The 144,179-nt window shown below is 34.1% G+C and overlaps 9 protein-coding genes across 19 annotated transcripts in view; 6 read left to right on the top strand and 3 right to left on the bottom strand.

The window, feature by feature from the left end:
* Positions 1-2,232, bottom strand: part of LOC109713703 (probable pectate lyase 12) — a 10,457-nt gene extending 8,225 nt beyond the window's left edge. The window contains exons 1-3 of the mRNA XM_020237882.1: positions 2,199-2,232; positions 1,042-1,927; positions 1-106 (exon numbers count right to left, since the gene is read on the bottom strand). The exon at positions 1-106 is cut by the window's left edge and continues 100 nt beyond it. Of these exons, the coding sequence (XP_020093471.1) occupies positions 1-106; positions 1,042-1,644 (709 nt within the window). The 5' untranslated portion in view covers positions 1,645-1,927; positions 2,199-2,232. The remainder of the gene's footprint in view (positions 107-1,041; positions 1,928-2,198) is intronic.
* Positions 12,381-18,644, bottom strand: LOC109714245 (inosine triphosphate pyrophosphatase). Of its 2 annotated transcripts, none has more exons than XM_020238767.1 (8): positions 18,460-18,644; positions 17,032-17,287; positions 15,338-15,402; positions 15,191-15,264; positions 15,012-15,043; positions 14,806-14,918; positions 12,795-12,871; positions 12,381-12,695 (listed from the first exon to the last, which is right to left on the bottom strand). In XM_020238767.1, the coding sequence occupies exons 2-8, from the start codon at positions 17,162-17,164 to the stop codon at positions 12,560-12,562; spliced, it is 630 nt and encodes a 209-aa protein (XP_020094356.1). In that variant the 5' UTR covers positions 17,165-17,287; positions 18,460-18,644; the 3' UTR covers positions 12,381-12,559. The 2 variants fall into 2 exon arrangements, with proteins under 2 accessions (XP_020094356.1, XP_020094355.1); XM_020238766.1 differs by having other exon boundaries at positions 17,032-17,274; positions 18,460-18,640.
* LOC109714347 (probable pectate lyase 18) lies at positions 45,745-50,347 on the top strand. 2 transcript variants are annotated; one of them, XM_020238932.1, is made up of 7 exons: positions 45,745-45,930; positions 46,051-46,125; positions 47,034-47,102; positions 48,543-49,215; positions 49,299-49,402; positions 49,490-49,628; positions 49,771-50,347. In XM_020238932.1, the coding sequence occupies exons 1-7, from the start codon at positions 45,806-45,808 to the stop codon at positions 49,990-49,992; spliced, it is 1,407 nt and encodes a 468-aa protein (XP_020094521.1). In that variant the 5' UTR covers positions 45,745-45,805; the 3' UTR covers positions 49,993-50,347. The 2 variants fall into 2 exon arrangements, with proteins under 2 accessions (XP_020094521.1, XP_020094522.1); XM_020238933.1 differs by lacking the exon at positions 46,051-46,125.
* Positions 56,556-72,202, top strand: LOC109714420 (sterol 3-beta-glucosyltransferase UGT80A2-like). 3 transcript variants are annotated; one of them, XM_020239041.1, is made up of 14 exons: positions 56,556-56,706; positions 58,252-58,433; positions 58,973-59,212; positions 59,779-59,890; positions 59,978-60,148; positions 68,248-68,311; positions 68,446-68,503; positions 68,865-69,039; positions 69,368-69,498; positions 70,400-70,502; positions 70,610-70,686; positions 70,946-70,993; positions 71,134-71,283; positions 71,633-72,202. In XM_020239041.1, the coding sequence occupies exons 1-14, from the start codon at positions 56,637-56,639 to the stop codon at positions 71,819-71,821; spliced, it is 1,770 nt and encodes a 589-aa protein (XP_020094630.1). In that variant the 5' UTR covers positions 56,556-56,636; the 3' UTR covers positions 71,822-72,202. The 3 variants fall into 3 exon arrangements, with proteins under 3 accessions (XP_020094630.1, XP_020094631.1, XP_020094633.1); XM_020239042.1 differs by lacking the exon at positions 56,556-56,706 and adding an exon at positions 58,065-58,168; XM_020239044.1 differs by lacking the exons at positions 56,556-56,706; positions 58,252-58,433; positions 58,973-59,212; positions 59,779-59,890; positions 59,978-60,148 and adding an exon at positions 67,150-67,294.
* On the top strand, positions 73,667-83,935 carry LOC109714430 (3-ketoacyl-CoA thiolase 2, peroxisomal-like). The gene is made up of 15 exons (XM_020239059.1): positions 73,667-73,682; positions 78,166-78,298; positions 78,426-78,502; positions 80,175-80,259; positions 80,414-80,540; positions 80,638-80,736; positions 80,819-80,886; positions 80,978-81,085; positions 81,167-81,244; positions 81,392-81,524; positions 81,614-81,710; positions 82,646-82,769; positions 82,848-82,956; positions 83,455-83,538; positions 83,638-83,935. The coding sequence occupies exons 2-15, from the start codon at positions 78,215-78,217 to the stop codon at positions 83,745-83,747; spliced, it is 1,383 nt and encodes a 460-aa protein (XP_020094648.1). The 5' UTR covers positions 73,667-73,682; positions 78,166-78,214; the 3' UTR covers positions 83,748-83,935.
* Positions 83,973-87,201, top strand: LOC109714432 (Werner Syndrome-like exonuclease). Of its 5 annotated transcripts, none has more exons than XM_020239064.1 (7): positions 83,973-84,051; positions 84,462-84,674; positions 85,033-85,203; positions 85,731-85,861; positions 85,978-86,139; positions 86,505-86,615; positions 86,750-87,182. In XM_020239064.1, the coding sequence occupies exons 2-7, from the start codon at positions 84,497-84,499 to the stop codon at positions 86,816-86,818; spliced, it is 822 nt and encodes a 273-aa protein (XP_020094653.1). In that variant the 5' UTR covers positions 83,973-84,051; positions 84,462-84,496; the 3' UTR covers positions 86,819-87,182. The 5 variants fall into 5 exon arrangements, with proteins under 5 accessions (XP_020094653.1, XP_020094652.1, XP_020094650.1 ...); XM_020239063.1 differs by having other exon boundaries at positions 84,462-84,690; XM_020239061.1 differs by lacking the exon at positions 83,973-84,051 and having other exon boundaries at positions 84,268-84,674; positions 86,750-86,832; positions 86,946-87,201.
* LOC109714445 (probable indole-3-pyruvate monooxygenase YUCCA9) lies at positions 104,640-106,875 on the top strand. Its single transcript, XM_020239082.1, has 3 exons — positions 104,640-105,387; positions 105,617-105,988; positions 106,319-106,875. The coding sequence occupies exons 1-3, from the start codon at positions 104,722-104,724 to the stop codon at positions 106,541-106,543; spliced, it is 1,263 nt and encodes a 420-aa protein (XP_020094671.1). The 5' UTR covers positions 104,640-104,721; the 3' UTR covers positions 106,544-106,875.
* Positions 111,513-119,397, bottom strand: LOC109714076 (mediator of RNA polymerase II transcription subunit 15a-like). The gene is made up of 10 exons (XM_020238489.1): positions 119,311-119,397; positions 118,408-118,531; positions 116,031-117,242; positions 115,828-115,898; positions 115,077-115,151; positions 113,812-114,786; positions 112,908-113,246; positions 112,387-112,581; positions 112,209-112,297; positions 111,513-111,941 (listed from the first exon to the last, which is right to left on the bottom strand). Exons 1-10 carry the CDS (start codon positions 119,395-119,397, stop codon positions 111,722-111,724), a joined length of 3,387 nt encoding a protein of 1,128 aa, XP_020094078.1. The 3' UTR covers positions 111,513-111,721.
* Positions 127,878-139,147, top strand: LOC109714090. 3 transcript variants are annotated; one of them, XM_020238517.1, is made up of 11 exons: positions 127,878-127,923; positions 129,921-130,035; positions 130,981-131,139; positions 131,363-131,458; positions 132,784-132,876; positions 133,542-133,637; positions 135,117-135,209; positions 135,322-135,465; positions 136,467-136,574; positions 138,518-138,569; positions 138,657-139,147. In XM_020238517.1, exons 2-11 carry the CDS (start codon positions 129,940-129,942, stop codon positions 138,692-138,694), a joined length of 975 nt encoding a protein of 324 aa, XP_020094106.1. In that variant the 5' UTR covers positions 127,878-127,923; positions 129,921-129,939; the 3' UTR covers positions 138,695-139,147. The 3 variants fall into 3 exon arrangements, with proteins under 3 accessions (XP_020094106.1, XP_020094105.1, XP_020094104.1); XM_020238516.1 differs by lacking the exon at positions 127,878-127,923 and having other exon boundaries at positions 129,170-130,035; positions 133,545-133,637; XM_020238515.1 differs by lacking the exon at positions 127,878-127,923 and having other exon boundaries at positions 129,170-130,035.

Raw genomic sequence — 144,179 nt, 5'->3', positions numbered from 1 at the left:
CCTCGCCGGACGGCACGAAGAAGGCGCCGTTCACCATCATGTCCCCCTCCGTCCTCCAGTTCCACCCGGTCCACGCGCTCTCCTCCGTGTCCACCCTCTTCGTCACCTGCGCAATCCGTATCAACATATCGTCAAAGCCTATATAAGATTGGAAAAAATCAATAATATTTGTTGTGAAATTCATTAAATTTGTTTGATTCGACAATTGTGTAGTTGAATTTTTTTTTTAAAAAAAAATAAAGAATCTTTTATCCAATGGATAAAGAAGTTTGAGAATAAAGTGCTCATCTTTGACTCCCGTTTTCTGTCTGTGATTTTGAAACAATTTCTCTACACTCCATTTATTTTCGATACAAAAGGTCAAACCATTGCAGCGAGAAGAAAAATAAAATAAAATAAATTAAAATAAATCATAAATTTTGAGAATTTTACTTTTAAATACGATAAAAGTAATCTACACTCATATAGTGTTTTTAACCTTTTTAATCCTTGCATCAACTGTTTAACTATTTTTAGTCCTTATATTAATATTATTCTCCTTTAAGGAGACCACTAAACTCTCCGAAGACTACTAAATTTTAGAGAGACTACTGTTATTTCAACTCTATAACTTTTGATTCAAAGACTAAAAAGTTGAAACCACCGGTTCCATTATACTTGCATAGTAGCACATTAGCTAAACACAATTATTCGCATCAACAACAACAACAAAATCTGTTGGACCCTAGATAATGCTATATATAAAATATAATATAACTAAAATTTTTAATCCGTATATAGTATTTTAAATAATAATTAATTTTAAGAGGTTAAGAAAATTAAATATGATTAGACGAAGGTAGTACTCGAATGGGTGACGCTGGAAAGTTGGGCCGTGACAAAACCAATAGGAAAAAACACAAACACTCGAAAACAATAAATAAACGCCCCCACACCAAAAAAAAAAAAACCACCAAAACAGAGTAGTATGAAAGAAAAGCAGAGAAAAAAACAGAGTAAAAGAGAGATAGAAGAAGAGAGAAAGAGAGGAGGAGTGAGCACCTCTTTGGCGTTGGGGTCGGCGGGGGCGATGTAGCGGTTGCCCTGGCTATTGATGGTGGGGTTGGCGCTGCCTCCGATGGCGTACATCTCCCAGCGCGTGTAGTCGTTGTTGACGATGTGGAAGTACCCGTGGCGGCACCGCGGCATCCGCTGCACCAGCTGCTCGCCGAAGTGGTTGAAGGCGATGGTCACCTGCATCCCCGAATCCGGCAGGTACTCGTCGCTGTGGCCCAGCAGCATCACCTCGTTGTGCCGCGCGAAGTAGCAATTCGACACCGTGATCGCCGTCGACCCCATGATCGCGTCCACCAGCCCGTCCGCGCAGTTCGACAGCGAGCAGTGGTCGACCCAGACGCTCACCGCGCTGTACAGCGAGATGCCGTCGCCGTCGGAGCGCGTGCGCCAGCCGTAGTGCGTCGGCGAGGAGCGCACGTTGGCGTCGCCCGCGGGGACGCAGTCGTGGACGTGGATGTTGTGAATGATTACGTGGGAGACGTACTGGAGGGTGATGCAGGCGCCGCCGGCGACGTGGACGTCGGCGCCGCGGCCGTCGAGGGTCTTGAAGCTGTTGACGAGGAGCTCCTCGTTGAGGCGGATGGTCATGTCGGCGGCGAAGACGATCCAGAGGGGGCCCTCCTGGATGGCGGCGTGGCGGAGGGTGCCGGGGGTGGGGTTGACGGGGTCGAGGTCGGAGGAGTCGGTGACGACGTAGAGCGGGCCGCCCTTCCCGCCGAGGGCGCCGCGCCCGAACCCGATGCCGCAGTCCGCCAGCCGCTGCCGGTCCGACTGCCAGTCCACGCCCGAGCACCGCCAGCAGTCGTCGATCGGGTTGCCCGTGAAGCACGACGCCTCCGCCAGCGCCCGCCGCCGCGACCGCTCCAGCTGCCTGCCGCCCCAATGCAGGCAGCAATATAACAAGAGAGAGCGAGAAAAAAGAAACAAAATGCTAAGGTGTTAAAAATTTCTTATTTTTTTAATTAAAATAATTTTCGTTTATATTTTTTTTAAGAAAAAAATTATAAATGAACTAGAATTCGAACTGGGACCTCGGATACTGATTATCAAATCTTTTGCTACTTGCGCCAGGGACTACAGATTATTGCTAAAAAAGATGATAGTACAGTAGTAGCATTGGTTCGAAAAGTAGATTTGCACACCTTTGGAAGTCGCGGACGACGGATTCGGGGTCGGAGACGGAGAAGAGGAGGGTGAGGCATTGTGGTGGTAATTAATGGGGGATTTGTGGGGGATGGTGAAATTGGGGGGGGGAGGGGTTTGGGGATTTATATAATGAGAAACATGGAGGGGTTTTAGAATAATGGAGTTACTTTACTTACTACTAAGGGAGGGAGAAGAAGAAGAGGAGGAGGAAAAAGAATTTTTTTTTCCCTTTTTTTCTTTTTCTTTTTGAAGGATTTGTTTGGGGTTGAGATTTGAAAAATGGAGATCCAAGAAGAGGAAGAAGAAGAAGAAGAAGAAGAAGAAGAAGAGGAGGAGGGTTTGAGGAGGGAGAGACTGGGGAAGGCTAGAGAGAGAAAGAGAGAGAGAGAGGGAATCAAATCACATCTCTCTCTCTCTCTCTACCTCTCTCTCTAATTCCTTTCTTGTTAAATGATCCAATGGGCTTGTTTCACCCAGGAGAGGATAAAAATATATTTTATATATATATAAAAAGAAAAACAAAGGAGTTGATCAAGTTATTGTTGTTGTTGTTCTAGGGAGGTTATTTTACTGAGGGAAAATTTCAAAATTCCGCCATGTGGTTCCGCACTTTGTCACTATAGTATTCTGTGGTTTAAAATATATCAATTTGCTCTCATGTGGTTTTATTTTTTTCTTTTTGATAGCTTTTTTCTTAATATTTCGTTAAATTATATATAAAATATTTCAGATACCCATCTAGATTTATCGAATATTTATTTTAGTACCATTTAATTTTAATTTTGCCACTGATTTAAGGAAAAAAAATAATAAAATTGATATTAAAAAGAGAAAAACGAAACCACAGGAAGGCAAATTGATACACTTTAAACCACACAGTACTAAAGTGAGAAAGTGCGAAACCACAAAGGGGGTTTTTGAAGATATCCCTTTTACTTATTATTCTCTCTCTTGGTACACAACAAAGAGATCATGCCTAGAGCAAGTGGCAAAGGGCTTGATAGTTGGTACCCGATACCCAAGTTCGAATCCTAGTTGATTTACATTTCCAGCTAAATTTATTTCTTAATAAAATAAACGAAGCGGTAGCACGCTACCTATCTCTCAAAAAATAAAAACAAAGAGACCATGTTTATAATATAGGATTTGGGAGTTTTTATTAGGAAGGGTTGTGTTGTTTTGTTTCCTTATTTATGTTACACAACATATGGAGATGCTGTGATATGTTTATTGAGTTTTCAAAAAAAAAAAGGGTTCAAATACAAAAATGTTTTTTTTGTAAATATTTATTTTTTTACTTTTCATTTCTATTTTTTAGATATTTATATTTTATCTTATTAAAATTTTAAATTGATATATTTAGTTATCTTGCGTCATGGTTCCGTCACTATTTTATTCATTTCTTATAATTTATACAAAAAATACAGTTAAAAATAATAAATATATATTTAAAATTATTTTTTAAATAAGGATAATTTGGTTATTTCGACTTCTCCATTAATATAGTGTAAATCTCCGGAAATATTTTTAAAAATTTTAAAAGAACAAAATGTAGAATTTTGAAAGTTGAAAAAAAAATAAGAAAAAAGGTGTGTATGTGGAGGTTTTCGCATTTTAGACAAAAAAAAAATATATTTTTTGATTTTTGATTGTAGCATATATGGAAGTGAATGATATTTTCATTATATATGGAAGTGAATGATATTTTCATTTCATAATGGTGGAGCGTAAATTTTCTTGGTAAAATAAATAAGGCTAAATTACACAAAACCCCCCTGTAATAACCCGCTTTTTCACTTTCCCCCCCTGACATTTAAAAACCTACACTTTGCCCTCCTGTAAAATGAAAAATGTTCACAGGCGGGTTACGGTGTGTAAAATGACCATTTTGCCCCTCGCCATTGTCGTCTTCTTCCCCATCTTCCTCAGCCGCCCCTTCGTTCGGCCGCGATTTCGACCTCAATCGGCCGCGATTTCTCTCCATTTCCTTCTCCACCCGCTCCTCTTCTCCTCCTGCACCCTCGCCGCCCTCGATTTCGGCGACAGTAGGAGAAAATCGAGGTGGGCGACAATAGTAGAAGGACAAAAAAGGCGAAGGCGAGGCGGCGGAGGACGACGAAGGAGATGTGGGTGAGGGTGAGGCAGTGGAGGACGGCGAAGCGGCTAGGCGGCGAGGCGGCGAGGCGACGGCGAGGTGGCGGGCCGGAGGGAGTCGAAGCAACAGGGAGATGGTGGAGGGGTATTTTCGGTATAAAAATATATTTTTTAACGGAACCCTGACGGAACCCTAACGGTAGGGGGTGAAGTGCACATTTTTTATTTTACAAGGGGGCAAAGTGTAGGTTTTTAAATGTCAGGGAGGGAAAGTGAAAAAGCGGGTTATTACAAGGGGGTTTTCTATAATTTAGCCAATAAAAAAACCACATGTACGCCTCTAAATTATTGACCAGTTAATACTGTAAAGAGAATATTATATATACAATAAAAATACTGTCACGAAATAATATTATCCCTATATATATTATTGATGAGTTAGTATTACAATATAAAGAAGTTTAATTAGTTGATCTATGTAATTTAAATTAATTATATTATTTTATAGTATATGAACAATTTAAAAATGCAACTTTTTAATATTCTGCGGTGATGATATACTAAAATTATTTTAAAATTTTGGAAATTAATCATAACATGCGATCAAATAAAATCTACAAGAAATCCTACATAGCATAAGATCTTCCTAAGGGCGTGTTTGATTCGCTTTTTTTTCACCATAGAATCGGAATCGGAATGGGTGAATCCATTTGTGGGTGTTTGGTATACGGGAATTCCATTCCGATTTCGATTCTCGAGCGGAATGGGAATTCCCCAATCACCCTTTTTTTCAATCCGGCCTATGAAGCCGGATTGAAAGTTTAATCAGGACAAAATAGATATTTATTTGGATTAAATTTATTTTTTCAACTTTTTAAATTAAAATATGAGTTTAAATTTAGAAATTAAATTTTTAATTTTTAATTTTAATTTGAACTTGAATTAAAAATTAAAATTTAATCAAGTATTTCGAATCTAACTTATGAATTTGAATTTAAATTAAAATTTAATTTATATAAAGTTTTATTCAAATTTTATTTAAAAATTAAATTAAATTTGTGGATTCAAATTAAAATTTAAATTGTAAGTTTGAATTTGAATAAATCGAAATTTAATTTTATATTTTGAATTATCCACTCAAATTCAAATTTTTTTTAAAAATAGATTTAAAATTTTGACATTATTTCAAAAATTTGATGTAAATTTTTAATATTTAATTTTTAATTTGAATTTAAATTAATATATTATAATGATAAAGTTAATATATTAATATGATTACGCTTTTTATATTTACCTGAACCAAACACCGACAATGTGAATGATTTATTCTGATTCTGATTCAGGTGATGAACCAAACAGAATTAGGTAATGAGTAATTTGGATTTCGATTCCAGCTTATTTCGATTTCGATTCTGATTTCGATTCCAACTTCGAACCAAACACGCCCCTAATTTCCTATGTATTAAAGGCACAACTATACGCCTCACGTGTTCGTGTCGGACATGTATGCTTCTGTGTCGGACACATGTTCGATGTGGACACTTCTTGATCGTGTGTTTAATGCCGATCCATAGCGCATGCAATTAAAAAATATATATTTATATTTATATTTTATTTTATATATATATATATAATGTAAGATGATAAATATTTTAATTTTTTGATGAATGCATACACTTTTTTTTAACAATATAAATAAATTATGTATAATAAAGAATTTTTTTCTTAAAATATATAAGCAATTAATGAAAATTTTACTACTTTTTATTTATATGATAAATATAATAATATTTTACCAAAATTAATATTATATATATAATAAATATATATTATTAGATTAGTAATATTATATTTTATCAGTGGTGTCCATGTCGTACATGTGTTCTAATTTTTTGTAAGCTACCGAATCGCCGCCGTGTCTGAGTCATGTTGTGTTCTATATCACGTGTCAGACTGTCAGTGTTCATGAGGCCTNTATATATATATATATATATATATATATATATATATAATAGTGAGATTACCTTCGATGCAAAAATTTTTTTCTATTTAAAAAATAATTAGAAAAGTAAGGTTACTTTTTGTTTAAAGTTATTTTTCTCAAACTGTTGTCCTTGAAACTACGGCTAATTTCGGCATAGTTTCAATTAGTGCACTTGGGCCTCCTCATATAGTTTCAATTGCAATTCAAATCGATCGAACCAAACATCCGATTTGGATTTGTATATAATTATAACTACGGTGCAATTACAATTACATACAATTATTTAGTTACTCAGTTCATTTCTTAAAAAATGAACAAAAGAAGTAGCATACTATTATTCTCTCAAATATACACATAAACAATGGTGGCTCATGATGGGTCCCCTATTGTTGCATGATTTAAGAGCGAAAAATATACGTAGTAGTATCAAACGATTTGTGTTATTGATAATGTACAAATTGGACTCGCTCTTAGTTGATTTGACATAAACCACTTATTCTCTTTAAAAAAGAAATGACTCGTCGTTTAAGTATGGAAATGTAGTGGCACCACAGTGGTTCTAGTCACCACTTTATAACGTAGAAAGTGAAATGCTCCAAAATTTTTTTAAGTTTCTTCGAATCCTCTAAAGTACGAAAATGATTGTGTTTTTGTTATCGCATTTCCAAATAAGGCATGAGCAAGAGGGTTAGACTTGGAGTTGATTGCCACCTCTGGTATGAGCAAAAGTTCATAACTTTTTTCTATTAAGTGGGCTATAAGGTGTGTTCTTATTTATGAACTTTTAGGTTAGATATTCAATACTTTAAAATCTAATTTGCATTCTCTATAAAACGTCGCATAGTTAGACTATGCTTTATCTGTAAAAAAAAAGTTATCCTATAAGGTATTTGGGAGAGGATTAAAAAACAAAAAACATCTATTTTTTAAAGTATAGTTAATTACACCCTAAAAAATAAAGTAAAATAATAATCAACTTCAATCTAACGAAAAAATTTTTACCATTCTCTTCATTTGTTCATCATCTTCGTTTATTATGAGTAAATGCTTTTGCTCAATGTATCCATCAATTTTTCAGTAATAAAAATATTGTAACTTCCAAAATATAATAGGATTAAAATATATGATCTGATCGACGGTTAATGGATGCATGGTGCACGAAAATACAAATATGCTAGTTGCAGAGAACAACTTTTCTTCTAATAAAACTGACCGTATCTAGCATAGTTGATTAAGAGCTTGATGGTTGTTATCTGATATTCCAAGTTTGAAGCCCCGTTACTTTACATTTCGAGTTGATTTTATTTCTAAAAATATGAAGAAGCTTCTAATAGAGGATAATTGCAAGATTCGAAGTGAAGTACTTTGAAAAGTTTAGGAGGCTAAAATGTCAAAATTAGAAGTTCAGGGGGTAAATTAAGTGAACTTCAGAGAAGTTAAAAGGATTAGTTGTGCAATTCATGTAATCAGCTTACACTAATATAAAATTCATGAAACAAAAAAAATTTGGTGGTTGCATTTTCCAACATGATGTTGCTTTATTCAATATTCATCATATAATTGACACGAATCTCAGAGCTATTTCAACCACACATAAGATTGTCTCAAGTTGGGGATGACTTGTTGGATCATGAGAAGCTTGAACTGTTAAAAATATACAACCAATTTATTTAAAGTGTATAGACACAGTGCCCATGAGTCTCGATTGTGACTTGGCTCAACGAGTCTCACCCTACTTCGAATATGACTTGGTCCAACCTACCTTCCGCCACAGGGTAGTATGCTGACACATTTAAGTGAACAATCCCCCCGGTAGCATCTGCACAAATTTGCAACATGTGGGAACCCATGACCTCTGACTCTGATACTATTTATCGGATCGTTGGCGCTAACCATTAATCATAAAAGCTCGAGCTATTAAAAATGCATAACCAATTCACTTAAAATGTACAGATAGAGTGCCCACGGGTCTTAATTGTGACTTGGCTCAACTAGCCTCACCCTATATCAAATATGACTCGGCCTAATCCGGCCTCACGCTATTTCGAACGTGACTCGATAGGCCCTACCTAGCCTCTTGCACATAAGGTAAGATGCTAGTCCATTTAAGCCAACAATTACTCTCGCCACCCTCTGGCTTTGATACTACGTACCGGATCGTTGGCGCTAACCATTAATTCTAAAAGCTCGAGCTATTAGAAATATGCAATTAATATACTTAAAGCAAACAGACACAGCGTCCACAGGTCTCGATTGTGACTCGGCTCAATCTGGCCTCACGCCATTTCGAACGTGACTCGGCCCAATCTTACCTTCTACCATAAGATAGGATGCTGACCCATTTAAGACAACACGACTGACCGACCGGACCAAAATTTTCTTTTAATTGGTTTTGGGCTCTTATCTTCTGTCCTAATTAAAACATCTATCCATCTTACTTACCCTGATTCATTTTAAAAAGAAGCTTCTGTTGAAACTACTGCTCAAATACACAGTGAAAAGCTCAAAAACACCACCTTCACTTTTTCCAGGAGCATATGTGTTGCTGTAATTATCCTCAAATCTGGATTACTAAGCTAGGAAGGCATTCTTCTTACCCATCACTCTCAACATTTTTTATTATTCTTTTTTTAATCCCTTTTGATTAATAAAGGAAGCTTATCTCTACCATGAAAAATGGCGGCGCCTACGTGCATCAGTCCTTTTCTTTTTACTCTATAGATCCATAAAAGCATCCCGTCTTAAAAAGAAAAAAAAATAGTTATGAAATTTTGAGGTACATGACATTTTGATTCTCAAAATTTCTTGGACGTAAATTTTTACTTAATGTTTTTAATTGTTTCAATCAAGTTTTATAGTCTAATTAAGGTGATTGATTAGTTATGTATTGTTGATATTATAGTAATAAAATAATATTATGGTTGATAATATAAAAATAATTACTATCACATCAACGAAGGATAAGTATAAGGCCAATTAAATTGGCGGTGGCACTTAATTGCAAAATTCTATACATTTTTTGAACTAGAATTGTAACAGACAAAAAATTGAACACCAAAAAAGTATCACCCATTTTATAGTTTAAGGATCAAAAGTATAATTAACCAAAAAAAAGAAAAAAAGAGTATCGTGATCGATTAACCAAAGACTATTTTGTAACCGGTTCTATAATATCTTTGTTTTCCCCGTTATTAACTTTTAACTTACAGTTAGCGAGAACATACATACATAATAGTTAAATTAAACATAATAATCATTCAATTTAATAAAATCACCTACACAATTGATATATAGAAATAACATAAATAAAAAAAATTAAAGGGTGAAGGGGGGGGAAAAAAAAAAAGAAGAAGAAGGAAAACTTCAAATACCCCCCTTGTGGTTTCACTTTTTCTCATTTTAGTACCCTGTGGTTTAAAGTGTATCAAGTTAGTGCCCCGTGGTTTCGCGCTTTCTCACTTTAGTACCCTGTGGTTTAAAGTGTATTAAGTTAGTATCCTATGGTTTCGTACTTTCTCACTATAGTACCCTGTGGTTTAATATTTCATTAAGAGAAAAATAAAATCATAGGGTACTAACTTGATACAAAAATAAAATCACAGAGTACTAACTTGATACAAAAATAAAATCATAGAGTACTAACTTGATACACTTTAAATTATAGGGTACTAAAGTGAGAAAGTGCGAAACCACAGGGTACTAGCTTGATACACTTTAAACTATAGGGTGCTAAAATGAAAAAGTACGAAACCACATAAGGGGTTTTTGAAGTTTTTCCAAAAAAAAAACAAGAAAAAAGAGGAAAGAAGAAATATCTACATGTTCTTGTGCTTTTCTTGGTGTCCAAAAATGCTCTCTATCCCCCAACTTTTCTTCATCTTATCTCTCTAAATTAGAAACCTTTCATATATTATCCATAGGCTTTTTTTTACTGTGCAAGTATTCTAAATTCTCCAAGTGGATGAATTAGAGTCATGTCATATTATGTGGATACCATGTCATCTTCTATGTGTGTGACACTACATCCACTTAGATGATCTATGTAAAGGGAAACTATGAGTTAGGCCTATATGGTGGCCAATGAAATTAGTCAAAAAGATAAAAAAGGATCAAAAAGAGAGGTTGGGGGAATTAAGAAAGGTAAAGATCCCAATAAAGAGAAAGAAAGAGAGAAAATAATAATAATAATAATAAGAAAAATGCAATATGTGCTTTTCTTGCTTATTAAATTTTCTCAGATGTGGGCACGTTTGGGATCATGCATGTTTTTTTTGTGTGTTAGTTTAAGAAGTTAAAGAGGGCAAAAAGCTACTAGTTAGGTGTTGGAAATTTTATTAAAAAAAAAAAATTTAGCTAAATTACAGAAAATATTTTTATAAATATCAGATTTTTTACTTTTCTTTTCTAATTTAAAAATCCTACATTTTACCACTTCAACGTTTCAAGTTGTTGCATTTAACCTCCCCTCGTCAGGATTTCATTACTATTCCGTCAATTTCTTATAATTTATAATGAAAATATCCTTTAAAATTATAGAAATATATTAAAAATTATTTTTTAATAAAAGAAGTAAGAGTAATTTGGTCATTTTGCTTTCTCCATTAATGTTGTACCCCTTAAAAATATTTCTAAAATTTTAAGGGGGCAAAATATCGGTTTTCGAAAGTCGGGGTGAAAATATAATTCTTATAGGTGAATTTTCTGTAATTTAGCCTTTTTTTGTTAGATTAGTAAAATGTTATAATTTAAGATGTATTTGTCCTCGTATTAGTGGATTTAGTATCTACGAATACTGCTCTTATGAACTACTAATGCATTGTTTTTTGAATATGTCACGCATAGATAAAGTTTGTGCAAAATGTTTAACAGATTATAATCTTACATAAGCTATATTATAGGCCGAATACAAGTACGTGGAATCTATTAGTGAAGGTTTGAACTTGTTTCTTTTCAAAAAAGGGAAGAGGTTGAATTCAATTTGCTCAATTTCAGTGGGAAAATAGTGACCACATTCAATAAATCTTTATATACCACAGTATTATCATTTTATTATTATTATTATTAACATTAATGCTCTAAACTCTGCCACACATGGAAAGGGGTGGCCTTTGATTTGCATATCTAATAGAAATATTTGTATAGACCTTCAATAGCAAGGCAAGGATAACTTTCTTAGTTTTCCTTTTTTTGGTAAAAACATATGCAACTAACCTGAAATTTAGGTCATTGGAAAATATCTAATCTTTAAAAATTTTAATTTTCTTACCCAACATTTCATTTTATTTGGTTTTAATTGTTTATTACTTCTGAAAAGCTATCGCATGCACTCGGTGCGTTCGTACATTCGTACACCACATCTTTACCGATCATTCATTTTATTTAATTATTCGCTCTCTACTATCAATGATTAGTTTTTTTTTTCTTGAGTTAAGAATTGAGCAATTGAATTAACAAAATGGGGTGCATCTAATAAAAAATTATGATATGGTACAAATCCAACTATTTGAGTAGTCAGACAGTAAAATCAAAATTTTTAAAAAGTTGGATAGTCATTTTCAAAAATTTTAGATAAGCCTTTTCTGCTTTTGCTGTTAGAACATTTTTTACTCCAATGTCAGACAAAAACAGCACACTCAAATATTTATTAAATCTCTTTTGTTCTTGAGATTGGAATTTACCATAACCCCAACAAGATAATTCTCACACATAAATGATTCAACAAGTCCTCAAACATCCAGCAATAATCTTAATTTTGTGTTGATTCAGGTGTGGACTGATTAGAAGAACTGTCCAAGAACTTCTGGGTTGCAAAATGGTCTTGGGCTTGGTTCTAAAATACAACAAATTGCCACATTTTACTGCGGCAACTTCATCTGTCAGGGAGACTGAAACAAATTTCAGCATAGATTTCACTGCACTCTCCAATTTAGAAAACTCAAACAAGACAAGGTATAAGTTTTAAGTGTGGATGTTGATTATCAGGCTTTTATCTGCACAATTTTTCTCTTTTTCCGGCTACTTTTATTTGGATGAAATGAAATACCACAGAACCAAGAAACCCACATGAACAATTTTTATTATGCAGTAATGGCTCAAAGCGAATGCAACGGGTGTCCAAACAATGTAATAACACTCTGATAATAATCTCATAATTACTTGTTATCAGAAAGATCAAAACAATTACAGTTTCCTAACTAGCATATCAATTCGCAAATGTATAAGTGTAATGCCTGATCAATGAGCTAAACAAGTTGCCGATATTCTATCGCATTCGTATCCTCAACTAAGTAAAGAAAAATCTGATACATATATCTGAAAGGCATAGTCAGCAGTCGCAAAGTGCGTTTTCACCATCGCGAGGGCTTTCGAGCGGTGGGAGATCTTATTCTTCTCTTCCTTTGGCATCTCAGCATAGCTGCATAAGGTGCACGAATATAAGCGCAAGTAGAAAAACTATCTGGGATGCTGTACAGTATTTAAATGAAATTCAATACAAGATAAGAGAAACTCTTACGTTTGCTCGTATCCATCCGGTTCAAAAATTGGATCCCAGCCAAAATCGGCAGGGCCTCTGGGAGGTACAATTTTGCCCTACAATAAGAATCACAATTTGAAAATACAACCATTAAAATGGCGCAACAGATTTGTAATGTCAAAATTTATCTAGATATGAGGATTTTGCGAGACGACACTAGGGTGTGAGTGAAAGTTGTTTTTAACCACAACACGAAAGGTAAATAGCACATTTCATCCTCAAAATATGAGGCGGGTCACACTTTCGTCCTCAAAACTTTAAGTTGTTATAATTTCAGGCTCAAACTTTCAGAATTGTTGCAATTAAGTCCCACAATCCAATTTAGCTGACTAAATGTTGATGTAAAAGTAATGTAGCATCTTAATTATTAGAACATCATCGATTACAATACTGTTACATCATTTCTACGTTAGCAACTTGATTGCAACAATTCTGAAAGTTCGATCGAAAAATTACAACAAATTAAAATTTGAGGACCAAAGCGTCACCCACCTCAATAGTTTGAGGATGAAACGTGCTATTTACCCTACATGAAATATAAAAAGTTGTTGGCTGTTTTGTTTCAGATAATGCGGCTAGTTCTTTTGTATGGTGGTTGAGAAGTAGGAAGAGGGAAATACAAGGTTTTTGCATAGGTTATTTATTTATTTCTTAATTATCTTTGGCTCAAATGCAGAGACCACTCCAGATCAAGGATTAAAGTGCCCATCGGCACCTGCCGTATCCATCGTGTCGTATCGTGCTAGCAAAATAGCAGTACGATATAGCCCCCGTGCCGATGGCACAACTCAAAACCTTCTATTCTTAAAATTAGTAAGTAATTTTCTCAATAAAGTTCAAAAAATTTGATAAAAATATATAATAAATAGTTGGTATATTTTGTTACTAAAGAAAATAAATATTTCATGCCATTACGTGTCGGCACACGTATATTTTTTGTGACCGACACGCATCGGCTCGGCACGGCCCGGCACGCACCGTGCCGGCAAGTTTCCGGTACGACACCGTGCTTCGGCACACTTAAATCCTTGCTCCAGATATTTTCACAATTATCACTTTGGCCCCATGACAATCAATCACAAATCTACATTTACCATCTATAATCAGTGTGTCATTAGTGTGCCTTGTAAAAACAGATAATTGCAGCTTTTAGAAAGCCATTATGCGTTTTCAATGGCTACGACAAATGAACGGCTAAACGTTGCTATTGCTTTCTTCTTCTCCCTAAATTCAGTCATCCTTTTGCTCGAAGACTTCCAAGCTCTACACTAGGATAATATTCTACCGACAAACTCACTATTCAATACTTGGCAAAGTTGTAGATTAATAAACTACATAAACGTTCAGATAACTAAAAAGTAGATTATCAAATGTTAGGGCCGAAGTGGCAATCAAGAAAGTGCCGTAGGGGTTTCTCTGCATTTCAGCCCTCTTTTTTCGGTTTATTAATCTTCTCCCCTCTTCCGTTGTTTTACAACACAGAGACAGTTCTCGAGGTGTATCGAGAGTATTTCTTATATCATCTTAACAAGACCTTAGGAAAATATTAACATCAAAAGGGAAGGGAAAAACACAAAGCAGAAATTGCATGCTAAACAACGAAGTATAGCTTTTAATTCCAACAGTAATTTCAACAGTAGATAAGTGGAAAAGAAAATTATAGCAACTGATTCACACTCTATGCGTATAAACATCTGCAAACTGGTACGAAGCACATTCTGCTAAATTAGGTGACAGATTATTATATCAGACACAGTAGCAGCATTTAGGAATACTATATTTTATTTAAAAAGCAATGGCTAAAAACATAGCAGCATAGCAGTTCCGCAAATAGCATCACCTTAAAATCTCAATATCAACATAGAGGCTACCAATGAGAGTGAAAAACGGATATCTTTTTCAAAAAAAAATTCAGCAATACAAGAAAAGTAGCATGGATGCCCGTAATCATGCTAGAGAAAAAAACTGTTACAAGAATAAAGTACATTACCTCTGTTTTCCCCACAAACGTAATCGGTTCACTGGTTGGTCCAAGAGCAAGAGAAAATATACACATAGCATAAGCTGATTTGTCTTCATAAGCCTTCAGTATATTGTTCAAACCTGTAGAGACAGGTAAAAGAAAAGGCTAACGTTTAGTAGCATTCCTTTTAGAGCTTATCTAGCAAATAACGAAGATGATGAAGAAACAAAAACCTTCATGCCCGATCTTCTGAAGAAACCACTTTCTGGCGTCCAAGAGTTCACAATCGTCCAAACAAAGAAATAAGTGGACTATCAGAACTTTGTATTAAAACAACAGTAAATGTATAAATAAAAGTCGGAAAAAAGCATACGACGAAGAGAAAGAAAATTAAAGGACAAAAACAACTTACATGTAAGGGCCTGGGAGACCCTTAAGAGCATTAAAACATAGACAAGTGTCCTCCACGAGTACCGGCCCGTTAACCTTCGAACAAAATAAGTGTGAAATAAAGCATAAAACCATGTCAGATTTCGAGCCTTTTATTAGAATTCAGTACCTGAGTCGCAGCTAAGCGAGCCTTTTCTTTCGATATTTCTTCCGGTTCCCCTTGCAATTCTGGCACTGGCAATTTCACAATTTTATTAATTATTCCGCAAAAAATAAGCAAACCTCACTTGCCACTATCTATACGATAATCCTAGGATTCTTCTGTAACACAAGTAGGGAACGTTTAGTTGCACGTAGTTGCAACTGCACAAATCCAAATCCGACATCTGGTTCGATGTGTTTGAATCCAACTGCAGTAGTTGGGGAGACTTAACTTTTACTTTTAAAACAAAAAATATTTTTCTTTTTCATGTTGAAGGTAATTTCGCCACCATATGTATAGAGTGATAAAATTTTACAAAAGCAATGCATGTAACCAAGAATTTTAGTGCTGTGGCATGGGGTTGTGCCGGAAACTTGCCAGCACGGTGCGTGCCGGGCCGTATCGATGTGTGCCGGTCACAAAAAATATAACTGTCCGACACATAATGGCATGAAATATTTATTTTCTTTAGCAACAAAATATTCTAACTATTTATTACATATCTTTATCAAATCTTTTGAACTTTATTGAGAAAATTACTTACTAATTTAAAGAATAGAGAGTTTTGAGCTGTGCCATCGGCACGAGGGATGCATCGTGCTAATATCTTGTTGGCACGATAGATATGGTCCGTGCCGATGGGCACTTAAATCCTTGTATGCAACCAAACAAATTATTTGTAATTACAATACTTTCTACTGCATCCATCTAAACGAGATATATGTAGCTATAACTGTTGCATCTCCAACTGCACGCATCTCCAACTAGACTATATTTCTAATTACATCAATCCAAACAGTCCCTTGGTATTCCATTCATCATCATCATTAGCCAATGTGGGATTATTTGCGGCCGTATTTACATTCATCCGGCAAAATTACCTTAAAATATGTTTAAGGATGACATACTTCAAGTATTTGATCAAGGCAGAAAAGCCAACACGGCATTTGATAAGCGTAAGTCAAACTATCAATGTTTGTGATTCTTGCTCACTACTTATAATAATTAAAACGAAGGAAAAAAAAAGGAGAAAAAAAATGAAAAAAAAAATATATATATATATAGAGTAGGACTTGTGTGCTATTAGGAGCACGGAACCTTCCGTGCTCCTAAGCCGTTTTCGATGATGGGATTTTCGAATCGACGATCGACTCCGTTAGACTTGATCTAGCGTATTTGAATTATCTAAAAAATAATTTTTGCAGTTTTTTGATATTATTTACCTAGTGATCGAAAGAATTCAAAATCAACGGTTGAAAATAAAAATCTCACAAAAAGTTACGATGTAACACTAAAATTTTCGATCAGAGATATTGATTTTGTTATAGATAGTATAAAAAAATTTTATCAAAATTTCATATAATTTGAATACTTCTACACCGTTAAACTTGCAAACCAATAAAAATTGCTGATTTTGAAAGTCCTTTCGATTATTAGGTAAATGATATCGAAAAATCGCAAAAACTATTTTCTAGATAGTTCAAATACTAGATCAAGTCTAACGGAGCCGATCGTCGATTCGAAAGTCCCATCATCGAAAACGGCTTAGGAGCACGGAGGCCTCCGTGCTCCTAATAGCATACAAGACCTATTATATATATATACCCTACTCTATATATATGTGGGGGGTGGGGGGGGTTAATGTTTTGAAGAGGAGGTACGGTCGAGTTTGAGGGAGCGGAAGGGGATGGAGGTGCCGAGGATGGCGCGGAATTCCTCGAGCTTCTTGGGGTTGCCCGTCACGAACGTCACCGGCCCCGGCAGCACCAGCGTCGTCCTCACCGACTCCGACATTGCCGCCACCGCCCGCCTGCTCTCCCTCACGCCTCTCGCCAGAACGCAGCCGGACTGGAACGATCCTTTGCGCGAGTGATGAGAATCCGGCACTTCCCACTGCTTGCTACCTACAGTGACAGTCTGGTCCATAGTTAGTTAATTTGGATTCGGCAAAAATTCGGTACGGGTATAATTCGGATAAAATTCGCTTTCTAATTTTTAAATTTGTTGAAAAAAGGCTAAAAAACGGATTCGCCAATTATTCGGATACGTGATTTATACGGATATTATACGTTCACCAATTAAAAATTCGGGATAAAAAATTCGGCTATTAAATTAAGTTTTTTTCCTCTCAAGATTTATGCTATTAGCATAAATACTCATATTTTTTAAGAATATAAGAATAAAGAGCTACAAAATTAAACTAATTAAGTAAAAAAAAAATAGTAAACTATATTATGCCTCAAAATAAAGAAATAATTAAGCAAATAATTATTTCGAACACTTTAGAACAATATTTGCATTTAAATTTTCCACTCAATTCTTCCGCGTGAATCCACCCGAGTACACTTTAGAACGATATTTGCATTTAAATTTTCCACTCAATTCTTCCGCGTGAATCCAAAACCTATCTTTCTTTCGAACCATTTTTCTGCACAAAAAGATTAATAACTTAAATATTTCAAGCTCTACCACATGACCGCCTATCATGGATTCTCGAAAGAATAAAATTACATCGAAAGAATATTAGAATTACCCATCAATCATGCATCAAACATAACCTAACTCTTAAGTAATAAATCCCACTTCATTGGTTCTGAGTTTTCACTCTTCATACAACAATAAGCAAATTAATGAATGTACTAACAATTAACAACAACTTAACTAGGACTAATATAGAAATCCGGAGTTTAGAGAAAGAGAAGGATTCTAAAGTTAGGCATCTTCAAACTCTTATTCTCCAGATCTTCTCATTATATAGTGAAAAATTGCTGCATTTCTAATACTAAAAAGTTATGTTTCAAAAATTAAGTAGAAATCCCACTGAATCAAGGGTCCACGAAAGACCACAACAAAATTTTCCTTTTGCAAGTGTCGACGAGATCATGAAATTGATTAGGTATAATACAAGAGTTCCTGGTCCCTAAGTTAATTAAGATTATTATTTAGCACTATGTTTGGGTCTTCTTTGTGCATAACAGAGAATGGACGCATTCAATTAAGCACTCAGCCATTTGTGTATAAAAAAGTATCCATCAGATGGACTAAAAGCTTCCAACTTTTGCTTTGAAGAATGAAAACTCAAATCGTACCTGGTTTGTAAAGAACCACCCGATCGATTACTAATCTATCGTTGGATAGCGGAAGCGGAAGCGGAAGAGGAAGAGGCGACGAGGAGGGTTTCGATTTCTGAAGAGTGAAGAACCCGATCTTCGATCTTCGATCTTCGATTTCTGAAGAGGACGGCTGCTTCCGATGGCGTTCGGCGAGCGCCCGGAAGGGAAGGGGGGGAGGAAGCAGTGCCGCAGGGGTAGGGGTGAGAAGTTAGGGCAAACCCTTTTTTGGGGAGGGGTGGGGTTGGGACTCGTGGGAGGGGCCCGATTCTTTTCAGAAAGGGCTTTTTTTTTTTTTTTTTTTTTTTTTTTTTTTCTTGGGCGAACAGGGCGGGCGAGGTTCTCTGAATTTTTTATTTTTTTATTATGTTTTTTTTCCACTGTTTGGCTGCCGCGAGGGTCACGGAGTCCACCCCCCCCCCCGCCGCATCGCAGGCTAGCGCAGTGCAGGTCGACAGCTCGGGCCTTTTTGTAAAACGGACGAATTATTCGCGATTCACGTTTAATTCGCGAATAATTATTTTTACCCAAAAATACGATTTTTGCTGATTTTTTTGAGGAAAAATACAAAAATTGGCTATTTATACTCGGACATTTCAAAATTCGTGAATAATGCGGGGCGGAAATACTACGTATGGTCTCGGGTCCGACGCTTTATAGGGGCTAGGATCTAGGGCTGGAACTGGCGCCGGGTATTGCGTGGGTTATATCTACCAAGACAATGCCTAATAGTCATCAGGTTTGTTATGCCGTTTTAGTTGTTCAATTGCATACTATTATTTTTTATATTCAATTAATAAATATCTATTTGATTATATGGTTGATCAAATATCCAGAGTAATCTCCAATAAGTTTTATTAGAAATAATAATTATTATATTATAATATTTTGTTATATATATATATATATTATAATTTATATATATATATATATATATATAGAGCTAGGCTGATACACTATCGATAGCACGGAGGCCTCTGTGCTACCAAGTTATTTTCAATGATGCGATTTCCAAATCGACGATCGACTTTGTTAAACTTAATCTACACTATTGAAAGTATTTAGAAACTAAATTTCATAATTTTTCGGCATTATTTACCTATCAAATGAGTAGTGTAAAAATGAACGGTTGAAAATAAAAATCTCATAAACAATGATGATAAAAGACTTGAATTTAAGATCAGAGGTACTGATCTTACTCTAAATAGTGAAAAGAATTTTCTATAAAAATTTCATGAGATTTGAATTGTTTTACACCGTTAAATTTACAAACGCATCACATCTACCATTAAAATTGTCAATTTTGAGACCTTTTGATCACTAGCCAAATGATGTCAAAAAATTATGAAATTTAATTTTCAAATACTTTTAATAGTGTAGATCAAGTCTAACGGAGCCGATCGTCGATTTGGAAGCCGTATCATTGAAAACAACTTGGTAGCACGGAGGCCTCCGTGCTATCGATAGTATACCAACCTAGCTCTACATATATATATATATATATATAGTTGCATATAATAATACTAGTTATAATATATATCCTTATATGAGAACTAGTTATTTAGTTAGATATATAACATATTCTCATATATATTAATAGAGTCTGACTATACTGCTCTCCGAAGCACCCCTCATGCCCTTGGATTCATACTATTATCCTATTGGGTGATCACTCAACCCTTTGGGAGACCACTATTATCCCATTCAATTCTTGATTTAAGAGTCAAAGAGTCGGAAGTACTAGCTATTTTATATTTTTGAAAATATAGTTACTCTATACATATTAATATATATCCTTAATAATACTATATATTATAGATAAAATATTATATATTTCATTCGTTTCTATTGTTAAATATATTATTTATATATATGATTAAATATTTTCTTAAATGTATAGGGTTTCTGGGCCGGCCCAGGCTGAACTTTGACATGTCCAAGTAGGCCCAAAATTTTATCAGGCCTAAAATTTTAAATCCGACTCAGATCCATAGTAATAATTTTAATAGCCAAAGCCCAGCCCATACATGGCCCACTAGGCCGAACTTGTTTAGGCCCGGGCCCAGTTTCACCCCTACCGGCGTCAAGGCTTTTTAGGGGTGTCGAATGTGCCGCGCCGCCAGTGCACGGCTCGGCACGGCCCGTGCATCGTATACGGGTCTTGCCATTCTTATGGACTGGCCCATGACACGGCACAACACGATACGCATCGTATACGGGTCTTTCCATTTCTATGGACTGGCCCGTGGCACGGTACGGCACGACCGTGCATCATATATGGGCTTGCCATTCCAATGGACTGGTCTGTGGACCAACGCGACTTGGCCTATATGGGCCGTGCCCATTAATATTTTTGCAGTATCATCCATTAGTGCAAATAATCTAAGGTGATCACCTTGAAAGATTGTATTTTCAAGAACATGAAAAAAAAAGGAAAAAAAAAAAAAAACTCTAGATTAATCTGAAAATTGAGTACTGGAAATCAGAGTCAGAAAGCAAATTACAACATCTTGAAGTTCAGAGGATGATTTGCAACTGGACCAAAGCATAGTTAGATCTCAACTTTTCCTTTTTCCCCCTCTAAAGTGACAAAGTTAATTGTGAGATAGTAAGTGGATTCAGGGACCATCTTACTTATGCAATTCATCAAATTCAAGAAATCTTTATGCATTTTTCTGAGTATTGTTGCAAACAGGCCCAGTTATCAAAAGCATTCTTGATGGTCTATTGAGAGCAACTCATCTACAACACAGATTAGAGGGAAAAATAATTAAAAAAAGATGTGAGAGGGGAGTGGCATTTATGGGACACACACTGGTTGGATGTAAGAGAAGGACATTTGAGGAAAAATGATTTTGCTTCCTTAAATGCAATCTGGTGGATATCATGGTTAGAGAGGAATAGTATTATTTTTCAGAAGAGAAGCAACANCTCCTGTTTTGGGCTACCCGCGAGGCTCACGAGTCCACGTCGCAGGCTCGCAGGCAGGTCGCAGCAATCGGGCCCTTTTTTAGGACGAATTATTTGCGAATCACGTTTAATTCGCGAATAATTATTTTTACCCAAAAAATACGAATTTTGCTGAATTTTTGGAAAAAATATAAAAATGGCTATTTTATTCGGCATTTCAAAAATTCGTGAATAATTCACGAATAATTCGCGAATTAACTAACTATGGTCTGGTCTCGCTTTATAGGCAAGCATCTAGGGCTGGAACTGGGCCGGGTTTGCGTAGGGTTATACTCTCCAAGCCCAAATGCCTAATAGTCATCGGGCTTTGTTACTGTCCGTTTTATTTGTCACATCGCATACATATATTTCTCTTATATTAAATTAAAATAAAATATCTATTTTTATATGTTGATCAATATCCAACTCAATCTCCAATAATATATTATTATAGAAATAAATAATATATTATATATAATATTTTGTTTTATATATATATATATATATATATATATATATATATATATATATAGAGAGAGAGAGAGAGAGAGCTTAGGCGTGATACTATCGATAGCACGGAGCGCCCCGTGCTATTCAAATTTTTCAATGATGCGATTCCAAATCGATGACGGTCCGTTAAACTTAATAACATAGTTGAAGTATTTGAACCTAAAATTCATAATTTTTCGGCATTATTTCACTATCAAACGAGTAGTGTAAAATGAACGGCTGAAAATAAAATCTCATAAAAAATGATGATAAATAAGACATGCGAATTTTAGATCAGAGGTTACTGATCTACTTAAATTATGAAAGATTTTATATAAAATTTCACAGATTTGAATGTGGTTTACACCGTTAAATTTAAAACGATCACACTACCATTAAAATTGTCAATTTTGAGACCTTGTTGCATCACTAGCAAATGACGTCAAAAAAGTTGATGAATTTAATTTCCATATACTTTTATAGTGTAGATCAAATTACGGAAGCGATCGTGGATTTGGAACCGCATCATTGAAAACAACCTTGGTAGCGGCAGGCCTCCGTCTATCGATAGTATACCAAGCCTGCACTATATATAATATTATATATATATATAACTATTTATTATATATATATATATATTATATATATAGTCGGCTATATACTATCGCGTAGCACGGACGGCTCGCTGTACCAAGTTGTTTTGATGATGCGGCTTCCAATCGACAATCGGCATCGCGTTGGACTTGATCTACAATTATGAAAGTATTTGGAATAAATTTTAAAATTTTTTCGACATCATTTGACTAGTGATCAAAAGATCTCAAAATTGACAATTTTAATGGCCGATGTGGTGTGTTTGTGAGTTTAACGGTGTAAAACAATCCAAATGCGATGAAAATTTTATAGAAAATTCTTTTCACTATTTAGAATAAGATCAGTATATCTGATCTTGAATTTAAATCTTTTATCATTATTTTTTATGAGATTTTTATTTTCAGCCGCTCAATTTTAGACTACTTGTTTGATAGGTAAATGATATCGAAAAATTATGAAATTTAGTTTTTAAATACTTTCAATAGTGTAGATCAACTCTAATGGAGCCGATCATCGATTTGGAAGCCACATCATCGAAAACAACTTGGTAGCACGGAACGCTTCGTGCTACCGATAGTATAGTAACCTAGCTCTCTCTCTCTATATATATATATATAGTTGCATATAATAATACTATTTATAATATATATCCTTATATGAGAACTAGTTATTTAGTTAGATATATAACATATTCTCATATATATTAATAGAGTTTGACTATACTGCTCTCGGAAGCACCCCTCATGCCCTTGGATTCATACTATCATCCTATAGGGTGATCACTCAACCCTTTGGGAGACCACTATTATCCCATTCAATTCTTGATCTAAGAGTCAAAGAGTCGGAAGTACTAGCTATTTTATATTTTTGAAAATATAGTTACTCTATACATATTAATATATATCCTTAATAATACTATATATTATAGATAAAATATTATATATTTCATTCGTTTATATTGTTAAATATATTATTTATATATATGATTAAATATTTTCTTAAATGTATAGGGTTTCTGGGCCGGCCCAGCCTGAGCTTTGACCTGTCCAAGTAGGCCCAAAATTTTATCAGGCCCAAAATATTATCAGGCCTAAAATTTTAAATCCGACTCAGATCCATAGTTATAATTGTAATAGCCAAAGCCCAGCCCATACATGGCCCACTAGGCCGAACTTGTTTAGGCCCGGGCCCAGTTTCACCCCTACCGGCGTCAAGGCTTTTAAGGGGTGTCGAATGTGCCGCGCCGCCAGTGCACGGCTCGGCACGGCCCGTGCATCGTATACGGGTCTTGCCATTCTTATGGACTGGCCCATGGCACGGCACAACACGATACGCATCGTATACGGGTCTTTCCATTTCTATGGACTGGCCCGTGGCACGGTACGGGACGACCGCGCATCATATATATGGGCTTGCCATTCCTATGGACTGGTCTGTGGACCAACGCGACTGGGCCTATATGGGCCGTGCCCATTAATATTTTTGCAGTATCATCCATTAGTGCATATAATCTAAGGTGATCACCTTGAAAGATTGTATTTTCAAGAACATGAAAAAAAGGAAAAAAAAAAAAAAACTCTAGATTAATCTGAAAATTGAGTACTGCAAATCAGAGTCAGAAAGCAAATTACAACATCTTGAAGTTCAGAGGATGATTTGCAACTGGACCAAAGCATAGTTAGATCTCAACTTTTCCTTTTTCCCCCTCTAAAGTGACAAAGTTAATTGTGAGACAGTAAGTGGATTCAGGGACCATCTTACTTATGCAATTCATCAAATTCAAGAAATCTTTATGCATCTTTCTGAGTATTGTTGCAAACAGGCCCAGTTATCAAAAGCATTCTTGATGGTCTATTGAGAGCAACTCATCTACAACACAGATTAGAGGGAAAAATAATTAAAAAGAAGATGTGAGAGGGGCGTGGCATTTATGGGACACACACTGGTTGGATGTAAGAGAAGGACATTTGAGGAAAAATGATTTTGCTTCCTTAAATGCTATCTGGTGGATATCATGGTTAGAGAGGAATAGTATTATTTTTCAGAAGAGAAGCAACAATTCCTTGCGAATGCTCTTTAACATCCGGATGACGCTGAATCAGTGAGATAAATCTTATTAATCTCTATTTCTTTTCTTCTATCGTCCTCTCCCTCTTCCTTTCTCTCTCATCTTTCTTTCTTTCTATTTCTTCTTTAAAGTCTCTCTATCTTACCTTTATTGTTAAGTTCGTTTTTTCTTAATGAATGAAATAAGTAGATCTTTATATTGTTCTCAAGAAAAAAAAGAAAAGAAAAACACCGTTCACATTCTTTAAACGGATTCAAGTCTCGCCCGCCAAGCTTCTACTCTCACTTAATTTTCTCTCGTTCGAATGAAGTTCGTATTTTGAATCTATCAAAAACACCAAGATATAAGAGCAAGTGTTGAATGTAAATATTGAACACCATTCATAGCAGTACGATTGGAAAGGCTGACATAGATTTTATTGATCAAGAAGAGTGGCGGCAGGTAGAATAACAATAGTACAAGGCAGTAGGACTTGACTTGGGTGGGGAACTCATTGTACTATTTAACAACTAATAACTTGCAGTACTGCTCAATTAGCCTTTCCTGCTACGCCAAACTTTCTGGGTTATTTTTGTTAAATATAAAAATATATAAACATCATTTTTTGACAGCTTAAAATTTTAAAGTACAATGGTTGTTTCATATGGTATCAGAGCAGTAGGTTCTGAGTTTGAGTCAGGCTATACTCCTTGCATTATTAATTTTTTCCCATTTAATTCAAGTTTACGTCATGAGCCTTCCAAAAACTCTCAAGCCCAGACGTAAAGAGAGTGTTAAATATAAAAATATATAAACACTGTTCTCTAACAACTTAACCTTTAGGGCCCGTTTGGTTCGAGTTATGTAATATTACAAAGTATCTCGACATATCCAGATATCTTGGATTTCGGCGTGAGATTACTACTAATGCTGCATTAGAGCGTTTGGTTTAATACAGTAATGTAATACTAGATTACAGTGTTTATAGGATTAATATGTTTGGTTCAGTTTATAAAATTTAGTAATCCTGACATAAAAGTATAGTTTTTTCCAAAATTGCCCTTATTGTGGTCATTTGAATATTATTTTTTATGGAAATGACGAATGGATGGAAGGAGATCACGATGATTACTTGGGAGGACGGCGCAATAGAAGATGATAGGTGTTCGTGCGCGAGAGAGAGAGAGAGAGAGCGAGAGAAAGCGGCGTGCGAGAGAGAGGGCCGGGGGGAAGGCGAGAGAGAGATGAAAATAATGCCGTTAATTAGATTTGGGGTTGTTGGAGGGTAAAATTGTCATTTTACATAATATGTAGTATTAACGGGTTTCAGTAATGCAAGATACACGACCCCCCTCCGGTTAATATTTTCGATGTAATCCTGCTCGATTTGTAATCCTACATTAACGATTAGATTACATAGCGGATTAACCAAACATAGTTATCCTGGCAGGATTGCCTGTAATTCTGCCAGGATAACTCGAACCAAACGCATCCTTAGTACAACGGTTGTTTTGTAATTTTGACGTTTTGGGATTCCATCTCAGCTTATTTTTTTTCACACTGATTAAAGTTCCTTTGTTCAAACCTATATCTATTGTTAGGCACTTTTGGTTAATTTCCTATTAAAAGAGGTTTGAGTGTATAGCAAACCACAATTTTCATATATAGTGGTACACACCTTAATTTGTAGTAATTCACATGGGAATACAAGTTTGTTGGGGGGGCATATCCAAATTATATATCTAAGGAGACAATTCTCGTGGTATATCTAAATATATATGGACATAAAGATAGATAGTCATTGATATGCATTGTTAGATACCATTCATCAACAGAATATGATGGATGTGGGACTATTCACATTGATGAGTTGTGCACCAAATTTATAGTAAGAAGAGACATCCTCAGCTGTCTCTTAAGCAAAGCCTTGTGGACAACTGTTGAACATATTCAAGTATTTTCTCTTTCCAAAAAAAAAAAAAAAAAAAACATATTCAAGTATCGTCTAAGTGCTCTTAAAGATGAATTGTCTTTCAATTTCAATCTCTATCCTCCTAATTGAGTTTAAGTCTTCACTATTAGCTTAAAGGAGCCAGCATCCTACCTTATAAGTAACGGGAGGTCAAATTAGATGGAATTACGTACGTTCGAAATTGAGAGATGCTGGATTCGGTCGAATCATGTTTGATATGACGTAAGGCTGGTTAGGCCAAGTCACAATCAAGGCCCTTGGCGTTGTGTCTGTATGTTTTAAGTGAATTGAGAGTATATTTCTAACAGCTTGAGCTTTTGGGATTAATGGTTAGTGCCAACGATCCAACATTCACTTAAAGTACTTTCGTGGTAAAGGAATTCTTGTCTGCACCTAATGCACGTCGTAAGTAGCATATATCACGTATCCTGCTGCATGTTCATTTCGTTTTTCTGTTTTCAATCCAGCCATCCAATTGCGAAAACAACTGGTTTTTCTTAACTATACACCACACAACTAAGAAATGGTGTATGAATCAAGTTCGAGATCGTGTGACTAGCGTGTGCCTGTGTTGCAAAGCTGAATTCGCGGGATCGACCGATCTCGCTCTCTCGATTATATGGATTCGGTGAACCCTAAATCAAGTTCACTAAACTGGGAGAGTCTGGTGTGCTTGCACCTCCATACATAATGCCAAACAGCTAGCCCTTGATTCCAAGCATGCGAAACACTTGTTTTTCTTTTTCTTCTCTAAATACTTATATTATCAAAAAAATGAAATTATAAATTCAAGGATAATATCTAATATACCTTCCAAAACTTCAAAAATATTTAATATATATTTCTGATTGACCAAAATGCTGTCATTGATTTTCAAAAATTCCTTCAAATATCCCTAAATCACGAGAGTTTATTAATGAAAATTGGGATTTAGAAGGGTATCGCTACAATTTATTATACGAAGTTTTAGATTCATAAGAATTACGATCAAGTAGGTGGTGGAAATTAAAGTATGAAACAAGATTGTAATCGTTAATTACAGGTTGAAGTGCATGGGTTTCCATTAGCAAATAACAACTAATACAGTAGTGTAATGTATTAGCTATCCATAGTTCAAGTAGTAAAAAATTTTATGATTGATATTATGAGATTTCAAGTTTGAAACCTAGTTGTTTCATATTTCTAATTAACTTTATTTTTTTAAAAAAATAAATGAAGCAAATAGCGTACTGCATTTAACTCTCTCTCTCTTAAAAAAAAAAAAAAGTAGGGCAAGTATCATGGCCTTGGAAAATGCTACCCTACACTCTACTTATAGGGTGTAAGTAAATTTTACACTCACTCAGCCAAAGGTGGTTTTTTTTTTTTTTTTTTTGGCCTTTAGGATTAAAGAAGAAGATTTTAATACTCATAAAATGATATTAGCCATTGGATGGTTAGAATGTAAGATTTATATTTTATTTATCGGTGTATATGTAGTATTGCTCTATTATGAGTATTTTTGTTGGATAATTCACAAAACATATACACAAGCACCTTATAATGTGGTGAGCTTCTTTTATTACGGCTTTGCTAATACAAAAAGCAAACCTAATTCAAGTCCTATTGCTTTGCCATCTTATAGTTTGTCCCAACATTACTAATAGGGTTAAATTCATACAGGTCCTTTCAAAGATAGTGAATTACAAATATATCTCTACAAAGTTCAACTTCCATATGTTGTCTCTATAAAAGTCCTAATATGTTTCTACCGTTAGGATTCGTTAAAAAAATTAGTTAATCATCGATAAAATACTTAACCCTAATTAGTTAATGAGGTAAATTGAACTTTTTATTCCTCTTAAATTAACAGTTGGTTTGTGATGGCAAAAAGGTCGTTTCACTTATAAAATAAACAATACGTTAACAGTAACAAACCAGAGGAATATATTTGAAAATATTAGGACCTTTGTAGAGACAATTTATAAAAGTTGAACTTTGTAAGGATATATTTGTAATTTATTATATTTGTAGAGACCCGTATGAAATTAACTCTTACTAATATGTCATGGGTGGATGCAACAATAGCCAACCAAGAAGAGTTTTTACGCTTTGGCCTTGTATATTATTTGGGAGTGTCATGTAGGAAGGTAAATTCTCTAAGGCCCTGTTTGGATGCATCGTTAAAAAACTTCATGGAATTTTTATTCTATGATTTTGGTCTAAATGAAATACGGAATCCTGTAACTATAAAAAAATTCCACAGCTTCATTTTTAAGCTGTTTGGATACATATCATACAATTCCACAGTATTTATAACAATTAAATTTCAAAAATTTTAAAATTCAAAATTCAAAACTCAAAATTCAAAATTCAAAATTCAAAATTTAAAAATAAAATTTTAAAAATTAAAAATAAAAATTCAAAATATAAAATTAAAATTTAAAATTTAAAATTTAAAAAGTAAATTAGATTTTATGTTTTAAATTTGAAATTTGAAATTTGGAATTTGAAATTTCAAATTTGAAATTTGAAACTTTAAAATTTAAAACTTAAAGTATACCATTTAAACTTTAAATTTTGAAATTTAAAAAATCTATAATTAAAATTTTAAATTTCAAATTTAATAATTTATAAATTTACATATTTATAAATTTAAAATTTTAAATTTAAGTTTAAATTTAAATTTTGAAGATTGAAAATTAAAAATTAAAAATAAATTAAAATTTTGAAATTGAAATTTGAAATTTGAACTTTTTGAAATTTGAAATTTGAAATTTGAAAGTTGAAATTGAAGTTTGAATTTGAAATTTGAAATTTGAAATTTGAAATTTGAAATTGAATTTTGAATTTTGAAATTTGAACTTTTGAAATTTGAAATTTGATATTTGAAATTTGAAAGTTGAAAGTTGGAAGTTGAAATTTGAAATTGAAAATTGAAATTTGAAATTTGAACTTTTTGGGAAATTTGAAATTTGAAATTTGAAGTTTTTGAAATTTGAAATTTAAAATTTAAAATTTGAAGTTTTTGAAATTTGAAATTTGAAATTTAAAATTTGAAATTTAAAATCAAAATTAAATTTGAATTTTAAAATTTTAAAATTTGAAATCTAAAATTTTATGTTGAAATTTAAAATTTAAAAATTGATACATCTTTGGGAGCCCAAAATGATGGAATTTTTTTCCTTTGGTTAAAGTGGATTGTAAGTTTACTCTATTTTTTGGAGTATAGTATAACTATACTCCAAAAATTACGTCATTTTTTTTTTCTTCCAAACGCTTCATAGGATTATTTTCTACCAGCGTGCTACGTTTTTAGAGGTATCCAAACGGGGCCTAAATCTACATTTGAAATTACAGAGAAATTACATCATATATGGAGAAAAAAGTAGAACGGAAAAATATTCTGTTTGTTTTCGTACGTAATATTGCATTGCATATATTGGTAATGGGTCAGTTATGAAATATTTTTATAGTCCCATCAAAAAATACAGAAGTATATCTTTATGTACTTTCACCCTAACTCTATATCAATTACCTATTAGCATTAGATGAGTCTAGATACCAAACGGATCCTAAGTCATTTATTCTTATTTGTCCTTAGAACAACATACAACCATCATATTCTTATGAACAACCAAAACTCAAATTCTTCTTGCATATCTTGTGTGCACACTAAAAGAAAATCCTACATTCTCTTCCTAAAAAATGAAGAAAATTCTCTTTTTTATTTTCACAAGAATATATTTTGTTTGTATAACTGCTTGTTATATACCTAGAAAGCAAATGATTAATTGTTCCCCTCTTATCTGATTGCATTCCACAAATTCTACTTGTTTCAATTAACCAAACAATAAATTTCATATATATATANTCATTTATCTTACGATCAAAATATGATATACATATAATAATTAAATATTAGTAATAATAAATGAATTACTAATTAAAGTGTCAACAATGCATTTTACAAAGTTTGGCTTGTTGACTACTGGTCTAAGCAATGTAGAGTTCTACCTTGGGTAGAATTTAAAAATATATGAGATTGATCTCGTTGGTAACATGCAATCTTAATCAGTTCTAAGTCACTTCTCTTTCGTAAGTTTTTCGGTGTTTTAATCCCTATATCGTACTTCTATAATACAAATTCATGTTTTCTGTTTCTTTTAGGTAAAAACTAAACTTGTCTGAACAATAGACTATTTTGAATCGACTACCCAACTTTTTAGAATATTAATTTTACTATCCAATCTTTCAATTTTTTTGATTTGAGTCAGCCATTGATACTTTAACTTCAAAAATTTAAATGTATTGTTTATTTTTACTGATTTAGTTGGTATGATTCATGCAATTCTCGCAGCCATAATATATTAAAGTAAGAAATTAGTTTAAATTTTAAAGTTAAAACATCGTTGAAATAAAATCCAAACTTTGAAAAATTAGATAGTTGATTCAAAATGATCTATAGTTTAGACAAGTTCTATATATTTTTACCTTCCTCTTATTTTCTCTTTTATGAAAATTATTGAGCTAATTACATTGGATCTATTTGCTATTTGGGCCTTACTATTTGGGCTATGTAATTTGGTGAAGTCCAAATCTCTTCTTTCTATATTTTTATTATGTATGTGGGTCCCCTATTTGTAAGCCTTTGAATCATGTTTCTTTTGATCCAAAGGCTCATATTGTTAGCCTCTTCTCGTAAAGAGTTAAAGTGGAATATTGGAATATGAGAGAAAAGTAGAGAGAGAAGTAGAGAGTGAGAAAAGAAGTTGGAGAAAAAAGAGAAAATCCTAGGCTTGGTTTTGATCTTGGTTCTATCAAGAAGGAGGTGAGATCTTCCTTGTGAGGTGTGGTTTATACCATTTGGATAGAGCTAGAGATTGTTGGAGTTCTCTTTTATACCTTGGAGTTAAGGTGATACTTCTCCCATTTGAATCTCTCTTGTAATCTCCAAATTTATAGTGGAAGCTTCTTTTACATTGTTCTCCCGTAGATGTAGGCATAGCCGAACCACGTAAATCCTTGTGTTCTTGTGATTTGGTTTATTTTGTTATTGCTCTTGTGATTGATTCTCAATTAGATGCTTGTAGAGAGTGGGTTGTGAAATTGCCCACCAAGTGTTTGTAAAATTGCCATCAATATTTTTCACTCTCATTTACAACAAAAACACATGGCATAATTCACTCGATATTTAAGGATATGAGAATTATTACAGTTATTTCCTATCATAACCCTAATTTATCTTTGTTCAACCAATTACATCTCTCTTTTTAAGAGAAAAGTACAATAAAAATAACGTGATCGATAAGAGATATTATATAGCAATGTGAGTGTCATATTTTAAACATTTTTTTTTTAAAATTGGGTGAAGAGTACATCCCATATAATCAATCTACGGGGTGTACACATTGTACATAACTTTTAATTATGGGAGTACACGCAAAGACAAAAAAGATGCAAATCGGATTGAATGTCGTAGTCCAATGGATTAAGCCTAATTCTATAGTTAGGGGGCATGGCCATGTTAGCCACTTTTAGGTGCACATGGGGTGTAAACTTGTTGCCACACATGGCTTCCATGTGGACATCTTGGAACCCCCCCACCCAAAGGAATAGGGGTGAGCAAAATTTGTGGGGTGATTGAGAAAGAGAACATTAGAATGGTTTGATTGGTCTATTAGTGAGGGGGCATGTGATGCAATTAGATGCACCACCAATTAAGACCTTGTTTGGCTACCCCAATTTCTAGAATTCTAATGAACTGAAAATTATATGTTTTTTCTGAATCAGGTATCTGGTACTGTAAGTTAGTAAAAATTCAATTTTGTTTGGAAAGATTTTGATGTGGTCAATGTTAGAATTTTTTCAAAAAGTACGATTGAATCAAGCTGGAGCAAAAAGTCCACCGAGTTTAGCAAATATTCCATTAGTGAGGCAATTTATTCGGAAAGATTTGGTGAAATTTCTCATAGTAGTAGGAATGGTTTGTGATGGGATATATATGGTGAGAATTCAATTGTTATTAGTTATACTTTGTCAATAACCCCAAAATACCAACCTTACATCAGTTATTATTATATTATATGCATGTTTCTTGTGAAAAAAAGTAATCACATTGAAATCATTAATTCCTTTTCTTTTACCAAATGAGAATATAGAATAGAACCCAGTTGAACTCCGATTTAATCCAAACAAAAATGCTTCATTTCTTAATGAATTCATCTGAATACTTCTCATCTGAATTTTTTTTTTTTTTGCTTTTTTTGAGAGATAGGTAGCACGCTATCGGCTTCGTTTATTTCATTTAGAAATAAACTTAGCTGGAAATGTGAATCAACTAAGATTCGAACTTGGATCTCGGGTACCAACCATCAAACCCTTTGCCACTTGCTCTAGGGACGGTCGGCTCATCTGAATTTTATTAAATTTTATTTTATTTGGTGCCAAACAGAGCGTTAATATATAGAACGTAGAACTATAGCCTATTATCTATCATATATTATTTATTATCTCTCAACTACACTTGCGCTAGGGATGGTCGGTAATAGTTCGAATCCTAGTTGATTTATATTTTCAGTCAAGTTTATTTCTAAATGAAATAAACGAAGCGGGTAGCATGCCACCTATATCTTTCAAAAAAAAAAAACTATTATTAAATTGCATTGGTTTAAATTGGTGCATTAGTATAGTATACATTGGCCTATGTGTTACTCAATGAAATGCTATTTGTATGGTGTTTTAGGAGAATCAATATATTAATCTCCAAACATGCATTTCTATTTTATCTCAAGAACGAAATGTTTTAAGCTAAAGATCGATTCTCCTTTTGAGACTCAAAAGTCTAAATTTAGCTTCCAGCCACAATGTAAATTTTCTTCTTTTCTATTTGGTAAAGCTATATATATAGAACAAGGTTACTATACTATTAATAGCACGAAATCATTGGTGCTATTAGGTTTTCGGCCCCTTTGATGAAGGAATGTGTTATTAAGATGATAGTGATGCCCTAGGTTTGAGTGGATGGTTAATTGAATAGTATAATCTAACATGTGGAAATGATCAAATAAAGGGTAGATAAAACGGCGAAAAATTTGATATCAACAAGCGCTTGATGCCATTAATGGCATAGTAGTCGGACTCTCTCTTTCTATATATATATATAACACACGAAGTGGCTGCAGTTGAAAAAGAAAATATATATGTTATGCCAAAAGAGCAGTAGGTGCTTAGTTTATTATTTCGAGTAAAAAAAAAAAAAGGAAAGGAAAAAGATCTATTCTGAGAATCAAAAGTAAAAAAGTTAATTAACAAGAGTTTACTATTGTTGTAGAAAATTAAAATGAGCTTCTACTTCTTCGAAGCTATAGATAATATCGAGATTTGTTCTTTTTTCCTCAAGAAAATATTTCACGTGCTTCTTTAAGCAGCTATTCGCAAATAATATTTTTGCAGAAGCTCCAAACTGGTAAAATATATAGGTCAAAATTAAGGATATTTTGTGTGCATGCCTTATTAAAGAAGTTGCCAACACAATCGATTTTGTTATTAATCAATTAAGTTGAAAAGTGATGACCTTGTTAGTATGCATGTGCACTATATATTTTAGTGAATTGAGGCTGAGAATTAAACAACAAAGAAGAGAGAGAGAGAGAGAGAGAGAGAGAGAGAGAGAGAGAGAGAGAGAGAGAGAATGTGCACTATATATTTTAGTGAATTGAGGCTGAGAATTAAACAACGAAGGAGAGAGAGAGAGAGAGAGAGAGAGAGAGAGAGAGGGGGGGGGCTAAGGAAAAAAAAAGGCAATTACTTATAGAGTCCGGCAATTACTTATATAGAGTCCGGCTAGGATACTATCGATAGCACAAAAAATTATTGAGCTTTCCATCGTTAGATTTAACTTTTAGATTATTTTTATCCGTTAGATTATACTATTAAACCAACCACCCACTCAACCCTAAGGACCCATTTGAATTTTTTTTTTTTTTTTAACTTTGGTAGAAATTTAATCGGAATTTAATCCGAAATAACTTAACGGTACTAACAGTAGGAGTATTTTTGAATAGCAGAGAAAAATAAGAGAGCTATATTTGAAACAAAAAAAAAAGTAAGTATATATCATATATTTTAAAAATTTTGAGAGGTACATACGTAAGTAATTATTCCAAAAATAATATATTAAAGATCTTTATATTTTTGTTTTCTTTTTGGAGATAAAGGTCAAAGAATCGATTTAAAAAAATTGCTTGTTCAACATTACTATTTGTTGACACACACATACACATTCAAAAGTTATAAACAGCGCCGTACAAATTGAACGTTTCACTTAACTTAATATTAATTCAACTAATTCTACAACTAGTTAAAATTCTCAAAAAGATGAAACTTTACACGTCCCTTAATTAAGTAAAATATTTTATGCTCGTACATATATTATATAGTTGTTGGTTTAAATGGGTTAGCATCTTACTCTATGGCAGGAGGTCATATTGGGCTCAGTCATATTCGAAGTAGCGTGAGGCTGACTGGGCCGAGTCATATATTCGAAGTAGCGTGAGGCTGGTTGGGCTGAGTCACAATCGAGAGTTCGAGACCCGTATAGGTACTATATCTGTACGCTTTAAGTGAATTGGTTGCGTATTTCTAACAACTCGAGCCTTTGGAATTAATAGTTAGCGCCAACGATCCGACAATAATGATTACTTTTCCATACTTAATTACTGCAAAGTTAAAGCTAAATGCTTTTGTTGTATGTAGTTGTTACTATGCTAGCTACAATTAAAATTATATGTAAATCTAAATGTTGTATTTGATTTAATGTATTTAGATAAAACTGTTCCAGTTGGAATTGCATGAAGAGGATCAATTGCAGCAATAGGAATAACGCTCAAATTATTCACATTTTTAGTCACAACAAGTGAAGAGAGGTATTATAAATAAGAGATTAGTTTATCTTACCTAAACATCTTTTAAACAAAACTTATTTTTCCCTCTACATTGGGGGTTACTCCCATTATATTTGTAAAAATGGTTTTCAACTGCATGCAATTAAAAAAAATTTATTTATAACTGTAGTACTTTCTAATGGATCAAAATAAAGAAGACGCATATAATGTGGCAATTGTATTTTTAATTGTATGCATATTCAAGTGGTATAGCACTTCTAGACCCGCAGACTTACTGGCATTCGGCTTTGGTACCAAATGAACAATTTGACCTGTTAGCAATAATAATTTATTTGGCTAAAGCCACCGTTCTAAAGTATTTAATTCTAGTTTTTTACTATTAGGATTTTTGATCTTAATAAACCCAAATATGGTTCGTTTTCTAACTGATATGAGACTATTAAGGCGTTATAATTAATGCGTAGCATAAATATATACTCTCTTTTTTTTTCCCCTCTTTTTCTATGGTATACTCATATTATTTATGAGTGTTGGATTCAATATGCAAATTTGGATTTGGACACAAGCTAACCACCAAATCGTACAAAGTTAGTTGGATCATAATTCATAATAATTCATAACACACACAGCGCGCGCGCGCGCGCGCACACACACACACACATATATATATATATATATATTATATATAATTATATAGTCCGGCTATATCCTATTAATAGGATGGGGACCATTGTCCTATCAAGTCGTTTGATCATGACTCAGAACTTTCAAATTGATGAATCCGCACCGTGAATTGATGCTAACAATTTAGGAAATTTTAGAAACGCAAATTTTGTAATATTTCAAATTATTATCAATTCCATCTTAATGAGTCACAAATACGGTCATAATATGACCATAACTGCTTAGAATATAGGTTAGACTTTCTCCAATCATAATCAGGAGTTATATCAAACTTATTTAAATATTATGAAAGAATTTTCCTATCAAAAATCAAGCAATTTGGATTTTCTACACCTTAAACATAGGAAAGCGCTCATATAGGCCGTCAAAAATTGTCGATTTTACGACACTTTGATCACCATGTAAATAATTTTTAAAATTTATGAAATTTAGTTTCTAGATATTTCAAATACTCTAGATCAACTTCAATGGCTCCGATCATCAATTCGGAATCTCTATCTTTAAGAACAATTTGATAGGACAAGTGCTCCAATCCTATTAATAGGATAGTAGCCTTAGCATATATATATATATATATATATATATATATATATATATATATATATATAGCTTTTTAGAGGGCACCATTTTGACCATGCATGCACGTCGCACCTAACGCCTAGGACTTAACGAGGTTCTCACCACACACACACAAACACACCCCTCCAAAGAGAGGTGGTTGGAATGTTAAATAAGGTACATAATCAGTGAAGCGGGTAGCTCGCTATCTATTTCTTAAAAAAAAAAAAGTACATAATCATGATTGATCGTTTAACCGTTTTGAGAGTTATTTATTTAATTTTTTTATAGAAATTAGATTTCGATTCTCATTTTATTCTGGTATGAAAATGATCCAATTCATTTATACTTTAATTCGACTTTAAATTTTGAATTGACTCATCGTAGAGTACATCATTTAAAATTTTCTTTCACAAACACCTCTCTCGATCCCCTACATTAATCATTTTCCTCCATTTTAATCAAAACGCTCTTTCAAAATTTTAGATGTCTCAATTAATTATCCATTTTGATTTTTATTTCAATAATGAATACAATATTTTTAAATATTTTATCAGTCCTTTTCTCATTCCTGCTCCAATCGTGAACTAAACATGTCCTAATAGTCTAGGTGATTAGAGAACTCGCTCTCACGTTTGTTTAGATTATGCACTTCGTCCAAATTTTTTAGAAACAAACTTAGCAAGAAATGTGAAGAAACTATGCTTTGAACTTAAAACCTGAAATATATCAACATTAAGCCTTTAGCCAATTGCGCTAGATACAGTCACTGAATCAAAATATTTTTATATATAGGTTCAAAATGTAGATACAAATTAAATAAAACTAAATTTTCTACTTTGATTTTATATCAAAGAATGTAAAATAATCAATCGTCTATTTTGAAAATTTTCAGTTATCAGAAAATAATGCTTTTAATTTGTATTTATGTTCAACAAAAAGAGAGGCGGTTGTTAAATTAAATAAGACTATGCTCAATGTTACTTAAGAAGCTTTCAATTTTGATATTATATTAAATAAATAAATATGAATTAATCGCTTATATTCTATTTTTAATTTATTTAATATTTATAAGAGAGAGTAATTGAGGTGGGATAGTTCGCCACGTGGCGTGTGGTTTGGGAAAAAAAAATAAAAAAACAAAAAAGAGAAAGGCCGTACCACGTGTCATTACGAGAGTGAAACTTGCGTTGACCGTTGACTATCTGTCCAATTCAGCCTAATTCAATTCAATCCAAATCCATTATTTTTAAAAACTCTTCTAAAAATTAAGCTTAGCTTTTTTTTAAAAAATTTTTTTTAGAGAAAAGTAACGTGCTATTGCTACACGCTTTGTTTATTTTTTTAGAAATAAATTTAGCTGAAAATGTGAAATAAAAAATAAGCTTATTTGTATGCCTTTCTTTTAGATCTTTAGATGTCGGAATATGATATTCAATAATAATTTTTTTATATTACAAGCTAAAAATCTAATTTTGATTCTTAATTAAAAGATTTTGACGTTTATAATTCGATAGAATAATATATTTTATATATGAGGTGATTTATCTTATCTGAAAAAATAATAATTGATAGGCACATTTAATCACACTCCTAATTTACAAAATAAGATGTTCTTGGATCTAAATGGGACCTTAAAAGGGATCGATTGATGGTTTTACCGATTTGTAATATTTTAGAAATTCCCTATATAAGGCCCATGATAAATGGAGATAATTGAAGCAAATATTTAAATGTGAATTTTAAGTTGTTTGGAAATAACTATCTAATTTTTAAAAATTTTGTTTTACTACCTAACCTTTTATTTTATTTAATTTTAGTTTTTTATTAATTGTGAAAAATTATTGCGTACACCGTATCTTTAAATGGTCATTCATTTTATCTGATTGTCTGATCTCTACTGTCAAATAAATTATAATTTTTTCAGGTAAAGATCAAGCGTTCGGATTAACGACGTAAGGTGCATTGAAAAATAATCAATTATGTTTAAGTAGACAAACCAAACTATTTGAAATGTTAAATAGTAAAAACAACAAAATTTTTTAAAAATTAAACAATCACTTTTAAATGATCCACACAAGTTTAGGTCAACTCTATCCAATTTCACCAATAATAATAATAATAGTAGTAATAATAATAATAATAATTCCTTGGGGGCAATACATGTGGGCATGTTGACCTTTGTAGTAGATGTAGTAGTTATGGATATATATAGATAATATAGAAGGATTTTATTATGTTGCCACCAATAAGAGGTGCGCATCAATCCATGCATGATGAGCGCCAGTGAATGGGTGGAGAGTTGTTTTAGCAACCAAATTCCAAGGGAGAAAAAAACAAAATAAAATAATCAAAGCCGCGAAACTTCAGCCGAGAGCTCCCTAATGATATTTCGTTGGGAATTCTGATCTGCTGCCATTTGTAGGGACTGAAATACAGATGAAACTTAAGTTGAGAGCTCCCTAATGATATTTCGTCGGAAACCCTGATCTGCTGCATTTGTAGGGTGTTTTTTAATACTAAAATTCAAAAGTATTTTATATTCTAAAGGAAATGATTATAATAGTCAGATAAAGATAAAAATGACATGAGGCGACGGATTAATGTGGTTCCTTAATGAGTTATTGTTTGGAAGTTTCTCACTGAATTTTTTTTTTTTTTTTCCGGCCCAAAATATAGTACAATGCGAATAGTATTTGTTATGAGCCTTTTAAATTTCGGTGTACCTAAGATTTATTATTTGGTGATGATAATTGTATAGATTCAAGGCACTTTGGATACTATTAATTATGCTCTAAAATGCAAGGAAAACTTCAATATAATAATGAGGCACATGTAAAAGAGTCCATGATCCCTATCCAAGTAGTACTTTTCAAAACAATCAAATGAGTAGCCTTTTTTTTTAATTTAAAAGATACTTTGTTTAAAGGTTTATTTTGAAGGTACAAGTTAAATTAAGGGCATCCTACGACCACTATGGAACAATCTATTATAATTAAGTTGCTCTTCATAGAACTCTCGTGCCTTAGGAAATATTTTAAAGTATACGTATTAATAACGGTTATTATTAATTTATATTTGGAGTATGAGATACGTACACTGTACACAGTGTTTTTCTGCACGATTCAATAAAGTATACTGTATCGCATATTCCAACACAACCACTATCGTCCAAGCGAAGTAGTGGTGAACTCAAAAGCCAAGAAAATGAAAATCAATGCGCACGGATATTAAAGCAGGGTTCTAGATTTATAATATTTAACTTATCGCGCGAATATTTGAGAGTTAGGAGGCCAATTATTAAGGACTAGTATATTTTTATTAATGGACTTTATTGCGTATGAAAATAAAAATACCTCATAATTCATAATACTTTAGTATTCCTACCATTTGCAAAATTATAATAATTTTACTATATATATATATATATATTTTACTAGCACTTTTTATAACTATATATTCAACTTATGTTGAACAGTAATAGTTTCTATAAAAAAATATAGAGAATTATCAATATTACAAATGATGAACCAAACAGACCCTTATTTTAAAATAATTTATATGGTGGTCTTTGTGGGGTTATAAGCGCTAATCAACTATCCCAAAAGTACGTGTCGATAAGAAGGGCTCAGTCACAACACTTATGAGCTTCGATCTGACTCAATCGACCTGGACATTAGGTCAATTATTAGGTCTCTTGCCGTTAAGTCTATTATAGACTGTAGCTCCACTCAATTTTCTGGACTCATCCAACTTAACTCATTAATCTTCAATTCTGTGCCTATTGTCAAAGTATAAAAAATTAAACTTGTTGTAACCAATAATGGATAGGTTTTTTTTTTTTTTTTTTTTTTGAGAGATAGGTAGCACGCTACCTGCTTCGTTTTATTTCATTTAGAAATAAACTTAGCTAGAAATGTGAATTAATTAGGATTCGAACTTAGGTCTCGGATACCAACCATCAAACCCTTTACCACTTGCTCTAGGGACGGTCGGTAACCAATAATAGATAGTTAACTAATAACAGTTTCCACAGCTGTGTGTTTGGTAACTTAAACCTAACGCAAGCAATATTTTCCACGCTACAATCTTGCCGGGGTCCTGCCATTTATTGTGGGAGGTTGGTTGAATCTAAAACCTAAAACACTTTTAGGGCTCGCGAGGACATAAAGCCATTATTGGTTTTGGAGAACTTTAGAACCATAATTAATTGTTGCCTGGTTAATTAGGTATAGCATCATTATCTTGACTTTAATAAAAGGTTATTATTATTATTATTATTATTATTATAACTTTTGATCTAAGGTAAATGTAATTTTAGTTAGTTCTTGTGCTATTTGAGAAGCGAAGTAAAAGTTAAATGATAAGCAAGTTATGCATGCCGCGAAGAGATTGAGATTATTAATTCTAGTTGCGATGACACAAGTTAAGAGAATTCGAGCGTGATAAATTAAAGAAGCTCAGATACTAATTAACATCCTGTTTGGAGGTGTAGGATGTTAAGTTTTTTGGGTTGAATTTGAGTTCTCTAATTTTTATTTATTTATTATTTTTTGCTGTGTTCTAGTTGTGATTATAATTAATGTGAAGTTGTTTGTGAAATATTATAACCGTATCCAGAATCTGGATTTAATTTGTGCCATGCATTAGTTACGATTTACGTAAATTTTGTATGATTCTGATCAAACAAGTATAACTATGCTTACAAATAATTCTGTAATTCACAAGTACATAATCATGTATTAATGACCGAATTTATTCTTAAACTTCGTAACTTTTGAACAAGTGTGTGTATATATATATATATCAAATAAAATATATTCACCTAATTAGCAAGCTAGCTATAAAAAATTTGTAGAGAAGTTGTAGAACATTTACAAGCATTACGCATAACCGCGTGCATAAAAATGTGCGTGAATGAAGGTTACGGTGTCTTATGATACACTCATGCATGTATATATGCATGCGCCAAAGGTGATGATCATTGCATATAAAACTCAGTAATTGTAGTTGAGTAATTGTTTAAGAGCGTGCCCATGCATGATTTGTGCATGAAACATGGGTCTCTATATACTTAGCTTCAAAATGAATTAATCAACGATTAGGGCACATTTTTATAAAAAAATGATTAGAATAAATTGCACTTTATTTGGTTCCTCAAACTACGAGGAGGGTGACGTTTTGATCCTCAAAATTTTAATTTTGTTGTAATTTTTGGCTTGGACTTTAAAAATTTTTACAATTAAGTCCAACAATATAATTTAGTTAAGCGAACAATGAAGTGTCACTCATGTAGTAATGACACGGTAGTGTTAATTGTGATTGATAATACGGTATTGACTAAGAAGCTAGATCATTGCTATATCAGCGATATATACATGATCATTCAATCGACGAAATTATTTGCAATCAGAAATTACAAGAGATTAAAGAGTAAACTCTAATTTGCCACCCTATGGTTTAGTTTATTTTTACTTTGCCACCGAATAGTTCAAAAAGTTGTACTTAACTATCTTATGGTTTAGCTCATTTTTCTTTGCCATGTTTTAACTGCCTACAGTTATCAAAAAATTTACTTTGCTATCCTATTTGATAGTAAATTTTTTTAGATAAAAATGGAAATAAAATCACAGAAGAGTTAATTGTAATTTTTTGAATCAGATGGTAGGAAAGTGAAAATGATCTAAATCATTGAAGTTTACTCTAAATTAAAAGAGTTTTGTTAGAATGCTATCAGTAGTAAACGAGCCGTTTTACTACCTATTTGTTTTCGATGATAGAGCTTCCAAATTGACGATCGGCTTCGTTGAACATGATCTATACCACTTGAAGTGTTTAGAAATCAAATTTCAAATCTTTCCGACATCATTTGCCTAATGATCAAAGGGTTTCAAAATTTGTAATTTTAATGGTCGATAAGAGACGTTTTCTCGTTTAACGGCATAAGGATATTCAAATCAATTGAATTTTTATTAGAAAATTCTTTAAACTATTTAAAACAAGATCTATACTCTTGATCTTGATTACAAGACTCCTATCATCATTTTTTAAAGAATATTCATTTTCAGTCATTCATTTTTCTGTTCATTTGATGGATAAAAGAACAATATCGAAAGTGCGTGAAATTTGATTTCTAGATAGTTTAAATGGTTTAGATCATATTTAACGGAGCCGATCGTCAATTTGGAAGCTCTATCATCGAAAACAAATCGGTAGTAAAACGACTCGTTTACTATCGATAGTATTCTATCTCAACTCAAATTGAAATATATTAAAATATATATGAACCCACATCTTAGTGTACATGAGAACCAAAAGTGTAACATCGTCATAAAATTCTAGGAGTACATAATCTAGACGTATCTTATCACGTACACATAAATGTACGAGTATTAAAACAGTAATGAAAGGTTGATCAGACCATCTTTTCATAGAAGTGTTCTCTATATAATTTTTGTTCATATTTACGTTGCATCTGCAGGTAGATCGAGAATGACTTGTTGTGTTGTATGAATTTGTCTACTACAAAGGTGCATAGTTAGACAATGTGAACTGAACCATCACATTGTCATTTTGAGGCAAATTGATCATCTAAGTTCCATAATTGATCAAGGGCCAAGTTAAGTGTATTGTGACAAAGATTCAGAAAAAGTTTGATCTGCCTCCATCAATTTTGAGTCGATTTTTTGAAATTGGCTTCGATCGACAAGTGCCGATTTTTTGAAATTGGTTCGACAAGTCGAGTCTGAGTAAACTTTTGGGCTTTGTTTACTATTAGTGAAACCATAGCTAAAAAACACGGAGATCAAAACTATCGCAGAATTTAGAGGTAAAAATCGTGGGCGGGGTTGTTTCTGCATTTCGAATTGCATCTGAATTCGAATCATTCTAATTTCTAGTTATCGTAGGTTTTCGATCATCTTGTGTTTGTGGTCATTAATTCAATTTGGTTATCTCAGGTTCAACTCACATCTTTGGGTTTTACATTATTTGGATCATTCCAATTTCGGCTTGCTTTTGATTTTATGTACAAAGAACGGCGTAAGTTAGAATGCGAATCGCTTCATAATCTTGGAACAAGTTTTAGAGCTTTTTAAATAAAATTTTCGAGCATTGATAACTAATGCAAAAAGTTTCAATTGAATCAAATTTAGTTATAATTAGTAGAATTATCTTTTTCGATCTTGATTCTCATAGCAAAGTTTATGCCATACATTTTGTTAATGGAGATAGGCACTTTTTTCTAGTTGTACAAAACAAATGCAACCCAAATTGTAAGTAATAAACTAATCCTGTATTAGGTCATGTTTGAGAATACATAAACTGCTAAGTTTCTCGCACATTTCATAGCATCTTCATAAGTCGTTTTCCTACCATGAGCAGGGCCGGCAAACTAGCGAGCCATGCAGCTTTTGTTCAGCTCGAAATGAGCTCAAAATTGATTGCTCGTTTAATAAACGAGCCGAACACGAGCTGGGATCACCTCGCTCGTGTTCAGCTCCAAATAGCTCGAATATATAATATATATGTGTGTGTGTGTGTGTTATACAATTTTTTATTATTTGAATTTTAGGCCAATCCAAATATAAAGAGGTTTATTCTTTATGAATTTTAATAATTTGGTTAATATTGTAATTTTCTAGTTTTTTTTCAAAATTTTTATTTAATAATAAGGCTGATAATTTAACTTACTGTTCGTAAGTCAGCTTGTGTTCGACTCGTTAATAAACAAACCGAATACAAGCTGAATTTTTTAACTTGATATTTTAACAAACTAGCTCTTAGTCGGCTCATTTATTAACAGTCCTAGTGCCTATCTACTGTCACGGACTACACGAGTTCATCCACAAGTTATCCATAACAAAACAGTCCCTAATTACATTTTTTTATTTTCATGTAAAACAAGTTAGTGATTAGTAAAATACAATTTTAAGATGCAATTAATTCATTTATTCTCTGACCAACAAGGCAAATCTTTGGAAACACCCGGTTCATGATGAAGGGCAAAATCGTCGTATCGCCCCTGCATTCATGCAGTGGCGTCCGAGGCACGCGTGACGGCCGTGCGATGATGTGCTCATCATCCATCCTCCGCCCCATTAACACATCCCACCCTCCCCATTCATGCTACAACCGTTTTTTTTTTTTTTTTTTAATTCAACCCAAAATTCCCTCCTCAATCCCCTAATCCATTGAGAAAAATATTATCTGGACCTGGTCCACCGAGCCATAATTAACTGCGTTCACTATTTCTTAAAATCTAATTCTAATACCCCTATAAATATTTTTGAGATAAAATTATAATAGCAAGTCATCTGGACACCATTTATCGTGGCTAAAAATAAAACGAATATAACTGGATTTACTAATTTGATTTTAAACTTAGTTGATTTTGAAAATTACTCAATGTTAAAAAGTATATAAAAATAACATTCTCTGATATTTTGATTGGATCACAAAAATCATATCTAACAATATGTCATTATTTACAAAAAAAATAAAATAAAATGTTATAATCTTTGTCCTTTTTTTTGGCACTTTCTCTTTTTGTGTAATGATGCATAATAATGTTGATCCCATGTACCCTTTTGGAATTTCACTCATTTTTTAAATCTTAAAATTATTCTATAAATCCGGTCGTATTATTGTCGTTATTATTATATTACGCAAATCGGAGGTAATTGAGTGGTCTAACGGTGACGTGGTGGACAAGGTTCACCTAACGAGCTCTACCGAATCCACCCGGCTCTAGTGGGCCCCACCCGTCATTAGCCCGGCGTTAAAAACGTTCGTTAGCACGTCACGCGACTGGGGTGGGCCCGCCGCACGCGACAGCCGACACCGCTCGCACGTGCCTGTCGCTAACGGAGGCGGTTAGTTCGGGTTTCACCCGCAACAGCTCCCCCGCCCGCTTTTTCATGTTCACAATTTCACCCCCCTAGTCAAAATAACTCGGCGCGGAATTAATCGCCCCGAGGAGAACAACCCTCTATAAATCACCGCTACCCTCGGCGCTTTTTTCTTTAACACCTCACCTCCCCTCCCCCTCTTTCTTTGTACAAAATTTTAAGCCCTCTCTCTCTCTCTAGAGAGAGAGCGAGAGAGAGAGAGAGAGCTAAAGAGAGAAAGAGAGACTCACCGGAAACAATGGCGGCGGAGGCGGCGGAGCGGCGGCGGAGGTGGCTACCGTTGGCGATCGTCGGAGTACTCCTCGTGCTCATCGGCGGCGGAGGAATCGGGTGGATCGGGGCCGATAAGCTCGCCGTGTCGAGGTACGTACCCGAAATGTCCCACATGTGAGTAATGTGGCTTCTCCTGAAGCCCTACGAGGGGTTTGGGGGAGATTCTAGGGTTTCTAGGGCTTGATCTTGGGTTTTTTTTCTTGGATCTAGGGTTATTAGGGGAGGAGCGGGTTCGAGGAGGAGCCTCCGAGAGGCGGCGCCATTAACGGCCGCGGCGGCGGAGAGGTTAGTGTAGTAGCTGTATAGAGCTTTTCTATTTGGACGGTGGATTTGAGCCGATCTTTTCTCGTAAGGGGAGATCCCGGCCGTTGATTTTGCTTTATCGGATGGGCTGTGTGAGCTCGGATTGGATTATAGCCGTCCAGATCGGGGGAGATCACATCTCCGCCGTTGAATTCGTTGCGTTCGTTTTGTTAGTTTCCCTTCGCTTTCTAATTTCGCTTTCTCCGCCACTCTCGAATGGGTAATTCGTTGGAGGGCATTTCGGTCATTTCAAGTCCACCGCACTACCCAAGGTCAATCAACACAAGATCATCTTCGTGGACCAAGTCTACGAACTCATCCGTGGACCGCCATATTTTTGTCAATAAAAAAATTTGGAATCTGCACCACTGACAAGTAACAAATATTTAAATATTACATTTTTAAAATTCAAAACTTATTATTTTCCTTCCAAACGATGTAAAATAATACTTAGAAAAAATTGGTCCACGGATGACGTGGCGAGCGCGGTTCACGTAACATTTCTCGGATAAAAAGACGCGGGAGAAATTTCCCTCGCCTCGGCGCTGTTTCCAAGAAAAACAGGAAAAAAACGCAATCTAGTATTTATGCGACCGACCACCTCGAGCGGTGTAAATTGTCCCGAGAATTAGGAATTATATATCCGGTAATTTTATTTTAATTATTTTATAATCTAAAATTAATATTTAATTATTTAATTATTAATTTTTTTATTGCAAGAATTTATCATTTATAATTAAATATGATGGTTGTAAAATATAGGATAATATATTTTTTTCTATACTGTTTAACAATAAATAAAATAAAAAAAAATCATACAACGTTACAAAATCACATGAGTAGGGGTAAAATTGTCATTTGGTCTAACTATGCATTTCCTTTTCCACTAGGGTGGTGCGCAATGCTGCAGTGTCCGGCGCTGTGGAGGATCCGGAAGTGGTGGTCTCCCAAGTCCACATGTAACTCGCCCTCTTTCTTTTTTCAATTACTTTATCTCTGTAAAAGTGCATAAAATTAATTTGAATATACGTCATTTTAATTTAACTATCTAATTTTTTAAAATTTTGATTCTTATATCCAGTCCTTCAATTTATTTGATTCAAGTTATTTGATAGCTTTTCGGATATAAAATTTTTAAAAAACTAATTACTTTGATAAAATTATAGTCATGTGAATTGTGTAACATACAAACTAAATTTATAAATATAATAGCTAAAAAATTACTAACTGACTCAAATTAAATAAATTTAAATATTAGATATTAAAATCGAAATGAGCAATAGCTGAGGTATGTTTTTCATACATTTTTGCTTTTTATCTTTGCTCGGAACAACTATCTATTCCTTAGAAACTTTGATTTTACTAATATAGAGCTATTAAATTAACAAAGTTTTCAATTCAATTATCTGAAATAAATCAATTTTAGATATTACAACTTAAAAATGTATTAATATTAAAATAAATAAAGAAAGTTGAGGTTGTATTTTAGATTGTCACTTGTATTGATATGATATAATTTGGACGTAGATTCAAATGCATGCAGTAGTTGGAAACTGCCTCATTTAACTGTAACTACTGTAAATCAAACCTTTCTTTTTTTTTTTTTGTTTTGTTTTGTTTTGTTTTGTTTTATTATTTTTTTGGCTCAGTAACAGAAAAACATAGAGCCCACATGATGGAGAGGTTTTTGTACATTTTTACCTATTTAATTTGGTTGGTGGGGCGGGTTTGTCCTTTGCATAAAATCTGTCCCAGCAGGAATGAAAATTGCTCTGCCCTTTGCTTCGTCCTGTTTTCGCAAGTTCCGTTGTTTTCACCTAGCACATGAGTTCCAATCTTCCACAGCAAATCTTATTGGAAAATAGAAAATATAAAACGACAAAATATTTTAATTTATTATTTATTTTCCCAGACTTAATTAATATATTTCATGCAAAAATAAATAATTAGTTTAAATTTTGTTGAGAAGAAGGCATTAGAAAGATGAATTAAGCTACAGGGATGAGACAGCAGTAGTCCTCAAACAGAACGAAGAAAAAAAAAAAAACAGTTTACATGAGTTGCTTGTGAGTCAGTTCGATTATGTTTGGCTCGAAATAAGCTCGAGATCGAATTGTTTGTTTAGTTAACTAGCCAGACGCAAGTCAAAATTTTTAACTTGTTTAATAAACAAGCCGAGTACGAGTTGGGATGATTAACTCGCTTATGTTTGGTTCGATATCCCGAATACATATAATTTATATTTATATATATAAATAAATAATTATATATATAATATATATAAAAAAAAATATTTATATATAAAGTTTCAAATATTACAGGAAAATCAAATCAAATCAATAATTATTTTTATGTATGTCGGTAATGCTGCAATATTAATCACGGCCTTCTCTTCGCAGGTCGATCAACAACAGCACGGCGGCGGCGGCGGCGGCGGCGGGGGGTGGGCGGCGGTCGCTGGACTACCTGACGTCGTGCGGGACGGGGAACCCGATCGACGACTGCTGGCGGTGCGACCCGGAGTGGGAGTCGAACCGGCAGCGGCTGGCGGACTGCGCCATCGGGTTCGGGCGCAACGCGCTGGGCGGGAAGGGCGGCAGCCTGTACGTGGTGACGGACTCGGGCGACGACGACGCGGTGGACCCCAGGCCCGGCACGCTGCGGTACGCCGTGGTCCAGGACGACCCGCTGTGGATCGTGTTCGACCACGACATGACCATCACGCTCTCCCAGGAGCTCATCATGAACAGCTTCAAGACCCTCGACGGCCGCGGCGCCAACGTCCACATCGCCGGCGGCGCCTGCATCACCGTCCAATACGTGACCAACGTCATCATCCACGGCCTCAGCATCCACGACTGCAAGCCCACCGGCAACGCCATGGTGCGGAGCTCGCCCTCGCACTACGGCTGGCGCACCATGGCCGACGGCGACGGCGTCTCCATCTTCGGCGCCAGCCACATCTGGGTCGACCACTGCTCCCTCGCCAACTGCGCCGACGGCCTCATCGACGCCATCATGGGCTCCACCGCCATCACCATCTCCAACAACTACTTCACCAAGCACAACGAGGTAGCATACCATCTTTTAAGTGTCGAAAATTTTCGTTGTCGAATGAACTGGGCCAATTTATCGGCTTTGCTCGATCGACGCAGGTGATGTTGTTGGGCCACAGCGATTCTTATTCGGACGACAAGTCGATGCAGGTCACCATCGCCTTCAACCACTTCGGCGAAGGCCTCATCCAGAGGATGCCGAGGTACTTTTTCTTTCCCCCCCCCCTCTGACGAGTGAAAATGAAGGATTTGCTACTTATATATGTTGGTATGTATATATATGATTCCAGGTGCAGGCATGGTTACTTCCATGTGGTGAACAATGACTACACCCACTGGGAAATGTACGCGATCGGCGGGAGTGCGGAGCCGACCATCAACAGCCAGGGGAATCGATACCTCGCTCCTACCGACCCCTACGCTAAGGAGGTAATTAAGATCAACTCCAATCTTATTTCCCTTCAACGTCTGCACCGATCCAGCATACAATTTCTATTTCTTTTACCTAATGTACGTATGAACACATTCATGCATCGATCCTAAAATTTTAATGTCTAACCACACCGTGTAGGTGACGAAGAGGGTCAACACGGACGAGAGCGAATGGCAGAGCTGGAACTGGAGGTCAGAGGGGGACCTGCTCCTAAATGGAGCATTTTTCACCCCCTCCGGAGCCGGAGCCTCGTCGAGCTATTCGAGGGCGTCGAGCCTTGGTGCCAAGTCATCCTCGATGGTCGGCACCATGACTTCCGGAGCAGGCGCACTCTCCTGCAGCAAAGGCTCTCTCTGCTAGCTAACAACAAAATTCAGAGATCTATCTGAAAGAAGAAACAGTGTTACAGTCAAATTTTTCTTCGGTTTTTTTTTTCGTTTCCGTTTATACGGTCAATTATATCCGATGCTTATTCTCGACCTCCCCTTGCCTCCATTCCGGACTGTCCATTGGAGCAGGTGCGAAGCGTTGCTGATTCGTTGTTTCTCTCTCTCTCTCTCTGTTTCTTTTACATCCGACTTTGCGCGTCTTGAGATGAAGCTAGGGTTGCATATAATGTATTCTCCTGTTTTTGTTTTTTCTGTTCTTTTCTTTTTTGTGCTGTAATAGGTGATGAATAGTTTTCGTCAGTAAATGAAACAGTTTATATATGATATCCGCGTGTTTTGTCGCTCGCTGCATTTCCTTTTCCAGTTATTACCAAAAGATTTGATGGTTAAATGAGGCCCAGGGAATGTTAAGCAGGAGTGACATGAGCAAAGCTGTTTGAAGAGCACTAACAACATGTTAATTCAAAACACTTGCTTTCGGCTTCTCGCTGCAGCGTAAGCGCGCAGAAGCTCCAAAACTATTTCAAGCTTTCGTCTGCAGCAAGAAAATGCTGAGGCTTCTGCTTCTTAGAATTCGTCCCGAAAGCTGTGTCAAGTTGGCAACAGTAGTTTCGCCCGCATTTCGGCGGTATGAGATGTTTAAAGCTGTTGCAGGAAAATTTTAAAAATCTAACACACAAAAATCATACTTTTATCTCTGCTTTATCACTTGCTTCATAGTTCTGCAGCAGGGAGATTAGTTGAAGTTCCATCAGAAGATTGAGAACATAGCAGTATCCTTACTAATAGTGGTTAATTAGCAATTTTGCCGCATTTTTCGGGGTTGAAAAAAAAAAAAAATCCAAACAATCTGATGAATATTAATTGATCAGTTCTTCTCTGTACTCTGCAGCAGTGAAAAAGTTTTAACAGGCTTTTCTTCTTACAATACGGTTTTTGAATTTTTGATACCCCCCAAAAAAAAGGTACAGTTACTAAGATCTTATGGTAGATAATTTCTTTGAACAAGTATTTCTATCTCCCGGGAATTTTTTTATTTTTATGCTCCGGCGTTTGTGTTTAATTTGCTGCATTATAAATTCTACTTTGATTCATATTCTTCGTTTCTACGGTTTCTGCATGGTAAAATAGCTAGTGCTCTTAGCCTCCGTTTGGTTCGAGGTTAAGGAAAAAGTAGCTATTCCAGAAATAGAGTTAAGTTCAGGGTTAAAGTGGGGTTAAAGTTTTTTTGTGTTTGGTTGGGGGTTGAGTTGCAGAAAGCGAAAGCAGAAGCAGGGCCAAACAGCCAATTAGACACGGCCGAATCTTGCAGGGATGCCAACAATAAGCACAGCTAACACCCACATCCTTTGAAGGCTCTGCACCACCTAACAAATTGTCCTGCTCTTTGTTGCTGCTTTTTCTTCTTTCCCATTTATTACACTTCAGATCTGCAAGTGTACATCTAACAACTTCCTCATCAGCCTTAATAATTGCAAACTTTTACTAGCATCTAGCTGCATGTTGGCCCCATCATGTTTCTTTGATTTGTAGTTCTTTTACTACATAGGTGCTGAATCCGATTCTACTACTGCACACATAAATCACAGGCAAGGTGTAGGAAAAATGTTGGGAAAATACTATTTATGCCTGCTAAGATTAGATTAGGATTTTAACTTCAATTTAGATAACTACAAATCTAAAACAAATTTAACAATACCAACATGAGAAGATGAAATAGCAGGAGAAAACTGTAAAAGTAGAACTCAATTTATGAGAAATATTTAAAGGAAAGTAGAGAGAGAGAGAGAGATGATTCATAATCTGTTTGGAGAAATACCATTAATTACTTAGGTGCCTATTGCACTCCAACTTGATCCAATCTTGTGCCCTAAAATTAGGAATGGTTCTAGACATCTTGAAGAGAGCTTTTAAGAGGAAATTGACGGCTAGAAGTGATTTGGGATTCCGACGGACGGCGAAAATTGTTTCCTATTAGAATTGGGTTCTAATGTTTTAAACCTTTATAATTCATGTTTTTGAGTTCGTAGCGTCATTATAGATACCCTATAAGTAAATCACTGAGTGGCATTTTTAGAAAGTAATATCTTATCAGTTGTTTAATTAGCGAAAGTGAATATAAAAGTCACTTTGAAAAATTGAGTTGATATAGTCAGTTATAACTAAATCTCATGTTTTTTTTGACTCCAGCTCAAAATATTTCGAAGTCACCGAAAGCGGAGAGTACAGCTAAAAGATTATTCATTTAATTTGAACTATGATAACACTCTTGAACTTAAAATTTTAATGCATCAGGGGGCTCGTAACTCTCGTTAGCATATTTTATATACTTAATATAACTACAACTAAATTCAACTAAAGTAAATAATGGGTCTAAAATTTGTACCGGAAGAGCCATCGAATGGATAAAATAAGATAAACTGAAAAATTGGATGTCTAAAATTTTACCAATAATTTCTCACTGTGCCTCATTGCAGGTAAAAAATAATCTGATATATATTTGCACAAATCATAGTCACAGTTGTTAAGTTTTTTTGATTCCATTTTGTTTCGGGTGAGAAAGAACGACATTGTGACTTCGCCGAGCAAGTTTGATCTTTCATACGACAGTTTTTCCTTGTGGTTCTTTTTCGTTCACAATCTGCGAAGGAGCGGGATAGGGATGTCAATGGGTATAGATACCCGAAATTTTATTCGAATTCGAACCCGAATGAAACGGATATATCCGGTGGATATGGATATGGATTCAGATATGGATATCAAAAATAGAAACCCGACGGATATGGATTCGGATATGGATTTTGATTGTACCCGACCCGAACCCGAACCCGACCCGAACCCGAATTTATTTTGTATTATATATAATATATATATAGAAAAATGTGATGTCATATTTGAATTTGTATTTTAAAAATTTAGGTTTAATATAATATATTTTGAAATATTAAAAAAAGAAATAATTATTTCGGGTTCAAATTTTCGGGTTCGGGTTCCGGTTCGGGTTTCGGATTTTTGGTCGGGTTCGGGTTTGGATATGGATTTTTAAAATCCGTCGGGTTCGGGTTCGGGTCTCGGGTTTGGAGTCGGGTTCGGGTTCGGGTTCGGGTTTTTAAAAATCCGCCCCGAATCCAACCCGTTGACATTTCTAGAGCGGGATGTTTTCCGTCTATTTTCTTTTTCCTTCGCGGATGGAACCGGTACAGAAAATTAGGGTTAGGGTTAGGGTTCGGATTAGAATTAGAAGGAGACTTTTGTTGTAAGTGTGTATACAATTAAAGTAAATAATGAATCTAAAATTTGTACCAAAAGAGCCATAAAATTGTTTAAATAAAGAAAAATTTAAAAGTCAAAATCAAATTTTTTAAGATGTTAGATAGTTGAATCAAAATGGGCCAAAGTTCGGATCAGTTTTATAAAATTTTACTAATAATTTTTGTCGATGTTAATGTATTATTGGGCCATGGGCTAAGCCCATACAAAGTTGGGCCAAAAGGCCCGGAGATCTTGATTTGCATGGCCTAAGATAAAATGGTCTTTATACTATTTCCATATGGCAATTGGAATTTCTACTCTTTTTTTTATTTTTTTTTATTTTTATTTCTGGAGCAATACTATCTGTACGCCTATACAATAAATGTAAAAGTTGCATCTGAGACTTTTTGCGGCCAATATTCACTTACTTACTTGTTTTATCAATTTTTTCTTTTTTAACTAAATTTCAAAGAGATTTTGTGAACTCATAGATCAAAACGTGTGAGATTTACACTTCTATAAAAAATGTATGGATAGCATTTTTCATATTTATAGAACAACTTGATCACCTGCTTTTACGTATTATAAACTAAGATCATAAGGCTGTAAAAACAAAATAGTATTTAAACTATGATTTTTGATTATTACAAATTAAACTTTTATTTAAAATATTTAAAGTGAGACAAAATAAGCGAATTATTTTATGGCAGAAAGCTAGGTCTCGTTTGGTGTCGTTGTTATATTTTTCATTTTTTTAAAAAAAATAATTTTATATAATTTATTGTTATAGTTGATTAGCTTACAATGCATCATATATAATAATTTATTTAAAAAACTTTGGATGTAAAGAAAAGTTATTTTCACGCTTTTATTTTTGTGTCAAGTAAAGATATTGAATGAAAGGGTTGTAAGCAATATACTGCTCACTTCTATATTTTTTGATATAGAAAATTTTATTTTAAAAAATAAAGAAAAATAAACACCATACCAAAAAATAGTCATTTTACATAAAAGTTATATCTTTTATAATATTTAATAGAATAAAATAATTAAATTAAAAAATTTAGGAGATACTAGAGGAGCTGGGCATTATAAGTATTTTGATAACCATTAGTTAGGTTAAATTAAAAAATTATGTCTTTTAATTTTTTTTTATATGTTTAAGTTTGGAAACCATTCGTTACATCTTCTTTTGTTAGTTTTGGAATATATTCACGCATTTATTTTTTTATTTCTTTGTAAGAAACTTATCTAAGGATTTTTTCTTAAAATACAAAAAAAAAAAATCCAAAGTTTTCATGCAATATATGTAGATTATACACTATTGTATACAAAATTCCAGATCAATACAAAATATGTAATATATTATTATATAGATCTTAATTTGTTTTTAGATATCGATTGCTAATTCTGACGATTTCAATATAATTTTCAATTTATTCAAACATGTTTAACATATTTAATTTTTTTTAATATTTGATTGTTATATATTATTAGTAAGTTTAATGTGTTCTCTTTAACAACTTAACAATAAATAAAAAAAAAACCCACAGAAATTGAATAGTCTAATTTCACTTAAATTTAACTTTAATGCAATTTAGTTTAATTTAATTTTAAATAAAAAATAGTTTTATATATTTTTTAAAATTTATCAAACTTTACAGAAAAAATTTTTTTTCGCTTCAAGCAGGAGGAGAACTGATAAATATGCGGGTATGTGCCCGGACAAAAATTGTATGGGTGTCGTTTCCAAACCATTTGTATGGGGATGTTACGGATGGACGCCGTGTGGCGAATTGCAACAAACATCCCTTTCTCTTTCTCTACAATTCTCTCTCTCTCTCTGTTTGGAAGCTCAGAGGTATGATTTATTTTCTTTTTTCATTTTCGTCTGTCGATAGACCATGCGGTGTCCACCGGCATTGTCCTTAAACTAGTAGTTCGGAGACGATGCCCATAAAATTTTTGTCCACGGGTCATGTCCAGGTCCTGCACTGTTGCCATATCCTACGGGCTCCAATGTTCTCTCCATCACACCGTTAACTTTGAAACGAACGGTGATGGCGCTGGATCTGGAGACGCGCCTAGAAATTTCCACAAGGACAACGTTAGTATATCGACACCGAAAAAGAGCGGCAGCTGGGCCCCTCCGGATTCTGCCACGTGTCGTACAGGGCAAAAACCAAACGTAGTCAGTAAACTTAATTGGCTAGACTTAGTGTACCACGTGGTTCATGGACCGATAATTCTTGCGTCAATGTCATGCGATGCTGCAAAGATATCAAATAACAAATATAGCTTTACAGAACTTAAGTTATTAAATTTATTCCTTCAAAAATTTTCTAGTTTGCAAATGTATTTCTTTAAAAATTTAATTTTGTTCATATATGTCACTATCGTTTGATTATTATTAGTTTTTTAATGATGTGTGTGTAAAATAACTATATTACCATTACAAATTTGTTTCTGTGAAAAGCAATCTTTCTTTCGCTCTCTGTTCCCACCTTTGTCGCGGCATGTGCTATATACCTCATTTTTACCACGATCGAGGGCCTTGCCTTTGATGTCGCCATCGCTGTAAGTATTGTCGTTGCCATGGATAAAAAGAAGAGGGTGATAAAGATGAAGAGATTCAATATTGCAATACGGATTATATATATAAGGGGTAAAATAGTTATTTTATTCCTTAACTAACTATGGTTAGTATTTTTAATTCATGATTATCTAAATTTTATTAATAGAGGGATATATTTAGAGACAAAAACTTTTAGAAGGATAAACCTGGTAACTTAAGTTTGTCGGGATATATTTATTATTTAATATTTTTGTAAGGATCTTTATGCAATTATTTCTTAATTCACCTAACTTTTATAATCCTTTTCACCCGACCAGTCTCTAACGCAAATGACAAAGGACTAGATGGTTGGTATTCGAGGTCTCGAATTCTAAGCCTAAATGCTTCACATTTCTAACTAAATTTATTTCTAAAAAAATAAAAAGACAATATACTATCATTCTCTCTCACAAAAAAAGAACCAGGTTCCTAGCATATTAATTTTCTTCTATTTAATTCAAGACAACATCATGGGCCAATTAAAAAGTCTCGAACCCAGACATGAGAATCTTTTAGAATTCACAATTTGACGGTCACGTTCTAAACTTCTCAGTTGGGAAGAGTGATGATACGAGAGTGAATTGTTCGCACGATGACGTGGTGGACCAGGTTCAGGGAACAAACTTCTCTGGCTTCGAACCTCGAGCTCTCGCATCATCACCTTTCCCTTTCCTCTCGCTGCATTTCGAATCGGATTCTCTCTTCTTTCTCTCTCACTCTTTCTCTCTCTCTAAAACACACACACGAGAATGGAGGAGGAGAAGAGTTTGAGTGCGATGGGGGAGAGCAACGGAGACGTCTCCTCCTCTTCCCCCTCCGGTGAGTTTTTTTTTTTAAAAATTTATTCTTTCTCGTTATTTTTTGCTCCCATTCGTGGTTGGATTTTGGTTTATATGTAGTGTGATCAATTGATCAATTAGTTTCTGTTTAATCATCTTGTTTCCCATTTTGGTTTTTTGATGCAAGTTCGTGCCTGTTGCAGTGTTGCAGGATTTGTTTGGACGTCGAAATAAGTTATTTTTTTGCATTCTGAGATGGTTATTTTTATTTATTTTCGTTTGTGTTTAGCCCTTTTTCTGTGTACTTATAATGTGATTGATCATATTCTGCTAAAAAGATTTGAATGTTAAATATAAGGATTTTCATGTATAATTAATTGGAAATAATAATTTTTTTTTTTAGGATAGCGTATTTCACTGGCGAGATAATTTATCTTACTCAGAAAAGGATTTTTTTTTTCTGATTTGAAGGCCGAATATGCTATTCCATTAGACATATGATCACACTCTTATCTACCAAATATTTCAAGCCTTTGTGTAAATCAAAGAGATTTGTCGAACAACATATTCATGCATTCAATCTGGGCCTTAATCTTTTGACAGTGATTCGCAATGTAATTGACAACCTATAAGGTGCTAAAGTTATGTGGTGCAAGTTTGATGCCAATGGCGCTTAGGAATCGAAGCTGTGAAGGTCCAGTAATTAATTTGTATGAGATGCTAAAAATGATTAAATTTTTACCGACCGGCCGTTGTTTCATATAGTGTTAGAATAAGATATCCAGAGTTTGAATGCCACCAGTGCTGTCCACTATTATCTACATCCAAATTTTTAACTTGTAATCCATACCATGGGCCCGTTAAAATATCTCGAGTCCGGACATGAAAAGTGTTGATGATATAAAAATATTAGAAATGCACGCTTTCGGAGAAAAATGATTGTTTCACAGTTATGTTTATCTTTTTGTCTAGTAAGGAAATTTTTACGTATCTTTCTCTCACTTTAGCAGCCTGAGAATGGATTGCTATGCCAGTTGTCACAGTAAGCATGTCTCAACCACGCTGTTATTGTGTGGCGACGGAGTTTAAAATGAAAAAGTCTTCATACAGGGTCGACGCTGATAATGGCAAGTGTCAACATGTATTGTGCCGATAAGTTATCAGCCCACCAATCGTGATGCTGCAAGCAAAATGACGATTTACACTAAATAATTGAAAGTTTTAGGAGCTAGTACTCGATAAATTGACAAGATGGCCGATGAGTATCTCCTAGTCTCTGTTTGATTGATTTGTCTTTACTTTTTCATAAGTATATGTTTAAAAGTTTCTCTTTTATAGATTATACAGCCTATGCAGTTAATTCATCATCATTCCCCTTCGCATACAGAGCTCTTTAAACTTGTCTGATAGGGTTTAGGAATGTAACTTTGGATGCGTATAAAGTTCCGGAGAATCGAACAAAAGATGCATTAATATGGTTGTCTTGTATTTGTGTCTTGAAGGTAATTGCACTGATTCTACTCTTTCTGAATAATGGATATTGTTTGATCTTATTGTTGCGACATCTAAAGCTTGTTCTTTTCAGTGGTGAACGACAAAGGCCTTGCCAGAGCACAATCTATGCCCCAAGGACTGGAGAAAGCTGAAACCTCCGAGGCGTCAGCTGCATCAAAATTGGGAAGGTCAAGAACAGAAAGACGTAAGCAGACTACGCGTGATGATCGTGTATTCCAATTATTTGATGATAAGATTTCTGCTAAAAAGAAGGTTTGTACTCATTCTGTGCCAACCGATAGTGATTACTGTGACTATTAGTATTCTTTTGACCAATAGTATTATGCTAATTGCAGAATCGCTCTGCCTGATCCTATGTGGTCACTTTTAGAAGTGATCAAGTACTATGCTCAATTCGCTGATCTGATTTGACAATTCTGATTTATTTATTTATTTTTTTAGTATATGCGAACTTCAATCAGGATCTATTTTGTGTGAAAAATATTCCTTCCCCTTGTGTTGTAGCTGAGTTGCTCCTTAGTATTAATTTTTTTTAGGGGGGAATTACTTACTACTAAAATAAGAATCTCGTATTTTATTTACAAGAATAAATTGATATACGATTGTGGAACATGATCCAGCTGGAGTATGCCTGTAACGCCGCCCGGGTGAGTGGATAAATGAACCATATCAATACATGAGCTTCCATGCTTTTCAGTGAAATTTTGCTTTGGTCTCTCCTAGTTTTGGTCGTAAATTATGGAAAAGTTAAATTTACATTGCCTAATATATTTTTGTTCGAAATGCTGCAGCTAAAAATGTTGAATCGAATAGCTACACTTGGTGATGACGGAACCATAATTGTTGATGTCCCAAGTGATCTGGAAGCTGCATCACTAATCCACGGTGCTGAAGAAGTTTATGGTGAAGCAGTTGAACAACTAGTGGACTTGACAGACCTCCAATACAGACCTCCCATGCAAGTAGTTATACTTATTGTTGGTACAAGAGGAGATGTGCAGCCATTTGTTGCTATTGGGAAACGTTTACAGGTTTGTTCTTGAACAGCCAACAGCTGCTAACACCTTGCTTGCCAGGCCTTCTGGAAGAGCTATCCTACTCTGAAAAGCGTTTGTTAAAAAAAAAGTTTATGGCCTTTGCTATGTCGGAAAGCTCAAATGAGCTTTAAACGTTGAACACAGAATTTCCAGTTTGAAGCTTTTGCTTTTTTTTTTCACTAAGAAGCTTTTGGAGAGGATTCCAATGACGAAAAATGATGCTAATGCTTTTTTAGACACTTTTACCTAACAACACTTTTGGAGAAATTCCTGCTAGTTAAAAGTTCGAACAGGAAGCCCTTAGTCTCAATTTTCATTTCATTGCCCATATGAAAAAAGAAAAAAAGCTTCATGTGCCATCAAGCATAAGATGTGTAACGTTTTAGGTATAAGAAATTTGTTTAGTTGGTTTAGTTGCTTGTAACTGGTCTTTTTTAACAAATCTTGTTAGTGTAGCACTCAAAGTATGATGCTAACTACAGCTTTACCAAAAAACTACAAAAAAAAAAATGATGCTAATTGCTAACTCTACTTGAATGATCTTAGGATTTTTCTTTCAGGATTTTGGACATCGTGTTAGACTAGCTACACATGCCAACTTCAAGGAGTTCGTTCTGACTGCTGGGTTGGAATTCTACCCTCTAGGAGGAGATCCGAAAGTTCTTGCTGGATGTATGTGAATAAATATAGTTCTTTTGACCTGTTTGAAGGACCTAAAAATCTTCTTTTTCATTGACTGTATGAGCTAAATTTGAGCAGACATGGTAAAGAACAAGGGATTCTTAACGTCATCTCCATCAGAGATACAAATTCAACGCAAACAGATCAAGGAAATTGTATTTTCCTTGCTTCCGGCTTGCAAGGACCCGGACATTGATTCCGGTATTCCGTTCAGAGCAGATGCCATCATTGCCAATCCCCCATCGTATGGTCAGTTTTTTTTAGTTTTGTCAACATCTCAAATCTTTTGCAGGTTAAATTATTTATGGAATTAAAAGGCTGATATGAATGTTCCATCCAATAATCATCTGTTTTATAGCAACTACTTGGGAGCCCTGTCATTGTTTATGTGCGTCTTTATTTATTTTTGTTTATAGCACTATCCAGTTTAGTAATTAAAGAATGCCCCAATAGTGTGGTAGTAGTGAAGATACCCGCGCGTTGCAGCGGGTTGACTCCATAGAAGCAAATTATATATATATATATATACATATATTAGAGTAGGTCTTGTGTGCTATTAGGAGCACGGAGGCCTCCGTGCTCCTAAGCCGTTTTCGATAATAGAGCTTCCGAATCGACGATCGGCTCCGTTAGACTTGATCTAGCATATTTGAAGTATTTAGAAATAAATTTTGTGACTTTTCGATATCATTTACCTAACGATCAAAAGGGTTCAAAATCAACGGCTGAAAATAAAAATCTTACAAAAAGTGGTGATATAGCATGAAAATTTTCGATCAAACATATTGATCTTGCTGTAAATAGTATAAAGAATTTTCTATCAAAATTTTATCTGATTTGAACACTTCTACACCGTTAAACTTGCAAACGGTATACATCAACCATTAAAAATTGTTGATTTTGAACCCTTTCGATCACTAGGAAAATGATACCGAAAAATCACAAAAATTATTTTCTAGATAGTTCAAATACGCTAGATCAAGTCTAACGGAGCCGATCATCGATTCGGAAGCTCCATCATCGAAAACGGCTTAGGAGCACGGAAGCACGGACACGGAAGCCTCCATGCTCCTAATAGCACACAAGACCTACTCCATATATTATATATATATATAGAAATGATATCATAACCAGTTTTCTCAACAGTTGGTAAGTAAAAGTGAATAGATTAAATGTAAATGAGCTCAAATACTTAGCAATAGGTCATTATTAATGGATAAAGCTCAAAACCTTGGCATTAATGCGGTAGTCATAACAATTCGCATTGTAGACATAAGAAGGAGCAAACTAATAGGCTATTATATTATATATATATATATATATATATATATATATATATGTAGAGTTGTGTTGGAATACTATTAATAGTATGATACTATAGACTTTGTGACCATTGGATGCCTAGGCTTGAGTGGGTGGTTGGTGTAAAGTAATGATCCAAGGGTGGAAAAGTGGATAGTATGTACTATTAATAGTATCTTAGCTGAACTCTCTCTCTCTCTCTCTACTCCTATGTACTCATTGGTGCTTGTAGGTTTTCGACCTTTGGATGAGGATTTGTAGGGTTAGGATAATAATTGTGCCCTATGGTTGAGTCGGTGGTTGGTGTAATAGTATAATCTAACGGGTGGAATTGGTCAAAGGGATATATCTAACACTGGAAAACTTACAAGCAACAAGTGGTTGGTGCTTTTAAAAGCACCATAGCCAGACTCTCTCTTTTTATATGTATTGTAACTTTGTAAGAGATGCACATGAACTTACAACTTCAGCAAAGAAAGAAAATAGGCAGTGAGATTTAGTGTCAAACAAAAAGAGTAGTATTCAACAGTAACAGAGTTGCTACACCAAATCGATAGCGGACCACCAAATAGAAGCAAATAGTATATATCAAAAAATATACAGATAAAAGGAGTAAATGGAGGTAGGTGGGAGATGCATGAGAACTTACAGCTACAACAGATGGAATAGTAGCCAACAAGATGGAGTATCAGTCGGCGAAAGAAAGAATAGAGCAGCAACAAAGCTCCTACACCCAACCGGTGGCGAAACAACAAGTAAAAGCTAATAATCATGCAAAAGAAAACAATGAGCAAGTGATGGTCCATCACCAAAGTTGAAGAGTCCATTATGTATAAACCATCCACGTAGAAGGGAACAACATGGTTGGGGATAGAAAGGGGCAGGGATATGTAATGACCTGACCAGCTAGCAATAATAACTCATTGGGTCCAAACTACTGACCCAAAATGCTTAAACCTAGTTATTATCACTAGGGTGTCAGGTCGTTACAATTGGTATCAGAGCCGAATACTAGCCGGAAGTGTGAGATAGGGGCAAAGTGCTACACCTTGGATGTGGTGGGAGCCACCTCTTTAATCTATAGAAACCACCTCTATAATCTCACATTGCTTGGTAATTCTGATATATATGTCTGTGATCTAGATTTAGACCTGACGTGGATGTTAGGTCTAAACGGGGGGTCTGTAACACTCTAGCAGTCCCAAATCGGATGGACAATGATTCTGATTGGATTATAAGAGGTCTTGCACCCTAGTAATAATAACTCGGTTTAAGCATTTTGAGCCAGTGGTTTAGGTCCAACGAGTTATTATTGCTAGCGGGTCGGGTCGGGTTGTTACAGGTGTAATGGCGTGATCTACCCTGTATCCACCGAATGTTGACCGCGGCGACGGCATTGGATGCAGACCTTATTAATGAGGTAAGGAAGGCAATCTACCCTATATACCATGCGACATGTGGATCCCGCAGAGAAGATAGAGAGGCTACAGCAGTGAAGACACCGGCGCTAGTCTCGGGTGAGAGCCTCTTTGATGAGGTAAGGGAGTGATGAAGACGACGATGGGATGGAGAACGTGTCTCATGGATCCTGCAGAGAAGAGGGAGAGTGGCCATAGAAGCCCGAGACGCCCGAGGCCCTCGATTGAAAGCCTCATTTATGAGGCAAGGGAGTAAAGGAGATGGTGAAAGATTTGGGAAGATGGGGATTGGGACTTGAGAGAGAGAAAAATAGGGATGGAAAGATACAATATCAATTAAAATTGAAAGCATTAATTAAAAAGTAGGCCCTACCCTCCAAATTAAGGGGGTGGTTCCACGCGGTTAAGGAATTGAGCATTCATATAGTGTTTATAGGTGGCTCTTTGCGACTAAGGAATTGAGAATTCATATAGGCTGCGTTTGGTTCGGATATTAGTAAGAACTACTTATTCTAAGGATAGATACAAGTTCAGGTATAAGCAGGAACTAGATCAATTTTCCGTTTGGATGAAAATTGAGTTATTCCTGGGAATAAGGTAAATAGTGTTTGGATGGTTAGATTAGAACAAAAGGAATAAGAGTTATAATTTTAAATTAAAATTATTTTATCTAATTAATTAACATCAAAATATTACTTAAAAGTAATTTACTAAATTAATAAATTTATTAGCTATGAATTTTGTATAAGATAATAAAAATATATTAATTAATTAATTAATTATAAAAATAATTTAACTTTTTAATTAGTTAGTAAATTATTTTAGTTAGATAACTAGTAAAAAAATTAGGTTGGTGAAAAAAGCTCTGTTGAATAAAGCTCTGATACCAATAAGGGTGGTGAACAAAGCTCTGTTGAACAAAGCTCTGATACCAATAAGGTTGGTGAACAAAGCTCTGTTGAACAAAGCTCTGATACCAAGAGGGGGAAAGGTTGGGCTAGTGTGATTGGCTAGTTCCAAGTTTAGAGTTTAGGGTTTAGGGTTTATGGTTTTATAGGAAGAAGTAGGGAAACAAGAGATTGACTTGAGATTTAGGATGGGGAGTGAGAAAGGCGCGAAATGCTTTTAAACACAAGAAAAAATTAAAAAATGTTTTTTTGGGGTTTTTTCAGAAAACCTAAACAGTGATATAGAAAACCTAGATATGTGCAGAAAAAAACCTAAATAATATTTTTGGAGTTTTTTTTTTAATTTTTTTAACAAACCTTTGAAAGAAGCAAATACCCTATAGATAGCAGAAATTTAAATGTGAAAGACCTAGAGGAGGGCTCTAAATATTTTTGAGAATTTTTGGGATGTTTTCAAAAAAGTTTTAAAAATTACTATGGGGCGGATGAGGTTGGGTCAGATTATGTAATAGGTAATATATTTGAAAAAGGAGCGAAAGAGCACAATGGAAGTTTTAAAACAGTTTATATATACGGGAAGGTTTGCACAAGAAAAAGAGGGTAAGAGAAAGAAAGTTTGTATTACGAGGATTTTTTCGGTATTTTCTGGGAATTTTTTGGAGTTGGTTTAGAGAAGGCTAATTAACTATGGGTACTATGCAGAATTACTATTTACGTAGATATTATGCAGGGGCACTATGCAAGTCACTATGCAAAGTCACTATGCAAAGTCACTATTCACGTAGGAACCATGCAAAGTTACTATGCAAAGATTACTATGCAAATTAGTGACGGTTGGGAAGAAAAATTTATACAGGAGAAACCTTATGCCGGTCGTTTGGGACAAAGGTAGCAAAATACTTATATGATTTTTCTGGATTTTTTAGAATTTTTTCTAGACGGAAATAGCAATTAGCGTAATTACTATGCAAAATTACTATGCACGAAGTGACAGTCACGTGGACTTGGTGTGTTTATTTTTATTTTTATTTTTTATTTTTATTTTTTTTTAACTTGTAACTTAAAAACTTAAGTTAAAAGGGATTTGTAGGCGAAATCTATCACGATTAAACCCTAATTTAAATGGGATGGATAAATATATGTCTGAAGAGTGTATTTTGATAGAAAGTTCGCAGTAAAATAGGAAAGGGAAGAGGTAGATATAGGTTTTAAAGGATATTTTAATTATGGTTAGAAATAAAATGAAGTTCAAATTTAAAATCTCTGTGGTGGAAATTTGGGTTGCTTCAAATATTTTGGTGTAGGTTCCGTTTGGTATTCCCTTCTAGAATTTACGATAAAATTATTTTCGGTTGTTTTTATATTTCTAAAACTCTTTATCTCATTAAATTTTCGATGATGCAGTTTTCCTGATTCTTGGACTTAGGATGAAATTAATTTTCTTTGATGGATAATACCACTTAAGGCACAGTGTCGGTGCACAAGACCCTCCTGGCATACAGTTTTCAGAGAACCCCGCTCTCACACCGCAAAGCACTCTCTAGCTATCAATGGCGAATTTTACAGAGCATTTCTCTTATCAAATCTGCCAAGCGTATATGCTTTATACTTGCTTAAGATGAATTATTGTCCAAAAAGAACATGCAAAATTTCATGAAGAGTTCAAGGAAAGGGAATCATGGGGCAAAGAAAATACCATGGATAAAAGAGTTCGAGAAATACAATAAAACAAAAGATAAAACTTACATCACAAAGCTAGAAGGTTTCCCTTTCGGGACTTCCCGGGGGAAAAGAAAGGACTTCTTTATACAGACTCCTTATTCCAGATTGCAGTTGTTGAAAAAAATATTTACAGAAAAAGAAGGAAAAGAAAAGCCATTGGAAATATTTGTGGAGCTAGGGTGCTTTCTTAATTCTAAAACTTGTCGTCGAAAGGATCTTCCTTAATGCTTCTGCGCTCTTCGGATGCTTCTCAACCATGCATTCATAGGATGCTTCTTAACCAGGCTTCGATGTTCTTCAGGTGGAGGAGTGGGCGTCTCTTTATAGGCAAAGGAGAGGAGGCGGATGGATTAGGAAATCCGCGGCGGCAGCTGGTATTGAGAAAACTTCGGCGGCCTCTGGTTTTGGTTGGTGTGGTTTTATTAGGAGCGGGCCAGTGGTTTTGGAAAACCGGGGTGCAAATTGGCTGAGGCAAATTGGCTGTGGGACCTATTGTTTTAATTTACTGTGGGGCCCATGGATTTTTCCATGGTCTTGGTGCATGAATAGTTTTGGCATTTGAAGTGGGGGCCATATGATTGATCCGTCATTTGTTTTGTCCATAGGTGGAAAAAATTTGTAGTGTCCAAATTTTGGAGTTTGGGTACTAATGTCAGATGGTTCTTGAATATCATGATTTCTGGACTGTCGTAGCCGTTTCTGATGTAGAGAATACCTTGTTTTGATGGTGGCGGAGGTGGATCACAAGGTGTTTGACAGGAAATGAATACCTTGTTTTGATGATGGTGGAATTGGATCACAAGGTGTTTAACAGGAAGGTTTTAATTAAAATCCTAAACTAAGAACCCTTATTTTTGCCTGTGAAAAACACAGCGGGTTTTTTCTTTTTTCTTTTCTTTTTTCTGATTTTTTCTTTCTTTTCTTGATTTTTTCTTTTTCCAGATTCTTTCTTCTTCTTTTGATATTTCCATTTTTCTCTGGAAATTTTATTTTTTCTCTTTTTCTCCTTTTGATTTTTTCTGATATTTTTTTTTTTATGAATGTCCTACTAAGTGGACTGCAAAAACCATAAAGCAGATGCAGAACTGAAATATGTACAAAACCCTAAAAACTAATAGGGGACTATTTTCATAGTTTTTTCCCTAAATTTTTAAGACTGAAAGGAGGATGTTTGAGTCTGGCAGAAGATGCTTCTAGTATCATGGGATCTTCTTGCCTCTCTTCTGTGATATCTATACTAAGGATAGGTATTTGTTCTGAGGGTGCATCTGGTAGTGGACGTTTTGTAGGGGAATTAAATATTTGTAGTGGAGAAGGTGTTGATGATAAAGGGATTGTTCTTACAGAGGTGGATGGATGGACTACTGGGATTAGTGTAGTCTTAGAAGACAAATTTTGGTTGGGTTTGGCTTGTTGTTGGTTTGCTGGGAGAAGGAATGAACTGGGTACTACTGGTATTATAGGAGGATATTTTGGAGGAGGAGTAGAGGAAGACGGAGATAGAGATACAATACCTTGTTTTTCTGAATTGTCTTGATTCTGAAATATTAATATGCATCATGTTTAGACAATCTAGTAGAGAAAGTTCTTTTAAATAAATAGTCTCCAAATGTCAGATATAATATCATCTAAAGGTTCTTCAAATAGTCTCCAAATGTCTGTAAGAATGCTGTCTTGATAGCATAATTCGCAAAGAATTTGTCTGAGTTCATCTATTCCAAAACCATTCATGCACCAAGACCATGAAAAAACCATGGGCCCCACAGTAATATTAAAATCAAGGGTCCCACAGCCAAATTACCTCAGCCAATTCGTCTCCACCCCGGTTTTCTAAAACCACGGGCCTAATTAAGCCACACCATCCAAAATCAGGGGCCGCCAAAGTTTTCTCAATACCAGGTGCCGCCGCGGATTTCTTAATCCATCCGCCTCCTCTCTTTTGCCTATAAAGGACGCCCCACTCCTCCACCTGAGAAGCATCGATGGTTGAGAGATATCGAAGCATCCAAGCATGAGCATGAAGAGACACCCATTAAGCATCCAAGGTTTGTACAAAATGCTTCAGAATTCTATGCTTCTTTGCTTGGATGCTAATTAATTATAAATAATAAATTAATTAATTATTTTATTATTTAAGCAATTGATAATGATTTAAATGTATTAATTAAATTAATTAATAATTTAATATCATAATTAAGATTAAATTTAGGTTTTAATTAACCTTGTTCCCACTTGGGAACAAGCTTGTTCCAGGGAAAAGGGTGGAACAACAGTTCCAGCTTTATACCAACTTATTTTAGGGACCCGAGAACTAATGTTCTCGGATACGCAAATTCTTGTTTGGGAACAAAGGGGGGAGTAAGGGCTTATTCCCCCCTTGTTCCTGAACCAAACATTGCCATAGTGTTTATAGATTATTGATTGACGAGGCTTGTGCTCTAGAGATGATAAACACTGGCTATGTCAAAATTTATTTATTTATTTAATCTTATTTTCTATTTTTTAAAAAAATTTCTAATGAAATTGTACTAGTCCGCAGGCTCCTAGATCTCATGGTGATATGTTTCTTGGTTTCGCTTGGGCTTGTATTTGCTGTCTCCTCAGGAGGGTTGGTTGAAGTTTGATAGCTTTGGCCTGCTTAGACTTTGAATATAACTGTACAGTTTTCTTGTCGAGGTGCCCATACACTTGTGTATGATTGGAAATAGTTCTTTTACATAGCTTTTAAACTTGGCTCATTTTTACAAAAGACTCTAAGACAAGTACGTATAGGGACCTTATCACTTTTTTGGTATATTCAAATTGAATCTATCTACATATTTTTCTTATGTTCTGATGATTAATCTCTTTTCATGAACTTCCTTTTTATATTCTTGGTAGATTTCAGTAAGCTTTGCTGCTTTGGATACCTTCATTTTTTATTGATCCGGAGAGTTAGTTGTTAATTAATGCTATGCTCTATAGGAGATTTGGACTGACATAGGCCAATTTTGTGCAGGACATACCCATGTGGCAGAGGCTTTGAAAGTACCAATTCATGTATTTTTTACAATGCCTTGGACGTGAGTCTCTCTGTCTCTGTCTCTCTCTGTCTCTCTCTCTCTCTCTCTCACATGCGTGTACGCAATTATTTGACGTATCCTATCATGGATATCTCTTGCTGCTTGGCTAATCCTTTTCTTTTTCTTTCTGTCAGGCCCACTAGTGAATTTCCGCATCCTCTTTCTCGCGTCAAGCAACCAGCTGCTTATAGGGTGAGTCAATATTATGCTGCTCCATGTTCAGTTAGATTAGATTTCTAGATGCTTGTTTAGTTGGTCGAATTGCATGAATACATCGTTTTTACGAGATGGTCATATATTTTCTTTATGGCTTCCTTATGTTGAAATTTTTTTATTCCATATTCAAATTTTCCTTTATTTTTCTGTCGGATTTTGGAAGTTAGATGCTTCTTCTGTTCAGTCGATTTTTTTCTTCTAGCCATCAGATTTCACATAAATGATGACATTAGAGGATTTTTTTTTTTCTTTTACCCCCTTATATCTTTGTGTTGACATAATCTTTTTATTCAATATTAATTTCCTAGTATCTTTCAACGTTTCGTAATGATTGCAGCTTTCGTATCAAATTGTTGACACTACGATTTGGCTTGGAATACGGGACATAATTAATGATTTCCGGAAAAAGAAGTTAAAGTTGCGACCTATCACGTACCTAAGTGGTCCACATTCTACTGAGGACATCCCTTATGGATATATCTGGAGCCCACATCTTGTACCTAAACCAAAAGGTCTGCACATCATGTGCTTTTATTTCATGGTAGTGAAAACAAGTAGTATATTTCTAGCATACAAAAGAGACTTAATATAGCAAATTGACTTTGGCCTTAATGGTTTTAAACTTTTTCAAGGTGTATTTGGCTAATCAAGCCTTTCAAGTTATATCATGCTGTTTGTCGTACAATTTTAGCTTCTAACTTCGAATATCGTATTGTTTGTTTTCTCAATATGCAAATTGAGTTTGCGGTTTTGATAAGGTTTGATTTCCTACATTGAACTTGCGGCAAACTATGAAATATGAAGTATGAACTGAATGTATTTTATTTCGTAATTTTGCAGATTGGGGTCCCAAGATTGATGTAGTTGGTTTTTGTTTCCTTGATCTTGCATCAAATTATCAACCTCCTGAATCACTAGTGAAATGGCTTGAATCTGGTGAAAAGCCTATCTACATCGGATTCGGTAGCCTTGTATGCTTCTCTCTCTATCACCACCTTTTTTATGGTTTTCCCTCAGAGATCTCTTTTCGAGTTATGAAACTTAGACAAGAAAAATTTTCGATGATCTTTAATAAATCATTATTTGAGCTTTTCTTTTGACTTTTTTCTTAAAGAAAAGGCACCTAGCTTGACCAATTTGAACTATTTTGCTGGTTCACTAGTTGCATCTTTTGTGGCAGAAAAGATTACTGGGCAGCAAAGCATGTACACTGGATTTTTGTTTCTCCTGGTTATAGTTCTTTATTAAACCACCTTAGTCATAGTTGAGCCAACTGAAATTTGCCACAGATTTCCAAGACCGCCTTTACTATGTAATGATTATGAGGAGCATCAAAACTGATTCTTGTTGTACTACTGAAGATAGGTCGGTACCTTAAATATATCAAATATTTATGTACAAATTTACAAATTTTACAAGTTTGCCTATATTCATGTGATTTAAATCATCATTGAGAGAGACTGACATATGACTGATTGTCCTTTTCTAGCCTATTTTTTTCCATAGAAGCTGTTCTTGTTTTTAATATTATATAGTCAACACTCCCCCTCACATGTGGACTCGAAATATTTTGACAGAACCCAAGATATTGACTTGAATTAAATGGGGGGAAATACTAGTAATGCCAGGAGCTTGCTGTAACTCGAACTCAGGATCTACTGCTTTGACACCATGTCGCATAATGTGAAACAACCATGTCTCTAAGAGCTTAAGAATTGTATTTTTAATATGATATATTCAACATCATTAAATCGAAAGTCGAAGGGCAAAATATTAGATAAAGTCCTAGTTACAATTCGCCATTTACCGATTATTTTCTTTAGCAAGGTGCTTTTGTTGAGTATTTCTTTTGAATATTCTGTGATATCTTAGCCAGTTCAAGAACCAGAAAAGATGACTAAAATCATTGTTGAGGCACTTCAAATCACTGGACAGAGAGGCATCATCAACAAGGGCTGGGGTGGACTAGGGGATTGTAAGCTTATTTACTCCTTTTTCTCGGCTTGATGTAGTCGCACAACTTGTGACGTTCACTTTTCCCATAGTATGTAAATGTTGCTCATCAACTCTTTGTTTTGTCAGTGGCAGAACCAGAAGATTTTGTATATCTGCTGGACAATGTCCCCCATGATTGGCTTTTCTTGCAGTGTAAGGCGGTGGTAAGTTATTTTTCATTCTTTTAAGAACAGCAGATAAGTTACATCAACTACTTTGCTTCTTCACATTTTTGCAACATTTTGTAGCTTCCCTTTTTCTATACTTCAAAACTGGGGCATCGTGAACTTCTTATGTGATACTTTCCCAATACAAATTCTCATAATGTCGACGATTAAGTGCATTACTCTCTTAATCTCTTAATCTACTGGTAAACTACTGATTTTTTCTTTTCTTTTTTTTTTTTTCTGTAAAATTTCTCAGGTGCATCATGGCGGTGCTGGAACAACTGCTGCTGGCCTCAAAGCAGCGGTAGGAACCTCCACTCTTTCCTCTCTCGTCTATTTGCCACTTTCGCTTGCTATAAGCCTTTGGTGTTTTTTCTCTTCACGTCGGGAAGTTCCAAGTTCCAACATAATTAGATCTTATAATTGTCTGTAACTAATATGCAGTGTCCAACTACTGTAATACCGTTCTTTGGCGACCAACCATTTTGGGGAGATCGGGTGCATGCTCGAGGGTTAGGGCCCCCGCCCATACCTGTTGAAGAATTTTCACTGGAAAAGTTGGTCGGTGCGATAAAGTTTATGCTGGATCCTCAGGTGAATTCTACTGAATATCCTTTTATGCACTCTTTCCATACCGTCGCGATAATATTGTCATTATTAATTATAATTACCATTCTTGCAGTGTGAAAGTGCCCTTAAGTCTCCAAATTATGATTTGGCGTAGCATCTTATATTGGAACAGTAGCATTGTCCCATTTATCTTTTTCAAATTTTGTTAAAAATATATATTAGCTTTGCTATTTAGGACAATAATTATAGTAGTCCTTGATGGTGAAAAATTGGTTTTTCAGCTTTTGATCAAACCATCTCTAAACTTTCGCAGTACGGCAGTGTTTGCTTTTGTACAGATCTGAAATCGGTGAACATTCGTGAAAATTTGCAGGTGAAAGAGCGAGCTCTCGAGTTGGCGAAGGCAATGGAAACAGAAGATGGCGTGACCGGGGCGGTGAAAGCATTCTTCAAGCATCTCCCCTCCCAATTGCCATCTCGGCATTCTCCGCCGCCGTCGAGCTCTGTGGATCCTTTTCTGGGTCCCTTCAGGAGATGTTTGGGTTGTTTGCCTGATTCTTGACATCTTTCTTTCTTAAATCTATTATTATCCGTGCCGACGGACAATTTCAGAGAAGAGAAAAAAAAAAAGAAGAAAAATTTATTATACTCCTGACGGTGAATTGATATTTTAAGAGCTATATGTTTTTTAAGAGCTTTGTTATTGGTAGAGCAAAATAGATGAAACTTTATCACCAGTCTCTGCAATAATCTGCTTCTAGTATCTGCAAAATGCCAAAAGAAAAATATGGAGATGCTTTTATTGCAAAAGGAGACTCTTTTGGTTTCTGCACTAAGAACAAACAATATAGGGATGTCAATGGGTACAGATACAAGTAATTTTATCCGACCCCGAATCCAAACGGGGCAGGTTTATCCGATGTTAAATGAATATGGTTTTGAATATGGGTATAAAAGATAGAGATCTGGTGTATTTGGATTCAGGTATGACTTTTGTCGGTACCCGAACCGAATACCATCCGAATCCGAATTTACTTTACATTGTATAATATATATGAATATTTAATGTTATATTTGAATTTGTACTTTAAAATTTTAAATTTAAATATAATCTGTTTTGCAATACGGTGAAGAGGAATAATTGTTTTGGTTTCAGCTTTGGGTTTCGAATTTTTGGTTGAGATATATGAATTTTTTAAAATCAGTTGGGGGCCGGGATCGGGTTCAGAATTTTGGTTTGGTTATTGGGTTCAGATTTTGGGTTTGGTTATCGGGTTCAGATTCGGGTATTTTGCTTTCCAAATAAAGGATCCGTTAGCATGATGAATGATGAAGAAGGATGAAGTAACATAAAGATCTCAAGGGGTGGGTTTTTCATGACCTGTTAATTTGCGCTGTTGGATCAAAGAAGAGGTTTAAATTCGAGTTGTTGTCAGTAAACAACGATCCGATCGAAAGTATTATTAGATAAAGGGTCACTGATTTAATTAGTGGGTCACGTAATCACGACATTATAAATATTAATTATTGGCTTTAATTTTATTATGTTAAAAAATGTGCATATATTATTATTCTAATATACTTAATTATAAAATACCAAGCTTTAGACCAAATTAAGTTAATTTTATGTAGATAATAAGGTTTCAAGTTGCTCTTTTCGTAAGACTACTATGTGTTAATAGGAAATAAAATCACCTAAGTTGATTTTAAACTGTTAAATTTGAATATGGCTTGATGAATAAAATCTAGCCAGTTTGATTAAAACCGGACTGGTTCATTTGTTCGATGGTTGAATCGCCGGTTTGAACGGTTCAAAACGATTATTTGACTTTTTTGGTTCAAAGGATTGAATCGAACTGCGTCCTGATAAGCAGGTCAAACAGGCTCATAATCTGACTTCATCGGGAAGGGTCCACAAATTTTCAAATTGACAAATCTAATGTCTTTTATGCACCAAACATATTAGTAATTTCCATCATTCCATTTCAATTCCCCTTCTTTCTCAATCCTATTCCGGTTTCAATTCCTATTTTAAACCAAATGTACCATAAGGGCCTGATTAGGCCAATCCAAATATGGAGAAACCTATATTTTGTGAATTTTAATTATAAGATTACGATTTTAGTTTTCTAATTTTCTTTCAACGTTTCACCTAGTTGTAGGACGGACAATCTAATTTTATTCTTTGCGAGTCAGCTCGTGTTCGGTTTATTTAATAAACGAGTGAAATACGAGCCGACCTTCCTAGTTGTAGTCCTACAATTTCATCATCGAAGAACTCATATTTCTTTACTAGTTTTATATTTTTATTATTAAAATCCGAAAAAAGAGTTTTCCAAATTTTAAAAGATACAAAGTAAATAACGCCGTTTGCTTCTAAAAATATTCTAGCCTATATATATATATAGAGAGAGAGAGAGAGAGTCCAGCTAAAGTGCCTTTAGAAGCGCTAAACCTTCTTAGTCTTTTGTTTTCGATGATGAAAGTTTTGCATCAAGGATTAGTTCCCTTAGACTCAGTATTTAAAGTATTTAAAATATAAATTTTAAGATTTTTTTTTATATTATTTATCTAGAAATTCTCAAGAACTAAGAAGAGCTAAGAACCAACAGCAGAAAAATAAAAATCCAATGCTACAATTTTAGATTAGAGGATCAGAATTATTAACTGATTGACCTTACTTCAAATAGTATAAAGAATTTTCTAATAAAATTTTACATGAATATTTCAATATCATTAAACTACATTATTTATTTTTTTAATAGTTTAAATATTGTAGATCAAAACTAATAGAATCGATCGTGAATTCAAAAGTCTACCATTAAAAATAATTTATAATATTATTCCTGTGGTTTCATACTTTCTTACTTTAATACTTTGTGATTTAAAGTGTATCTATTTAGTACTCTATAGTTTCATTTTTTTCTTTTTGTCAGCTCCTCCGTTAACATTTCGTTAAATTATATACAAAAAACTTCAGATACTCCACTTAGTTTATCAAATATTTACTACAGTACCTTTTAGTTTTAACTTTGTAACTGATTTAACAAAAAAAAATTAGTGAAAGAAATAATAAAAAGAGAAAAATAAAATTACGGAGTACTAAATCGATACACTTTAAACTATAGAGTACCAAAGTGAAAAAAAACGAAACTATAGTAATGATATTTGAAGTTTTTCCTAAAAATAATTTAGAATTACGAAAATCTTTGTGCTTCTAGAAGCATCCATGTGAAATACGAGGGTTTTCACTTTTTTTATGGACCACTGTGTATGTCAACAACCGTGTGGTCCATGAGATTATTCACTTTCCTCGTGGACCACGTGGGAGCATTCATCGTGGACTCATGACCCGCGATTCTTTGCGATGTGTAACGTTTTTTTTAACTAGTTTTGAATTTGTAAATTTCAAAACAGTTTTATAAATTAAAATTTTAATTTTTTAATTTTCTAAATTTATAAAAAAAAATTTATAAAAAATTAATTTTGAAATCTATTTTTCACCTTGAAAATAGTTTGTGACTTATTACGAAGAACCAAACACCTCCTTATCTAACATTCAAATAATTATCTTTTTTTATTAGTAACACTAACATGAGATGATCAAAAAACTAATTTGATATATTTATATTAATTTAAAGACATTAACTTTGAAAGAATGGGATGTAAAATAAAACGTTTATAAATTTAATGTGCAGATCTCGCTTACTGGATGCAGTGATAATTAACATGAGCCAATTTGATGCGTCTATAAAAGTTTAAGAGATATTAAATTTAGAATAAATTATACATTTGATCCTCAACTATGAGGATAAGTACACTTTGATTATCAAACTTTAATTTGTTAAAATTTTTTGCTCGAATTTTCAAAATTGTTGCAATGAAAGACTAAATGTTAATATATTACTAACGTAGAGATAATGTGGTAGTGTTGTGATTGATGATGTGTCAGTAATTAAAATATTATATATATTTTTATATCAACAATGTATTAAAATTTAGTCAACTAAATTAGATTGTGAGACTTGATTACGACCATTCTTAAAATTCGAGTAAGAAATTATTGTAAATAAAAGTTTGAGGATTAAAGTGCCACGTAACTCGTAGTTAAGGACCAAGTGCGCAATTTAGCCTTAGAAAAGAAATTTTGATAAAAATTCACAAGCTATTTGTAACGATATGACCCGCTAGTAATAATAACTCGTTGGTTCCTATTTTCTAACTATCGTCACATATATAACTCAAGATAACATCACTTGATGTTCATGTTAGTCCATCACACACAAAACCTGAGATTACCAGGCAATGTGAAACCTGTGAAGCCCACCTCAAATTTGTCCAAGATCACATTGCTGGGTGTTCTTGTCAGCCCACCATACACATAACTTAAAATCACCAGACGATATGAAGCTCATCTCACATTTTCGGCCCTAAAGTTCTCGTCAGCTAATCGTACGTACAGCCCAAAATTACTAAGCGATGTTGAGGCCTACCTTATATTTTCGGCTGATAAACTTACTTTGATGTTGACTATAACGATTCGATCCGCTGGTAATAATAATTTTTTGGGCCTTAACCATCGGCCCAAAATATTTAAGCTCAGTTATTATTACAGAGGTTCATGGTTCTTATATTTGAAATCATAATTTATTTTTCATCTGATGTAGAATTATTAAGGTATAATACTGCTACTGCCAAAAAAAAAAAACCTTGTAAAATTTTCATTCAGGAGTGCCTAAACTTTGTTCTTTTCTTAGTCTTCGTTTGTCCTTTCGATTCCAACTTTGACAGGGATGTGCTGAGGAAGGACCAAAGCTTTCAACATAAGACCAATCCTCTTCAAAGGTTGAATTAAAATATTCAAAATATTTAGAAAATAAATTTTTAATCTTTAAATATTATTATTTATCTAGTAATTAAAAAAATGCAAATTAATGTCGAAAATAATATATATATACATATATATATATATATATATATATATATATACTATCCAACTTTATAATGCTTTTGAAACCAAATTATAAAATTTGGAAAGTGTTCACTTTATAAGATTACTTAGAGAGTATTGGTAAGTTTTTCAACAGAATTTTCTTAATAAATTAAAAATACAATAGGATTAGATAAAAACTCAATTTTTTTCAAACTTCAGATACATAAAAATTAAATAATAAATTGAAAGGTTTTTAGTTTCAGGTGTGAAATATTGCATAGTGTATATACAAATCTACTTCTCTACACAATAACTTGGACCGAACCGCTTAAGGGTTTGTTTGATTCACCAAAATTAGAGAGGCATAAAATAATTTTCAGCCATAAATACCCACATTTATTTTTTGGTTCATCGTAACATCATCGAGACTCAAATTTTTTAAAACACTATAATTAATATCAGCCCATCCTAGATCGAAATCAATATTAAGTTATTAATCTATCTCTCGCACTTTTAACTTTTACGTCATTTACTTCATGATAAATAAATAACAGAATTGATGAATGAAACTTTAGCTCTACAAATATACAAGCGAAAAACAAAAAAATTTATAATTTTTACCCGAATTCAAATTTATTCAAAAATACACTTCAATTTGAACTTCACCTCTAATAAAAGAAAGAAGCCCTTCAAAACAAGAAAATTTACTATGTAGTAGCTACACCACATTATCTATATTCAGCTAATTATATTTTTTTTAACAAAAAAATATAGTAAAAATATTTTTTTTTAAATTATGATCAGATCGGAGAAGCCAAATATAATTAATTGGAGACACCATATTAGCTAAATAGCAAATTTTAGACTTTTAGAAACACCTTATCAAAGAACAAGCAGTCACGTGCCATTCGTCAACCGTCACGTGCCGCTCGTCAACATGCGTAGTTGCTCGTGCGTCTCGTGCAAACTGTCGCGTAACTTCTTCGTTCCCATCGAACGACTCGGAAAAAATTCCCTGCACCTTGTGTATAAAGTCCCATTTTGTGGTTTATACACCGCCTCACCAGTTTAAGACCTTGTTTGGATGTACAAATGTCAATGAAATTGAAATCGTATCAAAAACTGAAATTCTAGAATTTTTCGAAACTGAAATCTACAAAAAAATATAAAAAATTGGTAACCGAAATCGAATAATCATATACATTTAAATTCAATAAAATCATGCCAAATGAATAAGATTTAATGCCTAAAATGTCTAAAAATAGTTTAATGGCTGAATATGATATTTTATTCCAAATATTTATTTACACTCCCGATTTTTATTAGATATTTATATTTTTATATAATTACAAGTAAAAAAATTTGATAATGCACGAATAAAAGTACTACTATTCATAAATTTGAAGGTAATTTATTAGAAAAACTTCAAATGCCATCCATATGTGGTTTCGTACTTTTCCGCTTTAGTACTATGTGGTTTAAAGTGTATCACTTTCGTACTCTTTGATTTTATTTTTAGTTTTTTGTTATCCTTTCCACTAATTTTTTTCGTTAAATCAGTGGTAAAGATAAAACTAAAGGATACTAAAATAAATATTGAATACACTATAGGTGAGGTATCTGAAATTTTTTGTACATGATTTAACGAAAAGTTAACGAGGGACAACAAAAAAAAAAAGAAATCATATGGTACTAAATTAATATACTTTAAACTAAGAATACTAAAATAAAAAAGTGCGAAATTATAAGAGTGGTATTTAAAAGTTATCCTAATTTATTTTTATTTATTTAATATTTTAAATTTTTTTAACAAATTAAAGAGATTTGTCAAACAAAATATCCGTTGCATCCAAATATGGGTTCATATATTATGTATGACTACACCGGGTTCAGAGATTAATTTCGCCGAGCACCAACTTTCACATGTAGTGCATTTATATAAGTCCCCGTTACTCTGCTTCTCCCCCAAATAGTAGAGAGAGAGAGATACAGAGAGGGAGAGAGAAATATAGAGAGAGAAACATGGAGAAGGCCATTAACAGGCAAAGGATCCTCCTCCGCCACCTCCAACCATCTCCCTCCTCCGATCCTTCCACAATCCTCTCAGTATCGATCCTCCCTCTTCTTCTTCTTCTTTCTTTCCCTCTCTTTTTCCCCTAATTTTGCGGTTTTTTTGGATTTTTTTCGCTTTAATTTGTGTTATAATTGTCCATTTTGTCCGATTTTTGGCTAGGGTTCGATTTGTTCTGCTGGGGATAGCGCCGCGTATCAGAGGAGCTCGTGCTTCGGCGATGATGTCGTTATTGTGGGGTAAGTAGATATTGTAGAAAAATTAATGTAATGTTCTATTTTATTTGATTGTTATTGTTTCTTAAAGACTTTTCTTGTTTTTTTTTTATTATAGTTTTGGCTAGATTTGGATATGTGAAAAATGTTGCCAATTTTTTTGATTTTTTCTTCGTAATTAATTTATTGTTTTCTCCCTTTTTTTAGTAAGTAGGACAAGGTCAGTAAAATTAAAATTTGGTCGAAGAAGAGTTTAGGTTTAGATAGGAAGATTCTAATTAAGATAGAAATTAATGGCAAATTGTTATGATCCTCTCCGATCCTGATCTTTTGAATTGTTATGAATCGATGAAATATGATCAGGTTTCACATTTTCAAGTCTATCTAAAGATTTTTTGCTAGTTATTTATGCCAAACAATGTATAACAACCATTGTTAGTTTAAGCTACTAGAGTACAACGTTTATTGCATTTATTTGTATATATGTTTTTTATACAACAATCCGCCTCACGGTTGGGCTCAAGACTTTTTGATAGGCCAAATACATGGAATTTGAACTCAGGACATCTTGCTTGATATTATGTTAAAGAATGTGAAACAACCATTGTTCTCCAAAAGTTTAAGCTGCCAGAGAACGATATTTTTAATATTCGTATTCAACAATTTATTCCTGAATTTGGGCGTTGTTGATTTTGTTTTGTGACATTAGTGCCCAGAGCCAAGGTATTTAATAACTTTGCCATCCCATAGACTTACAATATTTGTTGTTTACGGTTGAAAATTTTTATCACTGTTGTATGTTGCAATTATGAGGAGTAATTATGTCTATTTGTACTGTAAGTTGTCCTGACTATGATGAAGTTGTATTGAAAGTTGTGTTTCAGTAGTATTTGTTTTGAAAAGAATTATGGGGGGATTTATGGTACTCTATCATACCTCCTGGCAGCATAAGGACTTTTGATATTGTCGTCGAGAAAGTGGTTTTAAAGAATTATTCTACCGTTTGGTTCGGGGTTAAGGAAAAACTAGTTATTCCAGGGATAGGGTTAAGCTCAGGGTTAAGGTGGGGTTAGAGTATTTTTGTGTTTGGTTGGGGGTTGGAGTTAGTCCAGGATAGTAAAAAATAGTGTTTGGTTGGAGTAAGTGGGATAAGAAGAATAGTTGGTTATTATGAATAGAAAATAGTATTTGGTTGGGGTTTGGTGGGATTAGCTAACTCGGGATAGCCCATTTGAGGTGGGGTTAGCTAACCCCACCCATTTTTGGGGGTGTTTGGGGATAATATGGGGGTTAAGGGGTTATTCCACCCCTTAACCCCCAACCAAACAAAGGCTAGGGCGTGGTTAAGAATGTTGCATTTAAGCTTCCAAGCTAGCAAAAGAATAAAAACCCTTGTTGTCATAAGCTGGTCATCTAATTTCATGATTGAGAATCGTAGCTTTTTAAGTCCAGAATCTGTAAAAATCAATTAGAATTTGGTTGCTGCATAAAACACAGCGTGCCTTTGAAAGGTGATGAGATACCTGCAACCTCTTCTGCTCGGGAGAAAGGGTGCCTTAAAGCCGTAATGACTTAAAAGTTGATTGCTTTTTTTCTTCAACTCAATTCTGATGCCACAAACCTCTCATGTAAAGGCTCAGAAACAAGAAAATACCTGTTATTACATGCACTTATTTTATGCTTTTATATTATTTAGGGCTTGTAGAACTGCAATTTGTAAGTCCAGAAGAGGAGGCTTTAAGGATACACTTCCGGAGGACCTCTTAGCACCTCTTCTTAAGGTATTTTATTTTTCTTTTTGTCTGTTTTTTCCTCCTCTTTCTTTCTGTGCACAGCTTATGACAATAACTCTTGTTAACCAAGTTAGCAATCCTGGTAGGTTAAGTCTTGCTTTATGTCTGATTTATTCTGTGCTTTTCTTTTCATTTACTGAAGGTATTAATTGATAAGACGAAAGTGGACCCAAGTGAAGTTGGTGATATTGTTGTTGGCACTGTCTTAGCTCCAGGATCCCAAAGAGCAATTGAATGCAGGATGGCAGCATTTTATGCTGGTTTTCCTGGTACTCTAATTTACTGCACTCTTTCTTCGAGTGGGTCCATTTAATTTCACTTTTTCACCATGTGACTAATACTAATACTGTCCTTTGTATGGCGCAGACACAGTTCCTCTTAGAACTGTAAATCGACAATGTTCATCTGGGCTTCAGGCAGTCGCAGATGTTGCTGCTGCTATTAGAGCTGGCTTCTACGATATTGGTAAGTTCTCATTCTAGCTCACTTATTCGACTTTAATGTCCCTCTACTGGCTAACCTTACCTTTTTTCTCTTAATAATGCAGGTATTGCTGCTGGGTTGGAATCCATGACTGTAAATTCAGTTAAATATGATTGGAAAATCAATCCCAAAGTAAGTTGATTATGTTTGGTGAAAGTGATAATGTGATATGAATAGTTCTTACTTTCTTCATTAAGATGTATTATCTGATTAAAATCCTCAGATAGAACTTTTCGCTCAAGCCCGTGACTGCCTTCTTCCCATGGGCATTACGTCAGAAAATGTTGCACATCGTTTTGGTGTAACACGACAGGAGCAAGATCAAGCTGCAGTGAGTGTTGTTTTACCTCTTGACATGAGCCTGTTCATATCAATGCTACTCCTTTCATTTGATGTCCTCAATTTCTTTTAGGTTGAATCTCATAGACGGGCAGGAGCAGCAGCGGCTGCTGGCAAATTCAAAGAGGAAATTATTCCGATTGCTACTAAGGTAAAATCATGAAAGCAGGATTTGATATTTTAGATATCCATTTTCTAATACTAAAAGCCTACACAATTGTGCAGAACAAAATTAAGAAAAAAAAACACTAGCATTGTTTCGAGTTCTGAATATTCACACTAGCATTACTTTGTGAAGATTGTAGATCCAAAAACTGGGGAGGAAAAGCAAATTATTGTCTCTGCTGATGATGGAATTCGACCTGATACATCATTGTCTGTCCTCACAAAGCTAAAACCCGCGTTTAGTAAAGATGGCAGCACTACTGCTGGTACTAGCCCTATCATATCGGCAATTGTTTTTTGTGGCCATTTGGATTTTTACACTCTTAACATATGTACTCCATTATTAAATTTTCAGGCAATGCTAGCCAAGTGAGTGATGGTGCCGGAGCTGTTCTCCTCATGAGAAGAGATGTAGCTTTGCAAAAGGGGCTTCCAATACTCGGAATTTTCAGGTTAGATTTTTAATTGATATAAGAATTTTGAATTTTTTATTATATGATTCACCTAAATCTGCCATGTATGACTTTGAACCACTGTTGGTGATTTGCCTTAGCTTTTATGATAATTATTATTTGTTTCTAATCTGAAGGAAGATTTATCATTGTTGCCCAGTGATACCTGGATGGATTGTTGATACAGCTTAGAGAAGCCTCAAACAAAAAAATTGTGTTGTTACTACCCAAATCAAGTGACTAAATTACAAGATAGCAGCCATAACATAATAAGATTTCACATTCGTTAATAGCAAATTTTGATTTGATTATACCAATTACTCCAGCTCAAGTCATAGTCATTCTTAGAGTACATTTTATACCCTATTGTTGAAAATTTGTTGTTTCCTCCTTATTCTCATAATGTGGTTCTCATGAATTGAGTGATGATAGATTGGTGTAAGCAGGTCTGTTTGTTAATGTTTTGCCAAGGCACTGACTCAATTATATGGAAAGTTTATCAGAAGTACCTAAGCAGCTAACTCAGTAGTAGCATCAGAACACCTTATTTCACTATCTATGAGCTGTAATAGTGCCTTAACAGTCTTGATAGGAATGTTCTGAATCTGATTGGGATCATTTTGGAGTTGTTTGATTGATCCAGAGTGGGACTCGGAAATAATGAAGTTTGATGAATTATTATGAAGTTCTATAATTATTATCCCAGTAAGAAACCACTAACCTAATCTATGTATTGCATTCTTATTGCTTTCTTCTTCGTAATAACTGATAAGATACTTGTAAGTTGAGAATCCATTGTAATCAGAACGGTCACCTAACTTTACATATTCCATCTAAAATCTTGAATATTCATTAGTTCAACTTTTATGGTAGTGTAAACTTTTTCATGACTCATGAGACCTGTTCTATAATATACACTTTGGATACTTTTCTAGGAGTTTCGCTGCAGTTGGTGTTGATCCTGCAGTGATGGGTGTTGGCCCTGCTGTTGCAATACCTGCTGCGGTGAAAGCTGCTGGTCTTCAGATTGATGATATTGACCTTTTTGAAATAAATGAGGTAACTAATTCGTCAACTACTTTAAGATTTTTCCTTCTGAACTTTGTAGTAGAGATTATCGTTCATTTTCCTTTGTAGGCTTTTGCCTCCCAATATGTGCACTGCTGCAAAAAGCTGGATCTGGACCCAGAAAAGGTCAACGTTAATGGGGGTGCAATCGCTCTTGGGCATCCACTGGGTGCTACAGGTACTTTTGCTGCCTTATTACTTCTTACTTAGCAGTTATTATTTAGGGTAGTACTATAGCCTTTCGGTAGAAAAATAAATGATTGGTGTTGTTTCCTGACCATACTTACTCTTTGGTATTTTCCATACTCATATTGCTAATATGATAGGGGAACTTTGTTTAATAGCAAGGCTTTGGGAGAGTCATTAACTAAGCTTCTTTTCGTAAAGATCTTGTCTGAGATGATGCAGCCTTCCAAAATTTAATGACTCAAAATCAATTGATTGAAGCTGAAATTTCCATTTATTCTCGAGTCTCATGCTATCAAAAAAAAAGTTGAAAAAGAAATACTGGAGTATATTAGTTGGGTCCTACTTCAAAGTTTCAATATTTCCGAGGCTCTCGCCACTCTATGTTTGATCTGCAATACTATTCCTTTAAATAGTAGCCTTTGAGACCAAATTGCTGTTAGTTTTACTGTTATTTTAAATGGCAAGTTCCTCAATTCCCTGCCGACAGGTGCACGCTGTGTGAGCACTCTTCTAAACGAAATGAAGCGCAGGGGCAAAGACTCTAGGTTTGGAGTGATTTCCATGTGCATAGGTTAGCCTTCTATATATCCTCTCTAACAAATCACACACTTTGTTTTTGTCTATATAATACGTAAGTTAAAGAGACTAATTTCTCCTCATACATCGACAGGCTCGGGGATGGGTGCTGCAGCTGTTTTCGAGCGAGGGGATGCCGTCGATCAGCTCAGCAATGCCAAGAGTATCCAGTCCATCAACTTGCTATCCAAGGATGTTCTGTAAAAGTTCCAATTAGTTCATACAATTCTTGACATATATCTATATATATTCTGAACCAAGTGATTGTCGGTACATAAGTGATTCATCTATCATTCGAATGGTGGATTTCAGTTGAATCCGTATACTATTTGTAAGCTAGTTATTATGTGCTAAAGCTTAGTTGATTTCCTGGTGCAAGGTGACCTCACAAATTTGGGAAGGGGCTATCCTTCTATTGTTAGCTGTTTTGTTTTAGCTTCCTGGGTCCTAATCGCCCGAACTTAACGATGGAAATTTAGTAAAAGGCCCAGTTCAACCTGGTATCATGGTTTGTACTGTAGTTTGCGCGTTTGTGAGTTCAATATTTTTATAAGATTGTTAGTATTATACGTCAATTATTAAAATTTTTATTTAATTATCAAGATTGAGACGGTATAATTTTTTAATTTATTAATGGTGGTGAATGATTCCTAATCTTTTATTAATTGGCTGAAATAAATAAAGTTGGTGAAATAAAATTATTTGGCCAAATTATAAAATTTTGTAAAGATTTATTTATTTTTTTTTTAAAAAAAAGAACAAGAGAGAGAGAGAGAGAGAGAGCGAGAAAGAGGGAAGCGAAACAAAACCCCAATTTAAACCACTCCGTCGTCCCTCTCATGCCTCCTCAAAACCTGTCCCCCACCCATCGTATATTTTTCCTCGCTGTTTCACATTTGCGGGGTTATTTAATTATAGGGAGGGAAAGACACTTCGGGAATCGGGTCACACAGATGGGCTCGGAAGCCGGCGACGCATTCGGCGAGTGGGGCCCGGCGGCGGAGGAGGAGCTCCGCGCCATCGAAGCCGCCTGCGGAGCCACTCCGACCTCCTCCCCTCCCAACTCCCGCCGCCGCCGCCGCCGCCTCCCCTCCGCCTGGTCTCCTCAGCTCTCTCCTCACCCCTGCACCCGTAATGCCTTTCCCCCGTAATGCCTTTCCCCTCCTCTTCCTCTTTCTCTATCCGCTTCTCAGCAGTTTCGCAATGCACCTAGGGTTAGAAATGAAATATTAATCGCTAATTCAAAAAAAAATCTATCAAATATTTAACACCAATTTACATATTGCTCATCTCTTACATTCTGCTTGAACATCAGTGGTGAGCTTGGATATTGCTAGTTCGTTCAGTAAAAATGTCTAGATGTGCGCGGTTCATTTAAGCCAACATATATCGTTCAAACAGGCAGTCTAAATTTCAATATCGTCACAGCCGGAACATCTACCGCTGAATTCTTCTAGTCATGACTGACAATTGACTCTCCCTCGTGCAGTCGAGACTAGGTTACCGGCAATGAAGTTTGGGGGACAAATCGTGTACTGCAGGACTGCTAGTGAAGTAGAGGGCGCTACTGCCGAGCTTTTAGATCAAATCGGTGCTTCCAAGAATACCGGCCACGTCTCCCTTGGTTTTGATATTGAGTGGAGGCCTGTGTTCAGACGAGGTTGGTTTCACATATGTTCATTTATTTAGCGTTTAGCGTAGCTCGTTGCTGTTCACAAACTGATTTTTTATGTTTCTTTGGTATTGAAATTTGAACGGTGGATTAATGCTATGCGAACTACAACTTATTTTCTCTCCAAGTTTTGTTGCAGAGTACAAATTTGTTGAGTCTATGACTAACAACGCGAAATTTAGTCCCGACCAATACGAATATGAAACTGGAAAGTCTTTTAAGTTTCGGTCAACACTGACATGAACTATGAGCAACTAAACCATCTTTCTTCTGGTTACAATTTGCACGAGACTATGTTCTAAATGTCATGGAGATATGATTTCTTTATGCCCTTTTCCTTCATTTTGGGTGGTTTTCAAGCCTAAACCACTAGAAATGTGTAAGTTTAAACTCTACGAACACTTCAAAGTTTCATAATATAGGATTTCCCATTATTGATTTTCTTATAAAAAGGAAGTTTCACGAACTACCATGCATGCGATTTCAACTAAGCATTGCTATTGCGGAATCTACAGGAGAATCACCAAGGAAAGCTGCAGTAATGCAGATATGCATGGACAATACTCGCTGTTATGTCATGCACATATTTCATTCTGGAATCCCCCCTATATTGAAGTCTCTTTTGGAGGACAATTCATCTGTCAAAGTACGTATATTACATAATGTCATGTGATTCTTTTCATCTTGCTAGCTAGCTTGTTTACTCGATTAAATATTTGTATGTTCTCGTTATTAACATTCTTATATTTTGATTGCTTGCAGGTTGGAATAGCTATTGCTAATGATGCTCGGAAAATTTCAAACGATTATAATGTTTGCGTTCGACCGGTAGAGGACTTGTCAGGTCTCGCAAATCTCAAGCTCGGGGGACCCCCGAGGAAATGGAGCCTATGTTCCTTAACCGAAATGGTTACATGCAAAAAGGTTCTACTAATTACGCGGCTATTTTCCAGTTAACTAGTTCAGCAGCTTTAAGAACGTGCAGTTGAAAACACATTTTGGCTAAGCACACGTCTTACACGATGCTGCCAATATTGGCGGAACTTAATGTTAACTGGAATCTGAGAGAGCATTAATAAAAGATCGGAAAATTGGTAGTTTTTATATGTCAACGAATTAACATCGAAAGGATCTGTGAAAAGAGTACGAAGAAGCCATTATACAAACGGTCTTTATGATAACATTTCATCATTCATTCATGTATTTTTAGAGGCTGAACACAAGTTGAAATGCTTCGCTCAATCGCTAAAGAAGCAACCATATCTAATGGTCAACTTTTGCTTGTGTAGTTGGAGAAGCCCAGCAAAATAAGAATGGGAAACTGGGAAGCCGATATACTCTCGAGAGAGAAACTCGAATATGCCGCCACAGATGCCTTTGCCTCTTGGTACCTGTATGAGGTAAAATTAGCTAATAAAGAAAATTGTGCTCTTCTTTTATTTTATCACAATCAGCTTTCTCTATTCCATAAAAAGAAAAAAAAAAACAGAGAATTTCTTTCCCGAAGGCTAAGTTTGAGTATTTTCGTGATCAGGTGCTGAAAGGTTTTCCGGATGCAAATGCTGAAACTGATGAAGCGGCGAAAGCAAATGGCATATCATAAAACCCATATTCAGTGTATGTGGCATTCTGATCAGAACAGCGTGTCGCAAATGGTTTAGTGATCATTATGCTGCTTCTTCTTATATAATAATGCTGTGAATTGATGGCCAAATATTTTTCATCAGCAGTACAATGTCTTCATCTGGTGCCGTAGAAGGTGAAGATCTTCCATATTTAAAGAAAAGAGTAAAGGTATTGCTGAATTAACATTGCTGAGTGTTTGTACTCTAAAATTCGGCCTATTTGCACCATGTATGCAGCGAAAATGAGTGTGGCATGTAAGAAAGCAGTAAATTATTTACCGTCTAATAAACATGGCAAACGGTTCCCCGCTTTTAAATTGGAATTGTTGTTAATTTTATGAAGACGGTGATTGGATGACCACTTACTGGAAGTTTGTGTTTTATTTACCACCTTCTTTTAGCGAAATTCATCTACAATTTTTCTTTTCACGTCCAAAATAGGAATAGGAGAACAGCTATGCAGTAAACATTCATCACATTTAAAAGCAGTGAATGATTTACTGTTTTAGTCATTCAACACTTTTTGACTAGCTTATTTTTTTTTAAATTTTTTCTCAAATATTATGTAATCGCACAATCACAATAATAAATATTTGCATGAACTCGAAACGAACTTCAATTACTCGTTAGCATCACAAATACATTAAATGAATATCAAGATTGAAAAATACAAATGTATATCAAATCCTCCTTACTGTGCTCCTACCATGTCCTCATCCTCCACCGCGTCCTCACTCTAGCACATCATTTTTCATGTTAAAGCACATAAAATCAATACCATGTGTCTGGTCAATATGCTCGATGGAGGTGCACTGGACAATTGGTTGTGACTCATGTGGTTCAACAAGTTGGGTGGAAACTAGCTCTTGTTGTCGAGGATGAAAAAACATAAGAGCTCATCAGCGTGAGAAAATCCGTTATATATATATTGTCGCTGGCGTCCATATAGAATACAATTTGCCTAAACATCCTCAATATGCGCGAGACCAAAAGCGAAAGTGGAGGGAATATCAAACTGAGGGGGCGAAAGTGGACGGAATCTGGATGGAAGGACCCAAGCACACGAAATATCGTATGTGCGCAAATGTGGAGGCAAAAAGCAGAGAAGACATTTCTGGTTGTTCTGATATTAGTAAGATCGGTAGTCTCTCTAACACACTTTCAAGATCTTATGAGACGTGCTAGAGCCTTGTCATGATAGAATTCAAACAGTAAGCCACACAAGCGCGGGTTGGAAAGATGCAAACCCGCGCCTGTAATTTTTATTAAGCGATAAGCGGTTTACTGCCTTCTTTCAAATCCGCGCTTGTGTCGCGTATATGTGGCGCAAATAGGTCTAATTTTACAAATAAGAATTTCCGCGCTTGTGTCGCGTATATGTGGCGCAAATAGGTCTAATTTTACAAATAAGAATTGCGAAAGGACTATGTTTGCAATTAAAATCTTTACTGGCTTACTTTCCAAAAAGATTTCTATGCATCTTCTTTTGTATTTTTTTTCCCCTCATATTTATTTCCCTTAACAGTGCTGGAGAGTATATTCTAATTTGGCTGTGGAGTTTTTATCATAATAAACACTACCTTAAAAAATTCAAGAAACATTGCACTGCCAAATCTCTTTATGAACAACAATAATTAATAAATGAAAAGATGCTATGAAAATATAATATTTAATGAAAAATATATTGCAAGCCCCACATACATCTACTGAAAAATAGAATAGTAGGCTCCAGCTGCGATAAATAGAACATCAGACTCCACAACCCGCGGGATGCATAGAGCGCTCAGAGCCTCTAAGGATTTCCAATTCATAAGTTTATAAATTGTGCTGCGCTAGCCGCTTTTTATATTAGAGCCGTTGTTGTTTGGAATTTAAAAGCTAATTTAAATTTTCTCCCATAGGAAAAGCTCATGCTGACTTGTCTGTATAGCAAAGTTGTTCTGAAAATCAGGGCAAACAAGCTTGAAGTTATATGTTCATAAATGAATTTAGCTCTGATATTTTAACTAATAATAGTTGGTAGTGATCCTAAACCATTCTCATGATAAAGCGTATTAATGTTGTATACTTGTATCCATTGATAACCCAATTGGAAATATTCCAATTTGAGGTCCTTCAACAAGTTATTTTTTGCTCTCACCATTGACTCTCTTTTAACTCTTTTTCCCATAAATCCCAAAAGGATAAGGTTGCTTAAGATTTGGAACTTCTATAAAGCTTCATTTTGACCACATAAAATAAAATAAAATAAATTTGTTTTTTTTTTTTTTTTAAATTGTGAACTATTACACCACCAATAGAGGTGTTTAGCATCACAACATATGCACTCATTCAAGTCCATTTCTCCACGTTCCACCACATGAGAAGGGTAACATGGACTCATCTCCATCCTTAGCCACTTACCTCACATGCTACCACCTCTCTCTCTCTCTCTCTCTCTCTCTCTCTCTCTCTCTCTCTCTCTCTCACACACACACACACACACACACACACACACACACACATGTTTTGCATTACATGCGGGCTTATGAATTTTTCACTTAGGCATTTTGACCAAAAAAATACTTGGTCAACATGGATAACATGGCTTAGAATCTGAAGTGTTTTTTTCTCCTTTTTTTTTTTGTGTGTGTGGAGTGAGAGAGAGAGAAAAAGATAGTAAGCTGCATGCTTAGTTCATTTTTTTAGAAATGAACTCGGCTGAAAATATAAAGCAGCTAAGTTTCAAACTTAAAATCTCGAATACTAATTATCAATTGCTGAAACAACTGCTGTAGAATCTTAATTCTTAGACATTTGCTACGTGGTTTGGATTTGGATCAAATAATGGAAGACAAGTTGACAAATATATTCTATCATTTTCTCGTCCATTTGTTGAATATAAAATATTAAGATACTATAATCGGACAAGCTTTTACAATAAATAATTAGTTATTTCAACTTCCGTTAGATTCCTATTCTGTTGGATTTTATTGGATTTTTAGTGATTTAAAACTTGTTAGGCCTCTTGCACAGTCCAATACTTAATGGGTCTTGCCTGGAAGCCTAACTATTATTATTATTATTTTTTTTTTGAGAGAGATAGGTAGCACGCTACCCGCTTCATTTATTTCATTTAGAAATAAATTTAGCTGGAAATGTGAATCAACTAGGATTCAAACCTGGGTCTCGGGTATCAACCACCAAGCCCTTTGCCACTTGCTTTAGGGACGGTTGGTCTAACTAAAATTTTCATATGTGAAATTTAGTCCTATATTGAAAACTGAAAAGGTGTTGTTGGTATTTATATATTTTTTTATTCTCAAGTTAGTTACTTGGTAGAAAATGAAAGTTATGTTCTCATTTAAATACACGCACAACATGGTGGGCGGCGGCGCGCATGCGACCACACATTCAGTTTATTTTATTTTATTTTTATTTTTGATTTTATCTTTATTATAATCCTAATCTGTATTCTCTATAATCTTAGACTTAATTTAAGATAATCAAAACTTCCAAGAAGATACAATTAAACAAGAGCATTGATATTTGAAAGGACTAATTAAAAAAAGGGAAAAATAGGATGTACAACTTCATTAGAGGATAGTTCTCTTTTAATAGGCACGTTGTGAAGTACTTTGAAAAGAGAAAATTAAGTCACATGGTAATGAGTTATAGGTTAAATAGGAGTAAAATAAATTATGTACTGCAAAAAAATAAATAATCTAGTTTATAACTTATCTAAACGAAGAATCATTTTGAATCAGCTATTCAATCTGTTAAAATTTTGATTTTACTACAGCTTGTTTGGTCCGAATCAGTCAGCAGTACTTTAATTTCAAAATTTAAACTAATTACCTACTTTAATAAATTTATATTTTATTTTTTTTATCAAAGAGAAAACTATCTTTTTCTTTCGAATAAATTTGAAGTTGTCCATTCATTTGACTTGTTTACAAAAGAAAGAAAATGTGAAGAGGGAAAATAAGCCAACTAATTCTTTTTTCAAGAAGTTTTGTAGCTTAGATAGGAGACAAAAATGGCAATTTTCAAATTATATACAGTATAATCACCAAACATATTGAAAAATATCTTTTTTTTTCTTTTTCCTGCTATTCAACTGTCACTATTCCAATTCATTAAAACATAATTGTACTTGCTACAATACATAACAGTCCCCAATTAGGGGAAGAGAAAATGAACCAGATCTTGTATGAAAACATAAATTCATAAACTACTTTAAAGTAACAGTTACCATGCACTAGGTCTTTTTTTTTTGGGTGTGGCAGAGCTAGAAAATGCTTTATAAGATTAAGAGACAGTGGAGTTTCCAATTAGGGGAAGAGAAAATGAACCAGATCTTGTATAAAAACCCACAATTTATATGCAACTTTAGAGTAGCAGATATCTTACACAATGTTTTTTTTTTTTTTTTTTTGGGTTCTGTGTGACAGAGCTAGAAAGTATTTTTTTTAAGAGAAAAGTAGCATGCTACCACTTCATTCAATAGGAAGATGAATTAAGCAACAATTTGAAGCAACCTGGCTTCGAAACGAAAAAAAAAAAAAGAAGAAGAAGAAGAAACTATCTAGCTGCAATGCTCCTCCCAAAGAGTCCTACANTTCCATCACTATTTCATCTATATTTATATTTTATACCAAAAATATCCTTTAAAATAATAGAAATATATTAAAAAAATATTTTTTTATAAAACAAGTTAGGGCAATTTGATCGTTTCGTCATCTCAATTAATGCCTTAGCCCCTAAAATATTTTTAGAATTTTAAGATGACAAAATGTACATTTTTTTAAGGTCGCAAGAAAAAAAAAATTAAATATTTACAAAAAGGTTTTCTGTATTTTAGCCTTATTTTTAATATTCCATTACCATTTTATGTTACAGATTGGAGGAGAAACTTGAATCTTCTAGTAAAGAGTCTTCTATCTTTCCCAAGCCCCAAACTCCAAAAATATTGTACTCCATTTGCTCTAAATAATATAATTTTTTTATTTTCTCAGTAGTATATTTCTCTTTCTTGCACTTAGTCTTCAAGAAAGAGTAGATTACTGCTAGCAAATTCAAGGCAGGCTTACTCTATCTTCGCAAGAAACATGGGCGCCGCACAGACTTTGGGAGCAAGATCAATTTATCCATAACAAAGAGCTGAGTTCAAGTTACGCCAAGCTTGTCACATTATTGACTTTTTTCCATTTATTTCAGGTTGCGTCAAGGGCCTAGCAAAAAATTTTAAATCTGGACATGCGAGAGTATTAAATATAAAAATATTTAACAATTATTCTCTAATTGCTTAAACTTTATTAGAGAATAACAATTGTTTCACATTATTTAACTCAAGATTAAATATAATTAGCATATCATGTGATGTCTTAGGAAAATGGGTTCATCAGAGAAAAGAAATAGCAGTTCTTAGCATAATATTTATGCTAAAAACTGCTCAAAATTAAAATTAAAATTAAAATTAAAAACAGCCACCACATGCCACTACTTCTCCCTCCCCACATCTAACTTAGATTCTTCACAATCTCTTCCCCAGGAAACATATTTTAATGCCACCAAATGAGAAACAGAAAAGAAAAAAAAGAAAAAAAAATTGTGTCAGATTAATTTTCAGTATAATATCAAAACCATCATTAAAAAATGCCTTTTGAGATGCTTAGGGGCCATTATTATTGGTATAATTTGTGTCACATGGTAGTTAATTAACGGTTACTTACCAACCAATTAATGGAGAGGAGTTTGGCAGTTGGGAATCAAGAGTGGTCAAATAAGGGCCTTAAAGGGGGAATGTAGTCATGGAGATGTGGTCATCCACATTCATCCACATGTGTTTGATGTGTGTTTGGTGGAGGGGTTTTGTGAATGTGAATGTGAATGTGAATGTGAATGTGCCCCTCCCAATAGGATGAGGAAGAGAAGGGGGTTTGAATTAGGATGGGAATCTTTAGTTGGGAATATGGAGTTGTAAAAGATATTCTTTTTAATTCCACACAATATCTTGTTTACATATCGAAATAAGTTATTTTGTGATAATTTACGCACAATGCCTAAGATTTTATTTAGATGCCAAAATAAGATATCTATATCCTACCTGAATCTGAACAAAAACCGAACTAGTTTTATATTATATAATATATAAAAATTTGAATTTGTATTTTAAGAATGTAGATTTGAATATGATTACGTTTGAAATTTGGTAAAGAGCATAATTTTTTTAGATTCGGATTTTGATCCGTTTTGCAAGTTTGATTTTTTATGCATTTTCAAAATCCGACGGTTTTGATTTTGGATTCGAGTTTTAATTTCTGTAGTCGGGTTCAGATTTGAATTTTTTAAAACCGTCCGAATCCGATCCGTTGGCATCCCTAGATCAGATAGAGACCCTTTATCCAAGAAATTCTAATATGATCTCCATAATATCTAAATTAATTTCCGCCAATTCTAATCAAGCCAAGCAAATAATCTAAAACTCCAATGGTATTTTGTTATCATCAAATAGAACCCATCATCTAAGAAGCCTTTTTTTTTGTTTTGTTTTGTTTTGTTTTTTATGTGTGTATAATTTTTTTCATTCTCATTTGTATTAAAAATAATAAAATAAATAGAAAACTACAGTTGTAAAGCTATTGAGTTTCTATCAAACAAATAATGGTGGGATATTTATATAGAACTAAGCTGGAATACTATCAATAGCACCAAGCTATTGGTGCTATTATTTTTTAGCCCTTGTATGGAGAAATGTGTGGTTAGGATGATATGGGCCTCCTGTGGTAGAGTGGGTGGTTGGTTCAATAGTAAAATTTAACGAGTAAAAATAATTAAAGGATTAAATCTAACGGTGGAAAACTCGATAGCACCAAACCCTTGGTGCTATCGATAATATTCCAACCAGACACTCTCTCTCTCTCTCTCTCTCTCTATATATATATAATATCAAACAAATAGTGGTGGGATATATATATAATATATATATAATATATTATATAATATATATAGAATTAGGCTACTATACTCTCTATAGTACCAAGCTCGGTACTATATGTTTGTTTTCGCATCTAGGACGTTCAAATCAACAATCCACACCTTAATATGATCTAGGTATATGAATTCTTAGGAATAAAATTTTAGTATTTTTCGATATCGTTTACTTAGTAAATAAATTATATCAAAATGGACGGTGGAAATTGAATAATCTTTAATTTGAGTATATGACTTTTAAATTCAAGATCAGAATGTTAACCTTAATCTATATAGTTTAAGTATTTCTATCAAATTTGAAGAAATTAGATTCTTTTACACCGTAAACTCCAACTCGTCATAATAGCCATTGAAAATTGACAATTTTGAAATAGTTTGATCATAAAAGTAAACTATGTCGAAAAAATATAAAATTTTTTTATTCTATAAACTTTAAATACCCTAGATCAGTTTTAACGTGTGGATCGTTAATTTGACCGCCCTAAAGATCGAAAACCGACACTATATACCGAGCTCGTACTATATGATGTATAGTAGCCAAGCTATATATATATATATATATATAGTATATATATATAATATGAGTTGGACTGGGCTACTATTAGTAGCAAAATTCCATTGTTGCTACCAGTTTTTTAGCCTTTGGATCAACTCTTTTCATTATTTCTAATCATTGGATTAAATACTATAACCCAGTGGGGACCACTCAACCCTAGGGGAACCACTCAACTCTAACCGACTAATATCATCCTGATCCTACAATTTTTCATCCAAGGGTTAAAAACTTGATAGCAAAAAGAACGTTTTACTATTAATAGTATTCCAGCCTAATTCTATATATATATATATATAGAACTACTATACATAAGTTTCAGTTCATTTGAAAATTACTTTTAACCGGAGAATCACTTACAGACAGAAAAACAAATCCTAAATATATGCCAAAACTCGAATTTGTGTAGCTCACAATAGTTCACAATATAGTGAAAATATTTTTCTCAAAATTGTCATATATTAATGGAAAAACTTCAAAAACCCCTATGTGGTTTCACACTTTTTTATTTTAGTACCCTGTGGTTTAAAGTGTATCAAGTTAGTACCCTATAGTTTTTTAAATCACAGGGTACTAAAGTGATAAAGTGTGAAACCACAGGGTACTAAAGTGATAAAGTGCAAAACCACAGGGTACTAACTTGATACACTTTAAACCATAGGATACTAAAGTGATAAAGTGAGAAACCACAGGGTACTAACTTGATACAATTTAAACCATAGAGTACTAAAGTGAAAAAATTGAAACCGCAAGGGGGGATTTTGAGGTTTTCCCTGTATTAATTGATTGGTATACATAACTTTGTGATGTAATTAAGAGGCCGTTTGTTTAAAATGAAAGTGGAGAGAAGAGAAATTATTTTCGGCAATAAACGGTCATTTATGTTTCTTGGTCCATTGTAATAAAGATATAGTCGAAATTTGAGTTACCTAAAATACTGTAATTTATTTTGCCACATCCTGAGCCGAAGTCAATTATGATGAAGAAAGATGAAGGTAAAAATAATAAAACAATACAATAAATAATGCTAGCTAGATAAATAAATTTAACTGTGGTATTAATTATTTTTTTATTCAGTTTACATTTTTAAAATGTCATAAAAATTGATTAGTTAAATTTTTAGAATTTTTATTTAGTTTGTATATTTAAAATATTATTAAAACTAACGAGTATTAATATTTCTTTTACTCAATAATTTTATTGTTATATATTATAATTTATGTAAAAAATTAATTTATCTGTTTTAGATTATAATTTTTAATTATATAGAAATACAATTATATTATTTATTTATATATTATATAATAATTTATTATCTATGAAAGTATTTATTATATATTTATAATTTTTTTGTTACGCTAATCTCTTTTTGCCAAAAAAAAAAACAGCAGAAATAAATAAATTTTACTTTAATAACTATAAAAATAAACAATAGAAAAAAATAATATTTACCTAAATTTTATTTCAAATTAAAATTTATTTTAATATAATTTACTTTCGGTAAAATAAACAACCCTTCTTTTACTCATTCTAAAATGAAAAATTGCCCTTTTTTCAGATACTCAGGGAGAAGTTTGTAGGATAGGGAACTCTCTGACCTATGCGAAAAGTTTTTGAAAATGAATAATATAGATTTGATATAAACATAGCTCAGATTCTATAACGGTGATCATGAAGATCAAGTAATTTATAAGATATTAATGAATGTTCTTCTGTCGCCCTAGTTAACGATATATTATTATTACTATTCTTTTGCCTTTTCTTATTCTTCTAAAGATTTAATTATTTTATGTCTGTAGCTAAGTTTATTTTTATTCACGAATGAACACTACAACAGAATTAGGTTATAGGAACATATGTTAGTGACACTTTTGAGTAAGTGTCTCGTTTATCCTAAAACTTTAAAAAACATCTACTAATGCCTAAATATAAAGCCCAATCCAACCAAAAATAAAAGATTACTCTACTCAACCCACCACACCCAGTCCATTTGGTCCGATTACAAACAGAAAAGAAAAAAAAAAAAATCAATTACCATCTTTTCTTCTCTCTTCACTCAATCCACTGAAATTCTAGACGAAGAGCCTTTTCTGTCGTCCTCCTCCGCCACCGCAGCCAACAAGATAGAGTTTCGGCGGTTACTAAATGCTTAAATAAGTGTTGGTAAATTAGCAGCACTCTTTTAGGTTATAGCGATACTTTTTAACTGTCACTATATACCTAGCGACCCCACATATAGCAACACTTTTTAAAAGTGTCGGTAATTTTAGCTAGCAGTACTTTTTTGACATGTACCTACATTTAAAAGTGTCGTTATAGACCGTTTTTGTTGTAGTGGAAATGACTAGCGTGTTACATTATTTTCGAAAAAAAAAATATTTGTTATTAATTTTTTAATAATTTGTATGATGACGTGACATTCTCATCGGGAATGTAAAAAGTAAATAATTATTTTACAATTGCAAACTGTAAAGCTTAATAATTAATTAATTTATCTTTGTATATGCGCCGCTTAGTGGACACCTGTCATTTTCTAAAGATGGGGTTCATGCATCAACTTTTTCCATGCCCACATATTTAATTTATTTTAATTTAATTTATCACAACATTGTTATTTGTAGCACCACCTAAATTAGTAATAATATTTATATATATATTCTCGATTGCCACAACCAAAGTTGTGGCCTTTTGGATTTCCACACTACAATATAATTATAGCCTTTTAGAGCTAATTTTATCTTAATTATTATGGATAATGATATTATGATACACCTATTAATAAGCCCTATAATACTTAAAAATAACAAATTATAAGATGAATAATATTTTATTTTTAAATTTTAATTTACTATTTTTTTATGTGCAACTTTATTATCGTAATATATCGCTGGTGTGACAATAATTTAGTAGTGATGTAGCGTAATAATAATAATAATAAAAGTACGACAGCAGCATCACATCATTATATTGCCAATTAAATTAAATTAGAAGATTTAATTGTAATGATATTAAAAATTTGAATAAAAATATTATAATAAATTAAAGTTTAAAAATTAAAATATCATCCTTCTCATAATTTTAGGACTAAAGGTATAATTTAACCTGAACTTTGTAATACTTTATATAAGTTATGTAATTTAATTGTGGGATTGATTTAATACACCGCGCATCTCACAACAAATATCTATTTATATTCAATCCGAAATATATAAATATCATCTCCGAAAATATATAAATATATATATAGGTTCAAATCTCTGATCTTAAAATTCGACATCAGAACGAATTACCAAAGAGTCTATAGGATCTCTAGAGAATGTTACATATCTCCCTCAAATTTGTTTTAATGTTCAAAATTCCCAGGATTAAAACAACTCCCAATGGTTAAAAGCTAAAGCATGTGCTTGTCACATTGGTTTCATACTAATCTCTCCTTTCCATGCATACACATATAATATATGGGTAAATTGAAAGAATCTTAGTCCTTATAAAAATTGTGTGGCTTAACCAAATACTAAATACAAGTTGGCGTGAGAATTGATATTAGTAAAGTAACAACCATTACATGTATAATCAACTGGAACTTTGAGCCCAAAATTGTTAATTAATTAAGCTAAAAAGGGAGATGATCACCATGGCCACGTAGTCGACCGCGGATAATCCCGCGTATTAAATGTTAAATCCGGGGGTTCTCTCAAGACGAGTTTTCGTGGTCGGCGAGCGTCGATTAGTTATTAATCCTCGAGTTTTGAAGCAAGCGTGATGGCAGGATTTCTTTTCTGTTGTTTGTATAATGCAGCTTTTTAGCTCGAATCGAAAGAAAAGTGTGAGAGATCATTTAGGTGTTAGGTTTATTTAGTTGGCGCGTGAAAAGACCCTCAAAAGCCGAAGCCACCGCCGACCTATTAAGAGGATCTTATGTATTTAACTCTTCTATAGTTTAGATTATTTTTATTTTTATCATTCAGTCGTTATAGTTACAGATCTAATAGTGAAAAAGTTGATAGCAAAAAATACTTGGGGTTATCAAACGCGCGCACTCCAGCTGAACTCTATATATATATAATATCCATTTTTACTCCATTAGGTTTCTAGAGAGAGTAGTATTTTTTTAAAAAATCAAATTTTGTAAAAAATGTTAGTATTTTTAATTTTTCTCTAAATTTCCTATTCAAAAACAAAAATCTTAGGAAAAAAAAATATTTTTTGTATAATTTTTTTGAAAAATAGTTTTCTATGCTTTTTTTGAGTAATCATCTATATATGAAAAAAAAAGGTGGAAGCACCTCTAATATTGTGGCCCCAGGACCATCATTTAAAATCTAAAATACCCTTGCTCAAATCTTTGTTAGCTTTTTTTTTTTTTTAAACTAAATTAGGGATTCTTTTTTATAAAAGGCTACTTCCATAAAGAGTGTAGAAGTTTCTATAATTGTTAATAAGAGTTGTGGGGCCTATCAAAATATAGTTCTAGAATTTCTGTGATGATGGTTGGGGCCCTATTAGATTTCTAAGTGATGCTTCATTTATTGGTCACCACATATATATTTATATTTAGGGGCAATTTCATTCGTACCCCTGAAAAGTTTAAAATTATCGTAGATGCCCTTACATAATTTGAAATATCAAAATTGCCCCTACAAATATTTACTTTGTTTCAAAAATACCCTCAACTCATTTTAATCTTAGTTATACCATGATATAATAAATGTTAAGAATAAAATTATCCATTTTGCCCCTAAACTGTTGAGGGGCATATAAATGTACGTGGTCTATTTTTTAAAAAATTTTCTTTATCTATTCAGATTTCAAATATTATAATCAATTAATAAAGAAATTCAATTAATAGGTTAATTAGCTAATAATAATTAACCATTAAATGAATTTATGCTAGTTTCAACTGAAAATTAGTCAAAGGTATTAAATTTGATGGAATAATTATCTTAATTTGTGAAAATTTTTCATTATCTAAAATTTTTTCAATTTATTATTTAAAATAATTATTGGTTTATGTAAAGTCCGTTGATTACAAGAATTTAGTTTGTCCTTTCATAATATAACTATTTTTTTTATTTGAGGTCGGATTTTATACTAATGCTCTTAGTTGTAATGTATTCATAGTAACAAATTTTCTCTATATTAAGTAGTCAAATAAAAAAAATTTATTACTTTACAATCGATGTATAAAAAAAAGTAGATATAATTAAAATAAATTATCTTCTCATTCTGACAGTAAAGCAAAATGAAATTTAATTTAACTATAATTTATTCCAAATAGAAATATTTATTTAATTAAAATTAATATGGATGGAGATTTGATGACAGGGGTATTTTTGAAAGTTTTTTAAATTTGAGGGGTATACAGAATATTTCAATTTTTAAAGGGGCATTTATGAAATTAGATGCTTTTAGAAGGTATAGAGGAAATTTTCCCTTATATTTATATTTATATTTATTCTACATTAATAATAGTAGATGGATAGATAGAGATACTCATTAAGTTGGTGCTTCCACATGAATTTTGACGGCGCCATGTGAGCAAATACTCTAAAAAAATTAGTAATAATTGGGTCAACATTAGAAAGTAATGGTTGATTTTTTTTTTTATGATTTAGGAAAGCTTAATCACAACCACAAAATTTAGGTTACATAGTTTTCTTGGATTCAAAAGGATGGCTTTAACAGATATATAATTTTGATTAGCGTACATTAGATTTATTGAATTTAAACTAATGTGCGACTATTAAAACTGTATATGCGCGCGCGCGCGTATATATATATATATATATATATATATATATATATATAGAGAGAGAGAGAGAGAGAGAGAGAGAGAGAGAGAGANGAAAATCTCATAAAAAACAGTGATAAAGGATTCAAATTTTAAATCAGAAGTATTGATCTTACTACTGATGTTAAGTAGAATTTTCTATTAAATTTTCATATAATTTGGATACTTCTACACCGTTGAACTTAAAAATGTGCCACATCAATCGTTAAAATAGTCATTTTTTAGATATTTTGATCGCTTAGTAAATGATGTCAAAAAAATCTAAAATTTGGTTTCTAGATAGTTCCAATAGGGTAGATCATACCTAACGGAGCCGATCGTCGAATCGAACGTCCTATCATCAAAAACAACTTACAAGCACGAGGCCTCCCGTACTTTCGAAAGTATGGGAGACGGACTCTATATATACATATATATATATATGAGTCTGGCTACTATGCTATTAATAGCATGAAGCGCTTGATTCTACCAAGTTTTTCACCGTTAGATCTACCCTTTTAATCATTTTCACCCGTTAGATCATACTATTTAACCAACTACCCACTCAACCCTAGGGGACTCACATCATCCTAACCACACATCTCTTAATCCAATGGCCAAAAAACTTGGTAGCACCAATGACTTGTGCTATTAATAGCATAGGAGCTCAATTATATATATATATATATGAGTGAGGCTACTATGCTATCGGAAGTACGGAGCCTTCCGTGCTTCCAGCTCGTTTTTGATGTTGCGACTTTCGAATCGTCGATCGGCTCCGTTAAATTTGATCTAGAGTATTTGGAGTACCTAGAAAATAAATTTTATTATTTTTCGATATCATTTGCCTAGNTATTAAAAAAAATATTTTTATTATACTTTTCTTTCGAATGAAGAAATCTAATTTGTTGGTTATAGATAATGTGGTGTGGTTACTACATAGTAGAATTTACCGTCAGATAGATCCTAATAAAAGCTTTCGTTTGGCTAAGTGCCAAGCTCAATTAGAGCTTGGTTCTAATTTTCCAAGGGAAAATAGTTTAAAACCTATTTACGTTAAACCAATGTTTATGTTTGTTGAGATTCAAAGCTTAATCGAGCCTAGAGTAACATGCAATTCCAACCAGAGCTTCACATAATACTAATATTCATTTTAAATGAAAATTTTGGAATGGTTTGTAAGAATCAGGATACTGTAAAGGGATTTTGATAATCTATAAATATGAACTCATTTCTCTCTAATTTTGTATGTAAGAAAAATAAAGAGATTTTTTCGTTCATTTCTCTATTTTCTCTCTGAAATTTCCACCAAGGTTTCTAAAATTTGGAGGGTGGACGATTGTGGAGGCTCTAGTAACCTTCCAGGACGATCAAGCGTATCGATTCCAACACACTGTTCGATTGAAGATCAAGAAGATCGTCGCAGATCTCAGAGGCTATGACGATTCGACAATTTTTTTTGCTGGAACAACTGTAAGTATAAGGTTTTATAATAGTTGTGTTTTGTCTATAGAGTGGGCTGGTATGCTTATGGAAGTACGGAGCTTTCGATGCTTCCAAGTTGTTTTCGATGTTCGGACTTTCGAATCGACAATCGGCTCTGTTAGACTTGATCTAGAGTATTTGAAGTATCTAGAAAATAAATTTTGTGATTTTTCGATATCATTTGCCTAGTGATCGAAGTGGCTCAAAATCAACGGCTGAAAATAAAAATCTTACAAAATATGATGATATGACATTAAAATTTTAGATCAAAGTTATTGATCTTGTTTTATATGGTATGAAGAATTTTCTATCAAAATTTTATGTGATTTAGATATTTCTATACCGTTAAACTTGCAACCGGCTCACCACGGCCGTTAAAATTATTGATTTTGAGCCCCTTCGATCACTAGGCAAATGATATCGAAAAATTACAAAATTTATTTTCTAGATACTTCAAATACTCTAGATCAACTCTAACGGAGCCGATCATCGATTCGAAACTCATGTGATTTGGATATTTTTACACCGTTAAACTTGCAACCGGCTCACCACGGCCGTTAAAATTATTAATTTTGAGCCCCTTCGATCACTAGGCAAATGATATCGAATAGGCAAATGATATCGAAAAATCACAAAATTTATTTTCTAGATACTTCAAATACTCTAGATCAAGTCTAACAGAGCCGATTGTCGATTCGAAAGTCCGAACATCGAAAACAACTTGGAAGCATCGAAAGCTCCGTACTTCCATAAGCATACCAGCCCACTCTATAGACAAAACACAACTATTATAAAACCTTATACTTACAGTTGTTCCAGCAAAAAAAATTGTCGAATCGTCATAGCCTCTGAGATCTGCGACGATCTTCTTGATCTTCAATCGAACAGTGTGTTGGAATCGATACGCTTGATCGTCCTGGAAGGTTACTAGAGCCTCCACAATCGTCCACCCTCCAAATTTTAGAAACCTTGGTGGAAATTTCAGAGAGAAAATAGAGAAATGAACGAAAAAATCTCTTTATTTTTCTTACATACAAAATTAGAGAGAAATGAGTTCATATTTATAGATTATCAAAATCCCTTTACAGTATCCTGATTCTTACAAACCATTCCAAAATTTTCATTTAAAATGAATATTAGTATTATGTGAAGCTCTGGTTGGAATTGCATGTTACTCTAGGCTCGATTAAGCTTTGAATCTCAACAAACATAAACATTGGTTTAACGTAAATAGGTTTTAAACTATTTTCCCTTGGAAAATTAGAACCAAGCTCTAATTGAGCTTGGCACTTAGCCAAACGAAAGCTTTTATTAGGATCTATCTGACGGTAAATTCTACTATGTAGTAACCACACCACATTATCTATAACCAACAAATTAGATTTCTTCATTCGAAAGAAAAGTATAATAAAAATATTTTTTTTAATACTCATGATGGGACGGTGAACCCAAAGAGAATAATTTGATTAGTTGACAACGTCACATCAGCTACATAATTGATGCATTCTAAATTTTTCATACTTCTGATACGCAAATTGGATATTTTATGTGAATCAAATGATCAATGTAATTAAAGTATGTCATAATGATATGCAGAAGCAAGAACAAAGACGAAAAATAATCTTCGCGTAATCTTAACCAAACAAAATGATTTAAAATAAGTTTTCTTTCCTTTGAATTTTTCTCTTTGATGTAGATGAAACAATGAGCATATAGAGGTTTGTTTTCTATATGTGGGTGGTGTACAGGAAACCCCCTCAACTGTATGACATTTTATAAATCAAGGCCAATAAATTGTATTCTATCATCAAGAAAATTAATTCAATCCATAATTTAATTAACTAAATTATTCAATCAAAAAGAAAAAAAAAAAAGAAAAGAAAAAGAAAAAGAAAAAACTAGAGTTAAAAAGATATCAATTAACAAAGTTAACGTGGAGAGGACTATTTCAGAAATACGTATAGTTGAGGGTTTCCATATATTTTCTCCTACTAACAATTTCAAGCTCTCAAAACTTGTGATCAACTATAATATCAATTCTTTTTGGGAAAAAAAAAACCTAGACTTAAAATATAATCCAAAACAGTACTTTACACTTTACAGTTAAAAAGAGAGCTGTTAAACAAACCCAGGAGGTGGCCATGCTTATCATTTGAATGATAGGGACCTTAAATTTAATCTAATTATTTAATAATTTTATTTAATTCACGCTTCAAGTGTGACATTTCATTTTTCAGGAAGTCACCCATCCTAAAAACTACTACAGTTCTAGTACATTTAACTCTTCTAACTTTTTGGGTCTAGTCACCGTCAAAAATAATATAATCAGATTAAGAAACTCACAAGTATCAGACAATATAAAACTCGTCTCACTAGTCTTAACTGATTTTATGGGGAGATTTGCTCCACTTAGATCGGTCGTCAGTTGAAGAGCCGAATTCTGCCCGCTGTATGTCTCTCGCTCAGCCAAAACTCATCTTACACTTCTAACTTATGATTGACTCTGATACCAATTACGATATCTTTTCATAAGGTGTCATATTGCTCCGCTTTTTAAGTCTTGATGTTTTCGTCGTAAGTGTACTTAAGAAAATAGATGGCCGTTATTGCTCCGCTTTTTAAGTCTTGATGTTTTCGTCGTACTCAAGCTTAAGAAAATAGATGGCCGTTATTTTTTAAAAGTTTAAAAAGATAGATAATAATATTTTATTATTTTTTATATTTTAAACTTTTACTGGAGTGGAAATTTTTTGGTAAACGCAGAACGTCAGCTTAAACTAAATAGAAAAAAAATTATCTATACTTTTGCTCTGATTTTATGTTAAATTAAAAATTAAACAAGTGTTGGTTCCTAAAAACTTGAACTGATAACAAATAATAATTTTGTAATATATTGTTTATATTTAGTAACACCTCCTCACATGCAAGTATGCAACCTCTGCTATTTAAACCCGGGCAGAACCCCTCTCCCTCCCCTCCTCACTACTACACAGTCTACACTAAACACCACAAACTCTTCTTCTTTTCCTTCTCAGTTCCAGTCTCCGAATACAACCAATTTCAACACGTTATATATATACTCAAGAGTAGTGATCAGGATGGGGGAGTGGGATGAGCTCATGTTGTCGTCGCCGTCGCGGCGGTGCGTGTGGGTGAACGGGCCGATTATCGTCGGCGCGGGGCCGTCGGGGCTGGCGGTGGCGGCCTGCCTGAAGGAGCAGGGCGTGCCGTTCGTCATCCTGGAGAGGGCAGACTGCGTGGCCTCCCTCTGGCAGAACCGCACCTACGACCGCCTCAAGCTGCACCTGCCCAAGCAGTTCTGCCAGCTGCCGGGCCTCCCCTTCCCCGACCACTACCCCGACTACCCGACCAAGCAGCAGTTCGTCGATTACGTAGTATCTTACACCGTTTTTAATGACATCCACCCGCGCTTCAACCAGTCCGTGCAGTCTGCCCGCTTCGACCGCACCAGCGGCCTCTGGCGCGTGCGGGCCGCCGAGACCGGGACCCGCGGCGCCGAGGTCGAGTACATCGGGCGGTGGCTCGTCGTCGCCACCGGCGAGAACGCGGAGCGCGTCGTGCCCGAGATCGCGGGGCTCGACGCCGAATTCGGCGGCCGCGTCGCGCACGTCGCCGACTACAAGTCCGGCGAGAAGTACGCGGGGAAGCGCGTGCTCGTCGTCGGCTGCGGCAACTCCGGCATGGAGGTCTGCCTCGACCTCTGCGACCACAACGCATTCCCCGCGATGGTCGTCCGCGACTCCGTAAGTTTTCAAAAAACTACAAAAAAAAGTATCTAAACTTTAGCACAATTTGAGATCACCTCTCATCAAAAAACAAAAAAAAAGACTTTGAAAACGACAGGCGTGAAAAGACGCATACTCATAAAAATTGCACTGTTAAATTCAAAACAGGTTAAAGTTCAAATAAGACCGCGCAATAAATTTAGTAGCACAATGTTGCTAACCGTTCGAGAGAATGCTTTCGAAGCAGGTTCACGTGCTCCCGAGAGAAGTGCTCGGCAAATCGACGTTCGAAATGGCGGTATTCCTCCTGAAATGGCTGCCACTGTGGCTCGTCGACAAGATTCTGCTTCTCCTGGCGTGGCTGGTGCTCGGAAACGTCGAGAAATTCGGATTGAAGAGGCCCTCTGCCGGCCCTCTCGAGCTCAAGAACACGCAGGGGAGGACGCCGGTGCTCGACACCGGCGCGCTGGGCAAGATTCGATCCGGCAAGATAAAGGTGGTGCCCGCGATCAAGAGGTTCTCGCCCGGGAAGGCAGAGTTCGTCGACGGGCGGGAGCTCGAAATCGACTCCGTCATCTTCGCCACCGGATACCGGAGCAATGTCCCCCAGTGGCTCCAGGTATGCTAAACTTTTTAAAAATACTAGTTTAACTCCAATAAAAAAAAATTTGGTAGTTAGTTTTGCACAAACATGACACTGTTTTTTTTATACCTGGACTCGAGACATAGGAATTCAAACTCGGAACCAGCTCAGCTTTAGGAGCTNAAGATAGCACGCTACCCGCTTCATTCAGTAAGAAAGTGAATTAAGCTATATGGGTGAGGCAGCACGGCCTCGATGTGTGGCGAAAAAAAAAAAACTACTTGTTTAAGTTATTTTATTTTTGTTGCATCTTTTGAGAGGAATGAAATGCTGATGAGTTTTTGGGTTTAATTTAATGTGTTGCAGGAGAGTGAGTTGTTTGGCAAGGATGGATTTCCGAAAATGCCCTTCCCAAATGGGTGGAAGGGGAAATCAGGGCTGTATGCAGTAGGGTTCACAAGAAGAGGGCTGTCTGGAGCCTCCTCAGATGCTGTGAGAATAGCAAAGGATATTGGCAGAGTGTGGAAAGAGGAGACCAGGCAAACAAAGAGGCTCGTGGCTTGCCACAGGAGATGCATCTCGCAGATCTAAAAAATACGGTAGGGATGCAAACGGATCCGGATAGGCCGAGCCGTAAGTAGAGGCCAAAACAGAAATAAGATAATATGTCCCGAATCCGCCTCGATCTGCTAAAAATATGAAGAAATGGAACCGATGCTTTTTGATTTCCATATTTTTGTATCTTTTTTTTTCTGTTTTTTTGTGGGGTTAATTTTACTGGTTGGTTTTGTTGTGGGTGGGACTGAATTTTAGAGTAGTCTAAGGGAGCCCTCTCTCAATGGAGCCCAAGTTTTGAAGCAAGTATGGGCATATGATGTACAGAGAACAGTTGATGATGATGAGGCTCTTTTCTACTTTTGGCAGCTTTTGCACACTTTTTCTGAGCATTTATTATTTTCAGTGAAAGCAGTTCCATTTTCCAGCTCTCTCTCTTTTGCTTGCTTTTCTTCATTCATCCCAGGATATTTTCAAGATATTTCTGAAAGCTTAAGCTATTAAAATTATAACCCATATGTTTGTATTTAATACTTATTTTTGTCCAAACTTAGAGATATTAAATATGGACTAATTATAAGTTTTGAGTCCTAATATGTGATTCTGATTTCAATTTCTCCTTGTAATTTCAGTGTTGAAGTTCTGTTTTGAAGTAATTGTGCTCTGTGTAAAAACTAAATATATTATCTAAAAGAACTCTTAACACCACCATCATAAGAGTTTTCTTTGTTAAAATTAGAAATTCTAACCGACTGTCCCAAACGCAAGTGACAAAGAGTTTGATGGTTGGTATTTGAGATTCTAAGTTTGAATCCTAGTTGATTTACATTTTCAGCTAAAGTTATTGGGTAAATTGCATTGTTACCCCCTGAACTTTTGACGAAGTTTCACTTTACCCCTCGAACTCCTAAAATGGACATCTAATCCTCTAAACTTTAATATTTCATTCATGTTACCCCTTCCGTCAATTTTCCGTCAAGCTCCGTTAACCGGAAACTGACGGAAGGGGTAAAACGAATGAAATATTAGAGTTTAAGGGGGTAGATGTCTATTTTAGGAGTTTAGGGGGTGAAGTAAAACTCGCCAAAAGTTCAGGAGGTAGCAGTGCAATTTACCCTGTAGGACTCTTGACTATAAATTATTTTATTATAATATGTTACTTATGGATTGACTACTAACTCTCAAGTTAGTGATCATGCTTGATTTTAAATTTATATATATTTTTTATTCTAAAATAAATCATACCATAATTTATCCTATATTTTATTGTAATAAAATAAAAACGAAAGAAATGAATTAGAGTGGCTTAAAGATAAGAAAAGAGCGATACTAACTACCTACGATGCTCGAACACTCTACTGTCCTAGTGTACTAGCGAATATGGTTGATTTACAATAGGTGTCCTCACTAGGATATAGAGATTTTAATTCTCAGTTAATTTTCTGTAGTACTCGTTTGTCCATTTTATCTTTAGAAGCATTGTTATAGAAAATGCACTTATTTTCTATAAAACTATGCAATGTAATTTTATTGTAGCCTAAAATAAAATTTGTGTACATCATTTCAGCCAATTAAAAAATTTTAATATAAAAATATAAAATAATATTTTATTAGAAAATGCACTTATTTCTTATGAAACTATGCAATGTAATTTTATTTTACGCTAAAATAAAATTTTTGTACTTCATTTCAGCCAATTAAAAATTTTTAATATAAAAATATAAAATAATATGTTATAATATTTTAGAACAATACTTCTAAAGATAAAAGGAACAAATGAGTACTACAGAAAATTAACTGAGAATTAAAATCTCTATATCCGAGTGAGAACACCTATTGTAAATCAATCATATTAGCGAGTGCACCAGAACAGTAGAGTGTTCGAGTATTGTAGGTAGTTAGTATCGCTCTTTTTTTATCTTTAAACCACTCTAATTAATTTCTTTCGCTTTTGTTTTATTACAAATATAAAATATAGAATAAATCATCGTATGATTTATTTTAGGATAAAAATATATATAAATTCAAAATCAAGCATTACCACTAACTTGAGAGTTAGTAGTCAATCTATAAATAACATATTATTATAAAATAATTTACAGTCAAGAGTTCCAGAAGTAAATCTGCACTGCTACCTCCTGAACTTTTGGCGAGTTTCACTTAACACCCTAAACTCCTAAAATAGACATTTAACACTCTAAACTTTAATATTTCATTCGTTTTACCCCTTCCGTCAGTTTCCAGTTAACGGAACTTGACGGAAAATTGACGGAAGGACTAACATGAATGAAATATTAGAGTTTAAGAGGTTAGATGTCCATTTTAGGAGTTCAAGGGGTAAAGTGAAACTTCGCCAAAAGTTCAGGGGGTAACAATACAATTTACCCTAAATTTATTTATAAAAGAAATAAATGAAACTAATAGCATGCTACCTTTCTCTCTCTCTCAAAAAAAAAAAAAAGAAGAAATTCTACATATACACAATCCAAGGAAAAGACTGAATTGTAATTATTGGAACTCTTATAATGAAATTGATAGCAGGGTCAAACTGTAAAGTGCAAAATTGTTCAAAATTTAAATTCTGCAGGAAAAAATTGAATTCAAGCAAAATTTCAGCAAATAAATTTGTAATTAGCCCATTAAGTATTAATATGCATTAATCAAGTGAACGAGGGTCTTTATAAAGTATCTAAACTTAATACTGCTCGCTCTGATACCATATCCATAAAACATCTCCTTCAATCTGCCACCAACCAACATGCTGGAGAAATGGGCTAGTGATCTTTTTTTTCCTACTGTACATGCTTTAGTTCCTGTGTTGCTCTTTTGCCTCTCTATTTCTGGAAAATTTTTTAGGTTGCCACTGAAGAAGGAGATCCTAGAAAGAATGCTAAGATCCCAGCAATCTTATGGGACTGGAAAAGGTTAATACTGCAGGCGAATCAAATCCAATCATTGCATGTGAATTGGACTGTGGCAGTGCACTTAAAAGATAATGCTACCTCTTTGAATTATTGCTGAAAAGGGGGAAATTTGAAATAAAGTCACAGAATCTTATTTCCTGAGATTCAGATGTATCCAGGATGCAGCACATGAAGAGCCTCAGTAGAGCTAATAGTGTCCAACTGTAACCTAAAACCCCACCAAGTTATTAGCTCCCACGCTTCTCTGCTCGAAAAGTAGTAGTCAAAATTATGCTCCGCAAAAAGTCAAAATTCAAAAATAGAAACTCTGATGCGAATAGTTTTAGGAAGAAGAGACTTTAGGACAGTATTGTTTAAATAGCATTTTTGCAGAAACTCCAATCAGAGAGAATTATTGCATGGAACGAAGTCTATAAAACCAAAATCCAAAGGCCTTACAAGCTACATGTAAACCATATATACATGCCATCTACCACCTTTAGAGCTCACAAATCATAAGTTTGCAACCTATTATCTAAGCATCAATTAGCCGCGACAATTAATAATGTTAAAAAAAAATCTATCATTCCTTACATGCGAAAAAAATTATCAAGAACCATGATTTTTCACATATATATCATTTTAAGTGTTGTAGGTCATATCTATTAGTTTATGTTTAGATTGTGAGCGAGTTTTGAAGACCATGGTCCACCAACTATGGTTCATCTATTTATTTTTTTCCCAAGTAAGATAAGAAAGGCCTCAAAAGATACTGCAACTTCTATGAATTTTCACGCTACCTGCTTTGTTTATTTTATTTAGAAATAAACTTAGCTGGAAATATGAATCAACTAGGATTCGAATTTGGATCTCGGATACCGACCACCAAGCGCTTTGCCACTTGCTCTAGGACGGTCCGTAACTTCTATGAATTATTTCTGAAAAGGGAGTAAAGGGAGCAAAAAGCTTAAGGAGGGGTTTTTAGTTCAATAGTCTTCTTCTAAAATTTTATTTTAAAAATAAACCTGTTAAAATTTTATTTGTAGATATAGTCTTATAAAAGCGGTGAATCATTCACCGCTTTTAAAAGCGGTGAACCATTCACCGCTTTATTTCTTTTTTTTTTCTTTTTATTATAATTCTACGATAGTAAAAGCGGTAAATGGTTCATCACTTTTATTATTTTTCTACTACTAAATAGAAGTTATGAATGCGGTGAATCATTCACCGCATTTAAAGGTCTATTTTTATAATTATTTTTGTAAGAAAATTATTTTTATGATTATAAAAATTGATAGGATTAGTTATAAAAAATATTCGCTTAAGGAAGAGGTAAGTTGTACCCCAAGCCTGAGGTGAGTCGTATCCCCAAGCTGCAGCATATGAGTGAGAGAACCCACTAGAATTATGAAGGCACCCACCCACATGCCCTGAGCCCCATAAAATGATTAAATCCTAACAAAGCTATTGAAATAATATGGAATAATAATGTTTTCACCTACCCCAGATATTCCATTAAAACTGAGATTCTTATTAAAAGTTTCCAGATTAGTTATTCCACACCTGAAGCTATAAAAAGCCTTCTCAAAAGAGCTGCAAAGAAAAAGGGAATCATCAGTTTGATGGTCCCCTCACCCCTCCTTACATATTCTATAGCTGTAAAACACTTCCTTATATCTCCACTGCTGTATGTTCAGATCCATCTAGAAGTGTTACACAAATGCTAGGCCATCTAATTTCACAGTGGGATATGAAACAATGCAACTCCTTTAGACCAGAACTTAACAAAGAATGCAACCTTCTCCTGACACTAATTAAGATTATAGAGAAATAGAATATATATATATATATATTTATCTTTAAAGTGTTTTACTCGTAAACAGAAGGGCAAAACTAAATCTCTCGGTCATTAAAATATCGGCATTTTCAAACTGAAGGTAATACATGAATCATGAAATTCATGTAAAAATGAAGCATGATGCATAAATAGAGTATTGGTATGCAAACACTATATAATGCGAACAGAGTAGAAATGTATTTTCCAAATGCAACTATTTTGAAACTTAAAGAGTAGAAATGTATCTTTTCGGCTTTGAACCCATCTTCTCTACAATCATAAGCCCATTCTCCCTATTAGGAAAACAAAACGAAAGCAAAGCACTTCTATAGGTAGTCATATTCACATAAACACTACACCTTGCATATGTACACTAGTTCAGTCAAGAAATGACAAGATCACCTTCTCTTTAGGCATCCTGTCTGAAAATAGCAACCATGAGACTCGAATGATTTGGATTGAGCACATGGCATCCTAAGTTAACTTGTCATGCAGTGGCATACAACTCTGCCAGCCACCAAATCTTGAGCTGAAAGTACCTCCTCCATTCTGGAGAGCATACTCTTCTATTACTTTCCGCGCACATGCATCCCAACCTTTCGCGATTGCTCGGAGCGACATCGGCTGTGAGAGGCAACACAGATACATGCTGAACCTCGACTGCATCCGGGTTGAAAGATCTCCTGATTTTATGCTGCAAGTTTAATTGTTAGAAAGAAGTGCCGGAATCGAAAAAAGTTCTTTATTGTGAGACCAATTATTATAGGCTTGTTTAGCTCGGCTGGCGCTTCAGTAGAAGTTCTGTCAGAGCAGAGCTATTCAAACAAGTACCAACTGCTTTTCATTTAGTCTTTTCAACAGCTTCCTACTACATCAGAAGTAGAAGTTCAAATTGAAGCTTCTGCTTTTTTAAAAGCCTGTGCATTCTGTAAGCTTGAAACAGAAAGTGAATTTGATTTACCTTTCTTCGCCAAGCGGATTGTCTAGAACTATGGGAGAACATTTGGGATAATTAGCAGGAACAAGCAATCTCAAAGGCATGATTAGAGACTGCAAACATAGAAACATTATATTACTACTGAGGGAAATCTGTGAATATATCATTTTATTTACCTGTATCTTTTTAAAATTAAGACTACCGGCTGAGATGAAGCAAGATGTGATTTCAAGCTTGGGCTAATGGACACCGCGCTGAAGGACAGTTTGATGATTGTTCCTTCATGTCCTTTGGATGCAGCATCATTGAAATCTTTATCCTCATTGCTTATGCTAAGCACTGTGTCAATCAATAGTCGATTTATTTCTCGGATCTCATCAACCAAAGCGTGGCCAGCCTGCATGACGATCTCAAGTAGTTCATGTTGTTTATCAACTCCACTTGAAGAGAAAAAGTACTAATTTATTGACATTCCTTCAAAATAGGAAACAAAAACTAAAAAGAGAAAAAAATATATAGTAAATATAATTATCGAGATTAAGAGGTAAGGTTAAGACTTGCAAATAAGAGTTGGTGTAGAATGCATAACAACGAAGGTTTAATGTGGTAATTTTTTTTTTTAAGAATAATCAGTGAACATGACTACATGACATATAAAAAATGTCATTTATGCAAATCATCACATGATTTACAAATAAGAAAATATTGTGCATTAGGACGCACCGCAATTTTCCGTCGCTTGGAACAGGTAGATGCAGCAGACTCTGATTCGGATGTAACAACACTATAGGACTCATCCAAGCCATCACTCTTTCCGCCAGTTGATGAAACAAAACTCGATGCAACGGAAGTAATATCGCGCTTCATCTTCTTTCTCTGTTGTGAAGAGAACTGTTGGTCTTGCAAATGGCGCTTTGTGATCACAGCTAGATTTTTACCAAGAGAAGGTCTAGGTCTAGAAATACAGCCTGGTGCCGAACCTGCTATTCTGCCAGTCAGGTTACCAACGCCTAAAATATCGTCAACTACGGAGTGAAGCACCTCTGGTGACATTGATTGTACCTGAAATAGTCGGAACTTGATTATGGTTCTAAAATCAACAAAAATGCAACATTATACATGTCAAAACATTGGTAGTTATTATTTCAACCTGTAATCAAGATTACTAAAGAAGGCACAGCACTCAGTAACAAACCTCTCAACATTCTTTCCAACTTGAAGTGCTTATGATTACTTTGTAAACATTTTTACACCTTTATTAATGCACTCAAGTTATAAATAATTATTCCAATTGATGCCTAAAAATTCAATCTCATAACTGACGAATATTAATAGTCAACTAGTCCACGATATTGATTTTTTGCTTTTCTAAAAGTTTATCAAAGATACAACAAATAGTAGTAGATTATAAAGTTCAGAATGGAAATATAATTTTAGTATATTATAAAAGATCAAGAAAGCGCTATAAATATGAACAATTATGCACATCATAACAGTATGATGCACACACTGAGATTTCAAAACAATAAGCATATTGTGTTCAATGATATACTATAGAATTCTTGCTGAGACATTTAGTTATCAGGAAATAAAAAATAGCTGAAAGAAATCAAATGCGATAACTTACTGACTTAATCAAGCGATTTATTGGTTTTTCAGGTCCATTAGTATCATCTATAACTGAAGGCTTATTCTCCTCAGAACTGGAAAAATTTGAAAGCAATGGAGAAGATGATATCCCGCCAAGTGTGGTGACACCATTTGGTTGGGTTTGCTGCGAAGCCACCGTTGTTAAATTATGCCTACAATTTGCAACACTTGGTACTGCTGAAGTACCGGAAGTTTTCTCAGTTTCTTTTAATGTTGAAGGTGCATAGAAGGATGAGTCCCCTTTTGGAAAATGTAACATCGGAGTGTGCTGATTCTGAGAAGTAGAAGTTGGCAGACAAGAACTCATGTTTAGTGCATGGTGATGATAATTATCACATTTGTCTGATTTGAGGCCTTCACCTTGTCTTATTCCCGGCTCATCTTCACCATTACTAGACTGCGGAATTTGATGTATTGCTAAATTCGTAGATTGCTGCTGCTTATGTTGTTGGTGAAACTGCTGCTGTGGCAGCTGCTGCTTTTTTTGTTGCTGCAGCAGCAGTTCTGTATTTTGCTGTTGTGACTGCCCCTTCAAATTCTCATTCTGTAGGGCGCTAGAACGTTGCAGGGGACTAATATTAGATTGCAAGGTATTTAACGAATTCTGACGAAATGAATTGGTCTGTTGAGATGAATTATCGGAATGTGGCGAGGAAGCTATTCTGCTCGGCTGCAAATGCAAGGTATTTGCATGGCATAATTTGGTGAAGGAACTTTCATGATTTGGATCCGAAGTAGAAGCAGGCTGTGAAGGAACAGATTTTCTATTCCTGTTTAAGTTAATTAAACCTGATATTTGCCTCTCCAGTTTAGCGAAGTTTCCCCTAAATGCAAGATCAATCCTGCTCTTCGATATTAGTAGAGACTTTAGACACAACTCCGTTACGCACTTGAACTGTCTCAATTTGTTAAACCGTTCTGCTTGGGGTGAGGACAATATTAAACCTTCATCCTGGAAGCCAATAAGACATGGAGATTCTAATTAGATTAATCTACTGAATGCCTTGAAGAAGAGAACTAGATTTAACGTGATTTTTCGCTTATATATATTCTAGGATACGAATGTGCATGCTGCAATATATTGTGGATTCACAGTGCATAGCAGCATGCACCGATAACACAACCAGAGCAGGATGCAGTACTTATCATTCCTAATCATGGACCGGTACAGTCTCAACACTCCAGACCTTCATTATTCTCTTAGAAAGTAAATTTAAGTAATTTTAAAAAGAAAAACAAAACCTGCTGAATCAGTAGAGAGAATTTTTGATGTAGATGCTTAAGTTCTCCGAAGTACATCTCCTTCATGGACTGGATCTGCAATTAAAGAAAGTCATCAAATTAGTATGGTTCTGGAAAATTCATATACATGTGATACAAAAACAAGTTGTTTAACAGGATCATTCTCAAGTATCGACTTCATAATCTCAAGCATGCGCTCATCAACTTTTTGCAAATAGGTTCAAAGCTCAACATTCAAATCCAAACTCCCTGTGCATAGAGTTTTTCATTTAAGCAGCTTAATATGAAACTGGCTAAGCAGCTTAATATGAAACTGGCACTATTGATAGCAATTAAACAAGATGCCAAACTAAGTTTTGTTATACTTTTGGTGTTATGAATATCCACACAACCAAGGCCAACTAAATTGATCTGCTGATCGATCACCTTATTAACTGAGAACTGAGATCACAGAATCCTTGGGTTTCTGGACCTAACTGATGAAGTTAACAAAAAGAAAAAAAAGTAATTTAAGGCTTAGTGACCTCAAGGCGAAGCACAACCATAAAGAGTCTCCTCTTCAAGGGGATGAGAGAGATATATGATATCTCATTAATTCCTTCTCTGAGGAGAATGGCTTCCTTGAGAAAATTAATCTAGCAAAAGTTAAATGCCAACATAACTCCCTAAACTTGGCAAGAAGAAATGTTCTAAAACTGGAGGAAGTAAAACTATGATACTGGACCTAATATCAAAAGAAAAGAAAATTAACCTTTTGATAAAGATCCTCTTGCCAATCCAATTGAGTTGCACTTTCCATCTGAGTTGCAGTATCAACAGGTGCTGTAAATAAGTAAAGCAAGAAAGCTAAGAAACCAGGAAAGAGCTAACAGATTGAGATGGCACATACAAGTTTGAACAAACACTTCTAAGTATAACTTGTTTTCTTTGAAGGCTCCAAGTTTAACTACTTACAACTAGATGATGCCACTAGAGTCTCTGCATTTGACGGAATAGATTGTTTGTTGTCCTCAATAATGTTTTGCGGTCGAAGCACAGAATCTGAACTCTGAGGATCATCGGTCTCTTGTTTCAAAGAATCTGGTTGCTGGTGCATAGCCGATTCTCGCTGCAACTGCATCATTGTCTGAATGTCTGAATACAATTGCTGCTGAGATGGCTGGTGTCGAGTCTTCTGAGATTGTGATTCCAACAACATCAGAGACGGCTGATGAGTTTGTAGTTGTGGTACAGCATTAGTTACCCCCAGATTATCTGCTGAGTTTTGACAGTTCTTGTGTATATCTGAGAAAATCAAGACTCCATTTTGTTGTCCAAGCAACTGCCTCTGTTGCATATTTGAAATGTTGGACCGCTGGCCTATTAACTGCTCACGCGATGGCATAATAGACTTTTGAGGAGTAGAAATGGATTGTCTCCGAACAGAACTGGACCTTAACTGACCAAAATTTAGTGGTGCATGGTGTTGCCTCCCAACTGAAGTGGACTGTAGGTGTTCGTGAATGGAAGATGGTATAACTTGTCGAACTTGATTTTGCCTAAGGTTGAAGTTTGAATCCATGAAAGATTGATGAGGAGACTGAAATTGATTTGGCAACAATGAGAAATGTTCTCGAGGCGGTTGCTGTTGCATGTTCGATTGCAAAAGAGATTGGTGTCTACTATTCTGCATAGGTAACTGCCTAGTATGGTTTGCATAGAAGTGCGAATTCTGAACCTGTCTTTGTACAGTGTTGCTATTTGGTACTTCATCTTGACCTAAAGATCTGTTTGGAGAATTTCGTAGAACAACAGGTGCGCACCGCATGTTACAATTTGGACTAAAGCTAGTTCCGTGCACAGTTAGAGAGTCGGTAATTTTCCGAAAATTCTGAGGTGTAAGTGGAGTGTTCTCAGGAGAATGCTCAACCTTAGGCACAGCAAGGGGTTGTCCCTGATTACTAACTTGTGACTGTACAAAAGAATTTTGAGAGCCGGTTATGGTGGATACATTAGGCCCTAAAATGGCTGGAATAGAGGTGTGATTGATAGGCCTATTTACGGACTCTGTTGGAGAGTTTTTCTGAAAATTCTGTGGCAGAAGTGGGGCATTTACTGGAGATTGCTCAACCTTGGGAATTGCATGCAATTGCCATTGATTACTAACTTGTGACTTTGCACCAACTTCTGCTGTCAGGGAAATACATCAAGGTTGAAGACGTATTTTTGTAGTGAGAAAAATCAAAGCATAATAATCGTAAGTTTAAAGCCTATAAGAGAGCACCAAATTAATAGCACAATTATAAAATTCAAATATTTGCCATTTCAAGAATCTTTGTACTTCTTAATAATATGAAGCTTGTCAGAAATAATAGCACAAAATAAAAGAAAGCATAATCTGCATACCATGTCTCAAAGGCTAAACAAGTAGATGATGTTGCAGCTTATAACCTACGCACAGAGTCTAAACTCTTGGCTATGCTACTGTTAATGCCAACTTAATGCGTTTCAGAAATTTAACAACTAAGCTGAATTGAAGAATGACATTATCGAAACAAGAAATACAGCAGCTCAGCAGCCTTTATATAAGTTCATTATAGTCAGAGTTTGGTTACGAAAGCTTGAACTAGAATGGTGACCCAGAATGGAGTGGGCAGCAATAGTCATTAACACAGGACCAAACAGGCCCTGAGTTTGCGAAGAGACTGTAGATAAGAATACAGAGCAACATATTACTACTAGGGCTTACCTTTACTGAGGTTGCTTGAATATTCATGCAAGTTAAGGTGGAGCATTTTGAAAATTGACATAAAAGCTTAAGAACATCAAATCATGACAGCTTTGTCCTAAGATATATTTTTTAAACGGGAGGCATCTTCGCACTAGAACATGAAATTTCAAAAGTCGTCTAAACAGACTCTTTACGCCTCTCAACTGCCTTTGTTAAACTTGACTTGTATGGTAAATAATGGATAAAATCATCAATTTAATCAATTGTGGTCACTCAGAGATATATTCTCAAGAAAACCAACAAAGGAATGACAACACAGAATTTGGGTAAGTTTAGGCTCTAATCAATGTATCTGAAATGTTCCAGGACCAAATTGCAGAACTTGGAATTTCTACAATGAAACTTTAAGCGCATTACATCTTAAATGCAAATAACTTGTGGGGGCTTATCTGAATTCTGTATTTAACAGTATAAGTGGGCTTTCACATATGCATCCATGGTTCAACCAATGGAGCTACCAATTGTTGAATAACATATTCTCAGGTCATTGAAGCATGGATTCAAGTTTGGCTGTTCAATTTTGCATTGCATAAGAAGTGCTCAGAATGTTCGCACGGATACCTTTATTTGGAGGTATTTGGCTTTCTGAAAAAAGATTTGACGTTGATGGACTGGTCGAAGCATCCTTCTGAATCATGTCATCTAGTGCCTTCATTTTCAAAGATATTTTTCTCAAGTAATCATTCTGGAAAACCAAAAGAACGGAAAATGGTTAGGCGTCATGAGTGACATTAATTTAACAGAGTAAAAGGAAATTAAGATTAGTCTTTCATTGATCAGTGATGAAAGAATCTATATAGGAGTTCCAGCTGTAAACCTAATACAATTAGTTAGCCACAGATTTAGGTTCATAAAAGAGTATGAAAGGAGAAGTCACCAGGGTTAAAAGAGTGAACAGCGCTGCAGTAGCTAAAAGAATCAATATCATATATTTGCTGATAAAGAAAATGAAAGGACCAGACCAGCTTGGAAAATTAATTAAGTACTCCGATAAATAGTACTCCGATGTAGTACTGCTTTTAAAATTCTCAATCAGTTCAACAAAAGCAGCTTCATATTTAAAGGTTTCACAATTATAGATTGACAAGAATTTAAATTCAAACTATTTCAAGCTTGAGTACTTCATGACTGATGTATCTAAACATAATTTTATCTATGTTCATAGTTTTGGCTATGAAGATAATATTAAGTTGTAAAACATGCATACACATTGTCTTCTTATCTCTTAATATAGTTATGCTGATTTTCTCTATGATTTATCACCTAAAGTGAACCTCCTCAGTTCTCCAAATAGGATACCAATACAGAAGTTACATAGAACAGTGTTTGTCGGGGTAAGCATGCATATGCGTCATACACGAGATCGCGTATGTGTCCCTTTACAGCAAAAACAAGCTACGAATATTTGCTACCCACAGCATAATGTATGATACTCTTTATGTCAGGAAAAGTTAGAGAACAAACCTGACTAGTAGCAGTAGTAAAGTGCTTCTCTTCGACTTTACTAGCAATAGCTCTGAGCGCCTCAGGTACACTGTTCTGCGTATGCATCTTCAGTTTGCCAATTCTGTGCACAGAAACATATTTATGTAAAATCCGTTGGCGAAAATATTATTTAGAAGCTATAAGCAACATACAAAAGCTACTGAATGAAAGTACAAAACAGCGTAGATACTAAGAAAAAAATTATAAGAAGATAAATGTGATCTTACGAAGATAAACTGAAAACTATTTCTTTCGACGGATAAAAACATTCCTAGCTAGTAGATATTAATAAATTGCACTTCTACCATCTTCTTCGAGGAACCTTGCTGTCGAGTTGATAAAACCCAGAGTATTGGAGATTTCAGCCATAGGTAAATTGCTACTGAAGTAACGTATCTTCTCAGCAATCAAGCAAATTAGAGAAATATATAGGTGAATTGCGCTGCTAGTTCCCAAACTTCTAGCCAAGTTTCACTTTACTTCTCGAACTTTCAAAAGTGTTTTGCTTTGGCCGTTACCTTAGGAGAAAAATTGTTGTCTGCACTAGGTGCATTTATAACTATGTCATCAGCCCTTCATCTGTCTCATAGTTTCAGTCTAATCATCAGATTTCTAAATAGAGAAAAAGTTGCAGTGGTCAGATGTACAGACGCATAGGGTGCACTCAGAAAATTTTTCGTAACGATTAATAATAATACCAATGATCGTAAATTTTAGCATCAATCAAAAGTTTAGAGTGTCAAATAATAAAATGAAACTTATTTGAAGTTCAAGATTAAGTGATCTCAAGAAGGGAAAAAAAAAAGAAAAAGAAAAAAATGCCTGTGTTAGGAGATTACTTTCTTTTCAAAACCCTAGTTTTCAAAGAACTGTCATTACAAAGAGACCAATGTGGGAGGATCCAACTCAAGGTTAACTAGTTCATCAAATCCCTTCGTTCAGATAATATTCTTCTTCTCACCAGAAGAAACCTACTAATCAAGAATCGATGATCTCACTCGCCAAAGGCCCAATCCAATCAACCACCACCATGACCAAGCAATCAAGCAATTAATCACTAAGAAGAAGAAGAAAAAAATATCAATCACGAAGAAGAACAAGAAGAAAGAGAATCGGTGAAAGTTTTACATTTGGTCAACGATCTTCGCCCGCCCATCCGGGCGGATCTTTGATCGCCAGTCGCCGCCGGCGTCTCTGCCGGCGTCGGCGTCTGCGGTGGCGTTGGCGGCGGCGGCGGCGGCGTCGCCGTCCATGAAGGAGGAGGAGGAGAGGAGGTTGGGGAGCGAGCGTTTCGAGTTGGGGGAGAGGACGTGGGGTGGTCGCTCTATTTATAGAGGGCCTGCTCCAGTGCACGGTATCTATTTCGGGGCCCGGGTCATGAAATTCTCGCGTGCGCCCGGTTCATCCGTACACTCGATGCACCGGTTTCTGTTGCGATTTTCTTTTCCTTTTTTTATACAATAATCCCGTACAAATTTCTAATTTGCTAAATGACCCTTATAAATTTTATTTAGCCAGCTAATTCTCATTTTGCCAAATTGGCTTGGACAAAAATGAGGTGATTTTTGAGATTATATACGAAAAACAGAACAATAAATTATTTATTACGTTCTTTATTAAGAAAAAGACGGTAAATAGTTTACGGCCTTTTAAATTATATTGTCGATTGTAACCGATTATCCATTTTTCGATTATTCTTCTGTCTTTCAAATAAAATCTTTATAGAATTGTTTTGTAAATTATAAATTTTAAAAGGGCTAAATTGCAAAAAAAAAAAAAAATCTTTTATGTTGTTAATCCTGGATCGTGTCATGTGCTTTAATCTTATCTTCTCCATTAAGTCCTCCACATCTCCAGGTGCAGTTTACTAGCTAAAGTGTAAAAACTAGCAATAGCACTAAGCTATTGGTGCTATTAGGTTTTCGGCTTTTGGATAAAAAAATGTACGGTTAGAATGATGTGGCTCTCTAAGGTTGAGTGAGTTATTGGTTGAACAGTATAATTTAACGGGTGAAAATAGTCAAAAGTTAAATCTAACTGCGGAAAATTTGATAGCACAAAACATAAAAATTATTTTAATTTATTTCAAATCAATATAAATTTTTACATCATATTTATCCAAAAATTTATAATAGAAATTATGTTTTATAAATTAATATGTTATATTTTATTAAAAAATATATGCAATATCTTATATTATTTTTTCAATATATACATTGAATATTTTTATATACTTTTTGAATGCTGATAAATTTAAAATTTAAGTATATTATTTAAACTAAAAGTGCCAAGATTTTATTCAAATTTAATTTTGATTCACCGTAATTAAATATTTTAATTGTTAATTCAAATTTAATATCCAGAATTTATAAATTTAAATTTGTTAAAATTTAATTTTGATCCATTGTGATTAAAACTTTTTAATTGTTAATTCAAATTTGATATCCAAAATTAAATTTGTCAAACAACCGTTGTACTCTAAAAGTTTAAGCTGTTAGAGAACGGTGTTTAAACATTTTTATATTTAACAATTTTTATATTTAATTCAATTCATGATTTAAACTCAAATTTTAATTTTAATGTAAAATCTATGAATAGGAATATTATTTTTTAACAGCTTGATCATAACCATTCGTTTTTATTTGAAATAATTTTTTAAAAATTAATCATAATTATTCGTAGAATTTGATATATTGATAGATAACCATGCTATTTTTTAATAAATTGATTATAACTATTTATTTTTATTTGAGATATTTTTTAATAAATTAATCATAACTGTTGGTAGGGAATATTTTTTTTTTAGTTATATTTGTTATTATAAGAATTTTTATATACTTTTTTATATAATATAGATAAGTACGAAGTGTAAAGAGAATTATTGTTAGATAAATTATTAGATAAGATAGAATATGGATATTATATAGGCTGCGGTTATTAGGAGATAAGATACGCGTATAAAAGGTGGGATTTGATATGCATTCAGGGCAATTTAGGTTAAAAAAAAAAATGACAGATACTTAATTCGTCGGCCATTGATTTAGATCCAATGACTAATAATTAATACATTTTATAATAATTTGAAAATAAAATATAAGTTGTACGGTTGTAATTTATATCCATTAGTATGTGATTAGAATTATATTAATAGAGAGTGGTATTTTGGAAAAGAAAGAAATTTTAAAACTCCCTCTAAAAGTAGTATAGATATAGAGAGAGATAGGGAGTTGAGCTAGAGTACTATTGGTAACAAACGGACTCCACAAATTTATTTTCAATGATAGAGAGTCCAAATCAATGATCGATACCGTTGATTATGATCTTTACTACTTTTTTTTTTCTTTTAATTTAAAAATTAATATCATTTTATAGGGGTTGGATAACTATATGATATATAATATATATTTTAAAATGTGTGAGGCTACTATGCTTCTGGAAGCACTGGTCATTTTTGATGTTGCGACTTTTGAATCGTCGATCGGCTCCATTAATTTGATCTAGAGTATTTGAAGTGCCTAGAAAATAAATTTTATGATTTTTCGATATCATTTGCCTAGTAATCGAAGGGGCTCAAAATTAATAATTTTAATGGCCGTAGTGAGTTGTTTACAAGTTTAACGGTGTAGAAATATCCAAAACGTGTGAAATTTTGATAGAAAATTTTTTATACTATATAAAATAAGATCAATATCTTTGATCTAAAATTTTAATATCATATTATCACGTTTTGTATGATTTTTATTTTCAGCCGTTGATTTTGAGCCCCTTCGTTCACTAGGCAAATAATATCGAAAAATCGCACAATTTATTTTCTAGGTATTTCAAATATTCTAGATCAAGTTTAACAGAGCCGATCGACGATTCGAAAGTCGCAACATCGAAAACGACCTGAAAGCACGGAAGGCTCCGTACTTCTAAAAACATAGTAGCCTCATTCTTTTAAAATTTGCAGGTATATTTTTATCCCGGACCCCACCACAAGTACAAGATTTTTTTTTTATATCTAAAAAATCAGAGACACGAACTCCCATTAATTTGTGAAAGCATAAATGGGATTGAACTTCTAGCCCAATCACCGAACTAAACTTGTGGTAATCTATCTATATTTTTTTTATATGAATCTCTAATATCAAATGATGATGTGACAAACTCTTCTTTTTTGACATTTTTTTAAAATTTTTATTTTAATTTTTAATTATTTATATTCTTATATGAATCCCCAATATCAAATCTATTTTCTATCTATACTCTTATATGAATCCCCAATATCAAATAATGACGTGAGTCACGTGACAAGCTCTCTTTTTTTAAATTTTTTTAATTATCCTTTTTTGAACTGCTTCTTCTTTATATTAATTTTTTTCAACCGAGCTGACATATTTTATTATATATTTTGTGTCGAACCCAGTTCTTCACTGAACCGACTCATCTCTTCTTTTTTTTTTTGAACTGAACTGTTCTATTTTGTTATATATTTTGTTTGAATTCAATTTTTCACTCCTTACTTGAATCGAACTGGGCTCTTTTTTTAAAATTTTTTTTGAATTGAATCGGCTTACTTTGTTATATATTTTGTTTGAATCCGGTTCTTTACTTCTTACTTGAACCGAACAGGTCTTTGCTGAATCGACATATCTATAAACTATTATTAATTCTCATAATTTTATCTATAAATTTATAAACTATTATTAATTTCTATAACTTTAGTCATGTTGTATGTTTTCCTTAAATTTTGGTTGTGGGACCCATCTGACAGCATTTTTTTTTAAAAAAAAAAAGATAGCATACTACCCGCTTCATTCATTTAGAAGGTGAATTAAGCTTCATGGGTGAGGCATCAGGGCCTCAAGGGTGGCGGAAAAAAGAAAAGAAAAGACGGATTTTGTTTACAAGGTAACGGTAATTCCTCTATGCTATCTGCAAGATCTATCTACTTATCAAAAATTCCCTTACTGGGTCATCAGGTGTTTGATCTTGTGGGTTCCACGGAATGGGTCTGCCCGGGCCTTCGTAAAAATCGCTTCGTTCTTGGTCTCCCACACCACCCACCAACAAGCTATAATACCCATTAAGCCGTTGCACGTAGGTTGAGTTCCCTTCCTGCCTTTCCAAATATCTCATGCCCGGTGTACGTCAGCTTCTAAGTGTTCTGGCTGGACATTCTCCTGTGACATCACCATGAGAAATTTTAAAAACACACACCGAAAAAGAGGTGATCGATAGTATTTTTTACTCCTCTCTTTCTACTGAGCTGGTTTTTATTTTTATTGAACTCGATTAAATCGGTTCAGTATTTTCTGATTACTTCCTTCATTGAACCGGCCCACAGATTTTTTTTTTTTTCCCTCCTGTGACTTCTAGGCTTGTTTTGTTTTTTTATATATAATTTTTTATTTCTCCCGTTGCATCTCTTTCAACCCCTATCCTCTCCGCGCCTCTCTGCCTCCTTCACCTTCCCCCTCTTCAACCTCTCCGTCTTCGTGACGTCTCAGTAATGCTATTTTTGTATTTTGTTGATATTACATTTAAAAAAATTTTGCTTCAATCATATTTATTTGCTGCAACGCGCGGATTATTACACTAGCAGTTAATTAAGATTGAAGAATGAGAATTAGGAACGGTGGTAACAAGGTTATTATGCATGCAAGCAATAATCTGCACTGTAGTAAAAGTGGAGCCCACCTTAGCGAGGACTTATTGTATGCACCTGGTGCACCATATCCTATAAACCTTATATTTTTGTTGAAGTTCCATCTTTAACTAGTCAATGACTCCACTGCATACCCAATTTTGTGTTGCTACTTTGTTATGAACTCTATTAAGAGGTGGATATGTACTCTCCTTAATTACCGAGTTTTCACCCACCATAAAAAAAAAAAAGATAGAAACTAATTTTCAATTATAATAATACAATAATAAAAATATATTAAAAAATAGTGTTAGCACTATGTGAAAAGCAACAGAGACTTAAATCCTAGATCCATGTGTTCACCATTTGCGTTCAGGTTTTAGAACATCTTATAGTTACTCTCAAAAGATCCCTTTTTGTAGCTTTTCCTTAAACTCATTTAATAGAGCAATATATCTGTTGTATCGAATATTTTGCACCTACATACCTCCATAATAGGATTATTAATCTTATCATATAGAATTCCATATAGACAATCTGTGTCACTATTGTGTACATCGTGAAAGCTATCTCCATTTACGATTGATATATTTAAAAGGACAAAAAATTTAAGACAAATAAAAAATATTGATAATGATAGAAATATATATTTAAAAGAATAAAATAATAATTTTATAGAGATAATGACTATTCCTATTAACTCTATATGGGTATATTTGAAAGAACTTGAAATATTAAAAAATATCTCCTATATCTATCTGTATCTATATATAAATTTTCATGTCTAAATTTGAAGATATCTATATATACCTATATATGAATTCTTATGCCTAAATTTTATATGGATGTACCTATTTAATTTAAGGTGGTAGGGCCCTAAGACGTTTCTTCTCTCCTCTAAAATACTACATTTATTCAATTTTTTCAAATGACTCTTCACTTCTAATTGCATTTACTTTCTTTTACTTTTTTTTTTCCAATAACCCTTGGCCTACCACATGCAAAGGAGGTGCTTCCTCTCCTCTAATGGCTCCCGACGACGAGAAGTATCGGCTAGGATATGGAGTCGCTGGGAAGGGGTTGAAGATACTGTGGTACCTCGTGAGATCATCGGCATCGGCATCGGCAAATGATGTCCTAAACGAGGGCGCAAGGAAGTTCAATATCTATGTAATAATTTTTTTTTACCATAGTTCTTTTCTGTCTTTCATTGAATTATAGTTCTATCATAAAAGCTTTAATGTACTTTTTATATTATTAAATTCAATCAAATATGGTTATATTCTTTGTTTTTTTTATGTTCTATATTTGTTTATTTAATCTATAAATTTTTACTAAAAAGTTTTATTTGCCGCATTGCGAGGATTCCTACACTATTTTTATATTAATCCTCTAAAAAGGTAAATAAATTAAAAAGTCTGAATATTTTTAAAAAGTAAATTTTAAATACCACTCCTGTAGTTTTGCACTTTCTCATTTTAGTACTATGTAGTGTCCTGTGGTTTTATTTTTATCTTTTCGTCAGCTTTTTTGTTAACATTTTGTTAAATTATATACAAAAAACTTCAGATACTCTATCTAGATTTATTAAATATTCACTTTAGTACTCTTTAGTTTTTACTTTGTCACTGATTTAATGAAAAAAATTAGTGAAATCAATAATAAAAAGATAAAAATAAAACACATGATAAAAATTAGTGAAATCGATAATAAAAAGATAAAAATGAAACACATGATAAAAATTAGTGAAATCGATAATAAAAAGATAAAAATGAAACCTATAATACTAAATTGAAGCACTTTAAATTACAGAATACTAAAATGATAAAGTATGAAACCACATAAAATTTTTTCAAAAAAAAAAGCATTAGAAAAATGAAGTAAAAACAAAATAATAAGCTTTTTATTTTATTTTAACATAAAATGAAAAGCGCAGTGCCCCTGGTCGCGCCCTTCGTCTTCAGTCTTCCCCGAAAAAGCGTCTCGCTGCAGCCTTTCTTCCGTACGTCGCCAGCGGCATATCGGGATGAACGCAAACGAGAAGACTGCTCTCCTCAAAACGTGATCGCAGAGAAGGAAGCAAACCCCGGCCCCACCCTTTTCCCCTCCCCCTCCCCAAAAAAAACCCCTCCNTTTATGTTCTATATTTGTTTATTTAATCTATAAATTTTTACTAAAAAATTTTATCTGCCGCATCGCGAGGGTTCCTACACTATTTTTATATTAATCCTCTAAAAAGGTAAATAAATTAAAAAGTCTGAATATTTTTAAAAAGTAAATTTTAAATACCACTCCTGTAGTTTTGCACTTTTTCATTTTAATACTATGTAGTGTCCTGTGGTTTTATTTTTATCTTTTCGTTAGTTTTTTCGTTAACATTTTGTTAAATTATATACAAAAAACTTCAGATACTCTATCTAAATTTATTAAATATTTACTTTAGTACCTTTCAGTTTTAACTTTGTCACTGATTTAGTAAAAAAAATTAGTGAAATCAATAATAAAAAGATAAAAATGAAACACATGATAAAAATTAGTGAAATCGATAATAAAAAGATAAAAATGAAACCTATGGTACTAAATTAATATACTTTAAATCACAGAATACTAAAGTGAGAAAGTGTGAAATCACGCGATAGTATTTGAAATTTGTTCAAAAAAAAAACATTAGAAAAATAAAGTAAAAACAAAATAATAAGCATTTTATTTTATTTTAACATAAAATGAAAAGCGCAGTGCCCCTGGTCGCGCCCTTCGTCTTCAGTCTTCCCCGAAAAAGCGTCTCGCTGCAGCCTTTTCTTCCGTACGTCGCCAGCGGCATATGGGATGAACGCAAACGAGAAGTCTGCTCTCGTCAAAACGTAATCGGCACAGAAGGAAGCAAACCCCGGCCCCACCCTTTTCCCCTCCCCCTCCCCAAAAAAAACCCCTCCCCAAAAAAAAAAAAAATTCTGAACAGGAAGGTAATATTTCATCCATTGCAATTTTTTCTCTACTGCTTAGTGAGATATATCCAGATTTTTTTTAAAAAAATCCATAAGAATAGCGTGAAATGTTGATCATTATCTCCTTTTCTTTAGAATTAGTTGTAGAAGGGTTAAGTTCGCTAGAGTGGCTTGTTTTGTTGTCTTTTTTTAAGGGGCTTTTTTTTTTTTTTTTTTTTTTTTTTTGTATTTAGCCCCTCTCAAAAACAAATTTTTACCGGTGACCCTAATAAATTTATATTTGCAAATATGGGCCTCTCCAAACACGTGAGCACTGCCTTTATATTTTTCAGTTGAACACGGTGAATGAATCACCATATTTATATCCACATTCAAGCTCCTCTTTTTTTACTCAGGGACGAAAAAAAAATACAAAAGAGAATTTAAAAATATCACCTAAGCGCTTGCGTGGCAAGAAGAGGGCTATTTTTGTAAATATAAATTTGTTACGTCCATTTATAAAAAATATGAGGAGGCTAAATGCAAAAAAAAACTCTTTTTTTTTAGATTTGTTCGACAGCAAATAAAAAGTAAAGACTTGGAAGCAACATTGTTTTTTCACTTTACCGTTTGGTTCGGGTATAAGCAAGAACTAGCTATTACAGGNGAAAATAATAATAAATGATAATTAAAAAACCTACAAACTTAGGTAGAATCCCATAATAGCTTTTATTCCAAGGACTTTTTCTCTTTCTTTTGTTTATTTAGCCCCTCTCAAAAACAAATTTTTACCGGTGACCCTAATAAATTTATATTTGCAAATATAGGCATCTCCAGACACGTGAGCACTGCCTTTATGTTTTTCAGTTGAACACGGTGAATGAATCACCATATTTATATCCACACTCAAGTTCCTCTCTTTTTACTCAGGGACAAAAAAAAAATACAAAAGAGAACTTAAAAATATCACCTAAGCGCTTGCGTGGCAAGAAGAGGGCTATTTTTGTAAATATAAATTTGTTACATCCATTTAAAAAAAAAATGAGGAGGCTAAATGCAAAAAAAACTCTTTTTTTTTTTAGATTTGTTCGACAGCAAATAAAAAGTAAAGACTCGGAAGCAACATTGTTTTTTCACTTTACCGTTTGGTTCGGGTATAAGCAAGAACTAGCTATTACAAGGATAGGTACAAGTATAGGGATAAGAAAAATAGTGTTTGGATGAAAATTGAGTTGTTCCCGGGGATAAGAATAATTTTAGGTAGTTTTATATAGAAAATGGAGGTGTTGGTGGGGATAACCGAGAACTACTATTTTCGGATAAAAAATTAGCGTTTGGGTATAAAGGGAGGATAAGGGCCTATTCCTATCCCTATCCCCTAACCAATCGCTGAAAGAAGTTGTTATCCATCACTTGACAAGCGTAGCGTGTGTTGTAAGCTAACCAACCATGACAATTAAAAGGAAAATACTTCTTCTGGTATATCAAATTATATATATATATAAAAAACAACGGTGTCAAACGAGGCATTAGTAGTTGCTATATCATTTTCTCAAACTTCAATATGCGGGTTTTGAGTTTTTAAATCATGTATTGTTACAGGAGTGTGAGAAATTTAGGTTAGGACTCAGAATAGCAGTGAATTTAGGTGCTTTTTTGAGCAATATTTGCTTGTAACAGTGTGTGGTTTGTGTTTTTTCTACTTCTATTGAGTTGGTTAGAGCACATTTAGGGCATGATTGGCCCGAGTTTGCAGTTTTCATCTACGCTTTTATGATTTTTTTTTAGATTAGGCTTGTTTAACTTAAAGTGTCTACAAGTCTAAAGCATTATAAAGGAAAAATGTCTTTTCGTAAATTATGAAGGATAGAAATCTTAAAGAGTTTTATTAAGGTTTGTCGATAATGTATGCCGTACAATATGCAAAGGATACTATTGGGCTTGGTTGCGGCAGTTCTGTGAGTAAATTAGGCTGCTTCTTGACAATATATTGGGGCCGGAACTCTGCTTTGTTTTGTGTGTCTTATGTTTCTCAGGTATTTCTTCCGGCCTGCTATGGAAGAGAGCAATGCATTTTATGTTGTTCGGAAGGGAAACACCGTCGCTGTTTACAAAGATTTTAATGATTGTCAGGCTCAAGTTAGCTCTTCGGTATGTGTCTTCGATCTCACAAACTTATTCTGTCTTTTCCTGCTATCCTATTTTATGGGTAAGACGAAATTGGCTGTGCATTTCTTAGAATATAAGGTTAAATTCAATTTTGTTCTTCTCGCTTCTACTAGGTTAATCTAATACTACCGTGCGATTAAATGCGATACAAAGTTTCAAATTGCAATGCTGTGTTAAAAATTTCTTGTCTCTTTAGCTACAATTTTAAAGCAAGGGTAAATGATGAAAGATGGTTTCTCTACGTGCTTATATATAGTAAATATCTTGGCATGTGATTTTTTAGTAAAAGTTCTTTGACAAAACAAGTGATTTTTTACATGTGGCTATGATTTGTTAGTCTCAATATGAAAGTATGAAGTTATTAATCTCATTTTCGAAAGTTTCTAAGTGATTTTATGATGCATGGCAAATGCTATGTGTTGAAGAATATGAAACAACTGTTGATCTTCAAAAGTTTAAGCTACTAGAGAACGGTGTTGTTACTATTTATATTTAACACTCCCTTCATGTCTGGGCTCGGTCACTTTTGATAAGCCCAAGACGTGGGTTTGAATTAAATGGAAGGAAATTAAGTAATGTTAGGAGCCTAACGGGACTCGAACTTAGGATCTCTTGCTCTGATATCATGTTAAAGAATATGAAACAACCATTATTTTCTAAAAGCTTAAGCTGTTAGAGAATGGTGTTCTTAATATTTATATTTAACACTAAGTATTGGGTTCGGAAAAGCTAGAGCAACATGCTTGAATAAAGGCTAATATTTATTTTGGCTGCATGAAATTTGGGAGTATAGGCTTTCCCAGGGCATTTTTGGAGGAAGGGAATTTTGCAGGCAAAAAACTGCTTTTCCAGAGAATAATATGGGCTTGTAATGCGAATGCTCTCTCATTCTTTAATTCCTTAGATAATTGAATGATTTTCCTATAGGTATGCAATCCTCCTGTAAGTGCCTATAAAGGTTATGGTTTACGTAAAGAAACAGAGGACTACCTTACTTCTCGTGGGCTAAGAAATCCTTTATATACCATTGATGCGGCAGATGTAAAAGAAGATTTGTTTGGTACTCTGGTTCCCTGTTCTTTTCAGGTAACTTATTCTGATACAGTTCTTACCACAATTTCCTTTTGTAGTCATCAGTCAATCAATCGTTCCTTTTTGGTTGTCGTGACTCTACTCTTGCTTTTGCTCTCTTTGCCTTTACATTATCTTACACTTTGGTTTCTTCAGTTTTTTGTACGCTAGTTATTTTGTAGTTGTAGTTCTGTGTTCTTTATCATTCAATCACCTGCACATTTTCCTTCTTTTACAGGATATTGCTAGATCTAGTTCTAGTCCTGCTAATCTTCCAAAGAATTATCCTGATCTAGGACGTTCCCCTGTGGCACAACCGGCAAACCGTAAACAGGCAAGTTAACTTCCAGTATGCGAATGCAAGTCCTTTTTTTGTTTACATGATTATATTATTTGTAGGTTGTAATATTCTCTAAAACTATTGATCAGCACAAGAAGTACATAACTATTTGATGAAATAAAAGGGTGGTTAAAACCATACTTAGGGTGAATTTTTTAGCAAGAATTGGTAACATGCATAGACTGAGTTTGTTCTGCGAAGAAAGTTATCTATACTATGAATTTTGAAACAAGGGGGGCGTAAAAGAAGCAGGGCTGTGTAAATTGAAATATTAGGAATGAAATGACTGAATTAAGGCATAATAATAGGATGAAAAGAATAGAAAAAATAATTTTTGAGAGAAGCCAATGATGTTGGATAAACGTACAGCTTTCTTAGGATATGAGAGGCACCCAGAGCAATAGAATTCTAAGTTCTAAAATGATTCACAGCCTTAAAAAAAGAGCTCAGAGATAAGTTATTTTATGTATGGAGGACTGAATTTAGTCATAGTAGGGATAGTGGACGGGTATTAAGTTCCGATTAGTCTGTACGCTGTGTAAAACAAATAAATGTGCTGGAGTTCTGTCACCAGTATTAAATGAATCAAGAGAGAAAACTCTAATAAAAATCGTGGTGGTTATTTTAGCATGAAGTAGCAACGAACCTGTACTCTTTGTTCTTTGCAATAACAAGTTCATTGTATATTGGGGAAAAGAAGCATTTTATATTTTGTCAGCATCAAGGGAGGGGGTTGGTGGAAGGCAAGACAAGACACTATGGAGCACAAGTTGTAGTGCCCAAGGGATGTAGTATGAGACGTGGACTAGCAACATTATTACTTGAGACACTGTCAGTATGAAGATCTCAAAGGATAGAGTGCCATTCAGAAATCTTTATGTTAAAGAATGAGAAGAAAGAATAGTATTAGTCTAACATAAATTGATACTCGAGGGTTGGTCTTTTTTGTACTTTAAAGTTTGAAGCAAAATTTCTGCTGGTAGGAAACGAATCCAAACTACTGATTTTAATGTATGCTTTATCATTTAGAACAAGTCCATCTTATTGTGTTGGTAGTGACTTATGTAATTCTATCACTTTCATAGTCTCTACAAGGACGAGTTGGTTTCTTTGAGAAGTAAGAGCTGTAAAGCATAGATTCTTGATTGTTTAAGGTATAGTTTGTAATATACAATAATCTGTGTTTCCTGATTTGTCTCATGATGTCATGCTGGCTTGAAGCTCTGTTCAGTTGTTTTCCTATTTCAGTAACTTAGTACTATCCACTTCTCGCAGCTCACTTTTGCAGCTAAATTTCATCTTAACACATTGCATTTCAGGACACATCTGGTTCTGCTCCTTCCTCCGATCACTTCAGGAAAACTCTTAGTCCGGGTTTTAACTCCGTTGAGACACAGTCAATTAACAAACCAGTAAGCTGTTACCTTTTCCTAAATGTATTCCTTTTTTATGTGGAATAGCATACCTAATCCTAATGTTATCTATCACCGGGCCCTGGATAAGTCTCTTTTAATTTTTACTGAGTTTTTGTTCCATCAATATTTGGTCTTATATTAATCCGAAAACTATTGTGGCTGCATCATATATGGTAGCCCTAAGCAAATTTTGTTTGGAGGTGGGTGTAATTGGCACTACCAAACAATACATACGTCCTGTCCTCACTTCCCTTTGTTCTCTCAGTTTATTGCTTTTTCCTCTTTTCTATTTATATGTATTCTTTTTAGAATTTATTATATTTTTCGCATTTAAGTATTTTCATTTAACTTTTTTTTGACTTCTTTATAAAACATCCGGGCTTGTCAGTTGAATGCATTTAGCGTGCACAACTCTATTTTTATTAAAAGAGAATTGTGTAAAGATTCTTATACGCGATTGAATTTCTCATTAGGTTATTTTGCTGTAACAATTTTCTATTGATGCATGAGGGATATAGGTGTATCACTCATTCCTGCGCACGTACACACAGACAGATTGTAATAGCGATTAGTTATGTTTTTATTATCTTCCTTCATATAGGAAAAAGAATTATTTATGGTTCCTTACTTACATGGTTGTGTCAAGCTCCTTTTTATTCTAGCAGGTTGCTGGGCACAGTCGCTTCTCCACTGATCTCTTACCGAACAATCTCATTCTAGGGTTTTCCGTTGAGCCACGACCAATCTCTCAACAACCTGTAAGTTAATTTTTTGTACAGTTGTCCTCTTTTTGCTTGAGAAATAACTTCAATTTGACTTCAGATTAGGCCACCGGCCTTTTGGTTGCATGACTATCTTGTTAGGCGTATATCTTTTGTTTGCTCAAGGGATGTGGTAATTGGCTGGTGTGGAGTAAGAAAAGATGTCTACAATTATATAGTGTATATGAGCTCCAAATCATTTTTCTTGGAATATGATAGATCACTTTGTTTGAAACTTTGAATTTGCTATCCTCAAAAGTTGGGATTATTTGATATCTCACATTAGCTGGAAGTTGGACTCCAAGGTTGGAGTTATAAAAGAAAATTCCCATGCTGCACAAATTATCACCAATATTCTAGCATCTTAAGCATTGTTTGCAGCATCGTCTTATAGTTTTCTGATTTTTGGTGCAAGACAAAGAAGAGTGAAGTATATGTAAGAAAATTGGCTGTAAGACATTATCTTTCTCAATCTTGTCCAATATATACTAGAGTGTGATTAACTTGTCATGTAAAGGTTTTCGGAATATGCAGAAAGTCTCCACTGTCAAGCAACCAGAGTCGTAGTTGTTTGCTGTTGAAACAGTTGATTGAAATATACAAATCAACAGTCAAGTGATCGGTTTCTCCACATTTCACGTCCTTGGAGAAAGGTCGTACGTGTTGTAGGTGGTTATATGTGATCAACTTGAATCAGAATCCCTCTACAACAACAAAATATCCTTTCATCAAAGATTGTATAAACATTACCGAATCTAGCCACACACATTCTTCTATTCGGGCGTAGCTTAATGATGTATCTCAGATTTCTTTTTAGAAGTGTTTTAAAGATAAATACTAGGCTTAATTGTTTGAGAAATGAATTATAGCAAACTGGTGATGTGAATTGGTTAGTTATGATACTTGTGAGTTAGCATGTGAATTCCTCAGGCAGTTTATCAGAACTCAGAAAAAGCAAACTGTCTATCTCAGGGAATATAAGAGCTGAAATCTGAAAAAATAATAATAATAATAGGTAAATATCCAGGTAACAATATTATTAGTTTTATAAGTTGTGGTTTGTTAATGCTATTATGCTCCCATAGGATACTAGCCTCAAATAGAAATAAAGATCGATCACAGGTCGCTGACCTTCGGAATAGCTGGTAGGGATTTTGCTAAACCCCCAATCCCAAATGTGGACTGCTTTTCTCTCACAAAAATATCATCTACTAATTTGGAATTTCATGAAAATTGTAAACCCTTGTTAAGTGGGACTTAAACACTATAATTTTCGTTTTATGCTTTTTTTAATGTCTAAGTTTGATTGCATGTCTCTGGCCCCTCATTAGTTTTTTTTTTTCCTTTGTGTATCTACGTTATTCTTGCTAGAATTTTGTCTATTGGAACGGTAACATGCATGATGACCACCATATTTTTCTGTTGGTTTTGGCTTATTGACTGATGTGCAGTATTTTATAATTGTGGGTTCCTCAGATGCTATGCATTCTTGAATTTGATGGTGCTTCAAAAGGAAATCCTGGAAAAGCTGGCGCTGGAGCAGTACTTCGCACAGAAGATGGGAGAGTGGTAGATAAATTGGGCATCGTTTTTTATTCTATTGTCTCATATTTTAAGATTCGCCATCTTTATATTGGTTCTTTAATTTCCTTTCCTCTCCGATTCTGGCTGTTTGCTGAAGATATGCCGACTTCGTGAGGGCTTGGGCATAGTTACTAACAATGTAGCTGAATACCGAGCTGTGATTTTGGGCTTGAAATATGCTCTTAAGAAAGGATTCAGAAGAGTTCAAGTGAGAGGCGACTCTCAATTAGTTTGTATGCAGGTTGGCGACTCTTTCATTCTGTTTCCTTCACCTTAACTTGCATCCCTTTTTAAAATGTGTGCTGTTTGCTGTAATGGATATTGTTTTGTTTTCTTTCATTTCATGGCAACATTTTGCTTCTTGCTTTATTGAGAAACTTTATGCCATTATTACTTCCTGATCATTAATGGTAGCTTTTTCTTATCTTTACTCTCAAAACAGGGTGTCACCTTGTATGTAAAACCTTTGTTGTTTTTCACTGTAGTCCTTCGATCCTCGCTGCTCTTTTTCAGCCAACAGATGATGTCGGTTTTATTGTTTAGACCATTCTCATAATCTACACTTTATATCTAATACCATTATGGCAGATTCTTTTCTACTTTCCTTATATATATATATATATATATATATATATATATATATANTGATACGCTTTCCAAATCGACGATCGGCTCTGTTAGACTTGATCTACACTATTAAAAATATTTGGAAACTAAATTTCATAATTTTTCGACATCATTTGGCTAGTGATCAAAAGGTCTCAAAATTGACAATTTTAATGGTAGATGTGATGCATTTGTGAATTTAATGGTGTAAAACAATCCAAATCTGATGAAACTTTTATAGAAAATTCTTTTTACTATTTAGAGTAAGATCAGTACCTCTAATCTTAAATTCAAGTCTTTTATCATCATTTTTTATGGGATTTTTATTTTCAGCCGTTCATTTTTAGACTACTCGTTTGATAGGTAAATGATACCGAAAAATTATAAAATTTAGTTTTCAAATACTTTCAATAGTGTAGATCAAGTCTAACGGAGCCGATCGTCGATTTGGAAGCGGCATAATTGAAAATAACTCAGTAACACGGAGGCCTCCGTGCTACCGATAGTATACCAGCCTAGCTCTATATATATATATATATATATATATATATATATATATATATATATACATTTATCAACTGTGATGCTATTAACAGCTTTTGTCTATGATATTTACTAAATGCCTCTTGAAAACAGGTGAAAGGACTCTGGCAGACCAAGAACCAGAACATGATAGAATTGTGCAAGGAAGTTAACGAACTTAAAGAAAGGTTCTTAGACTTTGAGATCAGCCACATGAAGAGGGTACAAAAAAATTGCCTTGTTCTATATTTATTTGATCATGGTTAGCTATTGCATGTTTTAAAATGCTTCGTTGTGAGCAAATTTGCTGCATCTTTGCTAAGTTTTTTTGGTGTGGCACAAAGAGTGGCTTATTTAGTTATATAAAACTCTTTGATACTGAATTAAGAAAATACAAGTGAGGCGTAGAAACAAATTAGGTGCATTACCTTGCAGTAGTACAGTATGGCATTCTAGTGACATCGTTGTTAATAAAAATTTTAGAATGCTTAGTGAAACGAATCATCTCAAGATTTATTTATTTATTTATTTATTTTGGTGGGTGGGAACTTGATATTTTTTGTAGGAACTGTTCTATGAGTTATTTGTTCTATGACTTCTTTTCCTTTTAATAGTTTTGACGGATTGCTGCCCCTACGTATTCTCCTTGATCTCATGTATATTGGCCTGCTGCTTTCTCTTTTTGGCTCTATTTGGATACATGAATATCTTGTTCAGCATATCGTTTTAATCTGCTCAAAGCTTGTAGCGAATCCACCTTGTCTTAGGTGGATAAGTATCCATCTGGGCTTTAAAAGGAACCGAGTTCGAAGCTCGGTTGATGTTATTTAAGGCTTTATGCCTTTCCACATGCTGGGTCCTATGTAGTATTTGGTAGACGAGGAGTGTGATCAAATGCATAGAGTGGTATATACGTCCTTCAAGTCATTATTCCGGAATAAAAGGAATCATCTTGTAAGTGAAATATACTATCCTAGCAAATTATGGAAGCCAAGACCTTCCAAGGAGCTAAAATTAAACTCCTAACTTGCAGTTACACAGGAAAATCATGGTAGGGCATGTTTGGATGTTGGAATAAGATTATCCAGTGATAACTTATTCGGTATGAAGATTGTGGGACTAGAATCTAGGAGTTTGATTTTGCTCATTGGAAAGTTCTGACATAAATGATTTGCTAGGACAGCATATTTCACCAAAATGGTGATTTATCTTCTTCCTCAAAAATGATTTGAATGTTGAATATGGTATCTAGATGTTTGATCATGCTCCTTGTCTACCAAATAGTGCATGCTTGAGTAAATCAAAGAGATGTACCATGCATTCAAATAAGGCCATAGCATATATGCTATCACTGGATAACTTGTTTCGGCATCCAAACACGACACTTAGACCCTGTTGGACGTCGGAATAAGTTCCGTATAAGGATTTTCTAGTATGATCGTAAGTAAGGAGTTTGATTTTTTGCTCCTTCAAAGGTCTTGTTATTCATGATTTGGTAGGATGGTATATTTCACCTATGAAGTACTTTATCTTATCCAAAAATAATAATTTGAAGGCCGAATAGAGTATCCATTTTTAAACATTTGATCGCACTCCTTATCAATCAAACAATGAAATTTCTTGAATAAATAAAAGGGATATACCGAACAAGATATTCATACATCCAAACAAGACCTTAGGTTTTCTTGTGAGGGTGAAGATGAGCTCTTCAGTGATTGTTTGGCGTAGGTTTCTGAACGAAGCCGAAGTCATTTGTTTGGCAAAAATCAAATTCTGGAGCAGCACCCTCAATTAGCCTTTGAGCTCTTACAGAAGCTCCAACTTGATTCTTTTGTTTCTAGCTACAATTTTAAGTAGTTAGGAGTCTCAAGCAATGAAGAAACTTTTCAACTTTCAAGCGCTCTAATAAAGCAACGCTTCCGTAAATTCTAGCCAGGCTGAACAAGAAAATTTCTAATATTGATTGGGCCACTACTGATTTGGACAAGTAGAGAATTTTCGATCCAACTTCTTCTATCTCTATTTTATTCTCATTTATTTTGTCTGAATAATGATAATTAGCTTTCTGGGACAACTAATACACCTTGGGCTTCCTGAATTATGTGCAAAACTTTAGCTCTATAATGCATTATTTACTAGATTTTCTTTGTTTTATGCTTTTGAAGGAGTACAATGCTGATGCGGATCAACAAGCGAACATAGCTATTAATCTTCCATGTAAGAAATCAAAATCCCTCTTTTTGGGCCGCTCATGCCACTTGAGATGTAGTTTCAAACGATTCACATGATTAAAATCTTTCGCAGATGGTTCAATCTCGGAGGAACCTGGAGAAGGTTACTAGTACTTACCTGAGATGTTCTCTCTTCTTTCTGCTTCCAGGTACTTTAATATATAAACTTAGAAACGAATCGAAATCTCTATATCGATATTGCAAGAAGGTGATCTTAACAGTTACAGTTTCTGAAAGATCTTTTAACATGTATGGTGGATTTTGGAAATCCTAATGCAACCACCATGCTAACAATTTGAATGTTGGTAAATTGATGGATCAAACTATGTTGAACTCCGCAGAAAATGCGAATGTTTTTCCATGTTACAAAGTTTCTGCTAACAAAGAAATATCTCAAAATTGTCGCATTCTTGCCCTGTTGTAAATCCTGGATTTGTTATGTTGAGGCATCTGTTTTTGAGAAATTGTCGAATTCCCGAGTGTTTGTTGGAGACACAGGGATAAGGATTAGTATATGTAAGAATTATAGTTTGAGTTAAGCCAAAGTCCTATTGTCGTTGTGTTTGGTTGGGGATAGAAGGGATAAGGATAAGCATTATTCCTTGGAATGTTTGGATTGGATTACTATTATTCAACTCAAAATCTTACTCATCTCAGTGACATTTGGGGGGCATGCAAGGATATTAACCACAATCTCTATTTTATCAGGTTACTAAACAATGGCTCTGGTCGGATGTCGAAGTAAGATATTCAACGATAATTTATTAAGTATGAAAATTAGAAATTTAAATTTTACTCTTTGAAAGGTCTCGACATTTATGATTTAGTAGGATTATATATTTCAGCTACAAGGTGATTTATCTTATTTCAAAATGCTATATGCTTTTTGAGTTAAGCGAAGAAATAAATTGAAGGGATATATTGGATAAGATGTTTGTGGCATTTAAACAGGGTCAGAATGGGAATACTGGAATTTCATTAAAAAAAAAAATAGTGGGGATCTCTCCAACGACGCCTCGTTGAGAATCTTTCAATCCACTGTCATGTGTCACTTTTTTCTTTATTTAAAGATTACAATTCTCCCTTTTAGGATTTAAAATTTTTTTTTTGTTTTAATATTGAAAAACATCCAATGAATTCTTAGGTTTTCTATCGAGAGGCGTCGCTGGGGAATTCACCACTAAAGTTTTATCTGCATTTCACCTAGAACTTAGGAAAGAAAATTGGGAGTAATAATTCTATGTGAAGGAGGAATTAGTGGAATATTCTTATTCTTATGCTTAACCTACTATTCCAATAACTCCCATTGTAATATTGACTTATTCTAACAAGTGACTAGCATTGGCTTGCTTGGGTACTTTCTAAAAAAACATTAATTGACTTCCATTGATCTTGTGAATTGCATAAGCAAATTTATTTTTGAAGAAAGCAAAATGTTATTAAAAAAAAAAAAAATCGTAGAAAGTGTAACCATAAACTTGGTACTTTTTGCTTTTCTCTACTATTCAATCTATTAGGATCTATAGGCATGGTTATGGAAACTGTTGTAGAAAGCAGAAGCACTTAAGAACCCTAATGTAAGTTGGGTCAGATTTCGCCCGACCCGAATATAGTTGGCATCAGATCCAGTTCTAACCTTGGACCCGAAGCTAGTTCGGGTCGGATCTACATCGAGAAGACGGTTAAATCGTGCCTGACAACACGAACTTGAACCCGTGCGGAGGGAGGCCCGGCAGGGGCGACCTGAGAACACACAAGAGGCATCCAAATGAATCGATCCGAACGGACGGGTTCAAGACCCGAACCGGATCCCCTGAATCTCGTGTGGTCGCAGGTCGCCCCCGTTGGGACTCTCTCCCTTTCTCAGAAAGAAAAAGATAAAGCCACACACACCACTCTCACTTGTGTTTAGTAGTTTGTGGTTCCCTCAACTCTTTGGCCACTTCTTCTTATAGTTTCCCAACTCTCTAGTAAGTTTTTGTACTCCCACATTATCCCAGTTGTGTTGAGTTTTGTACTCCCACATTGTACTGGAATAGGAGGATTAGGATTGAAAGGGGAGTACAGTTTATAGTACTGCAACTGTTATTATCTCTGTACTGCACTGGGTATATAATACTCTTTGAAAAATGAAGGGGCCAAATCATGTAAAATTAAAATTACTAACTCAGAAAGATCAGAAATGGTGTAGCAGAGGAAATATTAGGAGACAATTTAAAATTAAATTCCGCAATATTAAGCCTGTTTGATACCTTAAAATTTCTGCTTAAAGTAAGCAAATCTGAAGATTCAGAGGTTTGAGCTCTTTTAATTCATAGTATATATTTGGAGTATTTTTGTTGTTTTTCAGATATTCCAGAAAAGCATTCAAACACCTTGTTGTAAATAAATATAAACACAAAAATACAACAAAAATACTCCAAATATACAAAATTACAAAATTACATTTTGAGTTTGATGATAAATCGGAGGATTCGAAGATAATTCGGTTGTTGTTTGATCGGTAAAATGCAAATATATAAAAGTACAAAATTTTAAAACAATTACTCAATATTCTATCAATTTTAAGATAAGAAAACTTATAAACATAATAGATAATTCATTTGGTAATAATTGATGCACCAAAAATACTTGAATTACTTGATGAATTCATAGGTTACACAGAATTTTAACTAATCTTTTGATCAATTTTTATATATTAGGGAATAAGTTGGATAAATGTTTAAACAGTTAAAAACTCATGAATTATTCCAAAAAAAAGAAAAAACAAATATAGGTATTTTTACTATGCTAATATCTTAGACTAACCTTTATAATTGATAAAGTAGACAAATTAAACCTAGCGGAGGTTATTCTCTTTGTAGTGATCAGATTCAATACATATACTCTAAGTCACCGTTTGATTCGGAGTTAAGGGGTGGAACTCTAAGTCACCGTTTGGTTCGGGGTTAAGGGGTGGAATAACTCCTTAACACCGAAGTTATTCTCAAACATCCAATTTGGAGGGTGGGGTTAGTTAATCCCACCCTATCCGAACCAAACACTATTTTCTATTTATAATAACCCACTATACTTCTTATTCCAACTACTTCAACCAAACACTATTTTACTTATATCTGGACTAAACTCAATTCTCAACCAAACACAAAATTACTCTAACCCCACCTTAATCCTGAACTTAATCTTATCCCTAAAATAACAAGTTTTTACTTAATCCTGAACCAAACGATAGATAAATAATAATGTATTATTTGCTATGGTTATATAAAATTTCTATAAATGAATGGCTATGATTGTATGATATGCTGGCAAAGCATAGCTTTTGTCATGATTAAAATTGACAAGCTTTGAATGTCACAAGTCATCATCAAGGGGTGGGATGGGACACCAATCCATTTACTTCTGGAATTGGTAGTTCAACTAGAAAACTACTTTAATCTGCTAAAACAAGAATAATAGCCCATATCAGAATAAGAATTAGCCTGATAATATGCTGACTAAAAGCATCAATTTTTTTTGATATAACTAGTCTGAAAATTTTAAAAGCGCTTATAATCTTCTCCTTCGATATTTTAAATATATAGTTGCAGCCGCGATCGAAAATTCATTTATAATATAAAAAAAGATAAGATTGAAAACACTTCTAGATTTTTTGAATCTTCGATTATCTAAAAATAGCACTCTAGTCATCACATTACCAAACGGCCTAAGTTGGCAATTAGTGGTTGTTGGCCAAAAAAATCCTATCAAATGTCTCACCCAATGCAACCTTCATTACTATAAGGTATCAGGGGCTGGTCCTCTATGCAACAGGTGCACCACATAGCTATATCTCAAGTCAATCAAATTCCTTCTTTTAAAAGAAAAGTATAATATATTTTTTTAAACAAAAATGAGTGAATCTTAGGGACAAATTTAATTGGCTAGAAACATGGGTGATGTGGTGCCACCTCCCTATTTTAGAATTTCTTCAAATTAAATGATATTTGACCGTAATTAGATATGCAATAGAATACCATATATATATATATATATATATATATATATATATAGAGTGAGAATTGAGCTGAAATGATATTAGTAGCAAACAGACTCCGTTACCACCCTTTGTTTTCGATGATGAAGTTTCTAAATCAACGATCGGCACCGTTAAACATGATCTATACCATTTGAAATATCTATAAATCAAAATTTAAAATTTTTCGACATCATTGGCTTAATGATTAAAGAGTTTCAAAAATTGTAATTTTAATAGTCGATATAAAACGTTTTTTCGTTTAACAGCGTAAAAATATTCAAATCAATTGAATTTTGGTTAGAAATTCTTTAAACTATTTAGAACAAGATCTATACTCTTGATCTTAATTACAAAACTCCTATTATTACTTTTTAAAGGATATTTATTTTCAACCGTTCATTTTTGTATCCACTTGATGGACAAGAGAACAGTATTGAAAAAAATATGAAATTTGATTTCTAGATGCTTCAATGGTATAGATCATATTCAATGGTACTTAAAGCCTCCATCATCGAAAATAAATAAATAGCAACGGAGCCCGTTTGTTACTAATAACATTCCAGCTCAACTATATATGTATGTATGTATATATGTAGTACGGCCACAATATTCTTGTGAGTACGATTGCCCTCGTACTCATAAGTTGTTTTTTATGATAAAACTTTCGAATTGACGATCCATACCGTTAAACGTTATTTAGAGCATTTAAAACTTCTAAAAATTAAATTTTATAATTTTTCAATTCGATATCATTTACCATACGATCAAAAGATTACCAAATTGACAATTTTTAACGACTGGTATAAGATACTTGCTAGTTTAACGGTGTAAAAAAATTAAAATAGGTTGATTTTTTGATAGAAAATTCTATTCACTATCTAGATAAAGATCAATAACTTCGATCTTAAATTAAAGGATACGATCATCCATTTTTAGAATGTCATTCGATTTGACCATTCATTTTTTACCCACTTGATAGACTTTATTATGATTTCAAAAAATTACGAAATTTATTTTTTAAAAATTTCAAATATTGCTAGATCATATTTAACGGAGTGGATTATCGATTCGGAAGCTTTATCATCGAAAACAACTTATGAGTATGAAGGGTTTTATATTCATAAGAGTATAATTAGCCCTACTCTCACTCTCTCTCTCTCTCTCTCTCTCTCTCTCTCGCTTACATATATATATATATATATATATAGAGAGAGAGAGAGATTGCTTACATATATATATATATATATAGAGAGAGAGAGAGAGAGAGTCTCTTATACTATCTATAGTATCGGGGCTCCGGTACTATAGTCTCGTCTTCAATCTTAGGATATTCAAATCAACGATCCACACAGTTAAAACTGATCTAAGGTATTTGAAGTTTTTAGAAATAAAATTTTATATTTTTTCGACGTAGTTTACTTTATGATCAAACCATTTCAAAATTGTCAATTTTCAATGGCTACTTTGGTGAGTTTGGAGTTTAATGGTGTAGAAGAATTTAAATTTCTTCAAATTTTGATAGAAAATACTTTAAACTATCTAGATTAATGTTAACATTCTTGATCTTGAATTTAAAAA

This window comes from Ananas comosus, linkage group 8 (genome assembly GCF_001540865.1).
Source record: "Ananas comosus cultivar F153 linkage group 8, ASM154086v1, whole genome shotgun sequence".
In the NCBI taxonomy this organism is placed as follows: domain Eukaryota; kingdom Viridiplantae; phylum Streptophyta; class Magnoliopsida; order Poales; family Bromeliaceae; genus Ananas; species Ananas comosus.
This window is presented reverse-complemented; position numbering and strand designations above follow the sequence as displayed.

Excerpts from the sequence above, each read along its gene's own strand:
- LOC109714347 (XM_020238932.1), top strand. The coding sequence starts at position 45,806 with ATGGCGGCGGAGGCGGCGGAGCGGCGGCGGAGGTGGCTACCGTTGGCG. Across the intron at positions 47,103-48,542 it reads GTGGTCTCCCAAGTCCACAT|GTCGATCAACAACAGCACGG; the intron begins GTAACTCGCCCT and ends TTCTCTTCGCAG. Across the intron at positions 49,403-49,489 it reads CTCATCCAGAGGATGCCGAG|GTGCAGGCATGGTTACTTCC; the intron begins GTACTTTTTCTT and ends ATATGATTCCAG.
- LOC109714090 (XM_020238515.1), top strand. The coding sequence starts at position 129,910 with ATGTTTCTCAGGTATTTCTTCCGGCCTGCTATGGAAGAGAGCAATGCA. Across the intron at positions 130,036-130,980 it reads AGGCTCAAGTTAGCTCTTCG|GTATGCAATCCTCCTGTAAG; the intron begins GTATGTGTCTTC and ends ATTTTCCTATAG. Across the intron at positions 131,459-132,783 it reads AACCGGCAAACCGTAAACAG|GACACATCTGGTTCTGCTCC; the intron begins GCAAGTTAACTT and ends ATTGCATTTCAG.
- LOC109714432 (XM_020239061.1), top strand. The coding sequence starts at position 84,383 with ATGCCTCCTCAAAACCTGTCCCCCACCCATCGTATATTTTTCCTCGCT. Across the intron at positions 84,675-85,032 it reads CTCTCCTCACCCCTGCACCC|TCGAGACTAGGTTACCGGCA; the intron begins GTAATGCCTTTC and ends TCCCTCGTGCAG. Across the intron at positions 86,140-86,504 it reads AAATGGTTACATGCAAAAAG|TTGGAGAAGCCCAGCAAAAT; the intron begins GTTCTACTAATT and ends TTGCTTGTGTAG.
- LOC109714445 (XM_020239082.1), top strand. The coding sequence starts at position 104,722 with ATGGGGGAGTGGGATGAGCTCATGTTGTCGTCGCCGTCGCGGCGGTGC. Across the intron at positions 105,388-105,616 it reads CGATGGTCGTCCGCGACTCC|GTTCACGTGCTCCCGAGAGA; the intron begins GTAAGTTTTCAA and ends CTTTCGAAGCAG. Across the intron at positions 105,989-106,318 it reads ATGTCCCCCAGTGGCTCCAG|GAGAGTGAGTTGTTTGGCAA; the intron begins GTATGCTAAACT and ends AATGTGTTGCAG.
- LOC109714245 (XM_020238767.1), bottom strand. The coding sequence starts at position 17,164 with ATGTCGGAGTCGGTGAGGACGACGCTGGTGCTGCCGGGGCCGGTGACG. Across the intron at positions 12,872-14,805 it reads CGTTTGTGGGGAAAACAGAG|GGCAAAATTGTACCTCCCAG; the intron begins GTAATGTACTTT and ends TTCTTATTGTAG. Across the intron at positions 12,696-12,794 it reads CCGGATGGATACGAGCAAAC|CTATGCTGAGATGCCAAAGG; the intron begins GTAAGAGTTTCT and ends CACCTTATGCAG.
- LOC109714430 (XM_020239059.1), top strand. The coding sequence starts at position 78,215 with ATGGAGAAGGCCATTAACAGGCAAAGGATCCTCCTCCGCCACCTCCAA. Across the intron at positions 81,711-82,645 it reads CCAATACTCGGAATTTTCAG|GAGTTTCGCTGCAGTTGGTG; the intron begins GTTAGATTTTTA and ends ATACTTTTCTAG. Across the intron at positions 83,539-83,637 it reads AGTGATTTCCATGTGCATAG|GCTCGGGGATGGGTGCTGCA; the intron begins GTTAGCCTTCTA and ends ATACATCGACAG.
- LOC109714076 (XM_020238489.1), bottom strand. The coding sequence starts at position 119,397 with ATGCATACGCAGAACAGTGTACCTGAGGCGCTCAGAGCTATTGCTAGT. Across the intron at positions 112,582-112,907 it reads CCAAGCGACGGAAAATTGCG|GCTGGCCACGCTTTGGTTGA; the intron begins GTGCGTCCTAAT and ends ATCGTCATGCAG. Across the intron at positions 112,298-112,386 it reads ATCTTGCTTCATCTCAGCCG|TCTCTAATCATGCCTTTGAG; the intron begins GTAGTCTTAATT and ends CTATGTTTGCAG.
- LOC109714420 (XM_020239041.1), top strand. The coding sequence starts at position 56,637 with ATGGAGGAGGAGAAGAGTTTGAGTGCGATGGGGGAGAGCAACGGAGAC. Across the intron at positions 59,213-59,778 it reads CTATTGGGAAACGTTTACAG|GATTTTGGACATCGTGTTAG; the intron begins GTTTGTTCTTGA and ends TTTTTCTTTCAG. Across the intron at positions 71,284-71,632 it reads AGTTTATGCTGGATCCTCAG|GTGAAAGAGCGAGCTCTCGA; the intron begins GTGAATTCTACT and ends GAAAATTTGCAG.